The sequence below is a fragment of the Paralichthys olivaceus genome, chromosome 3, assembly GCF_024713975.1.
Source record: "Paralichthys olivaceus isolate ysfri-2021 chromosome 3, ASM2471397v2, whole genome shotgun sequence".
NCBI classification, from domain to species: domain Eukaryota; kingdom Metazoa; phylum Chordata; class Actinopteri; order Pleuronectiformes; family Paralichthyidae; genus Paralichthys; species Paralichthys olivaceus.
In genome coordinates this window covers 11,000,747-11,144,925 of record NC_091095.1, presented here as the reverse complement: position 1 = coordinate 11,144,925, position 144,179 = coordinate 11,000,747, and the positions used below count along the sequence as shown (strand labels likewise).

General features: G+C 39.8%; 5 protein-coding genes across 8 annotated transcripts in view; 3 read left to right on the top strand and 2 right to left on the bottom strand.

The window, feature by feature from the left end:
* The window catches only part of ptger3 (prostaglandin E receptor 3 (subtype EP3)), a 7,204-nt gene extending 2,493 nt beyond the window's left edge, over nucleotides 1-4,711 (top strand). Inside the window, exon 2 of the mRNA XM_020080831.2 lies at nucleotides 258-4,711. Coding sequence (XP_019936390.2) covers nucleotides 258-584 — 327 coding nt within the window. The 3' untranslated portion in view covers nucleotides 585-4,711. The remainder of the gene's footprint in view (nucleotides 1-257) is intronic.
* A 56,172-nt stretch (nucleotides 4,712-60,883) lies between these two features.
* Nucleotides 60,884-71,641, bottom strand: LOC109625800 (cystathionase (cystathionine gamma-lyase)). The gene is made up of 12 exons (XM_020081289.2): nucleotides 71,132-71,641; nucleotides 69,131-69,212; nucleotides 68,621-68,716; nucleotides 67,827-67,936; nucleotides 66,934-67,068; nucleotides 66,738-66,795; nucleotides 66,508-66,585; nucleotides 66,125-66,277; nucleotides 64,888-65,009; nucleotides 64,026-64,078; nucleotides 63,632-63,770; nucleotides 60,884-61,269 (listed from the first exon to the last, which is right to left on the bottom strand). Exons 1-12 carry the CDS (start codon nucleotides 71,315-71,317, stop codon nucleotides 61,252-61,254), a joined length of 1,230 nt encoding a protein of 409 aa, XP_019936848.1. The 5' UTR covers nucleotides 71,318-71,641; the 3' UTR covers nucleotides 60,884-61,251.
* Nucleotides 71,642-72,276: 635 nt separating this feature from the next.
* LOC109625819 (ankyrin repeat domain-containing protein 13C) lies at nucleotides 72,277-101,554 on the top strand. Of its 3 annotated transcripts, XM_069521897.1 has the most exons (14): nucleotides 72,277-74,399; nucleotides 76,777-76,818; nucleotides 83,044-83,148; nucleotides 87,828-87,913; nucleotides 89,680-89,725; nucleotides 91,746-91,812; nucleotides 93,204-93,348; nucleotides 93,526-93,657; nucleotides 94,418-94,579; nucleotides 95,968-96,018; nucleotides 98,369-98,448; nucleotides 98,685-98,783; nucleotides 99,502-99,602; nucleotides 99,830-101,180. In XM_069521897.1, exons 1-14 carry the CDS (start codon nucleotides 74,030-74,032, stop codon nucleotides 99,958-99,960), a joined length of 1,617 nt encoding a protein of 538 aa, XP_069377998.1. In that variant the 5' UTR covers nucleotides 72,277-74,029; the 3' UTR covers nucleotides 99,961-101,180. The 3 variants fall into 3 exon arrangements, with proteins under 3 accessions (XP_069377998.1, XP_019936891.2, XP_069377999.1); XM_020081332.2 differs by lacking the exon at nucleotides 95,968-96,018 and having other exon boundaries at nucleotides 99,830-101,554; XM_069521898.1 differs by lacking the exons at nucleotides 98,369-98,448; nucleotides 98,685-98,783; nucleotides 99,502-99,602; nucleotides 99,830-101,180 and adding an exon at nucleotides 96,602-97,202.
* A 913-nt stretch (nucleotides 101,555-102,467) lies between these two features.
* LOC109625713 (serine/arginine-rich splicing factor 11) lies at nucleotides 102,468-110,047 on the bottom strand. 2 transcript variants are annotated; one of them, XM_020081105.2, is made up of 12 exons: nucleotides 109,675-110,047; nucleotides 108,087-108,220; nucleotides 105,462-105,571; nucleotides 105,290-105,379; nucleotides 105,158-105,204; nucleotides 104,941-105,074; nucleotides 104,705-104,786; nucleotides 104,454-104,567; nucleotides 103,859-103,948; nucleotides 103,655-103,726; nucleotides 103,388-103,565; nucleotides 102,468-103,270 (listed from the first exon to the last, which is right to left on the bottom strand). In XM_020081105.2, exons 1-12 carry the CDS (start codon nucleotides 109,794-109,796, stop codon nucleotides 103,064-103,066), a joined length of 1,380 nt encoding a protein of 459 aa, XP_019936664.1. In that variant the 5' UTR covers nucleotides 109,797-110,047; the 3' UTR covers nucleotides 102,468-103,063. The 2 variants fall into 2 exon arrangements, with proteins under 2 accessions (XP_019936664.1, XP_069378000.1); XM_069521899.1 differs by lacking the exons at nucleotides 108,087-108,220; nucleotides 109,675-110,047 and adding an exon at nucleotides 105,826-107,834.
* Nucleotides 110,048-111,610: 1,563 nt separating this feature from the next.
* Nucleotides 111,611-135,732, top strand: xxylt1 (xyloside xylosyltransferase 1). Its single transcript, XM_020081424.2, has 5 exons — nucleotides 111,611-112,062; nucleotides 113,098-113,726; nucleotides 118,690-118,837; nucleotides 125,845-125,977; nucleotides 133,082-135,732. Exons 2-5 carry the CDS (start codon nucleotides 113,202-113,204, stop codon nucleotides 133,476-133,478), a joined length of 1,203 nt encoding a protein of 400 aa, XP_019936983.2. The 5' UTR covers nucleotides 111,611-112,062; nucleotides 113,098-113,201; the 3' UTR covers nucleotides 133,479-135,732.
* The last annotated feature ends 8,447 nt before the right edge of the window (nucleotides 135,733-144,179 follow it).

Here is a 144,179-nt window from a genome sequence, read left to right as displayed (position 1 = left end):
GGGGGTCTGCTCAGTGTGCTATGAGGTCATGCACTGTCAGTCACATATTTAATAGTCCCAAAGAATGATATTGATAGAGGCCACAGCACCGTGGAAGCAGTGACAGCACAGTGGTGCTCCTATTCTTTCATAAAGACAGATTGTCCCTAAATAACACTATTTCTATTAACTCTCTCAGCTGATGTGTCTGAATCATACATATGTCCGTCATGCCTCAGTTGGTACAAATCTGTGCCTGCTTCGCCCTCTCCCCTCAGGTGCTGATGCTGAGGATGATCTCCACCCAGGTCTCTTCCCACGACTGCAACTCCAAAGTGGGGATATCCACTCACTCCTCCAGCCGGGACGTCAGTTTGGACTGCAACTTCTTCCTGACGGCGATCCGCCTGGCCTCTCTCAACCAGATCCTCGACCCGTGGGTCTATCTGCTCTTCAGGGAGATCCTCCTCCGCAAGTTCTGCATCGTGGCCAATGCCGTGTCCAACTGCTCCGTGGAGGATCGCAAGGAGAATCCAAATGCACTGGATGCACTAAACAAGCATAGCGAAGACAGCAGTAACCCTCATAAAACACAAAGTGGCTGAGGCGACCTTTGACGTGGGAATTTCTCTGGTGAGGCCGTGAAGCCAGGACAGATTGGACGGATGTGAAAATGGATGCAGGACTGTCTTGGATGTGTTTTGAAAAAGCAGAAAAAGGAATTTCTCGACACAGAAGGATATTGTGGAGTGGAGGACAAGAGTAGTCTCTCAGTACTGCAGTGTTAATGAGAACAGTCTACTCTGCTCTGGGTGCATTTGTTTTGCTTCAAACACATTCCATTCAAAGTCACCTAACCAGCATGGACGCATTACCGTGTCACTTCTTGCATTCAGCTACGGCGTGGCTTCCAGGAACTCTCTCTTTGCTACTTTCTGTTTTGATAACATCTCCCATGTGCAGCCGCTGAAACATTTGACTTTAAACTGACTTATATGGAAGTGATGCATCTCATCCCTCTTTTTTTAGTTTGTGATCTGAGTCAATTTGAAGCCATAAGCCGATTTAAGGACAAATAATTGGCTGTTGTGAATGTCTGTAAATAAAAAAATGTAAATTGCTCTCATGAAGTTGTAAATAGCTTTGTCATATCTTACATGAAATGTAATCGCAGGACATTCACAAGAAAAAAAAAACTGGAGCCAGCTGTTTATTTTAAGTATTTATTAAGAGTGTTGCTGTCGTATGAAGACAAGTCGTTTCTGAGCAAAATGCTGGTAATGGTACCTGTTGGGAGTCGGCTGTTGTAAATTTTATAATACACTGTACATGGTGTTCCTAGGCAACCAGCCTGGGACTCTGAAATGTGAAGCTTTTCATTTGTCGCCACTGTGTATTAGAAGCGTTCATGATCTGTAATATGTACTGACAAGGGGGTCAAATCTCACCAGCCGAATCTTTTTTGGAAAGAAAGAGAAACATAATTGGTGGAGTCTTATGACCAGTCATGTCAAAATAAGTGGAGAGATTGGTGCTGTTGGGATAAAATGCGAATTATAGCAGAAAAAATAATGGAAACTGAAGGTCTAGTCCAAACTGTTCTATAACTCAAAACAATACAAAATGTTAAAAGATTAAAAAGCTTTTTTGGCATGTTTGAAGCTGCTGCACACAGTTTCTTGTGGTTTTAAAAATCTCACAACAATGCATTGTGGTCACATTAAAATATTTCTGCCTGTGCAGAGGGTTGTAGCTGCAGCTACAGTAAGTTTAAACCAGCTATATAAATTCCCCTCATGCTTTTAATCTGATGGTGATTGATTTGGACGTTTTGAATGTGTCCGTTGGTATTCCATCTTTTATTTTTCTCTCTTTTCCCACACTGTTCTCGTAGCGTTGATGCTGAATGTTAATTTCCTTTCATGTGTTCAGTGCAATGTCTCTGAGGTCTCAGATGAAATCAAGGCACGTTTTAATGAGTTGCTTTGCTCCCAGCCGACTAAATGTAATTGACAAAGAGCGCTGGAATCTATTTCTTTTATGGTGGTGTAAAAATTTTTGATGGGGTCTTGTATAACGCCATCTTGTTGGTGTATATACTGTAACCTTCAGGCTCTGGGACAATTTCTCTCATCACAACCACTCTGCCTTCTCTGCTCAGCAGCAAACATTAATGTACACTCGCCTTGGTCCTGCCTTTGCTTTCAAATGTGAGAAACACATGCTCGGTGATAATGACCCTAGGAAGTTGTTATCTGCAATAGCTTTGTGGAAGATGATTATTTTCTGTTTCCATGTGTCTGTTGATCTGCTGGCATGAGAGTGAAGTTGTATTGATTGTGAAGTCGGTCTGCCTTAGTATAGCCCACTCAAAGGTGTAACCTTATTCGGTGAGTAAACACACAAAAACATAGAAGTGACTAGAATGGTATTCAGTAGAGTGCACAACTCTGCCAAGGCGCTAAAGACTCTTTATGAAACCACATTTAAATTTTGAAAATTATGCACATATTACACATATCAGTCCCCCCGCGTTTTTGGTTCCCAATGATGATCCATGAATTATTGAAGCTGAGAAGAAAAAGATCCTTTCAATGTGCCTGCTAACATGGATCTGCACCAAAATGTTATGGGGCTGTCCCTGACCCATATCACACCCTTCCACCACATTTCAAGGTAATCCATTCTGTAGCTTCAGTGGAATCTTGTTCACAAACAGACAACCATACAGTCGGGGGTGATAACACAACATTGGCGGAGGTCAAATTAAATTTGCATTGCATAGAAACAAATTATTCTCCATTATTCTTGATTATCCTGGAGTTCATAGGAGACAGATATAGAGACATTTACATATGGCACCTTGATTGTTAACATGTGACAACACTAATGTATTCCTCTAGAGGTAATCACTTACATTGACGTCCTTGCTTGTCAGACTGACATGAGCAGCGTTCACTGTAATGAATGTTCTACTAATTGAGCTTGTGGTGCTGCATTACGAGTATTTCCTCCAGACATATGTTCCTGTGGACCTGCTGTTAATGTAAACTTCAATTTTGACATCAGGGGTTTAATTCATGCTTTTAAAACAATGACTACATTTATTTGCAATTTGTTGTGGGATATGAAGTGTTAACGATTCACTCTGCTCCCGTAATTATCTCAGTTCTCCATCCAGGAGACTGTGAGAGAGAGTGAGATGCCGCTTCCTGCTCGTCAGTCGAGGAAAAATAATTACACAGAGGAATATCCCCTAAGGGCTAATTGGCCCTATATGTGGTTGTGAATTTTCCAGGGAGTTACAGACTGACCGAGCCCGAGCCACGCGGTGGGAAGGAAAATGGAAGAATAATGATTTATTCTTTCTAAATAGAAAACATAATACATTTCAATCCTCCTTTAATGGACCCAGCAGAATCATATGCATAATGTTTACAGGAAATGTTTTTCTAAAATGATGCTGAACAGTTTACACTCATGAAATATAGATGTTCATTTAAACTATAGGGCTGCTACACAGTGATGAGATGCAAATATCTGTAAACTCCAGTTTACTGATTAAAAAAGTGATGATAATTAATGTTTGGCTTCATTAATAATTTACTCTCTGCTATAAACATGTTGCATATTAATGACCAAACCCCTTTAAGAAAAAACACAACACATGCTTTTCAAGCTTTGACTGTGAGAACTCTCACGCCTCACAGGTTTAATTGATGTGGATCTGTGCAGATGTGTCACTGGGGTCAAACATTCAGCAGGGGAATCTTTTAGAGTAAGATAAATAAAATGTGCTCTATCAAAAGCTTCTGGTCATGTGTGTGGACTTTTACAAAACTAAAACTAATCGATTCGACTGTGTTATTATATCTATTGTAGAAAAAAGAAGATGCTTCACATTGATGAAACATTTGATGCTTTGTTCATTTTTGAAAATGATTTTATTTAAAATAAATAAATATATAATAAACTATGCGTCACCACTTCCTCCCAGTATCCAGGAATAAAGCAAGAACTACCTAAAATGACAGAAAACATTTATTTAAATGTATTTCATGAGTACTTTGACATTTTAGTTTGGTCCCATCTGCTAACATGGGGGAGGCGTGGTGCCACTTTGGCTTCACTTTTGGGGAGCTGTCATGTCGTCCGTCTGTATATTTACAGTGTGAGGTTTTAATGATGGTAAACTGAATTAACTCTGTGTCTGTTCTGTCTCTCTCCTCTTCACCTCTCCAGCAGATGTTTCATCCGTCACTCTCACTCCTCATCTCCTCCTCTGCTGTCTCCTCCTGTTCTGTTCTCCTCCTCTCTCTCCTGTCATAAAGGTAATGCAGTCAGCTTTTTCAACCAAAACCAAAACACATCTATAACATTTTTGATGTGATGGTGTCACAATCTTATTTTTAATTTATTTGAGACATAGACTCGAAGCGTATTCACTGTTTTAATATTGTTTCACTGTGTTGGATAACTGGACCATTGTTGGATGCCAGCTACAGGCCAGTGTTCAATGCAGCAGTTACACATCAATCAAAATAATATTTCTATTTATTACTTACCACAGTGTAATCAGTGGATTTAATGCTAAGATAACATTTATCTTCCATAACATCAGCTAACCTCTTACTTATTGTGCTCTTGTTGCACTTTTAACTCTGTGGTTTGTCTATCCCATCACACACTGGTGTACTTTGGAATGACTCTTTATTTATGAGGGTTTATAGTGTGATAAAAGCTTTGCTCGCGAGTTTGCTACAGAGTCCTCTTCCTCACCAGCCAGAGTTTGTAGATGAGGCCGTGTACTTTCATGTGCCCTGACTCATCAGCTGTTACAGCAACAGAAGCATAGGAGTCATTCAGCATGAGCGTCTGTGGCAATACCACAATTTTTATCAGTCTTCTTCCTTCTGTAAACCACACATACACCCAGACACACACACAGACATGAATATAGGAGGATAGAAACACAATAAAGCTTATTTCCACTGTGGTATTTTAGAATGACACAGAACACACCAAAAGATAATCAATGAAACAACAACTAGGCAAGGAAGTGGGAATATTCAACAATTCTTTAAGCCCAATTAATCCTAACCCCACCTCTTGTTAAAAAGCTATGATTGTGCTTTAGCCCATGAGAAATGAGAAATCCAGTAATTTGGCACTGAGCAACATCTTGAAGTGTTTTTTAAGATGTCATGATTGACTAGAGCTTCAGCTAATGTGTGAAGAATTAAGATTTTCATTTACCGTGGTGAGGGCTTTTAAAGCCATATTTCTGCATAGAAAATGATGACAGGATCATTTACATTGTGTTTAACAGTTACATGGAACTTCTAAACTTTGGAATCTGGTGACCTTGGAAATTTTGTTTTATAAACCCCCACCCCTCAAAAATGGCTTCATATTTTCCCACGTTTGGGGATTATCTATTATCTGATAACCATCTAATTCTACTTTTTCTCACTAAGATAGATTTCAGTCAAGTTTGTAATCTTTATTTTTATGTGCTACCATAAAAGATGATTGCAGGAGGTGACAGCTTTAAAGTCATTTATAGGCCTATATAATAGAAAGCAAAATAAAGGGCCCAGTATAGTACCCTGTGGCACCCCACATCCCATGATCCTTTACTTTGAAAGCGTCTCATTAACATGAACCAGTTGACAAGGATTTGATTGGTATGAATGAACCCAATTCAGGGTAAATTCACTGAAACCCATGGCTCCTAATTTGATTAATAAAATGCTGTGATCTACTGTGTCAAATGGTTTCTGTAAATCCAGTATGACCGTAACAAAAAATTCCCTCCATCCACTTCTCTTCTGAAAAAGCCTGTTAGATTAAGTAAGGAAGTAAGTTTCAGTAAAATGGATTCTTTGCAATTAGAATGGATACACATCTGCCATTTTTGAGTCATCTTGAACTTTATGTGACAGAATAAACACATTAATTATACCAGATTTAGACAAAACATTTCATATGTGCGTACAGTACAACAGTACAGCCAAGCTTCACTGATGAATAAAGATAAATACTTTATGTCCACCTTCTTATCTTTTGTTCACATTACACCTCGGCTTTTGAATATTAAACAAAGACTCTGAACTCTGAGACATGATTCACAGATGAGGGCTGATTTTGCTCTTTCACATAGCTTCTGTTTCTGTGTTGAGGTGAGGAATGTTGTAAATTATCCAACCTTCTCTATCTTTACTCTCAGATTTTTATATATGTCCATCGTAAAAAGGGTTATGTAACATAGTGACATGATGAGAAAACAGATATCTACTGTACCTATCTTATATTAATCATCACATGACTTGCATCACTTCAACTTGCAATGCACTTTCTATTCACTATATTATTTATGGCTGTTGTGATGTTGTTATATTCTATTAAAGGATATAATGATACTTTTTCAATGTGTGTTGTGCTTTTGTGGCTGCTAAAGCATTTCCTAATTAAATATTAATGCATCTGCACTATCATAGTAATCAAGTATGTGGGGTATACAGTGTTTTAATAAGTGGATGTGTTGGTGGCCATTGCTCTAAAACTCAATACACTAAGTCCAGAAGTTGTTTTGTATGTGGATACATTTCACAGTCACTACACTTTTAATTGGGCAATACAGGTTAAAAAGAAAATAGAATAAAATATCACACTAACAATTGATTTTAATTTTAAAAATGATCCCATGTGTAAAAATCTTCAAAACTGTGAAAGAGCACAGAAGCATTTCTGACATTACTTAACATCCTGTTGGTCTTGTTACCCATATTAAAAGTTTTTGAGACATGATAAAGGCATGGTGAGTGGTTTAAATACTGTTGATGTTAGTGTTGCACCTACTGCTTCTGGATCTTGTGCAATGTCTTTAAATTGAGTTTAGTGGTTCTATACATCCATACATGTGAACCTATCAGCAAAGAATTTAAATGGCTGCATTATTACTTTGCTCATAATGCAACAAAACAATCACTCATATTTTTGTTTGTACTTTTCAAATACAAAAATATCATCATCTGTTCCTTCCTCCTCAGCATTTTGTCAGCAGAGCTCATCAAGTTCAAAGTGACACTAATAATCTTATAAAAAAGACAATGTTTTAAAAGTGGAAACTGAGATTCCAGTTTAACGAGGTACCGAGGTAAAAAACTCTTGCTGTGAGGAGAAACCACTGCCCCACTGTGCCACTCCTTTCCAACTGCATATTACTATTAGTAACTCTCATGACAGGTTGGTGAATCAAAGAACTCCTTTTTATGTTATATGAGAAAAGTATACTCTGCTACAGACTCCAATCTGGTAACTCTTGAGTAATATGAAGTTTCATCTGCTCAGTAGCAAACAGTATAACGACGTGTCAGCATCGAGGTGTGATCTCACCAAACAATGAAGACTTAAAGATGCTTCAAACACACTCTGGAGTGTTTGTTCAATATATCTTCCATAAATAACAGCGGAAGGACCTGTCCGCCGCTTTGCAGATGACATCTGTGACTGATTTTCAGGCTTTAATTCAATTAATCATGGACCGAGCAAATCAGCAGACTCTGGGTTCCGCCAAACATTTTATGCTGAGTAAGGCCACCGTCTGCCCCTGATAAATTCTAGTGGGCCCATTAAAGGCTTTATCGTCCCATTATTCATCACTGTTAAGCTCAGTAGGCCCAAGGTATACATTTTTTTATGAGGAGCGCACAGTCTGATGTAAAGTGTTGTAACATATTGATATTAACATAAAATGTTTATGAACAATAAAAACAGAGTGGCACTCAGAGTTCATACCTCTGTCAAGGCCCAACAGTCCCCTTATAAAACCGCATTTAAATTCAATAAATATGGATTTTTATTTGGATCTGCATCAAATTAAACACAGTCGTAAATATCAGTCCCCTAAACATGTCTGAATTTTAAAAAAAAATCAAAATCCATGGAATATTCTTGAAATCTCCAATCAAACAATGTTAAAGAAAGAGAAAAAGTCTGATTTAAGTTTTTTAAATAAGAAAATTAAATCAACCCTTATTATAAAGTTCTATCTTAGTCTTCATGGCCATTCAAAGTGCTTTAAATCATAGATCACATTCACACAGAGCCTGCAATACGTTGTTCATTGTCCCTCAAATATTATTTTTTCATTCACATCACATCAGGGACCATTTAGAGTTCAGTGTCTCGACCAAGGAAACTCTGACTTCCGAGCCAGGAATCCAAGCACCAAACATTTAGATAAATAACTTATCCATGACCACCAAATGTTTAGGAAAGATAATCTCATCAAATCCAGCAGCAAAACATTTGGATGGCCAGGTAGCACTGGTTCATGTTATTTTATTTTTCCTCAGCAGCCCAGTCGTCACACAAACTGCATCAGTTTCAACTTTTTTTCCTCACCAAGAGGGCTATTGGTTGAAATTGAAATATATTGCACAAGGTGAATAACATTCCTGACAAACCTTTTTCATAGTTTGGACTTCTCTTGATCTTGAAGAATTGGTTGGTATACGACTGCATTGATTGTTTTTAATGCCATCCTTCTATAAACCCATTAAGCTAATAAAGATAAATCTCTATTTATTATAAATGACATATTTGCTCTTCCAGGGCCTCTCATGGAAGAACGGAGGCATGTCTTTAACCAAATTAATTGGGCTGGTGATGGATGCCTCCACTCTACGTCGCTAATGCTTTTAATGTATGCTTTGAATTTATAGACAAGGTCTTTGTCCACAGACTGCATGCAGAGAGAATAGGGCACAACATTGCTGTGCTGCTTTGTGTGAGGACAAAGTATTCCCAGGTAAGGTAAAAAACCAGCAGGAGCCAAAGGTCACCTGCTGCCTGCAGAGAGGATCCGACAGCAAGCACATCCCTGAAAAACAATCAATCAGATGGCTGCAGGAGAGGTTTGGTTGTATGACCTCAGCCAACAAATGCATTATACAACCAGTCAGGTTGGTATATGATGCTGGTGTATGCATGTGCATGTGTTGTGACTGCTGGGACGCTCCTGCTGAATGACAATGATGGTGAAATGGAAAAATATGTTCACCAATCATAAGATGCGGTTTCCAGTGGGAGCACCAAGGTATCCATCCACAAATGCTGTAGATCAGTTAACCAAATTTAAATCACCTCACCACTGTCAAGTTCTGATGTACAGACCCCTTCATTAATATACACTACTTCATCTCTGCACTGTTTTTCTATCAGTCCGTCCCCTGATTTATATTTAACCTTTTTATTAACACCGACAGAACTGTGGTCAGTCCTTTCTGGACCCTCATTAGTTTCTGTGCTGCCCTCTATCACTGTTCCTCTCTGCTGTCCAAGCACAAACAAATGAAGCCATAAATCAAATTCAGTGAATCCACTTCCTGCAAAAAAAACATGAATCTATGATTAAGCTCTCTCCTTTTATCACCCGCTCCACAGCTCCAGTGATTCTGAATGATGTGATTATTCAGTTTCCACTAATAAATTAAAGGACACTTATTTCTTTTCAGGAGGAATACGAGTGCGAGGAATCAATTAAGCATCCATTATAAAGCTTTTTTTAAATCGGTACCACTAACAAACAAGAAGTCTTAGAAGAAGAGAACAAATTACAATATGTCAGTATGTCTTTAAGCTTTCATACAATCTGTGCATGAAGCACTGATCATCAGTGATAAGTGCAATCTTTGTTTTTGGTTATTGTAGCACTGTTTCTGTGGCTTTCACCTCAGGCATGTATTGATTATACAGTGGTTCATTACATCTGACTCCTTCCCATGCTCCTGTGGTGTCTGATACATGTTCATACAGTTCTACTGCTCATTCACTGCAGGAGCCATTAGTCTGCCCCTTGACATGACGCACGCAATAGTGAAACTGTGTGAATGTTTTCCAAAAAAGAAAATGTCAAATAATTAGAGAAGTTGGCAAAAGAGGAATAATCATAATCCAATACGTTGTAGAAAAACAGATTATTTTTTGAAGGTTTGTGCAGAAAAGCAAATGTTATGGCACTTACTTGGACGGCTGTGGATATATTTCATCAAAGCCTTCATCGTTAACAATTTGGCAAGTCAAAGCTGTGACTGATTAAACAGCAGATCGTTAACCTTGATTGTGTCTATTCTCATGCCAACTATTAAATCCCTCTACCCTAGAAATAGACACCATAAAAAGTTATGAGTGTAAATAAATCAATAGAGAATCAATAATGCAAAATAAGCTATTGTTTGTTATCACAGTTTATTTTGAAAGAAACTCCACGGTAATGTGGTAATGTGGTAATAATACATTTTTGATCTTTTCATTTTGTTCAATGTTCAGGAAAGTAAACACAACACTGTAACCAGGGATACTCCTCTGTGTGTATTTGTGTGTGTATGTGTGTGTGTGTGTGTGGATTCAGAGTCATGAGATGGCACCTTGCAAGGTTAGGCTCTAAAGGGTTTGTCTTTTTCATTAGCTTGTCTATAAAGCATTTTATGACCCTCTGTCATTTGCCATCAAGATAACAGCAACACCAAACACGGCTGAAAGAAGACGACATGTCTCAGAAGGGTTTTGTTCACTCTCTGTGTTACTTGTCAGCTCGGTCGCTAATAGAATTGGTGTAAAGTAAACACTGTCACTCAGTTGCAAATTGACTCCAAAGGCCCTGATTTGTTGCCATGGTGAAGCTGTTTCTTGTGGATGTTTGTAACGCCTCCTCAATTTAAATTAAATCTGAATATATTAAAATTGATTTTTTTTTTAAATGCGGCATTTAAAATCAAACTAGAATGTCATTCAGTTGAGCACATACCTGCACCAAGGCCCAACAGTCCCCTTCAATTCAAATAACAAAGGCCACATTAGGTTTATCAGGGGCGGAGCTAGGGGGTGGCTTCTGGGGCTTCAGAAAAGTTTTCTCAACAGCCCCGAATCTATTTTTACTGTAAAATAAAATAACAATAATGGATGTTTTCTGTAGTTTACCCATTTACAGATGTTCCTTAAATGCAACGCCTAAAAAGTATTGGTATTTTTCCTACGTCCCTTAAATGCATCACCTGCAAACTCTCACAGGTGCTGCTCAGCTGGAACCTGAACACAGAGCACGTGGATGAGAAACAGAAAAGTATTAACAGAACGAACAAAAATAACAGTTTGTACAAGTATTAAACAAGTGGTGCTGACAGTGTGTTCAGAGGGAAGAACTTCTAAACTGGTGTGAGAGGGTCAGCGACAAATGTGACTGTTCGTCTGAATGTCCAGGTGAGTTAGCTGCTCAACTTAGCTGATTAGCATGAGTCTAGTCGGGATGTTGTGATGTGATATGAATGTACTGTCAGTAATGTTAGTTAATGAGTTGTTTAGCTGCTCACCGCTGTCAGTGTGACCGCAGGCTAGAAGCTAAACTAAGCGCTACATTCATAGCTGCTGCTATAGCTCAAGTTAGCTCACAAGGTGATTTGTGTTTTAAGGAAATTGAACTGTGAATGATACATTTCATTTCACTGTATGGACATTTCAATTATGACAGTTAAAACTTAGTTTTTGGTCGTTATTTGTTTTATGGTGTATTTAAGTTGTGAATTTGCCTTAAGTAAATGTGCGCAGAGAAACTAGATTGAATATTATATCATAATTATATTTTTATAATTTTTCCTCATAAATCAGTCTCTGGTGTGTTTAGCGTGGGCTGGAGGTCTTACTGCTTGTGTAGAGTGCTACCACCAATCTCCTTTCCAGACAACCTCCAGATATTGAGAGATTGATATAAAAACTACTAACCCAGTATCAGAGGTCTAGATTCTCAGGGAAATATTTCTTCTTTCATAGGTTACAGGTGTTTCAACAATAATGTTTTTGCTTTATTTAAGCCTGTATTAAAGCCAAGGATGTTTACAGTACATATAGGGCACACTAAAGTTGTGTGCTTTTTAAAATTAGTTCCAAATTTGTGCTATTTCTCTCAGTGGAGTTGATACATCACTTCCTGCCTCTGCCAACTGCACCCGACTGCTCCACCTCTCGTCTGAACAACGTGGAGGATTTGTTGCTGTTGTGAACACATGCGTCTGTGTGGAGAATCTCCCGCTGTGCTTTGCATGTTTGAAAGGGAAACTCTGGGTGAACGCCATCGACAATTTGAATTTGAATCATGTCTGAAAACGGCTTAACTAACTAACAAACCAACGAACGGGTGAAATCATAACACAGAGCTGCTAAAGAAACCCACTTTTATGTAATCTGGCACAAACTTGATGTTTTAAACATTTAATTACCTGAGGGATGTCTGTGCAAATGGGTTATTTTGCTTCACAATCCCCCTCACACTCATACAGCTGGATGAGTTCCCTCTGCAAACTGCCAAGCACACTTTACGACTGATAATTGAGCCACTATATAACAGAGCAGCAGGAGATTTGGTGGATTACACAGAGGAGGTTTTTCTTGTGCCCAGTTTTGCGAAAGCTCTTCTATGATTTACTTTTTTCACTTCAAACCACACACATTGTGGTGATGAGGGGATTTAGGAATAATATTTAGGAGAGGCATATTTTTAAGTTTTTAATGGTGGTGCTACAGACAAATCAGGGGATCACCATAGTGTGTACGATTGAAAGCCTGGAGACCATGAATAACTGTTTAGAATTTTAATTTAATCAATATTTGTTGAGATATTTCAGTCTGAACGGGCCGACAACACAATGAATGTACAAGGTCTTGCAATGTATAATTGGAAAATTCATGAGCACTACTATAGCATACATGTGGTTCACCATTTAGTGAGGGAGCTACTGTATGTTAATGACCAACCTTTCAATAAACAGTGACTTCTCTTTGACTGATGCATGGATTTCAATCTGCGGTCAATAGCCCTCACTGAACTGTATTTGCATTTTCATGATGGAGCAGCTCTCGAGCGAATATAAACATAAACGAGTTCAGCGTCTTCAAGGACCTGTAAAAGTTGAGCCTGGTGAGGACAGTGCTGTTTGCAGAGTGTAAAACGTCATGGTAACAGCTCCCTGTTGGCTGTTATACACAGATGCAGTAGTAGAATGTGCAATAGTATTCTAATCATTACTGAATTTTGACTGCAGCCATATTCTCCAGGGCAACACTGTTATAAAGACAGTACCATTGTAAGACTCAGCACTCCACAGCTTAAATTGTTTAGTTTGGCTAAGGTTTGTTTTGCCATCTTGGGCTCTCCAGCTCTGCTCCAACAACAACACCACTCGGCACGTCCCTCCTCTTCAATCTGCTGTTTAAATTGTCTTTACAGAAGTCGCATGGTTTTCCATGCAGCTGGGAGCAGTCATGTGACTTGTAAATGGCTTTGGCAAGGATGTGATGAGCTTTGCATCCTCCAGCTGCCTGAGCACTAAAAGACAAAACCCATCCACTTTATTATGGCACTGTGCTCTGCATCCTCACTGATGGCTACACTGCTCCCAAGCTTCAGTCTCACTTTTCTTATCGCAGGATGGAACATGTTGGTTCTTACTGTCTACACTGTGAAGGAATGGCACTGCACCGTGATTTACCATCAATGAAAACTGTTAAAAGCAACGTTATTCAAATGAAATAAAAGAGTCAATTAGCAAGATATCCATAGTTTTTAAGAAGATTGGATCTGCTGCTTGTGTTTGTCACTCAGCTCATTTAGTTAACTAGAAGAGATTTCTGAGAGTCTGGATCTGCCTGTTTATCCAGATCTGCTCCAAAATGACAAACACTGATGATAACATAACCTCTTTGGTGGTCCTATCAACAGAGGGGAGGATTTTTGGACTGTCTAGATGGAACAGTTACCCTGTTGGCCTGAATGTAGCTGTTGTTATTATATTATAGTCGAGGCTGCTGAAGTTTGCTGTTGCAGGATGTCCACACACACACTCAGCTGCGTGAACAGAGTGTCTTCGGGCTTATGACGAATCAGAATTGGCTCAATTTCATCTAATTAGTTGCTAGGTTACCTGCTCGGCTGTGGAGTGTTTATCCCATGTGTGTGTGTGTGTCCGTCCTGTGCAAAGGCCTCGTGGTTGCTTGAATTTTGTTTGTCTTGTTTTAATTATGACTGATACGGTAAAATCTGTATTGACAATTATGGGGGACATAGTATTTGATATATAATGGGTAGGATTTTGTAATATCTTATAGATAAAGAGGATGTGGATATCATGTTTGGTCACGTAAACTTTTAGATTTCATCTGTCAATAAGTGAATGTTGTGTAGTTTGTTACACTGCGCCACCGATCTGCACTCCTATAACTGAGACTGAAGTGTAGACGTGTCCCTGCGTCATAACAGATGACCTGTCCTCCCTGACACCCTTAGTTTTTACTACACCACATTCATTTTTGTAATAATTCCCATGCCCGAGCATAACCTTGTGATATTAAATTATTTTCTACAATAGTAGTACAACAACAGGCTGTCTAAATATTTTTACACTAAAAAAATCTTAGCAAATAGTGGAGCTAAAATGTAAAGTCTCTTAAGTAAAAAAATATGTTTAATAAATTATGTTTTTATTACCCTGATAATGTGACTGCACTGATTTTATACTGATCTCTCCATCAAATTGAGGAATGTCTCGAAAGCAGTTAATCACCCAAACATAACCACCATTATAATCTGTTCTTTCATTGTACTAGTGGACATTGTAAACTGAGGGTGGCGCTAGAGAAACATTTGGCTATTGTTTTAGTTGTTGTATTGTGGTCAGTGAGGCTAGCATGGCCAGAAAGTTGTTGATCAGGACCAAAGCATTGGTCAGATTGAACAACGGACAGAATTCTATCACCACAAATCAATACATTACTTACTTATGGCTAAATGTTCTTCAAAACATCAGTCATGGACACGACAGTGATGAAGTGTTAATACAACAAATATTTATATATGAACTGAAGCTGAATAAAGTCGTCAGATCACAGAGCAGCTGATTTATGTGCTGTGGTTTGTTCATTTTTGAAATAACCTATTGACTCTGGTGTTTCCTTCAAAGTAATGACAGATTGTTTTACATAATATATTGACCACCCTGCATTTATAATTCAGTTTTATTCAAGATGTAATGGGTTTTCCAATAAATATTACTAATACAGTCTCACCAGAAGAAAAACATCCTCGCTGAGCCGGAATAACAACACCGCTCTTTGTTCTCCCCCGGGAGTGTGCAGTTAATTAATTTAGCAGTAAATGACATTTTCTCAACAGTGAATGGCCCTCTGTTCGTCCTATGTGTTTGAAGTTAGAAGTGCGCCAGCAGGAGCTTCATTTTTCTTGCTAAACAAAGCAAAAAATTGTGGAAAAAAACAAAGGCAATCATGTTGAAAACCATGCCTGGAGCAGCTGTTCAGTCTTGGCAATAAAGCGTGAGGCACAAGGAGGAGCTGAACTCAAGGAGCTGGATCAGGTTGAGACAATTTAAAGTTGTGTGTGAGATTATATGCTGACGGTTACTTATTATTATCAGCTGCTGGTGTAAAGGTACACACTGTAAGAGGGAGATTTGTATACAGACACTAAACATTCACTCACACTCAGTGAAAGGATTCACCAACCTCCAAACCTAATAATAAATCTCTGTTGGACAACCTCTGAGCAAACTCAAAGATATTAACTTATAGATCTTTCCTCTATTCAGTTATCCTCCATCTGAGCAGGGAGAAGGATCATGGCCTCTGCAGCTCACATGGAAACATAGGGTGACTGTTCAAAAGACATCCTCAGCGTGCTACATCTCTGAGCAACAGCGTCTAACAAACTTGTGAGCAAACAGTTGCTTATCACAAACGCACCAGATAAAGAGCAACGTTATCATTTGTTTAAAGATATGTTTGTTTCCACCTGATGAACATGTCCATTATTCACCCTTGTATTGGTTAGGTTTTGGTCTCCACTGTGGTCTCCACAAAGTCCTGAGGGACATTTCTGTCTCTTTAGCTGATAAATGCTCCAATGCTTCACCATGCAAGTCGCTAACTGTGTTCTTCTGTTTGGTGCTGAGCAGGTAGTGTGCCGAGGGTGCCTAGAGCATTTCTGCCAATAACAGCTACCAACCTCTGTCAAAGATTTAACGGTCGATACCAATAACATGAAATTGCCACGATTCTCAATACCCAATTCGATACTACTGCATAAAACAATACAATAGATCCCATTTATTTCAACACACAGTCCTTTTATACAAATATTGAAACACAAAAACCAATAATGACTATGTAGCCTTAAAGTAATGAATAGGAAGAAAATACTATTTACACTATAAAACAGAACAGTGGCCTGTAGGAAAATTGAGATCAGGTATAGATCAATAACTGTAAGAAAGCAGCAGAGGCTGCGCACGCAATGTAGTAAAAAAACACACACAAGCACACACACTCATATACTGTATATACTTGAAAGTTACATATAGATGAGGGATATCGCAGCTTTCAAGTATATACAGTATATATATACTGTATATACTTGAAAGTTACATATAGATGAGGGATATCGCAGCTGTCTCTGAATTAAATAACCCTGTAGTTTTGGATGATTGAAATACGTCACCTCAAGTAGTTCATCAGTGGAATCAACATTGGAAATGACCATCATCGTATCTCATGGGTTCAGTTCAGTAACGGTCAAATCCAGTAGATGAGTGAAATCATATATATTCATACTAAAACATTTGTACTATTAAAAAAAGTAAAAGTAATAAAATGCTAACGCTGTTGTAAGAAAATATTTATTTGTATTTGTATCATGTTTCATAATGAAACAATCACTCTACCGAAACTGATCATTTATATCACACACTGTAGTTGTGTGAGATAGAATCTGTGTTTAAAAGTTGGGCATGTAATGGTACATAGGTGGTAATAAATTCTAAATTGGGATTAAAGCATTCTAATTAAATATTTATATTACACAGTTTATCTAGTTTTATGTAGAGAGAGAATCATCAGTGGAAGTTTATGACCAAAGCACAAGATGACTGTAAATATCTATATCTTCCAGTGTACGCACAGTTCAATTATAAATACCAGTGTTATTCTGTTTTCTTTCTACCAGTTGTTTGTCTCATTATTTTTACTTATTCATGTTTTTAGTTAAGGTACTTCACAACAAAGTGTAATTAATTTAAAATGTCCTGCTCAATTCACTCCTAACAGAGACACACAACCAATGAGAGCTGAGCATGAATGGCGGTGCATGTTGGCTATTTTTATACTTTTCTTTGTATCAAAGTGAGAGGTGTTATTTAGCAAACACGGCCAATGAGAAGCTTGTTAAGGACGTTGTAAATTAAGCAGTGGCTGTAAATTAAACACTTGATGATGTAATTCTCCTGAGACGCTCAGTATATAGAGGACGGCAGCTTAAGATGAGCCGTCTCACGTTTGTGTCAGGTCTTGAAATATAGGATAAGCCTTTAAATTTCATTACAGATGGTTTGTGGTTTATGGATTAATGGCTCTTGTCTCTGTTTTTTAATTAGTCATTTAATCAAAGACTTATTTAATACATCTTGTATTACCACACACTCAAACACATTTAAGAACTTGAAAGGTTGGATTAGAAGAAGCACAGGGACATGTTTTTTTAATGCAGAATTAATTTTTTATATATAGGCTCCACATCTTAACTTCAAAACATATATATTTTATCATATAAATGCATACAATATAAATATACATTTCTTATTATATTTTAAAAAACATGACACTGAACATTGCGGAACATCAGAACAGACAAGGGCAGCAATATTGATCTGTCAATCATTAATGACTAATTGAAAACTTAGACGCTAAATATATTCATCATACACAAGTCAATAAAAAGCAACATATCCTCACAGTTTAAAAGCTGGAACTAAAGAATGTTTGGCATTTTATAGTAAGTTTACAGATTTGTTTATTGATTGCTTATCGATTGATTGAGCTCTTGCCATGACAAAATCCTACAACCAACAAATTATGAAATTAAAGTGGTAGAAAGAAGGAGTATGAAATATTCACAACAAGCCGGAGCTCTGGGGGAATCAGGGGAGGTTTTACTGAAAGTGTGGACAGACAGGAACAGTTCCTGCTGGGCTCACTGCTCCGTCTGAGCCACAACCACAACAACATCCTGACACTGTGAACATGAACCAATGAGGGAGAAAATGAACAAGAGGAAATTAATTAGGGACTGCAATGTTTCAGAAGTCGGCTTTCTCTCTCTCTCTCTCTCTCTCTCTCTCTCTCTCTTTCTCTCACACTCACTCACACACACAGCTTTGCATTGACCTCTATTCATTATGGACAACCTAACCAAAAACTTATACCTAACCTAACTTTGACTTTCATGTCTAACCCTCATCTTAACCTAACCACAATCCACATCTCACCCCAACATTAACCAGGACCTCAGAAATTATGTTTAGCCTTATTGGGACCATGGCTTTGGTCCCCATGAGGTGAACTGGTCCTGACAAGGTCAGTGATTATGTTGGAAAGGTCCTACAGAGGTAACAAAAATTTGGAAATTCACACAGAAACACAAAGACACAAGGAATTAAATGCAAACATCCATCTTCCACCATACTCAATCATTTTTCTGGTAACTTGTAGCAGCATCACAACATGACGACACTGATGACATTAAAAACACCCTGACACTGTTAATGTCTCAGATTATATTGAAGAAGAAGATGGAAATAACTCATTTTGTGTTTGGAGGCTCTCGCACGGCTCCGCGCTGCTTGTCAGAGGATTTTATGACAAATTTCCCCCATCATCCTTTCACCCTGAAGAATTCGTTTCAGATTTCAGTCTCATCTGTTCACGAGCCTAAAGTCTTTTTCATCATCACCACCTTCTTATGACAATCACTCATTTTTCATCTTCCCCACAGTGAATGTGATGGGAGCCTGATGTCTCGAGTGTTCCTGCTGTGACTTAGCGGCAGGATGCTCGCTCTTTCTTCTTATGAAATTATGCAGCTCTTTACGCTCATATCAAGAAGCGCATGACTATCAATATGTTATTATTGGGCAGTGGCAGTGTTTAATGTGGCAGGGCGAAATACTTCAGTGTGAAATGTGGTTACTACTAGAAAGAGGAAATCACCCAGAGCAGTACAAAGAGTTTACTCAGTCAACAGCAGCTTTGACAATGTGCCTTAAGTCTTTTGCTTCCTGTCTTCAAGCTTTGATTTTCTAACAAGACACGGTGGCTCATGAATGAAGTGCCGCTCATTAAACGACTGAAATTAGACTCTGAATCGGAGCAAGAATGCGTTAAAACTCAAACACGGATGATGTTTGATTCTCTGAAACCACTTTTCCAAAAATACCTTTTGAAGGCTGGTTTAGAACCGACGCCTGATCTCGAATCAGTTCTTTGTGTTTCATCGTCACCGATACTTCGCTGGTCTAGAAGAAAGGACCGCTTACGTCAAGAGCTAGATCAACAAGACCAATCAAAACATTGTGAAATACATTTTTGAAAGAACGAGGTTCGTTATGTGTGTAGTCTGCAAAGAAATAAAACATTTTCATATGATTTAGACTGTGGAAAAGCAAATTGGTTGTTAAAAGGTTTACTCCGAACCAGCACAAGCACCATGTTCACCCAAAAAGAACAGCTGCACTATCTTAGAGTGAAAGAATGTTTAAGTTAAATAGTGCTGGTGCTTAAAGAGCAACTTGCAGATTCATTTTTTAAAGATTCGTAGCAAAAAGTGTTGAATTTCAGCAAAGCTCATACAAACACTTTATTTATCATTGTCTCATATTACACACAAATCACATCACAAAAATCACAAATCACAAATGTCTTGTCTGCCGCAAAACACGCAGTAGTGCTTGACAGTGTAGTTGTGTTTTAAAAAGGTGGCATTTTTCCTGTAGTTTTACATTGCATGTCACAATTTTTAAATATGCCAAATTATTGTTTGTGCAGGTTTAACAAATTGCAGCGTGTCAGGACATCTTGTCCATGTGCGTAATATAAATACAATAAGTCCCTCTGAAATGTGTCAGAGTGGAAGTTTGTAGTAGCATAAAGTGGAAATATTAAAATACTACTTGCATGTTGTGTATAAAATAAAAAATAAATATTTGAGATTACTGTAAACTGTCCAGCCTGCAGAAGTGGAGTAATGATTCATTTCTTGCAGTGTATGGATAAACTAAATGTTCTTCTCTTAACAAGGGAACAAAAATAGGCTTGTTTATTTTATTAATACATTACCAAGCAACTAGGAGCTACTAGGGGTGACCCCCCCCTGGCTCGGGCTTAGGCCCGGATGTTTTGCAGTGCAGCTGATAACCCTGATCGTGTCCACAGTTTGTCAACAAGGAGAAGGGCCAGCTTTCGTGCAGATGACGGGAAATTACTGTTGGATCTGTCACTAAAAATGCAGTTGTGTGCAGCAGCCATTTCATAGAGGAGGAATATGTTCCTGGTGAATTGACTGAGTTAAGGATGGGATATCGAAGCCAGAACCAGGTTGTGGGGGGGGGGGGGGTTGTTAGGGTTGAGCTTTAAAATTCTTCTCATTAAAAACCCAACATTTAATCTAACTAGTGACACTCCTTTGTCTTTCTCTGTGCGTTTATCTCTATAGTCCGAGTGTGACACAAAAAACTGACAGGCTGCTGTGTGTTTCAGTTCCAGAAAAATGTTCTATTTTTGGTCTGCTTATATTAAGGCTGCTTCAACAAAGACAAAGTCAAACAGCCATAGTTAAACCCATGTCTGGCGTTAACCCAGCAGACCCACTGAAACATCCCTGTGGGTTGACTGTGTGTACTTCAAAAGAGGTGGCGGTGACTCTTGGATTACCTGCTGTCAGACCGAGGGTTTCAGGTGATCCAACATTCCAGACATGTTGTTACACCATCACAGTAACACACTCAGACCAGTCCTCTCTGCAGTGAAGTATCAGCACTCCTACTGTTGTGTTTGTGCGTGTGTGTGGGTGGTTTGCTTTGACCTCGAGCATGCTGACCATTCACTGACACACACACACACACACACACACACACACATCAAGCATTTCCTTGCATGGACATCGAGCAGAGTGGAGTGTTGAGGATGCACCAAGTGTAGCAGAGCCTCCTTTGTATTTTTATATGAATTCCAAGTGCATGTGGGTTTTTGAATGTTTGATGTCTGTGGCCAACATGGGCGTCCTGCAAGGTCTCGTCAAGATTCTGTCCAATTTCTGCGTGTAGTTATGTTCAGCTGACATCTCCTGTGTTGACATTAACTCGTATCTGACTGGAGCGCATGTTTTGGGGAGGATTTTTTGAGAAGTCACAGCTGGGACATTAACCCAAGGGATGAATGTGAGTTGGTCACAGAGCAAAGACCTTAACGCTCAGGTCAGACTGAACATCTGTGGACAGGCTGTGGACATTTCTCCCGTCCAACACACTGTACCGCGTCAGTCTGCTCCTCATCCAAACCATTCCAGTTGGTGGCAATATTGCATCACAACGCTGTTTGCCAACCATTTTAAAAGTGAAGGAGAAGAAGAAAAATGATGTAGATTAACCACTGGCGACCCGGAAACCGCATGAAGAAGAGCTCCTGTGTTTGTTGTGTTTAACTGAAGAGCGAGAGGAGGCAGTTTTTTGTATTTTTTAATACAGATTCTATTTTGGAGAGATTTTGTATGGAACTAGCAGATTAGCAATTCAGACTGGGCTATTTCTTTTTCTTTTTATAATTTCTTGCAGGGCATACTTTGGTTTTTTTTGTCATATTTGTTTGTATTCAAGAAATGATGATACATTTATTATTTTATTTATTGAGTAATAAATAAATTGTTAGATTAATCGAAAAATGTATGGTTATATCAATTAATCGAAAAAATAATCGATAGGTGCAGCCCTAAAGTCTGTGGAATTCTTCCTAACATGTTTGTAAATTGAATTTATCCCAGACTTGGATCAGAACAGGTAACCTTATGCTGCAGTTTAGGGGAATAGATTATGGCAATGAACATGAACATGCACCTTATGAACAGTTGGTATTTATCAGGCTGAAACCAGCGAGCCAAGAGAGTTTGTTAAATTGACTTGGAACAGATGAAAAAGATTTAAGAAAAGGTATAAAATGCTTTTGCATGAAGCCCAATGTCTCTGAATTATGATGCAGTCTGTGAAGTTTCTCAAATGATTCAAAGACTTTAAAAGAAACTCTCCACTTAAAAAGTTTGTGCTTAACAAAGAATAAACTGTTTTAACAAAACTATTTTCATCATGAAAATGCTCCTCTCATTGTCAATCTCTGCAGCTATTTACACTATTTTCGTGTCACAGTGTCCTCACTCATCTGTATTTGTTTGGTGCTATTCAAATAATGCAACTCTTTATTTCAAGGTGAAATAAAAAAAACACCTCAAATCAAACAGCGAGACTATTTACATACTTTCATTATCACAAGGCGGAAAATGCAGGGATTGATAAAAAACTTTCCGAGACTCAAGCCAAGGTCTAAACAAGTAAGGTCAAGTTAAGGTTGTGTGTTTCCCAAAAAAAAAGAAAAACCTGAGGTCACTGAGGTCACAATGTGGGACATGCACAAGTAAACTGAGGGCTCAGTCTTTATGAATATAAATGCTCAAGTGTGTGGCAGCAAAACAAAGAGCGGTTCTGTTGTGAAGAATTTACAGCTGATGAACTATTCATGGTAGGGAAGAAACAACTCAATAACAGATTGTCGTCACTGCTCTAATCAAATGGAATAACAGCCATTTTATTTCTTGCAGTGGAATAAGTGAATATAATATTTTGGGAAACGTTTGCTGTGACATTGTGGACTTCATTAGTTAAAATTTTTGCTTGAGCTCGAGTCATTTTGTTGATTATCCTTGGGTTTGTTTTATTAAGTTAAAGGACTAGTGTGTGGGTTTTAGAAACATCCTTGATACTTTTCTATTTTGAAAAGATGAAATGCAAGTGGACATATTTTTTCATCAGTGCCATAGCTCACAACAGATGTGCAATTGAACAGATGGTGAATGGACTGTGTATTCAGAGTACGCTTTAAACAGAAAGCAAGGCAGGCTTCACATTCACCCACAGACACAAGGCTTCTTGCTGTGTATTTTAACATGTGGAACAACAATGGCTGAAACAAAGAACGCTATAGCTCAATAGAAAGGTTTGATTCATTCATTCACTGAATCTCTATACACTTAAATCATATATGTAAACTAGTGTCTAGAGTGGTTAGATTGGTCCCATAAATTTCTGTTAAAGGTACAGTGTGTAGAATTTAGTGACAACTAGTGGTGAAGTTGCATGTCGCAGTTGAATACTCTTCACCTCACCCTCCCCTTCCAATCATGAAATTCCAGTTGTCATAAAAACTCAAAGGGTGTTTAGTTTGTCCAGTTTGGACTACTTTTAAAAACATGGCGGCGTCCGTAGAGAGGACCCTCTTAAAGTAAATATAAAGTATTTAAATATAAAGGGCTATTCTAGGGTAAAGAAAACTACGATTCATACAATTTAGATGAAACACGTTAGTGAAAACATCCCAAGGATTATTTTATATTCAATTTCTGCCAAATGATCCCTTTCACCCAAATCTTACACACAGGACCTTTAAATTCATTTTTTTAATGATTTTACCTTTTCATTGTAAGGTTAAGGATTGATGTGCAGACTTTTCTTTACCAAGCTTTTTGTTGTTTCAGGTCAATACAAAGCCAATAGCCACAGCACAAAGAGACAGCAAGTTTCTGTCCTTTCTGCTAATTTTTACCAAGTGTACATGTTTATTGGGTCCCAAGTTTTCAGCTGCTGTTGCAATTGAATTTTCCTTGTGGATAAATAAATTACCCCACTGTTATTTCAGAGGAGGGAAAAGGAAAATGGATCGCCTTGATGAATTAAACTGAATGTTTTTACCAGACAGACGAATCAAAATAAATACACTGCATCAAACACAGCAGCTGCTCTGACAACAAACCAACCAGATCTGGAGCATTCGCAAAGACTTTAAAAACCATCATGCTCATTATCAAGTAACCTGCATCTCTGAGGATTGACATAAAAGGTTTTCTAACTGATTTTAATTACACGCAACAAATCGTCCGACTTGATCATCACAGGAAGTCAGGGAGGATGAGGATGTAGCTCATCTTGCTTTTCGCCAAATGGGAGAAATACTGAGATTTTCGTGTTGAGATGTGCTGACCACAGCATCCCTACATCTCTGCTCCTATTTGTACAAGATGTAACAATCAAATCTCAAGCTTCAGGGTTCCTCGCAGCCTGCTGCAAAGTTGGAGGCCCACAAGTCTTATTGCTATTGGTTCCTGCCAAGAAGGTATAATGGCTCCCGGGAGAATTTATTCCTGAAATTACCTCTGCTGTCATTAAAGTGATGGGAACTGAGTCTGATGATTCATTTCGCTGCAGATTGTGGGATTGGATTTTAAATGCGAGTTTAGTTCACTGAGTTGGAAATAGGTGCCAGTTCAGAAACATTACAGGGAAAGTATTTGGTCAAATCCTTCCTGATGACTTGTTATTAACTTACAAACAGTAACAGTGGAAGCCTGTTGACTTTGGAATTCAAATCTGACGCAAGAACACAAGTATTACTCACTTCTCATTTACTGGTACTGTGTAATTATTGTCAGAGCAGACAGTTGTAGGAAGTAAAAGGATGAAATGCATAAAGCAAGATGCTATTTGATGCCCGAGACGATAAAACATTTTTTATTGCTTAATAGCAAAAAAATATAATGTGTTTGTCAAGCATTTATTGACTTATTGATCAAAAGGCAACTTAGCAAGTTATTTTTTTAAAGTGGGGTATGTCCTTTGAAATCACAGAACCACTCAACAAGCCAAGTTTAGGTTAATGCAGTGTTGTGATCGTGATTTTCTGTTCATTATTTTATTATATTTAATATACACAATAATTCAGATCCTAATGAATAATAATAATAACCTATGGCCTTATTATTGTTAGTCATTCATAGGTATTTTCTCCTTCCCTTTATACTCCATACAAAGGAATCTATATTGCATTATCCAATTATTAAAAACTTCAAAATTTAAACACTTGGCAAAATATAAAGTCTAATAAAATAGTATATTCATCCATAGCCTCTCTTTGACTTTAATTTAATTAAATTCCTTGAGATATTTTTTCTGGGGTTTCATACTTTTCCCTCTCTGGTTTCCTGAGGTTTCACTGTGTTTACGTTCAGCTTTGTTTCACAATTGTGCTCTAATGACTTGTTTGTGTCCAGTTGAATGAGTCCAAGTTATGTACAAAGTGTAATTCATGCACGAATCTGAATTATACTGTCGGCCAGCAATCAAGCCAGATGCCAGACTGTGGCTGAAGGACTCCACTATCTGAAGATCGTTTTTTTATAGAAGTGAAATCAAGCAGCACGAAGACGTAATGATGCTGTCAGAGGCTTGTCAAAAACATAACATTTAAAAGAGTATGTCACAGAGGTGATGTGCTTTGGAGGACTGGAGAGTAGCTGATGCAGAAGAATAACTGGACACCATTTTCATATGTGTGTATGTTTTACTTCTGCACTCGTTTGTAGTTTATCACTTGATCTGTCACATAATTAAGTTGTTGAAGTTAAAGTGTATGTCACATGGGTATGTTAGAGTTTTATATCTCCGCTAGCAGCCACAGCAGATATTACAGAATAATAATGGAAAATCATGATCTTTTGTTGGCATTATCTTCATGCACATTAATCCACTGTACAGGTACTAGAATAAAGCAGTAATATCTGCAGCTTTGGCCAAGACCCTAGATTGTAAATAAAGATGGACGTCTCCAATTTCTCCCACTATCCAGAAAACGAGGCAAAATGTTTGCAGATATGAACACTGCCATCTTGTGCTTTTGGAGCCAGAGTCCACGCAGCAGCGATTCTGGAATGGAAAGCAAGATCCTGACGATATACATGATCGACCAATCACAAGGTCAGTCTCAGCTATCAATCATGATGTTTCACCCCACTTTTACAGAATCAGAACCAAACCTAGCAATTGAACATCAGTGTGATAAGAACTATCAAAAATTACCCAAAAAACAACTTTGGGAAAGAATTATGTGATGTGTACTTTTTTGTTTGATGCATGTCCTATCCACTTACATGGTGGAGGCCTATATCGCAACCAACATTTCAGGTGGCAATTGAGGCACTTTGGATTCACTTTTGGACTGTGTGTATGAGTGGACGAAAAAGCGCCGTGTATAGAACCAATGTATAAATATGTGTGTGAATTTGGCTTGAAGGCCTTTGATTGACAGGTGATCTCTAAAGAGCAGAAACACAGTGCGAGTGTTCTCACTGATTACAACATAATTACAGACACTTTGTCGATGGGATACAAAGCCCTTTTGTATCCTGCTCATTCTTTAACTTTACTTGTTACACATTCTTCACACTTCTTTTTCCTGGACTTTCAGATTTATTAACGTCAGACTGCAGTTGCACAGGTTCAATTCATAGAAATATCACAATGCTATTCCCCTTTTAACTGAGAGAGCCAATGGACAGGTTCCAGGAAATTTTTCACTGCTGAAGAAAAATAATTGTGCACCACATTGTTGAGTGTTTCATGTGTCTCTCAGAGGTGCGGTCCTGCGGGGAAAAGCAATAAATCACACTGAGGACAGAGTGAAACTTTACTGGCTCGCCTCACGCTGTGTCTTGCTGCAGACGAAACAGTCCTGTTGTGAAGGAGTGTTACTTAATTATATTCACCTCATTTAAAATATAGGCTTCTTCAGTGTGCCACTGATTTATCCACTCTCATTCCATTATAGAGGGAGAGAGCAAAGCATACGTCAGGACACAGTGCGATACTGTCCTGTGCTGCTTAGGCATCCCTGTTAAAATGAATATAAATGAATTGTAAACGTCCAGCCATCATCCAGTTTACAGTGATTGATGTACTCAGGCCGCATGGATAGATTATAGCATTCAGGACATCAAGCTCAAGGTTATGTACTGTAGGAAAGACTCATAAAGGAAGCCACTGCTGCTCAGTATGATTCAGTGAAATAAGGAGTACAGCCTGCTTTGAATCACGACTGGAATATTTAAACTACAGCATGTTTTTCTATCGTCCCTGAGGGAATACTGCTGTTTAATCGAGCTGTGAACATTTCTGATTTATCTTCATCCGGAGAATTACTTGCCCAGAATGCTGATATAGAGTAAGTGCCATGAGAGTTTGTGGATAAAAGAGTAAAACCCAAAACAGGGTTGAGAATCCAAGAGACATATTAGACTCATATTCAGGTATTTAATTTTAATTTGGGTTACTTGAAAAAGTTTACATGCTCCATAGTTCAGGAAACACATCACTTTTAGAGTGTGGACCCGAACCCATCTGGGAAAAAACAAATGGTTGTAATCTGGGAAAACTTTGGCCTCAAGTCAAGTTTTGGACACATTTCCTCAACCTATCTGAAGCTGCAGCTCCTCTTCTCAGCCTCTGGCTAAAATTCTTAGTCTTAGCTCCTGTCTCTTTAAGAAGCCCCCCCCCCCCCCCCCCCAATAGAGCAGTCTGCTCTGATTGGCCAACTGGCCCACTCTGTTGTGATTGGTCAACAGCTTCCAGCCTGTGTACGAAATGTCAGCCTCTGCTCTTGTACTTTGTTAAGGGGCGTTTCAGAACCTGAAGAGGCATAATATGTCTCACGGCATTTAATAGAGCGCAGACCTCCACAAAGGTCCCAACCTAGATCCATGCATTACTCCCTGGGTGAAAACAATTTAATTGGTTCTTCCCTGACCTGTCCTTCCACAAAGTTTCATGGAAATTGGTTTGGTATAGTTTTTGCGTAACTAATAAATTGACATTAAACAAGTGGACAGGTGTGAAAACTAATTTCCTTGGTGGAGGTAATATATATTGGAATTCAGCACTTCCCTTAAATACTGTGGGTTAATACCTAGTATTCACAAAAGGCAGCAGACTACAGTATCTCATCTAAATCTCACTGCAGGATAACCTGGATAAACTGCAGCTACAAAATTGTTTGTTTTTTCAGCTGGTCTACACCATTACTCAGAGAAACATCCCTTCATCCGCATGCTACTTTTAATCATTATGCTCTAAAACAAATATTGAATCATGTCTGGACATCTCAGTGATGGCCCCGTGGTACATTTCGAAATGATCAGAAGGCTTAAAATCCATTAGCTAGATGTTATAGTGAGGTAGATGAGAATGCATTTTCACTCTGTAATAACTCCATGAGGATGATGGGCCCAAATGGCACAGAGCCATGTTAGCTTGGAGTCTCCCATTACTCAAAACCATCTGGAGCTGCCGTAATTATCCCTGGAGAATGTAGAGATTTGGCGGCGATAGACTTGATGTTTGACACCAGAGAATAACAGATTCTTTTCTTGTGATTTCAACTTATGATTGCAAACAAGACACAGAAAGGCCAAAACTGGTTGGTAGGCTCAAACCCAAAGCCTAGTCGGTGTAACTAATGCACCGGTACACATGTTTGTACCGCCATTTGGATTTATAATTTATCAACTATCATAATGAAAATAAGCTTCACTAAGATAGTGACCATTATCGTTTGCTTATTATTATAATTTGTGAATTTCCTCTATGGAGGATTAATAAAGGTACGTCTTTTCTTATTTTATCTCAGTCATATGTACAGTTCCAGAAGGACAGAGAGAAAAATATACAAAAATTAAAAGATGGAAAGAAAGAGTAAAAGATAATTATCCTATCTTCACATTCTCTTTGTTATTAACTAACTTAAAGGTCCAGTGTGTAAGATTAAGGTGAAAGGGAACTATTAGCAGAAATTGAATATACATTTATTTTAGCAATGTTCTCAGTAGCGTGTTTCATCTAAATTGTACAAATTGTTGTTCCTTTACCTAGAAAAGGCCCTTTATATTTAAAAACTTTATATTTACATCAGGAGAGGGTCCTCTCTACAGAGGCCACCATGTTTTTTACAGTTGACCAGACCGGACAAAATAAACACCTTTTGAGTTTTCATTAAGATTGAAAGCTACTACAGGTTTTTTTACATTTGGAAGGGGTGGGTGAGGTGAGGGGTATTCAGCTGCAACATGCAAATTCCCCACTAAATTCTACACCCTGAACCCATCTAGTATTCAGTTATCCTTGGTTATATAGATTTATTATGAATATGTCTTCTGTTTCTATGTGCTGATATCAACAGCTTTACAATTAACAACCATAACCAAAATAACAGATGAGCAGATTTAGGTGTTGATCCAGGATTTCTGCAGCTGGACTAAATATTTGTCACAATGATGAATGAAGCAGCTGCTTAAGAGGCGTTGTCCAAGAATTGTTGAGGGTTGGGAGAGGTTTTTTGTTGATTTACTACTTTATTATTTAAATTCCTTTACTCGTCAGGAGTAAATTGTGTATGTTCCTTTCATTTTGTCATCACCCCAGAGGAGGTTTGATAATCAGAGAGAAACAGAGAAGATAAGTTTTTGTCTCAGTCCGCCATCTTGTCAAGAGAGGTAACAGGCTACTGAAGTGTCCTGCTGCTTGTTATCTTTTCATGCTCCATAGGTTCTGGTGGTCAACTAGTGGAGCCAAAGGGCCAAGCAGCCTTGTTAAAGGTTAACATCTAAGCTTTCCCACCACCACTGCTCAAGTAGAAGACAACATTTCAAAAGGCAGGGTGCTGCAATGTGTAGGTCCACTTTTATATTACTCCTTTAAATTTGTTGCAGATTCAGGTCACGGGACAGATCCAGGAATGTTTTCTTCACTTTCTATAGCTTTGTGAGATCCAAATACAAATCCACATCTAGTGAATTTACATGCAGTTTCATAAGGGTAGTGTTGGGCCTTGGTGGAGGTATGCACTTTACTGAGTGCTATTCTAATCTTGGCCATGCATTAAGCAGAAAGTCCACAAGATAGATATATGTATATATGTATATATATATATATATATATATATATAATAGTTTGACCACAAAAACAAGAATTTTCCATTATTGGCCTAAAACAGTGGCTGTATTGCTCCAATGAACTGGGGTCAGCACCTCGGACAGCTCCCTCTGCAGCAGCAGGGTCAGGTCACCTGACACAAACACGCTCACAAATCCTGAGTAAATAGATGTCCTGCTTGTTGCAGGGTTACAAGTTTTAGTACATGTATAAACAGATGGAGACAAACAAAACATAATGCCTCCGCCCTCTGGCCACTGACGGTCACTGGAGGCATGAAAATAAAAACTTGTAAATATAGATTATTATGCTGTATATTATTGAGATGGAAATTTGGTGGAGAGGTATATATTGGACAACTTAATTCAGTATCGGGTGAATTTGCAGAGGAAAACAAATGTGTCGATAAATTACTGTGATAATTTTCTCCACTTCTTTGGCAAGGTGAAGTTTAATGTCTTTCTCTAGCAGCTCGATTCAAGAGGTGAGTTTGCCAGCAAGGGGGCTTGACCCCTACTCCTCTTGTTGAAGGATTGTTGAACCACTTTCCTCCCCTCTCAGCTGTCATGCAAGAAAGTTGGCAATTGTTCAAACTATGAACTTCTACTGTGCACAGTTTGTCTTGTTGACAGTGCAGCACACTGAAGCCAGTTTGAAAAATGGAGAGAAAATTTGAAATCGCATTTTCCCTGAAACTACACTTCAGAGCCTAAGAAAAAAAAAAACATGAAGTAGAAGGACGTCTGGTTGAAATGTAACAACATTTGTGACAGTGTGGATGGACAGTGACAGGTCATAGTAAACACTATGAAAATGATTAACTGTCATCAGTCATCGGGTCTAACAACAAAAACATGTTCTGTGATCTCCATTTTTGGTTTTACTCTTTTTCACAGCAGGACAAGGAGAGTGAAATTTGGCTGCTCTCCCTGAACCAATGCCAAACTAACAGATTTAAAAACAGCTGCGGTTATAATCAAATCAAATATATTTTACTGTCCCAATGGGGACATTTTCCTTGGGCCAAAGTGCTACAGCAGCTGAATTACTAGACGCAGCAGCACTAGGCCCAGGTGAAACTGACTAATGATTGTTTGAGCACGTGTATCAGCAGGACCTCAATACCATGGCTCCATCCCCAGATCGCTACTGTGCAGACTCTGTCTCCACAAATGATGTCATTGATGCTAGATGGCAGCACCCGTATCATATTCTGGCTTCATTTCTTAACAGTGGGAGGGAGTGGAGATGTTTCGTCCATCTTTATTTACATCCTATTGTCTAAATGTCTGAACCAGACTCATCTATTATTGTCCGACGCGATTTTCCACATTCATACATGCGCTGCAAACCAGCAAACTGAGGTGCACACAGCAAGGCATTAGAGAAAAAACTTTGGATTTTGATTAGCTCAAGTAGCACTTAATCTAATCTCAAGTTCAGAACAACTTTGTGTGACCAAACCAGTTTTAATTTGGAGTTACTCTCAAACTTAGTAAACAAGACTGTGTCTTTGTGTAAAAAGCAGCTAATTACAACTCATGATTCCATTTTATTGCCAGACAACCTCTATCGGACATAGTACAACTTTAACTACGTATTTATCATGTAGCCTTCACAAGGAAGGCCCTCTAACTATAAGGAGGTTCTTGTTTTAACCAAAACCACATTATTTTCCTGAATCTAGCCAAGTAGTTTTTATGACTTTATTAAACTGTGACCATAAGCTTTGACCGTGTGTTAGTTATTGCAGCAATGATGATGTGGGTCTGGTACGCCGAAGTAGACACATAACTAGTTTGAATTTGAGAACAGCTGGTGGAACTGGCTCCTGGTTCAGCACCTTTGACACAAACACTGGGATTTGTAGCTGATATATGATGGCAGGAAGAAAGAGAATATCTGTTCTGACTGCATCAACAAAGGATCAAATACTCATTATTTTTCCATGAGACACAGTGAGCAGGCCTTGTTTGTTCTTTCTCTGAAAAGCAGTGCTTCATATTTGAAGAGGAATGCCAAGAACAAGCCTGCCTCAGTCTCACATCACTCTGAAAATGAGTAGTAATAGAGGAAGTGTTACTCATTCATGTTTTAAAATAGTGTTAACGTTGATACTGAGATAATTGAGCAGAATGAAAACCAGGGAAATTAAGCAAGTAAGAGTAGATAGGAGCAGATAGAGGGTAAGGCAGGGGAGCAGAGACAGATATGAGCAGCATAACAACAGTAGCACTAACATTTATCAAAAGTTGTTGGTTCAACTTTATTTGAACAACACCTGGACTTCTCTGTCCAATATTTAAAGAGATGTAGTTTGCAATGGACAAAAGTGTAATATTGGATAAGTTCAGAAGCTACTACTTTGAACTGACAAATTATGTTGATTGGTTTTTAAGTGACGTCAGCAACTCAAATACTTGTGTACCAAAATCTTTGACTTTCCAAGTTGAGATGACACCCATGTGAATTTTCCCAGTCCAAAACGAATTTTCCTGATTATGCCAACACCACCTGAACACACAATTAGTCACAAAAGAACTTGAGCAAATGGTTCAGTAAAGTAATCAAACAGTTTCACTGCCTCTCATCAGTTTATATGAGACCAAACCTTCCTCTGGACACAAAAACAGCTTAATTCCACTAATGCTCCAGTGTCACAAACTGACATGTTGCTCTCTAATTGCTTCCCAGGGGAGAAGTCATGGTCCACAGTCGACAGGGACCTGGCCGAGGTTCAGCTTCTTTGTAACTAATCGGTTTGTAAAATTCAGTTTGCTTTGCTGTGGTTTCTATGGAAATCCTCCCGAGAATTAAGACAGCTGCGACCCCAAATAAAAGCCATTTTCCCTCAATTTCAGCTTATTGTTTTCACAACTGCACAGAGTGGATCACTGTGAAAAAGGAATACTCATCTACAGATTGAGCGACAGGGCCTTGTGATGCTCTCTGCAGTCTGGAGAAAAAAACCTGGCAACTGGGAAAATTTGACAGTTTGAAGACATAGACTGAGATTCCCCAGAGCAGGAAGATGTGACTGTGCAAAGTTCCCATTTACAGCAAAAAAAGATGAGCATTATCAGGGCAGCACCATTAACTGACACTCATCTACACAGGAGACACCATCCTAACATTACCTGACTGCTTTCATGGAGGATGTTTGTACTCTGCTGGACTCGAGCCCTGCGTAGCAACTCTGTTTGTCCTGGCAACAAACGTTATGAGGACAAAGTTCAGCCTTCAAGACGCTCAACACTTTTTAGCTCAGGGATGTGCATGGACTTCTCACATGGAATTTATATTTAATGGAGCAGGTACTGCAATAAATCTATAAAGGTTGGTATAGAAACAATGCAGCCAAGTTGTAATGAAACTTTCACACGTCAAAGTTGGCCGTTGGGCTGAACGGAGGGCAGGGTTTTGATTATAAGGGTGCTAGTGACTGGTGTGTTTCAGTAAATCATAAAACAATTACGTTACAACAGACGGCCAGCTTGGCGCATTGTAGACTTTTGGCTTTGGTGATTGCGTTTCCATTAGCGGCGGACCACTGCTGACCCGGCCCCAGCAGCCTCATCACGCATGTCAGTGTAGTTAGAGGAAAGCTAAAATCAATACTAAGCGAGTCCGAAGAGCTTAAATAAATAAAAGGGGAAAAATAAATAAATAAGCAGAACAATAATTACACCTCGTACAATAGATTTTATATAATAGAATTTCTGTGGCTTTTTGAAAACAGAGGAGGTGATTGTATATACATCCATAACCAGTGTGTCACCACAACAATCCAAAACCAAGCATAAGGAATCTCACCATGAGGAGCTCTTACTTTTTCCAGGCATCTCATTTGCTGTCTGCATTTACAGTAACTCAGTAAGATGTCTCATGCTTCAGACCCGAGACTGAATTGAATGGCAATGAGCTTGTGGTGGATGTAATGGAAAGCTAATTGCCTCAGCCTGCACATGTACGCAGAATCAGATAATTGCACAATGTGCTGTATGATAGAAGGCTACATTGATTGGTGAATATGGATTGGGTCATGTCCAACAGGACTGAAAGGTCCACACTGGAGGCTAATGAGATTCAATTGATATGTGACTTGTGCTTATATACAGTGGTTTTCTCCAGGCGCACTGATATCTGTTACAATACAGGAATACATATCTGTTATAAAACAGTTTGTTCTCCACGAGCTCCTCTAGATCCCAACAGTTAACTCAGAGGTGGCGGTAACCTCTTGATTCGTTGTGAAAAGTATTGATGATATGTGGGATGAAACAATCACACCTGCATCACCTGTATCTTCTCACATGAACTTTTCCTCCTGTCCCCTTTACTTCCCTCACTAAACCAGTCCAGCATGTCTCAATGAAGGATTCATACAGAGACATGTCTGTAGATGTGTCAGTCTCTTTTCATTCCCATATTTCTTGGGGTCGGCCAATAGAAACATCCATGCACTGGCTTTGAAAAAAAGATCAGGTTACTTCAAAATTTGAGTGCATTATTACAGTGAAACCGAAGTGTCACCTTCATACACTGTTGATAGTTTGTGATCACACTGATTAATATAAAATCAAGTATGGGACAATGTCACTGACTGGAAGCATATTGTCACCTTGATATTTATTCAACTGACAGAGATGTAACTATCCTCTGTGGCTAAAGTTTGATAGGCTGTTACACAGATCTGTTTTATGTGATGTAAATTCAATATATGGGGTTTTGAAATATTGGTTGGAAAAAATTAGACCAATGAGATCAGGCCCCTTGATCAATGTTTACAACTTCATTTTGATTTCATCAATTAAATAATTATTTTATTATGAAGAAAATATTAATCAGATTAACCCACATTGAAAACTAGAACTCACACTTACCTTTGTCACGGCCAAACTGTCCTTTATTTGGATCTGCACCAAACTACACACAATCATAAATATGAGTCCCCTAAACATTGTTTAGTGAATTGTTCTCTGAGAAATACTTGTTTTTATTTTCATTGCTCCTACTCTGTTTATTGTATATTGTATTAACATAAATCCATTGTATAAGGTTTACTAACTGCTCAGTTAATGCTCAGGAGCATGTGCTGCAGATCCATAATCAATCCTGACTCTAACGACTGTGGATGTTGTGGTGATTAGTGTTTTTCCCTCCCAGATGAAACCTGCCTTCACAGCAGATGGAGTTACTGCAGCCAGGGGAGGCTTCAGCTCCTGTTTAAACAAATTAGTCAACGGCAAAACCTTGAATATTTTACCCTTGACTGCTCGGATGTGTTCATAAAATCATCCATATCAATGTTCCTGAGCCCGAGCTGCTCTGCTGGTTCTACCAGATGGCTGCACTCAGTCAAAGCAGGACCAGATGAATGCGGCCAGAGTTTTGTTGGTTTAACAGGGGGTTATAATGAGCACTTTTCCTCAGTAAAAGGTTCCTGCTAACATTACAGTTATTTATAGAAGACAGACTTGTATAAAGTCAGAGCGCAAACAGGTTTTATATGTTATTACTCTTCATTTATCTAAACAGCGTGTATAACAGCTGTTGGCACAAACTGAGTAGCTTTTATACTGGCAATGGTTGTTTGTCATTTGGCTGGAGAGTGTCAAATGCTGTTAAAATGGCAACTTCATTTTTCAAAGATCATTTGAACTGGGAGTAGATGTGTGAGGTGGGAACATCTGATAGGTGGGCCTACAACCCGGAGCATAAAATCTTAACCTGTTCATTTGTTCAAAGAAAGTTTCAAGAAATGAAATATCAGCAAGATTACTCAAAAACTACTGAACTGATTCATACTGATAGTGTATTACTGATAACGGATTTTATACAAACTGTTGGAAGGAAGGGGCAGGAGACGTCTTTAATGTTGCTGTGGATTGAAGATGTTGAATATATTTTCACTGATTTCTCTGGAATGATACATGGATCTTGAAGAAAATCAGGCCACGGGACTGATATCTGTGAGTTTGTGCAATTTGGTGCAGCTTTATTAAATTTAAGAGGCTGATTGGGCCTTGTTGAAGAATGTGTTCTACAGAGTGACATTCTAGTTTCTTCTTGCACACGCAAAATAGACAATTTAAAATCTGCTTCCAAATCAATGAAATCTTTAATATAGCTGTTCACGTTTAAAAGACATGTAATGACGAAGCTGTTTGTTTTTGATTCAGGATCAAGTGATGCGGTTTTCTTTTAAAGTTCCCTGTTACCATAAAGCAGCTGTAGATAACATACAGTAATTACAACAACAAAGTAACATTTTAAGATATTAGTGGAAATTTTGGAGTAAGCTGACAAAGGAATTTCATTTTTATGTCAGCAGATGTTCCAGCTGCTCTGAAAATCTCAGCCAAGGACATTTTTAGGGTTTTCACCTGTGTCTGCTGCTTCATTTGTTGGTTTATTTGTGAGAAGAATCAAACCAAAACACAGACTGCCAACAAACTTGAGCCTGGGAGGAACCCATCAAATTTTGCTGCAGATTAAGCGGCAGATCCAGCATTTTTCTACGCTATGAAAAATGTTACTTTGATTTATGATGAAACTCTTTTAGATTATCAGACCAGTTCATTTTCTATCATAAAAAACAAGACAATCATGTGTTGGATTGCTCAGCATTGGTGGATATCTGCGCTCTACTGAGTGTCATTCTAGTTTTTCTAAAATGCAACATACTGGCCTCGCATTTCACTTCCACTGACAAATGGGTCGTTTGTGACATGACACATAATATATTGCTGACAGTATCACATGTATCAGTACAGTGACTGATGGTTATGGCGTCTACAATGGCTTCCTGTGGCTCAGTCATTAACTTTATGGTTCAGGGGTCATGACTGTCAATGTCAGTGTGGCCTGCAAAGGCAAGGCAGAACGAAAATAGGACATGGCCGACACAGAGGGGAATTACAGTTAATTAGATAATATTGTCACAGATAATTAAATGTCATGTGCTGTCATGTTCATATCAGCATTAATGTGAATAAGTAGCATCACGTTTTTAATTGAAATATTCTATAAAAAATAACATAAATTACCAGCGGTTTTGACCAGTTCAGCAACAAACGTTTGATTATAATCATAAACGCAGGTGAACTTAAACTCCTTTGTGTATAAATATTGATCAAACCTGCAGTCTCACCATTTCAGAATTAAATTTTCCCCAGTCGAAGCATTGACGCCTCCATCATCACAATGCAGAGACCATGCAGGATGCAACCTTTAATAATTTATAAATCAAGTAATCTGCCCCTTTTGTGAAACATTTAGCTTTTTTATACAAACTAATGACAGAAGTGCTGACTTGATATTTTTTCCAAATGAGACGCTACGTCATCATAATGAATAAATAAAAGCGGGATTCAATCTGCATCGTTCACCCACCCGCTACCCTGCTAGTCGATTCAATCACTGCAGGTGTTATTAAAAAAGTGTTCCATTTGAAAAAGGGAGCATAGCCAGAAATCATTGTCAGCACCTTCAATGAAAACTGTTAATGTTGTAGTCTGAAGATTTTGTTAAGTCGTAAACTAGTCAAAGATCAATGTCATAAACACAAGAGAGCAGTGTTTTCTAAAAATCACACTCCAGCCCACTGACATGTGACAGATGTGCAGTGGTTGGCACAAAGCATAAAGACATTGTTGCTTATCTCAGAGCAAATCTCTTCAACTGACAATCACTGCCACTCTGAGTGAAGTGTCAATACGAAGTTGTGTGTAAGTGGGTAAATGTTAAATCGATGTGTGGTTTGGGGTGAGGGTTTGTCTCTGGAGGAGAAGAGATGGCATTTTTCTTTTCATGAGTACATTGTGCCTTTTTATTCAGTTTTCATATAAAGCACTTTAATTATTAGATTTCTCAGGCAGAGCTGTTTCCTAAATGCATTCTCAGAGATAAACCAAAAATAAACAGAGAAAAAAGGCTACAGTTTTACACATTGAGCATTGGGAAAATATCTACCCTCATCTGTGGCTTTAATTGGAGGGTCAGTTCATTGGATTCATTTGTTAACCCAGTCAGGAACGATAACCCCCACATCTGAGCATCACACATGGGGTCTGGATGCTGGTGATCAGGAAGAGGAGGGAGGGACTGTGTTGAAGGTGCAGGTTAACTGAGCTGAAGGAGCATGGTGATTGGGGAAGTAAAAATGATGAGACGTACTTCAGGGCTCATTTGATGTGAAGGTGTTGGACACAAGTTATTTACTGGGGGAATAGTTAAACTATTAAGAAGGACCTGAATGTGAGGCCACATCCATGCTTATATGTTTAGGTTATAATCATCTTTTTAATACTTAAATTATCTCAGTCTACACCTCTGTATCAAAAATAATCTGTATCAGTAATAATCCCTGTCCATAAAAGGTAGGTGAAAAGGTGTTCAAGTTGTGATTGATATTTGACACCCAGTCCATACTTCGGCACAGCCCTGGAGTTTTTAAACTAAAACGGATCCATTAGCATTGCAAAACTTCTCCCTTTAAGCGGCTCAAAATACGCCAGAGTAGAGTGGCCGCCAGGCATGAGCGTGGCCAATGATGTATTTTAAAACTAAGATGTAGTGGTGTGGAGAGGAAGCGAGGAAGCGAGGAAGCTATGATTGAAGCAGGAGAGGAAGAGGTTCCAACAAGCATTTTGCAATCTGATAGCTGGAGGCTTTATCATTTCTAATCAGCCCCATCTAACCACCAGCCTTTAGTCACTGTTTCCATCTGATGTCACTTGTTCATGAAAAGAAGACTGACCTGATGAGACGTTCCTAACATTCCTGTTGGTGTGAGTATCTTAAGGACGGAAGTCATTCTCCTGAGGCTCCGGATCTGGTGGTTTGGACTCAGATGAATGATGCTTGGGGACTTAGCAGACGTGCACTTTTACTTGGAGGAGTTGGATGCAGTGTTGGAGCCTGTGAACAAGGCATTGTCCACTGTCTGGCTCTCAAGCCTCCTGCTGCCCCGAGAAGAAGGGAGATGTCTGATGTCTTCTACACCTTACCTTGGCTGTAAGTGAATGATCAAATGTGAATGATCTCAAGTCAACATGAAGTCAATGAGAAAATGAACTATTACAAGCACAAATATATGATAGTCACTTCCACTAGATGTCAGATTAGCACCAACATCTCAGACCAGAACAAATGCTTCAGTCTCTCCTCCGGCCTCTCTTTAGCCACAACTCCCCTTCTCTTCATGTTCTCAACGAGGTGTTGCAAAGCCTGACAACTCTGAAACAGAAGAGTCCATCCAAGAGCTGTGGACACATTCAAGACTAAATGAAAATCAGGGACTGAGCTATGCCACCAGTGCTGTTCAAGAATACTGAAACAAGTTGTGGATCATAAAACCAAATCAGTGAACTGAATGATGTCATAAAGCTCTGCAGAGTTGAGGGGATAAGCAGCCGGGAGATCTTTCTGTGGGTTTGTCACATCAAGTGTAGGTTCTCTCAGCAGTTTGGTATTGGTTTAGCTGATAATCATATTCAACACAGAGAGTGAAAAACGTATGGGAGGTGCAGCAAACAGATAGTATGTGAGGCTTGTTAGAGGCAGCAGTATGTAAAAAAACAAAAAAACACTCAATAGTCAGTTCACATATAGCAGCAGCATAAATATGTGCCAAGATAATTGGTTTTCATCCAACACAGGCGTCTGTGTTTGCTCCTGGGGAAATTCTGCTGTGTAGCTTGACCAAATTGCAAATAATTGGACATGAGAGAAGTTCCTTCAAAGGGGCTGTTGAGTCTTTTGATTTCCTTATATATTTTGCACATCACAGGAGAAGATTTTTACGAGTCTTTTCATGAGAGAATGGATGATGGATGGATGATTAAAAGGGAACTCCAAATAAATCATCCCACCTCTTAATCCACAGCCGAGGTTAGCGATGCTCCTGTGAAGCGTTGTTATATTCCCTGCACATCAAATGCTCGTAAAGGAACCAGGCAGCAGTAACATTCATCGGTGAAACACCAGAGCAGGGTCAGATGTGTTCACTCCCATCTGTAAGAAGTGAGAGAGCTGCTTGAGGAAACTGTTATTACTGAGCGAGTTCAGATGAAACAAGAATAATGGAGAGGTAGAGAAGGCTATTCTGTGCAGCTCAGATGTCGGCTGCAGCCGCAAGCATCTGATGAATTTCTCACACAGTCTGATTGACCACAGGCCCTCTCAAGCCATGAAGAAGGCGTGATGTGAAATAATTCTCCAGTTTCATCTGAACTACAGACATGGTGTTGGAAAGAGGTAGCGATAATGGATTTTCTCCCCCGACACAATTCTTGCAATGCCTCGTTTCATGTACACCTTGCAGATATTTCCCTTCAGAATCTTGGTCCCCTTTAGACTATAGAGTTGTATGAATGGATTTAATCAAATAGAGGCTGTCATCAACAATGGGACAATGATTCAAAGCAGAGCTCAAAATCAACCATGAGCAAGTCCAAGAAACACTTTGAAGCTCACGGAACGGCCCTCAATGGCCCACTGACTTTAACATCTCTGAAAATAGACCTTTAACATGATATTTGTGCAAGTCAACCTGAAATATCTCTGAAGTTGAACTGATCTGCAGAGAGAGTGGATAAAGATTGCTTAATTGACAACTCTAGAGTTATCATGGCCCAGAAAACACAGTTCTGAAAATGCATTTGGGTTGGGTTCACCGTTGCTGTTCCTTGTTCATAGCATTTTCTGCAACAAAGGAAATAACTGCAGAGAGAGCGATCTGCTTCCTGTCTACACAATCACACGCATGACCAGCATATGTCAATGACCATGTCATGTGCATTTTTAAATGTGTGAATGAGATTCTTTCTAAAAACATCACCTGGATGGAGATCTTTTTCATTTTGAAAATGCATCAGCGTGGATGTAAATTTTGAGCCTATCTCACCAGGTGTAGCTTGATTGTTAAAGGTGAGTAGTAGATGTCTACTTTGACTCATCTGTTTGTATGATGTCAGCTTACATAGAGGAGGCCTGTATTGCAGCCAGTCATTGCTTAACTTTTGGGAAACAATCACGTCCATATTTATTTACAGTCCATGTTTAAACCTTAGAGCACAGTTTGTATGTGGGGGAGTGTTGGCGAAGTCAAAACCTCATGACATCCGCTGCAACTCTCGAGCAGTTTTTCTTCCAACTTTGTTTTATCCAATTGACTGCTGGGAAGTCCCAGACATTTGGATCGTTAACACCTTTAGATTCACTGAGGTCATGACGACTCTGTTGACCCGCCCAACCATCATGCCAGTCGTTAGGGTCACATGAGCTGAGTTAAGATGCCTGGGGAAGGATCTCAAGACTTCATTGTAAGTGTCTGATAAGTGGTGCATTGTAAGTGGCTGATAAGTGGTGCATTGTAAGTGTCTGATAAGTAGTGCATTGTAGGGACTGATGAGTAGAGTTAAAACTTAAGAAGCCTTTTGGATTAGAGGTGAAACATCTCAGGGACCTTTAGCAAGTCCCGTTTCCTTTGTACTCAGATTACAGTGTCTTTGGTGTGAGAATATAAATATAAGAAGGATAGGAACACTTTTTTGAATTATTTTACCTCAAATTACTCAAATATGAATGCTATGGGCAACTAGCATATACATTTAATATAAAAAGTAGTTTCATTCTTATTCATTTTTAAAATTTAGCACAGAGTTAGCATGGAGTTCAGTCACCACACACCTCTACAGTAGTATTTTTAACAAAAACTTTTATTTACATTATCTGTGGGAACAAAACATCAGCGCCCTGCAGTAACGATGCATCAGGCCACATAATCTGTTGATCTGAGATACAGTGGATTTTGGTTTGGGGAGGGGTTTAAACTCCCATCTGTCCTCATGCCACCTTTCTGGAAACAAGACCTGACAGCTGATTTACTAGTTGCATTGAGTCATCTCAAAGCATGTACATAAAAACTGTTTTTCTAAGAATAGTGAAGTACTTATTTAAAGCCTACAATATATCGTATCCAGTCTCGGCTCAAAAGCCTGATGTTTAAAAGGTCACAAAGTGAAAGTAAAGGGAGAACAAGTGGCTTCGGGGCCACATATAAAACTGATTTATTGTACAGTTGGATTTGAAGTTTAAGCTTCTGGTAATATGATATACAGTGTCACGATTTCTCTCAGTAAATTGTTTCGGCTGGACCCCAAAAGGCAGACAAGATTTACTGATACAAACGAATGTTAGGAATGTGCAGATCGTATAACAAAGGATCTGAACCAAACTCTTTGGAGGAAGCCAGGTGAGTCTGAAGATACAGAGCGAGTTCAAGAATTTCTTCATTAGAAAGAGATGATTTATTTGTATTTGGTTCCAAAACCAGCAAAAACAAGGCAGGAGGACATGGCAAGAGGCAGGTGAACCTGAGACATAGTTGAGAGTTACAAGCTAGTAGACATGACGTGGACATGGACGAACAAAGCACTGCATATTTCCTACTTTCAGAGAAGACGTCAAAGTTTGTTTGCTTTCAGAAGTGAGAAGCTTACTACCTTGATCAGTTGGTCGTCATAGGAGGAGGAGATGTGTGTTGACCGGCCAGTTAGGAGCAGATTGCTAGACAAAGTACGACAAAGCTGAAATTTGGTTAAATTCGAACATGAGTCCCAGAGGTCGGGTCAACTGAAACATCTGAGGAAGACAAAGGAAGAGCCAGGCTTTTATCCATTTACTGTTAATGAAGATTGACAAAATGATGGCTCCCTGAAAGCGAAGCTAGACTCATGATTGGGCAAGCATACAGTATGTATTGGGGGAACCTTGGTACTGGGGCTCCATGCTAAATCCCTATGGCACAGACTCTGGCTCCAAATGACTATCTGGGATATTTGGGCTTCATTTCTGGATAGTGGAAAGTATCTATATATTCATCCTGCAGCAGGTTTGAGTTGATACGTTGACTGAAGATAACACCATTTTTCAGGGGAGCAAGCAGCAAGAGCAGACCATACCCAGCAGATATACTATACACCAACTGTAAACTCAGGGAATAACAGCCAATAAGGGGCAGACAGGGAACAAAAGAACAAAGTAAAAGAAGAATTGTCCATAACCCCAACAAATATACTTTATAATAATTTACTGCATGTTTTTACTTAATGCACCCTGTTTGATGATCTATTACAACTTAAAGAGCCCTATTTTAACCTATAACAGAAAGGAAAAGGAAAAGCAGGTTAAGCCCCCAATTTATTACACTCTCACTCTGAAGAATTTGTGGATCTGCAAATTTGCTTCCTTTGGCCCATAACAAACTCCCCTCTGCTCCACTCATGTGCCTGCAGTCCTGGAGAATAAGCAGCGCTCTTAATGGCATTGTAAATTGGTGTTGTCAAATGTTGTCAAGAATGCAAATTCAGCATTAATGGGGTGTGTCTTCCATCTTTGTAAAGTGGCTCTTTTTCATCATTATGCCCACACAGTAAATAGCTCTTTGTGTAGCAGAAATCGATCAAGATCTTAAAGAGTCACCAGGTTAATGTGGAGAATGCATCACGTGAAATGTTTATTATTGTGGTGGGATAAGATCAGTGAATAGTCATGGTACTATCAATATCAACACATAGTTTCCTTATGGCATTGCCAATTACACAGAAAAATATACATTATTTTGTGGCAATGAACATTTTATCATTTAAGACATCAAACATATTAACCACAGTGTTTTGTTTGTACTGAACAATAAACCAAAAGTACATCCAATCATTGAATTTAAATGATTTGTTGTTCTGCTCATGTAAAACACATCTCTTGCATCGCAGACTGTTTTCAAGTGTACTGTGTTGTGTTTGAAATGATGCAAACCATCCAATCGTTATCCAATGATTTTATGTCAATTGATTTGAGGAGGGAGCTCCACATTGTAATCAAATTAACATAATCAATTATGGCAGGTTCATACATTATCTAAGCTTGGCTCTGCTTCCTCGCTGACTTTGAGAAAATGTGACACCATCAAATAATGACCAGTGGGGTTGGTTTTGTTTAAACTTGTGTTGATGAATCCTGTGATAGAGGTACACCACAGTCTCAGATCAGAGAGTCTGCTGGGAAATCTTACCTTGACTTCAGTCCGAATTAATTCATTTCAGCCCATATTTCAGTGCACTGCTGAGTACAATATTTGAGACAGAATTAAAATGATTTGTTTTTGGTGAAAAAGAAAACTGGAAAATGCTTATGTTAGGTTTTAGGAAATGGAGCCACACCCTCTCAAACAGCAAGTTCAACACCAGTGAAAGACCTCATAACTCAGATTTGCCCTCCGGGTCAAGATATTCAGGTTTATGTTGCTGACTCAATTCTTATGAACCTAAGCCAGAGCCTTCACATCTCTGTCACACTCTACCCCATAGACTGTATATAAAGATGAATGACATCAACTCCATTGCTCCCGGTGGCATGCTGCAGTGAAGCTCATAAACCCTGTCTCCTCCATGTTAGTGGATGGGACTTGGGCCAAACTAAAAAATCTAAGTATATGTTAAAATGGATTCTGTCATCTTAGATAGTGCTTATCAAATTCATATTTTTATTATACAAATTTATTTTAATTACATTTTTAAAGTACTTATTAGGGGCTATAAAAAAGGGGGTGAAATGTCACAGCTGAGACTGAGTGCTGGTTGGTCGAGCATGTACAAGGGCAGGATCTCAATGCTCCAAATGACTTCGAAAGCCCAAGATGGAAGCAGCCTTATCAGGAATGTTTTAACTTGGAAGTGGAGACAAGTCATCCATCTTTATATACAGTCTATGGTTTAAATTATAAATTAAGGTTTTTAATTTCCTATTTCCTATTCCTTATACTGAGACAGAGTGGAACAAATCAAACAAATCAAATGAACACTGTTGAGCTTCATTTCTGAGAAACCTTGGGAATATAATGTGAAATTAGTAAACAGAACACAGAGGACCTGGTTTCCACCTGGTCGATCTGTGATGTTCTATCACCAAAGCATTTCGTGGCCTTTTTGGGAAGATGATCAAACGTTAACAAGTCTTGCTTCCTCGAAACAGATTTACTGAAGCACAGGCTCAGATGTCCTGCTTCCTGCACTAAACACATGTGATTTATTCTTTAAACAAACAGTTGCAGTCATAGTCTGTGTGTCAAGTTTGTGAAACATCTGCCCCTCACCTCATTTGATATGAATTCATGCATTATGCATCATCTTGGATTATACAAATAATAGGTCAATTCCCCTGTAACTTAATTAGTTTTGCAGAGAAAATCTATGCCCCTAAAGAGCAGGTGTAAACAGCACCTATTGGATTTTTCACCAACCACAGGGAAAGTTAAGTTTGGTCTTAGCTCACTGCATCCTCCAGTGTATGTTTGGTAGCATTTACCCCAATCTTAAAACTTTTTTTAAACCTTAAAATAAAACATACAATCTGATGGTATACAAGCTTATAAGCAGGAGAATGCCATCCCTCATTGCCACAGCTCTCCCAGAATGCCTCAAATTGCACTGTGCACATTTGCAACACACTTTAAGGGAAACATCACTAACCAACATCCAAAGCTAGAGTTAGCAGCTAGTTATAGGAGACAATCAGCTCGGCATTCTCAGTATGGACAGTATGGCAGAAATTAAAGACAAAGAAAAGAGGATTTAGATGAGTGCCCCCAAGAACATTGTGTTGCTTTCACATTCACATTAACACGATTCCCACCACTGGGCCAGCAGCTCCAGTTCCAGGATCAGATCAGATTGCAGCTGCCAACTCAGAGAAAATCACTTTGCACAGTTTGTACTTTGAGTTTAATATTTGCCTTGTGAAAAAATACTGTTTTCCTATGCACACCAAATGTGTGGTACTAGGTCTTGATTTCAGCATCATTGTTGGGAGGGTGATGTTGACATTTTTTAACTGTTGTTTTGGATTTGTTTTTATCACATTCCAATATGTCCGCTGTTGTCAATATATTTGTTAGGAGCAGCAGATGCAGCCAGTCAGTGTCCACATGTTTCATTGCTTGCCGCATGTGTTGTTGTGTTTGTTGGGATGCATATGCACATGTCCGAGCTCTACTTATCCTCTGCACTAATGTGAATTCAATGTGTCTCCACATTGTAATGAGTCAAGTCAGTTTTTATGGATTCACTTTGAGTTGTGATTTAATTTGATTTTCTTTGATGTTTTTTCGTGCCCGACCAATTTCTCACACAAAACATCCAACATTTTGATTTGCATGGATTTAAATGATGGATGTGTGTCTGTGAACATTTTTACTGTACTGACCCGTCAAAGAGGCCACAATAAATCTGCATCATTACTCACTCGCTGATGGAAAAGGGACAGGCCTGCGAGTGTGGGAGCATGTTTGTGTCTGATGTTATTGAGTATACTGCTCATGTCTGTGCACAGATGTTTCATCTAATCGGGACCATACTGTGTCTTTCTATGTAAACATAAATCCTTTTTTAAATGGCAACAGATTTTAAAAATCAAATAAAAAGAGAAGATACATTTTGGAACCAGTGAAGCGCTAAAGCAAAACCGCAATTAAATCAGCTTTGGGTCAGTTTCATTACTGCAAGTGTGCAGAATGAAAGATGTTAAATTATGATTATCAGTTCAAGACTGAAAAAGCTGTGTCATACTTTCAATCATTTGGTGACATTTTTGTATCCGCCTTTTTTATTTTCATTGCCAGAGCTGCAGCAGGAAACATTTTTGGGTTCACATTCATTTGTACAGACTGCTGTAATCAACACAGTGGCATAAAACAACAGAAGCCCCAATGGTCTGCAGTTACATTGAAAAGTGAAATGTTGAACCAAACAGGTGAAGTCTGAGCCAGAGGGCACAGGAGCTATAAGGATTGTGATTCCCCTTCATGGTTTTATTTTCCAAAGAGTTTGTTCTTCCCAAATGTACAGTTTTAATGATCAAGGTTATAATTCAGGAACATTTCAATCCGTCATATAATGTTAAAAATATCCTTAATGCCAGGTAAGGGCTGTTGTCTTAAGAGAAAGTAAAACCACTGAAATGTCAAAAAACAAAGATGCTTTTAGACCTGGTCTTGAATACCAATGTAGAATTTCATGCGGCTTGAAAGTTTTTGAAACAACTTTTCAAAGTCATCTGAGACAGATCGATCAGACTGTCTTGTGTGCTGAGGATTTGGCTCAGTAAACTGTCAGGGCCTATACAGTCTAAGAGGCAGACTGAGGGAGGCACACACATACACGACTGAGATACTCTGTGGACTGAGATGTTTTAATAGTGAAGAATAGTGAACATCATTGCATCCACATCATTTTTCAATAAACATCAAATTATTTAGCAAGGTCTTGTGCTTTTTGTTTGTCTAAAACTTTGTGAGGGTAGTTCCACTTTAATCTACCACTCCTATTTCACAGTTTATTCATTTTGAACAGTTATAGACATTTTAAGTCTTTATAAATGTACAGTATTTGTTAATGATTATAACTTGTGCTATTCATATGCCTTCACTAAGCTGTAATCATATATCATATATACAGATGGATGCCGCGTCTCTACTTCCTCCCACTATCTAGAAGTGAAGCCAAAATGTCCCCAGTATGAGCGCTGCCATCTTGTGTGGAGCCAGAGTCTTCGCCCTAGCTGGGAATTAAAAGCACAAACTCCACCAAATGTAAGTCTTTACTCAGCTGTCAATCATAAGGTTTCATCCTGTTTTTACAGCATTAAATAACTAATTAAAAACAAACTTAATGGAAATATTGGAACTTGAACATAGAGAAGAGCAGAGTCCAAAACTAAGAGCAAGGGTCGAACACGAATAAGCAGCAAGACTGACAAAAAACAATGGTATGAGCTGATATAAAACGATTCACCGGTCGGGAAATGCAGGTACAGGAACTAATCAGGGAGCAGGAGTACAGAAGTGCATTGACCAGGAAACAGGAAGGGGGGATGTGCAGAACTTAGTGGTATTTAATAGGTTTTTGTTGATTTTACATACAGACTTAATCGCATTCAATTTAGATCTGATCAATGTAGATTTAATCACCCTGCACTGCGCTTATATTTACTTGCTCAATTACCTTGAATACTCGAAGGCCCTCAGCCTCCACTGACTTCCCAGATTTATGTACTATAGAACTATTAGAATATTTTTATATATTCCTATATCTTCAAGACTTTAGCACCATATTAAAGGATAGGCTTGATAATATTTATAACATTTAACATAATATCTACACACCACACCAATATAAGCAAGGCTTTTATACTTATTTTACATACATTTTCACATTTTAGCTTTACATTCAGATCCATTATGTTTTTATTCTATTTTGCCTCTTCGTCTTATCTTAAATCATCTTTGCACGTTGGCATTGTAGCACAACTGGAAAAGGATCCCCTGCATTTCACTGCTCAGATTGTGTGAGCATGTGACAAATAAAACCTTTCAATCACAATTCTGTTCTGTTCAGTCAATGGCACAGTTCCTTTTTTCTCTCAGTTCACCAGTGTGGCTGGATTATTAAAGGATAAACACCCAAGACACTTGTACCCTGTTAGGTATCATTTGTGGTTTCATGTTGTGCACACTATGACTCATCCAGGCCTGAGTTAACTCTTTTATTTTCTCCAGTCGTCTTAACACTCATCCTGTAAACCTGTAAAAATGTCAGCTAGCACCAAGTAGAACAACACACAGATAACATCCCCTGCTAGCTTTTCATATGCAGATCCAGCTGCTGCAACTGGGTCTCTTTGGAGGACGTCCATCAATGTGCTTCTGGTGCAGAGAATATTTTTGTCCCACATGCATCCGTCCCTCAAAAAAATCCAGACCTCTGGGTCTTTGTTACAGCTCAGAAATGGTACAAATCACATATTTTTAAAAATTGTTTTAAGAGAGTCACATGGACTCACATGATTGGGTTCGCATGGCCTTGGCAGAGATGTTGTGCATTGCAGCTCAACACCCGGATCCTTTTTCTCTTTATATAACACCATCACCAAAAGAGTGGATGTGTCTCTACAGTAATTGTGTGCATCAGATTTTTTTTTTAAAAACAGAACAAGCACTTCTTTGATGGTACAGTACACAAGGGCATCTTGTCCAATATCAAGCTCTCTCTCTGTCTTTGCCTTTAAGCTTTGCAAAGCAAGAAAGAGCTGAGTATAATTCTAATTTCATAAAAAGTTAAAGGTCCATTGTTTAAGATTTAGGTGAAAGAGAACTATTGGCAGAAATTTAATGTAGAATAATCCTCATGATGTTTTCACTAGTTCGTTTCATCTAAATTATATGAATTGTTGTGTTTTCTTTAGCCCAGAAAAGGTCCTTTACATAAAAATACTGAGGGGACCCTCTCTACAGAGGCCGCCATGTTTTTTGCATTAGTCCAGACTGAACAAACTAAACACCTTTTGAGTTTTTATGACAGTTAAAGGCTGCCACAGGTTCTTTTTCATGTTTGGAAGGAGAGGGTGAGGTGAGGGGTATGTTGTTTCTAACTTCAGAAAACCAGTAAATATTCGATGTTTGAAATCTTAACCTCCTAAAATATTACTTTTGTCATAGAAACAGTTCAAAACACAAACAAAGAGATTTGGCAGTGATGTCAAACAAAGACAAAAAACTTGACACATCAGAGGCAGAGAATGTTTGACCTGACGTCAAGGATGCTCCTAATGACGCATGTCCTGGTCGAACTGACTTTCTAAGCCGACATTTAAATTTAGACGAAAAACAGACGTAACAACAACAGTCACAACTCAGCATAATGTAATCAGATTCACAGCATCTGTGCGCAAATCATAGACTGTAAATAAAAATGGACAAAGATGGACATATCCTCCCACTGTGCAAAAGTGAAGACAAAATATCTGGGATATGGATTCTGCCAGAGTCTTCACAGAAGTGGTTGTGGTGTGGAGCTGCATTAGCGAGGTCCTGCTGATAAACAGGCTCAACGAATCACAAGTCAGTCTCAGTTGTCAATCATTACGTTTGACCCCATTTTTAAAGCATCTAAACCTCTTTATATACAGTCTATGATCTAAACTCAAATAAACGAATTAAAGCCAAACATCGAGAAAAACAAGAGAACATTTTTTTAATTTATTAGTCATCTTGTTCAAAATGCGCGGACCATAGATACAGAGGTTTTCTAAATATGGATCCTACAATAAGTACGCCCGTCATATTTAATTGATTATATTTGCTGTGCTCTGTTTCATATAAATAACTATAACTTTGTGACACATTACTGACCCGAATATCTACAATTCCGTGACTTAGTTCATATCAGACGTCTTTTGTTATGAATAACAAGACTTAATACATTTTTCTTGAGCTAAATAGTCATTGGCTTCCAAGAATTATCTTCAAATTTTAACAGTCGTCCACATGTATAAACAGTCCCTCTTCAAAGACACTTTCACCCGTCATCATTATTAATCATAATGTTTGTGTTAGTGGTCTCTGTATTTGGTATTATGCAGCTTCACTGGCCGTGAGTCACAACAGTTTGAGTGGCCGAGGGTCAGGCTTATCTGTAATGACGGGGGGAAGGAGGTGCACTGTGCGACCGGAGCAGGATGTTTTTTAATTACAGGATTATGAATTTCTATCAGCAGAGACATGGACTCCGGGAAACAGATGAATCATCAGATGGAGGATGATCCAGACAGAGAGAGAAAAGAAGATGTTTTATCTGTTCTCCCCACAACACAAGACACCTCAGAGAGTGAATAATTGATACGATACCTCGCCGAGACAAGGTCAGGAGCAGGGAAAACATTCATTCCTGCTTGATGTGCCGCCACATCCATCTCCTCCATGTTAACACTGACAAGTTATTTCCTTCTTTAGGAGTTACTTTGTTCCACTTTCTACTCTGATGGACTACTGTTGACCTTGTTTTCTCCTGGGGAAGCAGCACACACATACAACAGCCTTGATGAGTCTTTAGAAACATGTACAGGGAGCAGCAGATGCAGTGGAATAATGAGAAACGAGAGGCAATTTTCTGCTTCATCTATCACCATGTATGTACACAGCAGACAGTGTGTCACACTGTGCCGATACTGATTTCAGCCCTGGGTAAAAAACGTGGTGACATTATCTTGACATGATAAGAGTTGTAAAGGCGTCCACATCAGATACGACTACAGCGCAGCTTTGTGCCAAAATATACATAAGTGTTAAAATATACAGTATGACAACACCAATGAAAAACATCAGATGGACAATGCCTTCCCTATGCATGCTGTATATACCCCAATCAGAAATGTAGATAGTGTCTCTCAATTGGTTGCAAGTGAATGCATCGGTACATTATATAAATAGTCATTATCTGTCTTCATAGCAACATCATGATTATTTTTCAATCTATACAAACCTTAGGTCATATCACTGGTCCTAAAGGACGCAGAGATGCACGAGAAAATACATTTTTAAACTACAATGTAGCGTGCATACCTCCACCAAGTCATCTCAAATTCAACCAAGCTAAACTCAACTCTACAGTCCTGAATATACCAGTCTCCTGAATATACCAGATGTCTTTTATTAATATCCACAAAGTGCTCTGTGAGAAATCTGCAAAAATGTTAAATAACAAATAATTAAAAAACGGCTCATCTGGGGAGGTTAAGGAAAGTGAAACAAATTCCAGACCTGCACCAAAATGTAATGGGTTCTTCACTCACCCATACTGCATCCTTCGACCAAGGTCTGTGGTCATTTGTCGAGTAGTTTTCATACAATCTTGGTAACTAACAAAAAAAACAATCACCAAACAAATGGACAGGGGCGAAAACTTCCTTGGTGGAAGTAACTATGCATGACGTCACTTATCATATAATATTATATGATGTGGAAAAATGTTCTGATAAATTTAAGCTTCAAATTGTCTCCTAATAGTCATATATTTGCTGAGATATTTTGTTTCTCGGACCACATTTGACCTGGACCTTTAACAAAGCAGCTCAAATGTTGAGTTACACAAACATTCAACACACACACACACAAACACGGATGAAAACACCCTGCAGGCTACAAATTAGTATGGAAACATAAGCATGTAGTATGCATTGACTCTCACATTAAAATTCCTCTCTCCTCTAAGATTAGATTTTCTAAATTCAGTTTTGTATGGTCTCATTTCGCCTTTTAAGTGTAAATTTGCAACATCTACATATTTCGACTGCACAATTCAAACAGTCTTTCCGGAACAGTGTGATGCCTTGAGGCTGTTTTCTGCTAACAACCTGCTTATGTTTTATTCACAACATACACTGAGGGTTTTAAAATGCAGGCGTCCACTCGAGGTACTTGGAATTTGATTATTTTGCTTTTGTGTTTGGTCACTCTACACTATACTGTTGTTTATAATGTAAATTATAGTATAAAGCTGCCGGGGTGCTTCTTCAGAAGAGCTGACTGATGGTAAAATTGGGTTAAAGTGATCAACCCTAGTAGCATCCATATAATATCCTTTCATTATTCCATGTAAATCAAAGCAGAGTCGTGTGTTGTCCAGCTCTTGCCCGTAAGTAACAGACTTGTTATAGGTTTAGGTTTGCTCAAATCAGATAAGGTTGTCATGATTTTTAAAACCCTCTGAAAATGAGTTCTGTATAAACACGTCAAGAACCAGATGCAAATTCCTTTTGAGTATCAACAAACTTGACCAGTGACTTTGATTCTTTGAAATGCAAAAGTTAAAAAAAGAGAAAAAGAAAAATGGCATTTTTGAAATGGAACTGGGGAACTTCCCGGGAGTTGTCTGCTGCAGCGTGACCAACTTCATTCATGCCAAAAATATATGAACTCGACACAGACAGGAGTCAAATGATGCGCACATGCTGGAAGCATAGTTTTATTGGATGTAGATCTGTCTCCCGTTAATGTCACTCATGACACTTTTGAAACATTTAATAAGGCTGCGGTAGACTGTTCAACTCATTGAGGCTGGAGGAGTTTTGTTAGCTTGTCCAGCTACATGTTACCAAGTGAACCGAACAGTGTTGTTAGAGTCTGCGTCACCTCAACGTGTATTTCCAGGGAGGTGCACAACAGACAATGCCAGTCCTTACACTGAAGTAAATCTTTCAGTGATCGCCTCAGTTGAATTTGATTTTTAAGATAAAATTACAAAAAAAACTGGCATTTAAAGTCAGTATGTGCTTTGATTTGGTAAAAACATTTATTTCTAAAACCTTCATTTCAGCCTTTTGATGAGAACATTTCATGATGCGTTCTGTTCTGCTGGTTCTTTGATGGTATTTCTCTTCTGGCCTGAACATCATTATATTTAATGGCGCCAGTCTTTCAATGGACATAAGTCGCCCATTATGATTCACATCATAGAAAATGAGCTAAAATTTGCACCATGCCTTTTTTCTCATCTCTGACCTTGGTTGCAGTTCAGTTCTTTGTATAGATCAGTTTAAAAAACAACTGTTTTCTGGGTTTCCTTGAATAGCAGCAAAATTGACATTACACAGAATCAATACAGGACTAATTATGTTCTTTCCCTTTCAGCACAGAGCTGTTAGGAGAAGAATGGCGATCAGTGTTTCTTGTTCCTCAGATTAGACTGTGACAGCCCGTTACAGTTCAATTTGTCCTGCCACAGTTTCATAATGAACCAAAAAATCTTTAACAGATCTCATAATAACATCAAAATAACGCCTTATGTGGGGTTTTTGGGCCGTTGCTGCCAGAGATGTTGCAGCTGTTCTCTGGGAGGGGGGTGCTGGTTGCTTCACATTATAGACTCTTGCACCGTTTACACTTCTGTCTCGTTGGCTCACTCTGGACAGAGCTGTCCAACACAGTGCTGACTAGACAAAGCTGTTATTGAGCCCAAGCCAAGGCTTTCATTTTAGATATCAAGTAATTTGCACAGTATAAGTATAAGCAGTCACTTAGGACAATCATACCAACCTTCCCCCGTACTTGTTGGTTCATCCATTATCTCTATAAACAGATTCTGCAGGGGTCAAGATATTGGGGCTGGAATTCTACTGGTTTCTGTTTCTAGGAGGCAGGTTGGAGCAGACTTTAGTGGCCCGCAGGTAAACAGTCAGCAAAAGAGGTGGAACACATTGACTCATATGCATCAGCATTTATATGCAGATAGCTGTTAATAGACTTGTGTGATAACAGAAACTAGTCGTAGTGTAAACTGTGTACAGTGAACAGAGGGAGTCTTGATGTCCACTGTCTACACAAGAATAAAGAACAAAATATTGGCTGTTGCCCCCAGAGGCGAATTCATGGTCAGAGGAGAGCCTGTGGGATCTGAGATTGGTTGATCCATGGTCTGTCATGATCAGATCAGCAGGTGTCTCACAACCTGCCATTCATCTGCCCTCATGAAGGACATTTACTCTGCTGAGGCCTCACATAACATAAGTTAGGGAAACTTAAAGAGAATTTTTCTCACCCTTGTGGACAATGTTTTGAAAAATGACAAACAGTTTTAAATTCCAAACCCTGCAATGTTTCTATGTATTACTGAGCTGACTGAAGCCTTTTGCCTTAAAGGCCACTGCAGAACCAGAAACATCCAGCTTCCTTCAAGAATGCTTCCATCCAAATCATGCAGGTTCTTCATGCTCTTTTATATAAAGATATTTTTTAATTATTAGCCTGGGACTTTGGGGAATTTCCTGAGTCTTGACTATTTAGGTCTGTAGGGTTAGAGTTATTCAATCCAGACTCCTGTTGTACTTCTTATTGTTGATTGTCCTTCGAAACCCAGACAGAGGAGTTCAAAGAACTTTTATCTAAAATCATAATTCATTTTCACAGGATTCTCATTTTTGGGTGATTATATAATGAATTACTGGATATCTGCACATGTTTGACAGTTCAATTGAGACAAAGACTGTGGTTTCATATGTGGTTCTAAAAATGAGAGACAGAAATGTATTTACACTTGACATTGCTGTGGAATGATTGTGGATGTCAATTTTAAATTTGATAAAGACATCGCATATATATAGGTCAACACTCTGTGTGCAGGGTTTCAAGCAATCAAGCCGGACATCTCCAACTCATTCAAAATGCAACAGCCAGACTAAAATCCTTCTAATAGTCCATAAGCACTTAATGATTTTGCTCCTGAGTACATTTTTAAATTGCTCACTGATTATAACTCGATCAGGCCTCTCAGATCATCTTCTCTCTGTTTGAGGAATTTTACCAAGTCTTCAAAATAAGATTACTATTAGTAGTAGTAGCAGCAGCAGTAGTAATAGTGGTGGTAGTAGTGGGTGTGTGGTTTGTATGGCTGTGTGCTATGTTGTGATGTACTTTGGTTGTTAGCTTCAAATAACAATGATGATAATAATAATAGTGGAGTGGTAGATCTGGATCCTGCAGCTCCAGAGTCAGAAATAGCTGCAGAATGAGGTCACTTTACGAAACACTGGACACAGATGGAGATTTAATTATACACGAAACAGGTTTATTTACCCTCTGGTTTACCAGCAGTAATTTACATGGACAATAAAACACAGTACATACCATGTTCCTGTCTCAGGTCCATGTCTCAGGTCTGTCTCAGGGCTGTCTCAGGTCTCCCCTCTCTGCAAACAAACTGGTTAATATGGGAGAGAGTCAATGGGTTCAGGGATCATTTAGTTCCTCATCAGGTAAAACGGTCTGTTCAGTCACATACAGATTAATGTCATCAAACCACCAGCTCCCAGAAATCTTAGCTTACAGAGCTTTACTGTTCAGGTTAAGCATATTGTGCAAGAAATATTTTTGCAGGACCAGATCACCAGCAGAGTTGGCTGCCTGTTAGATCCACCAAAAGAGGAATAATTTAAGATAAGATCAGATAGTCCATTATTAGTCCCACCATGGGGTAATTTACTGTGTTACAACAGCAAAGAGGAACATTTGGTCTCTCAAGAGCAAATAAACATCAAAGATGTAACAGTGCTAAATGAAAGAAAAGAATCTCACCATGAAGTCTGTGTAGTAGCTGTTCTGCTGATGATCCTCATCAGTTCACTTTACATGGAAGTGTTGATTGGATAAAATGTTCTGACAGCTCGTCAGTGTTTAAATGAGTAATTTCAACCTGCTTTACATTGAATTTCTATTTCTGGTAACTGATCAATCAGTGCTGCCTGGGTTGTGAAGTACAATTACATTTAAAATGATTATGGTACAGATGCAGGAATATTAATTGAACCCTATTTGGTCTAAATAAATATAAGCAATGTTAATTAAAATGCACCCATTTTGAAATAACTAGATTAAAAAGTGAGGCTGTGATAGATGAGCATCATATCGATGCTGTACGTTGACCTTAAGGAATAGTTTCATATTTGGGGTAATATGCTGTGTTTTTATTGTGATGTCAATGAGAAGATCAGCTACTTGAAATGTGAACAACAGTTTGCCTGACTACGTCTATAAAGCTAGACTGTGCCTCTACAACTCATGACTCAACATCAACAGGCTTTTTGTTTGTATAAAACCTGTGACTTATTTTACCACGTATCAATCGTTTAATTCTCCTAATTACATTAACATATACCGATCACTGGTTTGAAATGTAGAAATAACTTGAAACTATAATATTAACTAAGCAGCAGTAACTAACACTTTATCCACACATGTCACTTTCTGGGAAACCCAAGTAAACATTTTAAACTTCTGCGTCTTGCTGCCATGTTTGCGGTCACAGTCCCTGACACAACATTTTGCTCTCTGATATCCACACCTCTTATCTACTAATATGTGTTCATGAATGTAATCTTTGAGATGTGATGGAGTGCAGGCAGCCTCCAGCCAGGGATTTTTACTCACTATGATGCAATGGACTGAAAACCCACACTGGGAGTTACAGGAGCCGCTTTGTGTTTACTCTGAAGACTTTAGCTGCAGATTCTGTTGTTTTAACTGCTGATAGCAAATCATTATTTATCATGGAATGTCATTTTATAGTCATCTGTAAGATAAACAATACAAATCCCCCTCGTAGCCATCATGACATGACTGCTCATGCATCCTTTCAGATGTTATCAGGGACTGACAAACAGTAAAAACCGGAGCTGAATGATGATGCTCATTTGGAAAGTCAAACCTCACACAGACTACGGTGCAGCAGCTTAGCAACCGAGCACCAGTATCAGAGTCGAATTTCTCCTAATTCATTATCTCTATTCATTCAAAATTAAATACATAAACATAATAATGAACAGAGACAGAATTTAGAAAGGGGGACACACTTTAGTAAACGATGCTGAAAAGAAAACAAGGTCAAATTTAAACAGGACAAGATGGAGGCCACAGAGAAAGTGTGAGTGAGGCTGTGACCACAGGGATGGCAGCGCTGCAAATTAGTTCTCAATAGTTTGTTTTACATTTTCAGACACATGGACAATTTTCTGGAAAATACAAGATGCAACAAATCAAACACAATCAGTGAAACACACTAAAGAGATGCAGGAAAACATGGCCCAAGTTAAACAATGGGACAGTCAAAAAAGGCTGCTGTCATCCAGCTGCTTAGAAAATAACTGCTACAACAGAATAAAGTATCCAATTAAGACTATATGTACTGAAATGCTATGGCTGTAGGAAATTGTGTGAAGAGGAAAGAACAAACAAGTTTGAGATTTAGATCATGCATGAATCCACTCAGTGAAAAATTCAGTTCTGTACTGGGGAAGAGAGAAACTTCACAGGAACTGATGCAACCTCATGTTAACTTTTTAATATCATTACTTTACTTTTCAAGCTATATTAAAACACAGTGGTGTAACATCTATTAGCACCTCAACACAAAGAGGCAACAAACTGCTTGCAAATAAATAAAATAAATGTCTGCTACGTTGCCTCATGCTTTATGTGACTGAGCCTGTGACAGATGAATGTTGTCTATTTGTGACATCTACTGGTTATTACAATGCACAGCACATCGTGTTTAACATACTTTAGAATCAAATAGTCTGTTGGCCAGTAGTTACTGTCTAGTTCTTAACTTCCTTTGTGTGCAAAGAGCTTCTAGATATTACTAGTAGTTAACACTGATACTTAGTAGCCTACATACTGTTTTATACAATAACACTACCACTACAGTGTACGGAAATTACAGAATATTTAACACCTGCGTGGTCAAGAACAAAACCGAACATTATAAGAGGAGGAGTTATTGCTGGAGAGTTGTACAAGGTTCTTATTGATTGTGAATGTTTTTTACTTTCTGATTTAAATTATTAAATTAGGTCATGTTGCACTCTCCAGATTTGATTTGATTTGTTAAAATTGTACCTGAATGGTACTTATCCATAAGAGAACATCAGCTCCATTTAGTGGGCACTTGTTTAAATGATATTCTTATTAGAAAGTTGTGTCACCATCTCCTGTGGGAGGAGGCCTTTGTATCAGTTATTACTGAGAAGACGATGGACACAGTATCTTTTTGTGCGCTGTCATTGTAACAAAGAGGATGGGCAGTGTGATGGCTTAAGGACTAATGTGGATTAATAGAAAACAAAGTATATTAATAACATAATAAGATCCCTATATATTATTACTGATTATTAATTGTTGATTTTGATTAGATGCTGAGTGTGACTGGCTTGAGTTGGACTTCTGTATCTAGTAAAGAACAAACTCATGGCTTAATCATTGTATGTTCCTCCTTCCTCCCACCGTCCACAGACATGCAGGTTAGGTTAACTGTCCGTGGTGTGAACCCGCATCTCTTCAGTCCTTTTTCCACCCAGCATCTCAGATTGCCTACAAGTCCCATGAGGCAGTGGAGGTTGCTGAGTTAAACTTAAGCAAACTGAATCTGCTTAGACTTGAGAGCTAGTCAACTTGAATGCCTGATGCAGAAGCTCCACAGAGATGTTAAAAATCAATTACACGCTCGCAGGTAACAAGAAATTAATGTTCCAGTGAACCAGAACCTTTAAAAAGGTGATAAGTCTTCTACAGAGAACCAGAACCTTCAGTCTCCTAATGGGAAAGTTATTGATGGGCTGGTCATTAGGGCGGCAGCTCCCTTATTTGATCCACCAGCTAAAACACCAGTGTGCAGCCCACCACTAAATTGAATGTGTCTTGTCAACTCGTAATGGTTAGTGACACTGAACTCCCTTGTGTTAGTACAGCAGGATGGTTGAGAGGAAGTGAGACACGCAGAGACTTGTACTGCAAACTCATTTTCATGGATCAGTCGGTTATTTAAACGACATTGTCTATGAGCGGTCTGATCTAAATTAGATTTTTACATGAGTGGTGATGCAATGTGGACGAATCCCTGAATTAAACACATTTTTTTTATATGACTGAAAAAAACCGGAAGGAATTTAGCTTTTGTGATTGGCCCAAATACGTCAAATTCAAATAAAGCTTTTCATCCAAGATCGTTTTCCTGATAAAGCCCTCCTGTAACAGCCTTCAGCTTCAATAAGTAAACCTTGAACATCTTTGCTTGTAAAGTCTGCTCTGAATAATGCATGACCCTCATTTATTGTCAAATACCCTGATTAATCTAAAACATGAGGACTAATAGTGAATTTGGAGACTGGACTGTGCATCCAAACTACAAAGCAGCCTGAAGAACAGTTTTCACAGATCTAATCCAATACATTCACTGAATATCTCCTCACAGTCTGCAAGCTGTCCCGTGTGAGCGGATTCAAAACACACAGCCCTGCTGGGAAATAAGAATTAACAATAACACCATTCCTGTGACAGGAGGTGTTGATGCATGTGCACAGGAAAAAGGAGAGAAGAAAAGGGGAGAGGGGGCAGAGGCAACGAGAGACTGTAAATCTGGTGCATGGTAATAGATAGAGGTAATTTAAGGATTACCAGGGGAAGTAGAAGTCTGACCTCCGGTCGCCACCACACCGTGTGGAGTTCTAAAGGGGATTGATTGGCACTGAGGATGAGAGACCACCTGTGACATTAAGGTGGGAACACTGGGGCAACAGAAACTCAGAATTACTGATGTTGTGATGGCCCACCTGTGCACCAGGCTTCATTCTGATGGCCAGTCCTGCTATGGTAGGGTTGTCATGACTCTGGACTAAGGAGTATTTTGGTTTTGATTAGAGATTCTTTATTTGTTTTGTGCCTGTAACTGTGTTTTCCTTGTGTTTGGATTTATGTTTCTCCCTGAGTTTTGTGCTTCCTGTTTTATTTTGTAGTTTGTAGCATGTACTTCCACCTTGACTTCCTGTCTTTGTGCTGTTTCCCGCCCTTGTGATCGTCTGCACCTGCACCTCATGTGTTTCACCTGTATCCAATTACTCCTGCCTCCCTGTGTCTATAAGTCTCTGTGCCCTTTGTCAGTTCATCGTCGTCTCATGTCACACACACCTCTATCCTCCACTTGTGTGTTCTTTGCCTTTTTTCTAGTTTCCCAGTGCTTTTGTTTTGTGGATTTTTTGTCAACCAAGTCTTGATGAAAAGATGCTTTTTGTTACACTTTTCTTGCTCTGCATTTTTCAAAACACAAGTGTTACCTGGAACCAGTACCACATGTTTATGCACATTTGTGCTTCTGGTTTTTCTATCAGCATTTGCATCAGGAAATAATCATTTCAATGCTAAGAACACAAACCAAGCACCTCTCATCCTCCCAGAGGCAGATGGGGCTTTTGCTGCTTGAAATGTCCTAAGTCGGAGTCCAGCCAGGAAGCAGACAGAGAAGAGCTGCAGGATCATGTAGAAGCTTCTCTGTAAATCGATACAGAGGTGTCAAACATCTGACTCTGTCTGAGATCTCCTCAGACCTGTGCCTCATGACGGGGAGTCTCCACTGATGTACACTTATAAATGAAAGGAGGTTAAAAAAATACAGAGAGGAAATTAATTCCAACACTTTGAAATGTAATTCAACTAATGACACTTTAAACACACTGTTGAAATTCTTTGAAAACATGAACGACAGCCATTATGAGACAAGTTTTTAAAAATAACTTTTCGGAAGCTTTATTTGTCTTTGACTCAGAAATTTGAATATTGTGTCAGTCTGAATGAACAGGACTTTAAAAGCATTCCAAATGAAAACAAAAACACAGAAACATAAAAACAAGCATGAGATAAATAAGATTTCCACTGTGTTAAAATAATCATTAATAACATTGTGTTAGTTTGCGATAGATAATAGGATTTGTATTATTTTAGAGACCATGTTTTTCCCTGATACATGCTGCTTGTGCACAGATCATGAGGCACCATGAGTTGATCTGTGATGTTTTAAGACGTCCGGTACCTCCAGTCTTCCCCCTCACTGTGACCTATTCCACCTCAGTGGGGATGTTTGAAGACATTTCAATTCTTCATTGGATGCTAAGAAAAGGGAAAAAGTCAAATCAACACTAGAGCTAGGATATTTCCTGGAATGACATGTTTTCATGGAGCACAGAAAAAGAGGCACAATCCACATTCCTCCTTTCTCCTCCAAAACGTCTGCCATGACTGAGAGTCCAGAGTAGATTGACAAAGAGAAAACCGGACACCACAGACCAAACATTTTCCAGACAGAATACATATATATATATATATATTCACCCAGAGAGGTTTCAGATGATTAACCAACAGCCAAGTTTGTGACTCAAAACCGACGCTTGACTGGAACTTTAACCCCCTGCCTCTGTCGACCTGACGTCCCATCCAATTAAATGCGCAACCCATCACAAGTGGCTTTTCCCAGGTCAGACAAAGACGGTCATTAGAGATATTTGTCTCCATTTAATTTCCATTCGCTACAGAGTAGCAGCAGAGGGATTCAGAAATGACATCTGAATCCTGCGGAGAGAAGGTGCAGGCCACAACACAGGATACGGCTGCATGAGGTGGTAGAGAGGGTCTGAGAGGAATTCGAATTCTCTACCGATGGCCATGAAGTCGATAGATGCGCATTTGTGGTGATTCATTCAGAACCAGCACACAGGTGCTCAGTTGACATATTGCAACAACCATGCACTCTCACGTCCACCATCTATGGTCAATTTAGAGTCTTCAATTAACTTAACCCCAATCTGCGCGTCTTTGGACTATGGGAGGAAGCAGGAGTACCTGGAGAAAATCCACACTAACACAGGAGAACATGCAAACTCCACAAAGAGAGACCCACCAAAGCAGGGATTCAACCTTTTCTTGCAGTGAGGCGACAGTGCTAACCATTGAATCACTGTGCCACCCCCCTGCATTCTGTGCTGCTGCAGGCACAAGGCGGCAGTTGCCAGGTTATTTCTAACTTTAACCTCTACACAGCTTTAGAGACAATTGCTTCTGAACATGTCTTCCCTGTGGTGCAGTCAGTAAACCACCTTCTCTGTGGGCACAAGGTTAATAGGTTTGAATCCCTTTGTCCTACTTGCTAACAATGTGGCAATTGATGCATGCAGCATCCAAATGCTCACTATCAGCTTTATCCTTGATTCTTGAAGCTTTAGTACTGCCCCTCAGTTATAGGTCACTTTGGATAAAAGCCAAATGAGAAGATGTAATATATTTAAGTTGCTAATGTAGTTAGCAGCTGTGCTTTAGGAACAGATCCTTGGCTGTGCAGCAGAAAGAGAGAGGGTTCATGGGATGGGTGGATACGACAGAGCCTGACACAAAGTGCACAAAATGAAACCGCTGCACTCTTAACTCAATCCTGGTCTGCAACCCTTCCTGCCCTGGCTCTCCCTGAATGTTCCCAAGATAATGACCACATCTCCAGGAGTGGTTTGTCTTCATTTTTGACTACTGTGCCTTAATTAACACTATGCAGGTCAAACATATGGTTTGCTTTCTGCATGCATGTATGTTCTGAAAGTAAACAATGTACAGCCATATCATCGTACGGGAAGGGCTTCTTAGATTCTCCGAAGATTTACTAGAAATGTTTTCCCGGGAACTGTAATGCATCTTCATTTTCTTAAAATCCTGTCTGCAAGTGCAGGTATCGACCCACATGAATCCACGTGATGGCCCATGCAGCGCTGAGATTAGATGTAGCCTCGCAACTGTAAAGCACACAGAGCCATGGGTCCATTTACCCTCTGATTAATCATTAGTGAGTCACACATTCAACATCTGGATCCTCTTCATTATACTCAAACCATGAAGATGTGGTGCAGTGGAGACAATGTGCTGCATTATATAGCGTTAAATTCTTGTCAGATGCTCTGTTGGGCAGATTAAATTACAGCTAATTTAACATACAAATCCTGCCTGTGTCCTCGTGAGGTCACAATGAAAACACTGCACTGTGTGAAATAAAGTGACTGAATGCAATGATCATTACACAAAAGTGAAGCTTAGTTAAACGTCTGTGCGTATGGAGTGATATGATGTTATTTAGTCTCACAGGATAATGAGTATTGCTGTGCTTTATGACTTGAGGGGATTTGATTCTCTCTGCACTGCGGGACAATAACATAGTAGTTTATTTTATGTAGTAGTATTTTTTTGTCCCTGCTGCTGGAAAATCCAGGGCTCTGATCAGATCTCATGTTAACTGCTAGAAAACAGCATAAGACACCTCTGAGTCATCCTGGTTGTTCTGCATGTTGGAAAATTCTAAACATCTTTCTGACCAATTTATTTTGCACAAAGTAGATGAACCCAACTTTCTCAAGCCAGCTGTTTCCGTCTTAAAGGACAGGATGGGACATTTTGTGTCATCACTCATTAATGTGTCATCGTGTTTGATACTCACAGCAGCACCCAGCGCCTGCTCCAGGTCTTCAATGATGTCGGCCTCATCCTCCAGGCCCACAGAGAGTCGGATCAGTGTGTCGCTGATCCCCAGCACGCTCCTCTCTTTCTCCGGCACTGATGCATGGGTCATAATCGCTCTGAATTATGATAAAGAGGATAGAGACACAACATATGAGCCTGATACAGAAAGAAAAACATCCTGATGCTTCAACAGAGATTAGAGCTGAGACTTCTTAATGAAAATAAAGTGTCTCATTTAAGTCAGACATGAGTCAGATAAGGATTTCTGCTTGATCTCTGCTGCCCCCATGTGGTGCTATTTGTTACAATCAGCCTTTGGGTGCAGAAAATAACTAACAAAGTACTAAAATAATTTCGTTTGGGTTACTTACGGATGTTCAGCTAAACTCTCGTAACCACCAAGACTCTCAGCTATCGCAAATATCTGAAACAAGAAAAATAGAGAATATAGACATGCACACGATGAGAAAAAGTAAAAGCCACAAATAGAAGATGATTAACCAAAGTTTCCATTCTTTCTGTGAGTTTGTGATATGGATCAGTTTTAAACACACCAACAGCAAAGATCTGGAGGCTTGTCATTTTCTTTAAAATACAACCAGGTGCTGTGTGACAAAATGAACTATTTCATAATACTGAGGCATGATTCACTAAGATGAAAAACGCCCAAACTAACAAAGAAATAGAGTAAATATCTGTAGAAGAGACGGTAAAAAAGTTGAATAACTTTTTATAACATCCAAGGAGGTTATGTTTTTACCCCTGTCCTTTTGTTTGTAAGAAAGATTACGCAAAAACAACTGGATGGATTACCACGAAACTTGGTGGAACAATGTGGTGTCAGGTAAGAGCCGTGTCAGATCTGGATCAGAGGGCAAATCTTTTTTTTTTCTTTTCTTGATTTCTCCGTGAATAATACATGGATCTTAATGAAAGTAGTTTAATTTTACCCCAGTCACTGAACCCTCAGCGTCTTTTCTTCAATAAAATATTGAAATTAGAGTTTTACATCGGAACCTTTGCTGTTTTACTGAAAAGATAAAACCGCCACCAGGAAATACCTTCAGTTGTTCTCTAGTTATGACACTGATGTGTTCTTCCCTTCATTTCCCGTCAGACCAATAATCTACAACTGTCATTTTGCTTAATCCGCCTCCAGTTGCACGACATCACCCACTTGATAAACACAAAAGTAAACAGCCTGGATAAAAAGAATATTTCTTGCCAAATTACTTTGAGGTTACTGAGGAAGGCACTGGCATGCTCGAGTTTCCCCTTGATGTAGAAGGTGATCATGCCTGGACACCCGGTGCATTGCCTCTTCATAACCTCGTGCTGGGGGTGAGAGGGCAGGCCTGCGGTATTGGAGAGAGGGAAAACAGGAAGGATCAGTGAGTGAAGCAGACAAATCCTGTAATGACACCCTAAAGCAGGGACAGGTGGAGGTGGGACCTTTAACCCACATTTTACTGTTCTTTATAACAAGCATGTCTGGTTTTGTTGGTTTGCCTGAGGAATACATTGTGCGTTAAAATCTTTTCATGCATGTGAAAAGATGAAACTTTTGCTCATGAGCCCTGGTTTGTTTTGACATGAGGCTTTGAACAGAATGACCCACTTGTAAAAGGTTTTTTGTACAGACCCTAAGTGAGTGAAACACAACACAAGCATGACTTTACCATTAGGCTGGGGCTCTTTTGCATCACATAATAAGCTGCTGTATTTTCTTAGAAACATAAAACATTGCAGTAAATCTTTGACAGGCCTCTTGGGCAACATTAACTAAAATGACCCACACTGGCAAAAAGCACAGCATCAACTGTGTCCTCAGTTTACTGTGTTCTATGTAAGTTTTACGTAAGAAGGCATGTAACACTATACTGGTGAGACATGAGTGGTGAATATAAAGTTTCTTAATAGTTTTGTCAGACAAGGGAGTGGTTGTTTTTTGTCTCTGACTGTCAGCACGGTTACTAACTAACTACTGAACCATGAAATCTAGTGGAAAAGTGGAGCATGACTCAGGTTAAAACCAGATAAACCATAAACACGATATAGAGATAGACACAACTCCATTTCCTCCCACTATCCAGAAATGAAGCCAAAATATCCCATATTAGAACGCCTCCATCTTGTGGTAGAACGTAATTGGCAGAATCTGTGCAGTAGATTTACATTTTCGACCAATCAGGACTTCAGTGTCAGCTGTCAATCACAGTGTTTTTTAGCATCAGATAACTAACTAAAACCAAACTTACCAAGATGAGGTTACTTGGATCAGTGTGGTTAAAAAGTACCATTTACTTGACTATCTTTTCAATTTGGTCCATTTCCCATCTGCTAACATAGGACACAAGGTTTGTGACTTATACAGCCTTATACACCCAATCACCAGGGGGCGATCGAATCGCTTTGGCTTCTCTTTTTTTTTGGTTATACAGGTTTTATTTTGAAAGTGACATGTGATTACCTGGGAAGATGACGCGCTCCACCCTGGGATCAGCCTCGAGAAACTTAGCAGCGGCCATGGCATTCTTGAAGTGCCGCTCCATCCGTAGGTGTAGCGTCTTAAGTCCGCGGTTACACAAGAAGCAGTCAAATGGAGAGGGAACACAACCCAGTGCTGAAGAACAACACATTATCAGTCAAATAGAAAATACCTAAACTTCATAAATGACTCACAAGTCTGATGAATGTGATGTCAGCAAACATATGAAAACCATGAATCAACTATCAAGATATTCTGTGATTACTTTTCTGTCAATCATCTTATTATGTCACTGCTATGACCTGATGAATAGCTTGTGTTTTGCAGACAGCGTAGGTAGCTGTATTTGCTGAATTACAACTCACCGTTCTGCAGAAACCTCAGGCGCTCGTTCAAATCATCCCGGTTTGTTGAAACCAGACCCATCACCACATCACTGTGACCTGAGAAATCAGGAGAGGAATACAAAGAGAGAAGTCTGAGAGACAATGGAGCAAAACATGTCTTGTTTGTGTGTGTGGTTGTTTTTCTGTGTATATGGGTCAAATCTTAACAATGTTAAGTAAGAAAAATGGGGAAAATGTACACAACCTACCGTTCATATATTTGGTGGCTGAATACATACAAATATCAGCTCCCAAAGCCAAGGGGCGCTGTGAGTGAACAGGACAAACATCTGAGTTAATCATTCAGCCATGTGTTTCCACATGAGCTGGAATGTGATTGCAGGAAATGATTGAAGAGCTTTTAGAAAATCAAAAGGGCATGAAGAGTACATCTGTCACTCTCACCTGGAAGTAGGCGGACATGAAGGTGTTGTCCACAACCACCACAATGTCTTTGTTGTGATCGTGGATCAAGTCGGCGCAGGCCTTGATGTCGACGACCTTCATCGTGGGGTTGGTAGGCGTCTCGATCCACACCAGCTGCAGACCAGAGAGGAGAGGGATTCATTTCTCTCCGGCTGCATGAGCAGGAGGGTCACTACAGCTCCATCAGAGCATTTAACATGCAGACATATAACCATTATCACACACACCAGTGAGGAGACACACACCCTGTTTTACAACTTAATAGTAAAACGATCTGAATATATTTTGAGGGTTTGTTATTTATGATTTAAATGTACAATATGTAACTTGGCATCTAGGGGTCTCTCAATCGAAACAATAACAAAAGACTTAGTTTGATGATGTTGTGAAGCAGCATGGGATCATGGGAGTTGTTGTCATCACCATCACTGCCACTGAAATATGCAAATAATGTTCAGGGATGAGGTCATGTATTAAAGTTTTATTCATATTACGCAGCAAACAGAGAATAATCATAATACCTTACGAGTGACCAATACAAACAGTGGAGGATAAAACAGCCGACTGGTGAACTGGCTAGCAGTGAGTTATATCATATATCGTTAGTTACAGCACAGACGAGCACAGCCACAGTTAAAGCGAATACTTTGCGATTAAAAGGCGCCGAAAAAAGCCTGACCTGTTACCTTGAATAAAATTGGGGATTACTCTGGGTTTCAACATTGTCACAAACATTTTGGAGGGTGGACAAGACACCTACATATATATTCTTGTTTTATATTATATCTTCAATAAAGTAAGTGGTGAATTTACTACTTTTATAAAAATCCACATGAACAACAAACAATATACTGTAGAAAGTTCAGACTTACTTTTGTGTTGGCCTTCAGTGCCACCTTCAGCAGCTCTGGTTTTGTACAATCAGCAAACGACACCTCCAGACCCACTTCTGTGGCGATTCTTTGGAAGTAACGATTTGTTCCTTGAAGTAGACAAAGTGAAACTCAGTCGTGTTCAAAGCAACACAGAAATCTCTGAAAAGGTGAGGGGTGGTGCAGCGGGCAGAGATAGGGTGTAACGTATACACTTTTTACATTTTACAGCACGACATCTTCTTGTTGACATCTTTGTCAATGTCTTCTACATGTATGGCATCGCTTTTTCATGGTGACATATTTGCTTCTGTCGCATGTTAGAATCATCATCAACACGCCCCCTCACCCATAGTGAATCCTCCGCAGTATCTACCATGGGCTCATTCACAGGTTTTCCAGTATTTTTACTGGGGGGTTGGCTGGAGTAGGAGTAGTGCAATTCCTAAAGCAGCTCTACAGTGTTGTAAAGAGACGTGAGAGCGCCTCAGTTTCCAGGTGTTCATTACATAGAACATGATGCACTAGGGGGAAAAACAGAAACAAACTCCTCTACTGGTGATGGAAAGGAGACAATCGCTGTTTTAGCATTTTTCCCATTTTTAAATAACCTTGTACACTTGGTGTAAAAGTGGTCTGAGTGAATGTACGCCACTCTCTTGTACAAAAGGAAGTATACCTGATATTTTAGTTGTAGTAGTAGCATCCTGCAAACAGTGAGTATCTGATGGTTTAAGAAAACATCTAGTAGCCATATGTTTGTGTTCTGCCCACACCTCAGAGAGGTGACTCACCTCCGTACACATCATCCATGCAGACGATGCCGTCCCCTGATTTCAGCATGTGGGTGATGGTCACTGTGGCAGCAAGCCCTGAGGCGAGAGCAAGGCCTGCAGGGAAAAAGACAGAACGTCATTTTGTATCTTCACACTGAAATGCTTGGGTGCACTTTGCATGTGTTTCATTAAGCACTGCTAGTTTACCAAAACAATACATTTATAAGATAGGGCTGGGTGATATGGCCAAAAATGATATAAAAAAGTTAATATGGTTAATTATCATGATAAATGTCACATTGTTATTTTAAACATTTGTTCTTGCTTCTGAGCGAAGGTTGTGGTTTAAAACTCTTTATGAGCAGAGAATGAGAAGCAACATTTTACGAACCTGAGGTAGATTAATGTGTTACATGTGTGTATTATGTGTTACACCTCCTCACTGTGCTCACAAAATGTTTTCTTACTCCGCCCTATGTAAAGCATGTCCTGCCTGTGGAATACAATTTAGCATGAATAACTACTTACTGTACTTTGCTCCATCCAGAGCTGCCACGGCCTTCTCAAGACAGTTCCTTGTAGGATTTCCACTGCGGCTGTACTCAAACCCCTGCATGAGAACATTAATACAACATTTTAGTAACCAAAACAAACATTATAATATAATAATATATTGTAAACAGACAACAGGTGTCCACAACACAAGTGTGATAAAATCCTAACATGCCTTAACGCTTCATGAATTCTTTATGTGCATGACAGTCAGGGTTGAGTTTATCTCAACCCATCTTTATCGGTCATGACTTGCCACTACCACAAACAGCAATACAATTGTATATTTTTTTTTATTATCCGTCTTGGGCACTGAACTGTGAGAACCATCAACAACAAACCAGAGTGTGACGTAAGAAACCGCGTCAATTGATTGTGTGTTTAAAATAACAGTTTATTGTGAGTACGGACAACCCCAACCAGTCATTACCTCCTCACTGGGAAACAGCTCCAGTTGTTATATGAGCACACTGGTAAAAGAAAGACTAAGAAAGGTATTCAATTAATACAGCAAATACCGCTTAAAGTTAGAGTTTGTGTTGTCTACAGCTTTGCACAGTATATACAAGAAAAGTGAGTAAAATACAGAAGAAGATTTATACTATGGACAAGATGACCCATGTTAAACAGTGTTTTTTTAATTTTAGGAGCAGAAAGTGTTACCCTGCTCCACCACATGTATTCACTCAAACAAGTCTCCTCATGATTGGTGGCTGCTGCCTACGGCAATAAATGGAGTCTGAGCGGCCTTGAACACATGGTTGTTGTAGTTTGTAGTCTGAGTGAACGAGGCCAGCTGGAACCACACAGTAGTAAAAAAAACAGATAAGCTTAACATCACTGTTCTAGTTTGACAAGTTAATTCTGGTTTGAACGTTTAACAAACAACAACCCTTAAGTTAGTGCTTTAAAAGGTGGTGGTGTAGTGGGGATAAACATAAGCATTGGGGTATTTTTTTTTTTTTTGGTGTGAAAACTTATATAGACAACTCTCATTAACTTGTTTTAGGTTATTGACCATGCTACTGCTGGCGCCATTACGATGGCACTATACCAGGCTTGTGATGTGTATAATCATTGACAAGAGGCAAATAGCAGTTGTTCAAGAGAACTTTACTCACACTCATTGTGCAAACTGAAATTTAGAGACACAGGATGGTTATAGCCTGCAGGCCACATGGTCAATTCATGAAAGTATTTAATGAAAACCCAGGGTGGTGGTAATTAAATATTTTATATAGTTAAATGATGTGACTAACTAACTAACACGGAATACTTGAAGTATGAAGTATTGTATTTAGACATACTTGTACCATAGTTGAGTATTACTTCCTTTACTGTACAGGAGATCTAATCTAAGTTTTCTATTTTTACATTTAAAATGTGTATGTATTAAAATTGTTGTAAAGAATCAGGTTGTAGAATACAACTCAAACCTCTTGCGAGAATGCTTTGTCATGCTTCAGATGAGCAGAAGCTGTTCACGGTTTCACTTCCCCCACTGAACTTTCTCACGTGGATTTATATGAATTCAGTTTGACGTTCACATAATCCAACATTTCACAAAAATTAAAATACAAATGTATGAAGCAGAATAGATCTGTATTTTTATTATGGAGGTTCCTAGATTTGGAACCATTGAACCCACGTGCCACATTGTATATACTGTACAATTTACTACGTATGCAATGACGCGATAATACTGATAATGTAATACATGATAATGAATTAGTAACAAACAGAGGCACATCAATTTATAGTTTATAAATATAACATTTCATATTATAGGACTTTGATTCTGATCGCTTTGATTTGTCTCGATTGTTGATAAAGACAGCGGATATTATGGTGATGTAATGATGGCGCCTTTAGCTTTAACACCATGTTTATTACATGTTCTTCCCGACACGCCTGGGTGTTTCAAAAAGACCCAGGTCCCCTCCACCCTCCTGGGTAACCTGAGCTGCGGCTACTTACGGCGTGGTTCCCCGGCCCGTGCTGCTTGAAGGTGGTGGAGAGAGAGATCGGCGGCACCACGGCCATCGACTTCCACTGCTCCGGCTCCTGGCCCACGTGAATGGCCTCGGTGGCGAACGATTTGAACGTGGAGCAGAAACCGGCGAACACGTCGCCCCGCTCCTCGGTCTTCTGCTGGGGATCCATGGCTTCTGTGAACCAAAGGGGCCCGGGAGGATTTTACAGCTGAGCCACTAACTGAGAAACCATTTAACAGAGCGCTGCGCTCCTCCGCCGCGGCCAATCAGCGGCCATCAACACGGGGCGCCCGGCGCTGGTTGGCGCGTCGGAAGGGGCGTAAAAGCCACGTGACTCAGCACGTTATGTACGTTCTTGGTGGGGTCTGCTCTTTTGTGTGTTTGAATTATGTGTGCGTGTGTGTGTGTGTGTGTGTGTGCGTGTGTGTTTGAATTGTGTGTGTGTGTGTGTGTGTGTGTGTGTGCGTGTGTGTTTGAATTGGGTGTATGTGTGCGTGTGTGTTTGGATTACTGATGCAACACTTCCTGTTGTTTGAGTCAGGGAGGGCACCTCCGGCTGCTACTAGTTCGTTTTTCACATTTTCACAGGATTTCACTGTCACAAATTCATCAATTTATAATGGTATCGCTGATCATTTCTACTGATTGGCTTTGTGGTTGCTGGGTGGAAATCATGAAACAACAGAGGCCCTGTACAGTGGAGATCAACAGGGCCCCAGCAACTGGTCCCCCCCTGGCCCCCCTATGAGGTCCTCCTCACATTCAACTGTAATGCTCATGATGTTTCCCAACCATCACAGCTGTTGTTGTGAAATGTTACATTTTCATTTATGGCCATTTTTCTGATGCTTGTGCCACACACACACACACACACACACACACACACACATACAGACACACACACACACAGACAGAAGTGTGGCTGTTGTTTCCATTTCTGAGCCATAGGGGGAGAAGTGCTCCATAGTGAGTCAGTGATAACACCACAACACTTACTGTAATAAGTCTGCCTGAACTTATAACCTTGCACCACAGGGTTGATTCCTGCAGAGAGTGTCTCATTATTCCCAAGATGTTGCTATCAAACCCTTAAGACAAAGACATGTAATTGAGGCTTGATTATTTACAGTCTAACCACACTTTTTAATACATAGCTGTAAATATAAGAAAACACAATGAATACAACTTTTCTTAAAGCAACATGTAAACATAAATCTGCCCTGCATTGTTTTCTCTGAGAGTTCTTACATCAGCAAACATAAAAATATGGCTCAGGCAATTTTGAATATTGGTCATGCTCTGGATAGAGAGATAAAATGTATTCATTTTTAAAATTTGCCGCCGCCTGTCCTCGCTCATCCGGACACAGAACATCACGCAGAAAGATGTGCACTGTGAGTGAACCTGTTCCTTATAACACTGGAGAAAAGCCTCTATCATGATGCTCCTGTGTCAAGGTGCAGTGAAGCTTAGTTTGTAGCCTACAGGCCATTAAGTGTCCAGCAGCACTGAAAGTAAACAAGGCTGCTCCCTGTCAAGGCCTGAATCACTGCTTATTTCATTCACTGTGCAACTTTATTAATTCAGTTTCTTCTGGTCAGCAAACAGAAAAGTGACCGATGGTTTTCATCTGTGCTTCCTGTGACCAGCAGAGAAACTCCTGCTTCTTCAGAACCGGGGCTGCAGCTAACTATTGTCTGTCAGATATGTCCTCAATTATCCAATTTTATTGATAATATGTCAGAAAATAGTGATTTCTATCAATCTTCTCCAAAGCTGTGATGTTTTCAGATGTCTGATGCTGTCAGTTAAACCATTCAGAATCCTCATTATCTTCAAAAAATATGACTCAAAATAGTTGCTGATTATGTTTCGCATAACTGACAGCAGGGTCATCTACAGGGCAAAGTCTGCTCAGATAATGGCCCAATTTCCACAGAGACACTACATGAACTGTTGAAACGACGACATTTTCTTGTTCCTGTTCACACGTGAGTTATCTGGAGACATATTTGCCTCTGTTGTTGTTGTGGATTTTGAAGCTGCAGTTTTCAGCAGGCTTTTCTTGCCTCGCTGTGGACTGGTGTGGCTCAGTGGCAGCACGTTTTGTTTACTCACACATCACTTCAGCCTCTGGTGCAGAAACACTGAGGCTAAAGCTGTATTAAAAATGAGAGACGATTCATCCATAACCAAAAGCTAGATTTAAAAAACTTTATAAAAGCAGATTTAAAAGTAATAACATCAGAACAGTATTAAAATAATTATTGATACGTTATTTTCAATCAATCAATGAACCAACAATAAACTATAGTTATGAGCGAATGTGCATCATATTTCTCTCTTTTACATTATAGCAGCCTACATTAGCTGCTCTTCATGATTAATGAGTATTGATTAGGGATCAGGATCCTGGCTTTAAAGCGACTTTGAAACAGGAGATCCTCAGTGAGTATAGGAGCATATATAGAATACTACAGAACTGATAGATTTTAACTTTATATATTTACAGTCTGTGGCATGAGCCATGTACAGTCATGTGACCGTTAGTAACCTCTCCGGAACTCTCGCGATACTACGAGGCGGAAGCTGAATGTCCTCGTCCACTGGAGCCGCTGACGTAGAGCAGCGACGCTGTGGAGAAGATACGAGGGGAGCGGACTGTTTGTTTTCATTAGAAACCGGCGCTAAACGGAAGCTTCTTCCCGTTCGTCTCCATTTCCTCTTCTTCTTCACCCTCTCCAGTGTCCGCGGGAAAGTGTTTTCATGTGGTGCGGCTCCCGGCGCGTGCGTGAACACTTCCAGCTGGCGGATCGCATCGGTTTGTCCGGAGGGTCATCGTCCGTGACGAGACTCCCGCTGCTCCGTTAGCGTTTGGAAAATGACCGGGGAGAAGATCCGCTCCCTGCGCAAGGACCACAGGCCGAGCAAGGACGAGGACCTCCTGGAGCCGGACGAGGAGGCTGCCACCGGGACCTTCGCCGCCGCCAAGACCAGCAGCAAGAGCCGAGCGAGTAAAATCTTCAGCAATCACAAGTTGATCAAGTCGTCGTCCACGCAGCAGCAGCAGCAGAACCAGCAGATTAACGCCAACACGCTGTCAACATCAGATGTCATCGATGACAACAACAAGAACCCCATCATCCGAACCGGACAAGACTTCCCGGTGCACGAGTGCGTGTTTAAAGGAGATGTCCGCCGCCTGTCCTCGCTCATCCGGACGCAGAACATCGCGCAGAAAGATGTGCACGGTGAGTGAACCTGTTCCTGGTCACACTGGAGAAAAGCCTCCATCACGATGCTCCTGTGTCAAGGTGCAGTGAAGCTTAGTTTGTAGCCTACAGGCCATTAAGTGTCCAGCAGCGCTGAAAGTAAACGAGGCTGCTCCCTGTCAAGGCCTGAATCACTGTTTATTTCATCCACTGTGCAACTTTATTAATTCAGTTTCTTCTGGTCAGCAAACAGAAAAGCGGCCGATGGTTTTCATCTGTGCTTCCTGTGACCAACAGAGAAACTCCTGCTTCTTCAGAACCGGGGCTGCAGCTAACTATTGTCTGTCAGATATGTCCTCAATTATCCAATTGTGATTTCTATCAATCTTCTCCAAAGCTGTGATGTTTTCAGATGTCTGACTCTGTCAGTTAAACCATTCAAAATCCTCATTATCTTTAAAAAATGACTCAAAATGATGAAAACATAAACGAAATGATATATTGCTGCATTGTCCCATGACTGACAGCAGGTCTTCTACAGGCCAAAGTCTGCTCTGATAATGGCCCAATTTCCACAGAGACACTCCCTGAACTGTTGAAACAACAACACTGTTTTGTTTCGGTTCACACGTGAGTATGTGGAGACAGACAGTGGCCTGCACTTGTGTCAGTGCTGGAATCTGGTCTGTCTTCAAATCTAAGCTCTGACAATGACCTGCGACATATTTGCCTCTGTTGTTGTTGAGGATCTTGAAGCTGCAGTTTTCAGCAGGCTTTGCTTGCCTCGCTGTGGACTGGTGTGGCTCAGTGGCTGCACGTTGTTCTTACTCACACATCACTTCAGCCTCTGGTGCAGAAACACTGAGGCTAAAGCTGAAGTGATGCACCGTGCTACTGAAATAAATCAGCTTTAACAGCCAGTGGTATAAAGACAAAGAAGTAATGCTTTGTTATTTATGTACAATGAATGGCTGTAAACCACTAACATAGGTCGTTACTGATTCACCCACATCATCATAAAAACATATTTTCTCACTTTCTGTTCCAGTATCAGAATCAAACCATGAAAATAATGCGGATATTATTCTCCAATGTTTTGAGTTATAATACGGTTGCAAATACCAATTATCATTAATGATTCTATTCACATTTTTATTTAGTGCTTGTAAAATTGTTTATAAAATCACAGAGAATAATCAACGGTGAATTAAAGTTGTGTGTTAGGTCCAGTCAACTAATAGATATTTCACATTCACTGATGTAACTGGTGAAAAGCAACATGTCCTCACATTTGAGAAGCTAAAACCAATGAGTTTTGGTGTTTATGCTTGAAAAAGACTCTTTTGCTGTCAAAACCAATGATTGGTGCAGTCCATTAATTGACTAATCAGAATGGAAATAACTACATCTTTCTCTCACACTGTGTTATTTTTGGTGTTTGGAGAAAAAAAACACGGTTAGACTTCAGAAGGAACAGACGTGTGAAGCTTCAAGAGAAAATCCCTTGACCACAGTTGCAGAGTTTGCCTCTTGCCTCCAAAGCCTCTTTACCCAAAAGAAGAAATAGTCATTAACCAAACAATAACTATTGACAGCAAGTTCTTCGTTATATATCCATCTGGGTTGTCTATTGAAACCAGCTGGTTTTGAAAAGAAAAGCACATTGTTGCTCAGTTGAAATCTATTTTTTTTTAGAGCTGTGAGTAAATTACATTTTCTCCATGGAATTGGTCTGGTTGTAGAAATGAGAAAATGAAAAGAATTTTTTCCCCCCCTGGGTGAAGTGATGCTTTCAGTGCTGCTGGTAGATATAAAATGTCAGGACACAGTAGAGGTGTTTCTGACACTGCAGCCCTGCAGCACCTTTGTGTGCCCAGATATGGCCTCTGTTGTTCCTCTGTGCAGTTTATCACAACATCCAGTTGGACTCCAGCTGATCTCCAGCTTCTGTTTTCAACCACACTAGGGCCACTACCAGGCGGGCCCTCTTTTTAATGTGGTGGAGGGGGGGCCCTGGAGTAGCTGAGCAGGCACTTTGTCTTCCTCTTGAGGGATTCTCCAGTGCTTATGAGGCACAGTTCACATCCTGGGAAGAAAACTTGTACCTCTTCCACCTAAGGAAAATGTTATTTTCCCTGAATGTGTGTGCAGACCTCACAGTTCAGTGTTTACCTTGTGTCTGATAATAGGCCACATCCTGCCTGGGGATGCATTGTTGTGAATATTACTTGACATGGTCAAAATAACACAATCAGGTTTCACTTAACATATCATTTTGGTGCTTAGTCGAATATGCCTCCTAATTTAAACCTCTGATTCACCGTAAATGTGACATTTACAGCTGCAAAGTGCTGAAGTCTCTTACTGAGCTTATCGGACACCGCAGACAAATTCTGTGTTTTGATTTCTTCCGCAGGAAACACACCGCTGCACCTCGCTGTCATGATGGGCAACAAAGGTGAGAAATATTTAAAGATTCACCTCCACATGCTCTAGTTTTGTCTGTCTCTCCGTGTCTGTCTCTGTGGTTTTCTAAATGAATCTCCCTCTGCCAGGATGCATGTCTTTTGTTTGTGTTGCAGTTTATTTGCGTGTTCCAATTTTACTTCTGTCTTTGTGTGTGCATTTGTCCAGCTGAGACTCATCCAACGTTTGTCACAGATCATCAACACCACACAAATCCCAGAAGAGAAGATGCTCATGCATGAATGAAAGAGCTTTTGTTCAAGGACAAAAAATCTGGATTGAGCAATGTCTTCTCTCTATTTATTACATTCACAGAGGATATGAGAACATATTTAATCAGTGAGGATTAGACAATGATGCCACTGCAAGAAATAAGATCTTCTCTGTGGCTAAATTCTCTTCAGACTGATCTTCTACTGGCTTAAGGTCTAATGATTTGAAGCTGGTGCAGAGGATAATTAACTGAGATAAGAGATGTCATTTTCATTTAGTGGTGTTATTTAATTCACTTTTTATTAGGTTGTGAAACAGAGGGCAGCAAATCACTCAGATATTGACTTGTATCATACAGAGCTTTGTTTGTTTTGAAGTATATAATGTATCAAGGCTTTAAAAAAGAATCTCGATGTGAATTAGTTTTCTGCTGAATTGCACCGGCTGGACTGAAAGCATGTGCATGAAACATTAATGCCTGCCCCCTTTGTGAGCCGATGCTCACGTTTAATTTCATGAGGAAACCTCACAACATGCTGTTGAAAAATTTATTTCCCCCTCCCATTTGTAGCTGGCTGTCGGTGAGCAGTTCGAGCACAGGGTGACTTGTGCCGCACAGCCCCCATTTGTTTAGTTCTTGTCATTGGAACCCATCAGAGCACGCGTTTCCATCGATTTCACATTCGCAAAGTTCAATACCTGTCGCCAGAGCGAAGGCCATGCTACTGCCAATCGGTGATTCAGACAGTGGAGTGCCCCAGTGTAGTGGTAGATGCTATGTTATGGAATTGATCGTGCTAATGAGGTTGCCTATCTCCTCCCTGCTGCTGCCTCTGTTCTCCAGGGAGGCTCAGGCCAGACATGGTGAAGTCTTCAGCATGAGATCATAGTCTGGGTGTGGCCGTCCTGCTGGGATGGAGAGGACAAGGCTCTCTTTTTGTTTGGGTCTGTGTGTGTGTGTGTGTGTACCCGGCAAGTAATGAAAGTGATTCTTGTTTACTGCCACTCTATTTCTGAGCTTAACACTTCTACAGGTGAAAAATCCCATTTAGAAGAAGACGTCACTCTGAGCTAAAAACAGAGCAAAATGTAGTCCATGTTTGCAGTTCTGCAGATGAAAACAACCCCAATCCGCACAAAGGAGTGTTGCTATATGCATGAAACACTTGATAACCTAAATAGTTGCAGGTTAATTTTCTGCTCATCGACTGATTGTTTAAGGTCCAGAAAATCAGGAAAACAGTAATTGAATTAGGAAAGGATTGATATTAATTGATGATGTATTTTTTCCATTTCATTGATCTTCTTCTAGTCACCATCTGACTCACAATTTGTAATAGGGCTCTAATGCTTTTTCTGGATATGAAACACTCCTTTTTTTAATACGGTCACTCTTTAAGGATGATGTCATTGTGTAAACAGAAAAGCCCATTTCCTGTCATGTCCCATCAAACGACAGAGAAAGAAGTTTTCTTTTCATCATATAGCTGTGATATCTGTTCCCATGGTAACAAGCATACAATTACATTATGCGCTATCTTAAATTGGTTTCAGTGATACGAGAAAACAAAGTCAGGTCATCACTAAAAAAAATCTGCCCATTAAGTCAAGAGGGAAGATTAGAGTCATTATGCACAGGACACTAACATCATTGTTGTGTGGAGAAAACATATTATCAACGGTGTGAGGTTTAGAAGCAACAGAAACAAGAAATGTTTAAGTGTTTCCCGTTTTGCCTCAGAGATGGAAACCATCCAACTCCTGTTTGATTCAGTCGCTGTGTGTGATCGATGTAGAAGAAGTGAGCAAAAAAGCTATTTTATAGACACACTCAGCCTGGATGAGAATGAGTGGTGTTGGTTGGGGCTTTAACAGCCCACAGAGCTTCTTGACGAGTGTCCCATGTGTAGCCGGTGCACACAGTGCAGCATTAGATTAGCACTTAGTTTCTCCACCCTGCTCTGCCTCGCTCTCAGAGCTGCATGTGACTCAAGCAGCTGCTGCACACACAATTAACACAGAAACCCACCAGGAGACTTCCTTATATCAATACTTTCACAACTGTGTATCCTATCGACTCTGACAGCAAACCATGGCTAATGAATTACAGGATGGGTGCTAATGTATCCATGCAGCACCTCCCGGTCTGATTCTAATGAAGGAGCTGAAGTTGTTCACACTATAATCCTACACGGAAAACAAATCATGTACAAATGGCAATGCCTTATAACTGTATAAAATGTACATCTCACCAGGATCGATTACTGATCAGTGGGAAACTATAAACTAGTAGCTCTCTCAGTGTACACAGCTATTGCACGTCCATCCATTCATTATCTACACCGCTTATCCTTTAAGGGTTGTGGGGGGAGCTGGAGCCCATCTGTAGCTCAGGACACATGGACTGACTGTTCGCTTATGTTAAGTATATCTGCTAAATGTTGCCATTATATTACTTAATCATTGGATTTAGCAGGGTGATATGTAGGTCAAAGGCCCGAGAGAACGGGAGCCTTACGTCAGAAGGCGAGCGCTTGTTCACTTTGCCGCCTGTATTTTCTCGGCATCGTTTTCTGTTATCAGCTGCTTCCTCCCTGAGCCTGGGCACGGAGTGGACTAATGCATTAACGCTGAGGTTTACTTTTTTTCTTTCCAGATGCAAACGTCTTTGTGATGCACTCTGCAGTTATATCCACTCTTTCTGGTGCCAGCACAGCTTCTTTATTGAATGAAGTTTTCAGAGTGATGTTTTGATTTCCTCACATTTGTGTGCGTGCAGTAAAACACAAAGCTGCAGAGGAAATTCTCACAGCTATTGATTGGCGTGTACAGTAGCCAATGGTGGAGAAAGTGCGTCACGCCCCCTCGCCAGAGTTGACGGTAACAACCAGCTCAATGTGGAAAGTGGTGACAACAGCCTGCTCTCTGTCTCTCTGTTGTCAAGGAGTTCTACCTACGACTGGATTTGACTAATGAATGGGACAGCATAGGTAACTGGAGGAATTTTAAGTCACAGGGAAGAAGTTAAGAGTTCGAGCCATTTTTATCAGTGATAAAATAAGGAAACAACGCCCATAGGTACAGGATGAGTCATCCAACAGCTGAAACTGGAATTTGAATATAGAACTACTGAGGGACAAGAGACAAACTAGAATGGCACTCATTAGAGTGTATACCTCAGCCAAGGCCCAACAGACCCCTTATAAAACCGCATTTAAAATCGTTGCATCCGGATTTGGATCTGCATTTTATTGCACACCCACATAAATATCATTCCCCCGAACATGGCAGATTTTTTTTCATCAAGATCCATTAATTATTTTCTGAGACATTTTTGAAAATGTCAAAAAAACACGCCCTATCTCACAATGCAAAAGAAAGTGTAAAAAAGGTAAAACAATTCCTGGATCCACAGCAGTATTTCATGAGTTCGTTCAGGATTCGTACCTAATCCTTCCACCAAGTTCAGTGGTAATTTGTCCAGGTATTTTTATGTAATAAATACATGTAGTCAGGTGTGAAAACTTGTCCCGTGTTCCAGGCCCTCGTGAATGACGTCACACCTGAATAATCCGAGCTGATAGCGTTCTAGTTGCACAGAAACTATGTTTACGTTAAACAGCTACCTATTGTTAACAAAAACAGTTCATAATAACGTATTATGCTGTATTTCATGCATTCGAACACTGTAGTAAAATGTCCACAGACAATAATTGGTCAGTACAACTTGTTCAACACATTTAATGACAGAAGGGGCCATTAAACAGTAAAAACTACAGATTACAGTACCATTGATATACAAGGGGGCCGTCTTGGATTTGTAAGTCAGGGGTGGTGAGGTTCCTCCAACGTTCCGAGTTGAAATTCCAACTTCCAAGATTTATTGGAACGCGGCAATAACCTCCTGGGTGGAGGAAATTTTCAATTTAAACAGGCACACAGGATTAAAAACTGTGAAATGATGCAATATTATCCAAATTAATCAATCTTTTGGTGGTGGTCAGCCTTTGGACGATCTATAGCACTTAACATGGAGATCATGTCACAGAGAATTGGGCAAAAATATAATGAGAAAAGGAATTTAGATGAGTCACGATCCAAGTCTTTGAACTTCAGCCACTCCTCTTGTGTGAACACAATTACCTCCAACTGGCCTGTCTTTGTTCATTTTCATTTTCTCCACCTAGAAGTGAGCTGCACATTAAGGCAAGGCTGTTGCTTGAACATAACTGAAATACTTTGGGTGCTGTCGAAAACCTGCCTTTCTATCCCTGTGTAACCACACCTCTGGGACAACCACACTCCTCCTTGTTGTGAGGATAATGTTTAATTAGGAGGAGGTTCTACATGCATTCCTATCCATCATAAAGAATGTATGAGCCGCTGGCCTCGCTCTCATGAATAAAGCATGCTTAGTATGTAGATCAGAGAGGTGATGTGGTAGTTTAGACTCTGTGTTGCGCTTGATTTTCAAAGGGCAAGATTTGCTCTCTCTGCCTCTGGACACCAGGTTGGCTCTGTAGTGTTGATGTTGGTGTGTAGCAGAGGAACAAGTCTGAACCCGAGGGCAGTAACCAGGTATATTAAGAGGGTGTTGTCAGACGAAGAGATCAGTGTTGGGCCGGTCAAACAGCCCCACTTACTCACTCAACTGCCGACTGTTCGCAGTTAGCTTTTGCATTTGGGCAATTTGCTGCTCACAGGGCTGCGACTGCTCCTGCCCAGGGGTTAGGCAGAGCCGCAACAGACGCCAACAATATAATGAGTTCTGTCATGAAAAAAACTGACAGCTGAGCCAGAACAACAGGCTTCTCTTTTTTTTTGGCCACGCTGTAGTTTGTCGACACGATGCCCAGAGCCCTGCATTTAGTTCCACAGAAAAAAGGGATGAGTCTCTCTGGCTGTTTTCCCGCACAGCTCCGAGGGTAATTCAGTACAGTGTGACGTTTTCCATGTGAGAATCTTTTCAGCGTTTTACAGCGGTATGAAATCTAAAGTAGGATGCTGAGCCCTGTTGGCCCCATATGGCTCTTTGGTTTATGGGTCAGCTGTCAGCTCAATCCTACACACAATCTGTCCCTGTATAAAACCAGGATTATTTTTAAATCAGCAAAGCCACAGGAAGTATCTCTGCTCTGTATCATACATGTTTACAGCAGGCAAAAAAATCAGGTACATTTAGAGAGCTGATTCTGAGTTTGTTGAGTTTAAGAGAAGACTATTCCTGGCGGAGGTATGTGCTCTGCTGAGTGTCATTCTAGTTCTGTTTTTTCTTGCTTTAAGTCAAGCTGAAGAGAAAATTAGACCTGGAGACAGTGTTGACATGGAGTTGAAAATTAGTATCCAGGGGTTTATTGTTCGTTTGAACTGCATGGGAGTATCTTAGTATGAATTACATGTGCAAGTCACCATAGCAACATCAAATGTCCTGACAAGGGGTGTGAAGCCGCTCCATCTTATTAATTTCCTGAGGAAATGGTCATTTGTCCTCTGTGTGTTTTAAAGCAAATGTTATTATCCTTCATCTTTGGCTTGATATTGTGTGTTCAGCTTTGCAGATGCATCAGGACATTAGCTAAATAGCATTCCTCATTTTCTTTCCACTTCTTTCTCCATGTTTTTTGTCTCTCATGTTAAAAGGAAATAAATTTCTGATACCTTATAGTCATCTCTTACAGCTTCAGATGTTTAAATGCAGACTTCTCTTTTGTTCTGTTTTATAAAACCAGTTTATCTTTTATTGGGGCTAAATTTATCATTCAGGTCTCATCACCTGGCTTTGCTTGATTTAACCTCCAGTTTCCAGTTCCTCTTCTCTGAACAGAAAGCACCTGCCAGGGCTTAAATTGTTGGCCAGAGTAAAAAGCCACTTTGGATGTTGTGTCACGTGTTGCCTGTTTTAAACAGGTTTTTCCAACCTTTGTGACGGTAGCACCTGTAAAGTCCCTATCATCCATGTAGAGTGTTTCGTAATAATCTTCCTGTCTGTTTGGACCTCTTACAGAGTGTGCCCACCTGCTGCTGGCCCACAATGCACCAGTGAAGGTGAAGAACGCACAGGGATGGAGCCCCCTTGCAGAGGCCATCAGCTACGGAGACCGACAGATGAGTAAGTATTTGTGATTGACAGGCCGTCTCTGCTAGGTTACACACTGACACAGGGCTTTTGAAACTCCCCCACCACTACTGCTAAATACTGATCACCTTTAAAAGTGTCAGTCAGCCAACTCATTCACTGTAACAAACGAGGCTTTGGTGCAGCTTCAGTTGGGGTTTCTGTGTGAAAACATTGAAGTGGGAGAGAAAAGTTCAAATCAACAGATGCAAACTAACAAACAGCTCGGCACATTCTGCTTTCCAGTGAGGCCGTACCTCCTTTGTCCCTCAGAGAGAGGGGACATTCCTCAAGGGCTCTCTGGCTTTTGTGCTTCGATAAAAGGCAATTCATTGGATGTTTCTCTCTCTCTCTCTCTCCTCATAGGCTGATTAAGCTCAAGCCCTTTTCTCGCCCATTCCCTCCCCACAGCCCACAAAGTCTGGGTTGAACTGTGGTTCGGAATATTAAAATATTTTAGTTAAAGTTTCGAGTTTATGTATCCACTGTTAATGGTAATTATCTCCTTGTACAAGAAACTGACACATAGATCTATCATGCAAGAGGGAAGCACCAGACCACTGTTTGTACGCAGGCTCTACAGTTTTATTGAATAATGAACTTGGCAATGTTTGAAAGATACATTTTGTTCGTTATCTACTTGAAGTTCCTAATATGTTAATTATGAGGATTTTGAATAGATAACGTCTCAATGTTTTCACTTGGCTTTGCTGGGTGTTTTCACAGAAAGAGTCAAACAAGTTTATAATCAAAATTGACAGGAAGCAACCTCATATACCTTTCCATGTGGTTTATTCAGTTTTGCTCTGTAGCTGTAGTTTGAAAGATAGAAAGAGTTGACAGCTCTTCTAGTTCAGTATCAATAAAAAATACCTTGATGTCATTTCAAATGTCATTATTATGCTGTTTTTTTCAGCAGTCTCCATTGTCTGAGCATGTGAAGTGGCTTGGTCGCACATAGCTTTGGGTTGTAGTGTAGTGATCTGTCAGAAAATGTGTTTGGTTTGCTGCGAGTTTGCAGGTAAGTGTCTGGTTGGCTGGGCCTGTGTCTGAGGGGATCAGACGTAGGACATTACAGACTCGACCTGCTGGCCGACAGGTGCAGTGGGTCAGTTTGCTGATCTCTTGAATCATCCTGGAGGTATTTATTGCATCACTAATGTACAGGCCAGGCAAACAACACTGTACTTGCACCGATCAGTGGATCAGTGTAATGCTGATCCACTGAATGTATCACACTTGCCTTCTATATATAGGATTTTACCTGGCTGATGACATTCAAGGTGAAAGATGTTGAAGGAAACTTGACCTTTTCTGTATTCAGTGCATGTTGAGTCCTCCTGAGGATGAGCCCAGCCTATCAGACATTCAATGACACCCAGAAGTTTTGTTTAACAAACAGGGTCATGTCCTAGACTCAATGAACACTTCAACAACCTTCCATATAGACAGTCCGATTACCAGGCAAACATCCTCTTGTAAGCAATAATTTGCTGAATTTTTGTGGCAGTCTTTTGCTGATATCTACCCACATTTGCAGCCATTTGACGCATTTGTCACTTGATGATTTCAAATTGAACAAGGTGGTAAAATATGGCTCAGAAATAGATTTTATCATGTGTGTGGTTCAGAAAGAGCTATTTCTATCCCCACTCTGCTCACTCGGCTGCATGTCACCTTCAGGAGCTTGTTTAAAGAGCTGCTTCAGTAGGTGTTGGTGCTTTTTCAGCTTTTCCATGAGTGACAGACTGCAGTAGTCTTTGCGGAATAAAGAACCAGATTTGAGTTTGCTGCCAAAAATATGTTTGTGTGAGATTAAATGAATTTCAGCAGCTAGACAGAAGTTATACGCCTGGAAAAGAGGGTTAGGGGTTTTTTGTTTGTCTGATTCAATCCATGTTTAAAGTCGCTTTTGAATGTTCTTAAAATATTTGGAACATCGGATTATTTTAAAAATAATCAAGATCAAGTGATCATCCCCTTGTGACCAGTAAAATCACTGTTATTCAGGCAGAGTCTCATTTTTTTAACCACATTTTTCTTTGATTCTGTTGGAACTTCTCACTGCTAACTGATCTTGTTTACACTCAAGAGGTTCAAGAGTCTTTATTGTCATATGAACAGTAAAACAGTTTAGTTTTCTAGTCCTCCATTGACACACAGAAATTAAGATTAAACACAGTAATATAGATTTTACATAAAAATAGAACACAAATAAACATTAACTCAAAGATATAAAATGTAACGAAAGAGCAGCCGTCACCAGAAGTTGATAGAAATGATGGCGATCCGATGGCATCATCAAACTTGGTCAAATATATTTGAAACATAGTGTATGTTAGTTGCTTGAGCTTGAGTCCTGAAAAGCTGTAGTATTAGTCCTCCAATTAAATACTGCAGGTTTTATAGCTAGTTGAAAAAAGGCCATTTAAATGCAATATCACATCTGTCAAAATACTATTAAATATTATAAAATATTAAAACGGATTGTATTCCGTGATAAAATACTTTTTTACTGACATCAGTTCCTTTACAAGCCTAAAGCCGAACTAAATTCTCTTTCCCTCTTCACTACATTTACAGACTCCTTGAAAGCAGCTTGTAAGTTTTTAATCAGACTTTAAGAAGTCCCCATGCTGCATGGCTGTCATGAGTCTTTTCAGATATCTTGTAAAAAGAATGGACTGTTCCTCAGTAAGTTTGAAACTACATTCATTCAGGCCTGTTTGCAGCAGCTCAACTGCTTTTCTGTTCCCCACAGTGACTCCAAAGCGTACCTGTGTCAACATTGACTGTTCTCAGATTATTGGATTATTGTCCACTCACATCCAAGAGCTAATTGTTAAATAGAAGCAGTTTGTGGTGATTTAAAGAGAAACGGGGTCCTGACTCTGCCTCTCTTCATTAATGTGAGGAGTGAAATTACTGAGATCACTCACCTTATTAATTCCAGGAAAGTGTCCTAATCAGTATCAGAGTGAATTAGTGCCAGCGTGGAGAGTCAGTTTGGTTTAGCGTTGAAGCAGTCAGGATTGGTTTCTTGGCCTGTGCTGGATTGGTCGGCTGTGGGCAGATGGCAAGATTTTACTCCTTTCCTTATCCCGCTGAGAGGCGGGGGAGGATCAGGAGGAGCCCCATTCAGGGCTTGTCTGCATTCATTAGACAGCCGGGCTACAAGACACCCCTCGTCCTGTTCTAGTGTCTGTGTCAACTGGCACATGTGTCATCATGTGTATCAGCTTTTGTGTGGTGTGTGTGTGTGCATTGTGTTTTTATTTGGCCTAGGTTTACCTCTGCCCCCTGCACGCTGCCTCGTGTGGAGCACCAGTCGCACCATATGAAAAACATGTTTGCGTGTGGTGATTGACCACGTGGACATAAAGGAGCACAGGGGCTAGTTAGGCCACTGATGATTCCATATGTCTACTGTTGCTTTCCATGCTATTAAAACGGAGGGCGGTCTGAGTGTCACAAGCCAAATATTTTCTTTTTTCCTCACTGTTTCCATGAATTTTACAAGTGGTAATTTATCCCCTCCTGGCTCCATAAAAACACCACAGTAATGTCGATGAGCTGCTGATGCTCTCATTCCACTTATATCCAGCAAATAACATTCATAAATGCTTGATATTTAGGTGTGTATAAATGTGTTTCTTCTTAACCCTGTTTACTTTTACATTCATAAGCAGCGCTCCTGCAGCCAATGGGCTAAAGGACTTGTTAATGTTGCCCATCACAGTTAAGAGGCTGCTTGGAGTGTGTCTCCCAGGTCATTAAGGAGTTATAGGGGCCGCTCATTAGCAGGCAGCGCCATGTCTGCCACGCTCATTCCCTTTGAACTTCCTGGAATGGTTTAATCCCTGCAGGTGGTGGGCAGGGATTGGTTGGACGCTGCTTGAAATGTCTCATGTGACTGCAGAAAGACAACATAGCCCTGAACCATAAGCCACATTTATTTAAAAGTGCTGTTCTTTGCCTTTTGCGTGTTTCACTGTCAGCAGGATTTGCATAGAGATGCTGTTGGTAATATAATGGCAGCGAGTTAAGTATTTATACACACAAGACTATTTATCATCTCTCTTATAGCATGTTGCTGAAATGTGACAAAATCTGAACCACTTCTGTATACAGTCCTACATCAATGCTGCATTACTGTTGCCACTGTGAAAATTGTTTTGTATTATATTGTATATAACATTCAATTCAGTCACATTTTAACTGTTCATGCACCAGAATGTCCATCATTTTAACATTAAAACTCTGTAATGTAAGAGTGCATCTCTCTTCAAAGTTTTGAAAGGCTCTATGTTTTATGAAAAATTAAAATGTGTCTTCTTTGCCAGTTAATCAAGATTTGAGGGAGAGTCTGACTTCCCTGCCACGTAGAGAAGGATCATTTCCACTTGGCATAACAACAACAACATGGTAGAGAAATACATTTTTGGATGTAGTGACTACATCTTCTTGGAGTGAGTTATTTCATGGGATCGGATTCAAAACTACAAAAGGTTATAAACAGTCAGCTGTTATGGGAACTAACACTTTTCTCCACTTATTTTTCCCTCCAGACGCTCTTCAGTCACACAGCAGGGAGCTTCCTGTTTTTTGTTGTGTTTGGACTTACTTGTGCATTTCTTTATCTGTGTTTGTCTTTTTGTTTGTCTGTCCTTCAGTCACGGCGCTGCTGAGGAAGCTGAAGCAACAGTCCAGAGAGAGTGTGGAGGACAAGAGGCCCAAGCTGCTGAAAGCCTTGAAAGAGGTTTGTTAGCTCTTATTTGTCTGATCTGTTCTCTCTGATGATGCTGCCCCTGATGATTTGATGTCTGAATCGTTTTACATCTCCGTTCTGCCTCTTGTACCTCTTTTATACCAAAATTCGCAGTTAAACCTCCCAAAAAAGGCACTTCACTCCGATTGCTAGTAGAGGAGTTTGCCCTTCTTTTTGTTATGAATAAGACCCTGGTGAGTCATGTTCAATGTCACGTGTCGTGAAACACCGAACAACAGAGGAAACACAATGGAGATTAGTGACAGCCTTACAATGATTACACTTCTATATATCTTTAACTTCAGTCCTCCTTTCAAACCCAAAGGCGACTGAACAATTTTAGTTCACTTGTATCTTGCATGATATGAAGAAAATATCCCTTTTGTAAAATGTCAAGTACACAAAAGTTTGTGGCTATTGATGCGCCAATGCCTAGAAGTTCAATGACCCCCAAGTCATTTCTGTTCACGATGTCCAAAACACAATAATAATAATATCTTGAAATTATATAGAGCCGTTCAGGAGACCCAAGGACGCTTTACGTGTGTCAGTAGGGACAAAGAGAAAAAAGAAAAAGTAATTCACACAAACAGCACATTTTAATAACAGTTTTTGTAGAGAGATGTGGTTGTTGAGGCTAAATGTGCTTTTGTGTGTCATCATATGCACACATACACTGTAATGTAACCACACACAGACATGACAATCAGAGCCACAATGATCCCTCTGGATTTGTTGTCTTTGTCTGATGTCACACAGGCCCCACACAGACACAGTAAACATTTAGTCATGTACAGGCGGACATGCTGTATCTACGTCGTTGAGCTTCAACATACGGATCCCTTTTGTATTAGTGTAGCTGCCTAACATCAGGTTAATCATCTGGTGATTGCAGTTTTCCGGTCATCTGTGCTGTAACAACACCCCCACAGGAGGGTCAGGGAGGAGGTCAGCAGATGGACAAACTATCTCAAACCATGTGTTTTTACTGTGTTGTATCACAGGTCTGTTTTGATGGTTTTTCCACCTCAGATTTTGACGTCTTTAAAAGTTGCTTGACATTGAAAGTGTTCGCTGTGGCATCATGTGAACCTTCCCGGACGATGATGAGGCGGAGATTATTTTTCATAATTTGCGGCATAGCCCTGAGATAATAAAGGTCTGGGGAGTGACGGTCCTCTGTCGGCCTGACGTCATCAGTGAGGGATAGATTGAGACCAGCAGTGACGAGATCAGTACATCCCATCCTCATACATCAGAGGTTATATCGACCGTGTCAGTCATGCATGATTTGTTATGAATGACATAGAATCTGTTTACTCAGGTTTGTCTAACTGAAAAGTTTTGTTACAGCATTTTTGATTTTGGTTCTGCAAGATTTCTTTTTGTAAAATGAGTCTAGTTTCTCATTGTCCTGCTTCGTTGCAGACACACAAAGACAATCATTAGTTATTCCATTCTACTGAGCACCTTGGCAAACCTCCACTGTTCAGAGATGTTAAAAACACATCAGTTAGCCTCACTGTTGCCCTGGGCAACATGTTCTTATTACCATGAACATGAGCACTGATTAATATCAGTGACTCCTCTTACGCCCTCTTCTGCCTCTGTCAAAACTCACTTGGACAGAAAAACTGGATTAATACGCAGATGAAAATAAGACCTTAATTTGTCTTTAAGCATACAGCGATTTTGTTGTAAATAGCTTTGTGTTTCTACTCATAGGTTAACGAGTTATTCCTTCTCTTCATTTGCAGCTTGGTGACTTTTACTTGGAGCTTCACTGGGACTTCCAAAGTTGGGGTGAGTCAAGTTCCACCTTCTGCTGCCCCATGATATTTATGTTAAAAGTTAGTTTCACAAACACAATTTATTCTGGCAAGTATCCACATGTCCTCAGTTAGGGTACAGTCCGGAACTCAGAAGAGCGACACACTATAGTCAGTAAAATATGATGAGGTCATAGTGTTCACCTTGTGCCATGAGGTCCACTGCTGGAGTCAAGTTACTCCTCCTGCTGGGAATGAGCTGACATACCATCCTCTCATGTGGATGTGTGTGTTGCTGGTGTAGGAGCACTTGCTTAGTCAGCAGAAGTCTGGTCTAAACCAGGGTTGAATTCTGTGTACCCGCTGTGTCTTTGTGAATTATTGACAAGCCGGGCAAGATTATGTAATGGACGCATGATAGTAACTAAATATTCACTGGCTGCATAACGGATGGAATGGAATTATTTTGTAAGAAAGTAAAAGCTTTGCTGTTGAGACAGACATTGAGATTATATTTGTAGGTTACAGAACAACAGATTTACTGTTTTTACATTGTGTTATGTTTTCCGTCATCACTCGACTCTTCAAAAGGAAAAACAGAAGTATCACGTTGACACTAATTCAAGTATTCAGACAAAGCACCTTTGGCAGCGATTATAGTCCTGTACCTGCTTATATGACACGACATGCTCACCTGGATTGGGAGATTTTCTGCCATTCTTCTCTGCAGATTTACTAAAGCTCAGGGAGGATGGTTGGGGACATTTTCATGTGTCTCTAGAGATGTTTAATTAGGTTCATGTCAGGTCTCGGGTTAGAGCACATAAGGAAATGTACAGATTTGTCCCAAAGCCTGTGTTTGACTGTGTCCAGGGTCATTGTCCAGTTGGAGGATGAACCTTTGGACCAGTCAGAGGTCCTGAACACTCAGGACCAGCTTTTCATTAAGGATATCTCTGTACTTTGTTCTGCACCTTTCCCTCAATCCTGATGAACTCTCCAGTCCCCTGACCCTGAAAAACACCCCCACGGCTTGATGCCACCACCATGTTTCACTGTTGGGATTATATGGTCAGGAGATGGTGAGTGGAGCCTCATAGAGACCAAACAGTTCAATCTTGATGTTATTATAGTTTAGAGATTCCTTTAGGTCCTTTCAAGTGTCTTTCACTGAGTTTTGCAGTGATGGATTGACCATCAGGTTCTTGGTCACCTCTGGTACAAGGCCGTTTTTCCCTGATTGCTCACTCTTGATGTGTAGCCATCTCTGTGAAGAGTCCTGGTCGATCCAAACTTCTTCCATTTAAGAGTTATGGAGGCCATTGTTCTGCTCTTCAATGCAGCAGAAGTGTTTTTGTAGCTTTTCCCAGATCTGTGTTTAACATGGTGTGAGATCCCTCTGTATGAACTCTGCAGGCACCCTCCGCTGTAAGAATTTCACATAAACAAGTGTGTGCCTTTCCAAATAATGTCCGATCGTTTAAATGGTTGGACTCCAACCAAGGTGTAAAAACATCTCAAAGAACTGTCAGTTATTCCTCTCCAATATTTTTTTTCATTAGGTGCATTGACTGCAGATTGATTTAAAAAATGTATATGGTTTTAGTTTGAGGCTGCAGCATAAGAAATTGTGTAAAATAGGTGACGGGGTCTGAATATTTAGTGAATGAGAAGAATCTGGTTTAAACCAACACGTCTCACGGATCAGTGCTCACATCACTTGAGGGATTTCTGGCTTGGTGCCCTTCAGGCCTGTTGAGACTAACATGTTGTGCTCTGCTGGGTTGATTTAGTTTTTTTTTTCAATGCAGCCATTCACAGAACTTTAATAGACTTTTAAACTTCCCCATAAAGCAAATGAAAATGAAGCGTCTTGCTTCAGTGACTTAAACCCTGGTGAAAGCTGTGAGTTATTAAATATTTAGCCACAGAACTACACGTCACATGGTTCTATATGCTGCTGAAGCTTTGAAGCGGTCGTCGTCATTATTGAGTGAAGTTTCTAAATTGAGGCACCTCCAAGATGTTTGACACTGAATCTTTTCATGTTGCAGTGCCTTTGCTCTCCAGAATCCTGCCTTCAGACGCCTGTAAGATCTACAAGCAGGGCATCAACATCAGGCAAGTCCACTCCACAAATGTAATGCATTCATGTAAAATATGTGGTAATTAAATTTGCTTTGGAACATTATATTTTATTAAGTTTGTGTGAAAGTAAACAAGGATCGGCTTAATGGAAACAGCATTGAATTAATCAACAATTACTCAAGAAAACCTTCAATCAAGGCACTTAGTTACTTAATGGTTCATAATGTATCTGCCGTCCCATGCTGCACACAACACATCATCTCTTTCTTCTCTCACTGCCTCCATTTCATCTCCTCAGTCCAGTTTGTTTAACTTGAGTGGGAAATAAGTAAAATAAAATCCGAGCTTCATAGATGGAGAGTTAAGCTGCTTTCAGACATGCACTGAACTCTAGACATTTGGAAAACAGTCGTCGTGTATGTAGAGGACACAGACGTCACCTCGGACGGGCGAGATGTGAGATGTTTTGACGATAAAGGCCGATGCCACTGTGAATTAGGTGTAAATAAAAATATATGATTTCCACAGCAGAGTTTAAACATCATGTCCTGCCTCCTACATGCTCGACTCTGTTGCTGACCCTCACCTGGGTGTGCTGGACATTTTCCTCTTGTTGTAAATTATTCTGTCACGGACTATCTCCTGCTTTGTTCCTCATAACTGAAAGACAAACTCTGGAAAATATAACACACAGTTCAGTGTACTTAAAGTTATTATTGTTTGTGTGACAGATGAGGGAAAGTCTTTATCTAGCACATACACACATGCTTCTATATTTGGGCTGCATAACATATCAACTGAATCTATTTGAAGAGAAAATTCAGTTTGTGAAAGTGTGTGTGCTGTTGAGGTGGCCTTGATGTGCAGCTCGTCGTTACTCAGAATCTGCTCTTGTCTAATTTGATATTCAAAATGCCCTCTGATTATCCTGGAGTTAAGAAGATGGAAATAACTGTCAGTGTGAGTTAATCTACTTTCTCGTGCTGCAGTGTGTCAACCTGTCACATTGATCACAGCACCCACCACTTTGTTTCTGCTCTTCAAAAGATGATTGTTTTTTCTTTCTGCCATGTTTGACTCCAGGACTTCCCATTCTGACAAATGAAAAAAAAAAAAAAAGATTCTTTATATGTTGGTCTCCCGTTGCAACGATTAGCATACATAACGGCTCTCATCTTTCAGAGCAAAGGTTTGACATCCATCACTGTTTTTCTTTAGCTCACACTTTTTCACAGTGTCTGCTGCTGAGTTAGATGAGCTCCCCTGCTACCATCTTCTGTTTACTTCTCCAGTTTTCTCCTTTCATATTTCTGAAGTTCTCACACTAAACCATTTAATGCTTGTGTGTGTGTGTGTGTGTGTGTGTGTGTGTGTGTGTGTGTGTGTGTGTGTGTGTGTGTGTGTGTGTGTGTGTGTGTGTGTAGATTGGACACCACACTGATAGACTTCACAGACATGAAGTGCCAGCGCGGTGACCTCAGCTTCATCTTCAATGGAAATGCCGTCCCCTCCGAGTCTTTTGTTGTTCTAGACAACGAACAGAAAGTTTACCAGCGGATACACCACGAGGTGTGTGAGAGTGTGAAAGTGTAAAGCCTCATTTACACAGTGTTCATTACAACACATATTTACTGCCTCAATTCATCATGAAAACTTGTTCCTATTTTCCTTCAGCCATATTGAAATATCTTGTTTTGGTGTGTTGTGGCTTTCAATCGTGTTGATGCTCATGTTCTGTAACTCTAGGAGTCAGAGATGGAGACAGAGGAGGAAGTTGACATCCTGATGAGCAGCGATGTTTACTCTGCCACACTCTCCACCAAGTCCATCACTTTCTCAAGGGCGCAGACTGGTTGGCTCTTCAGAGAAGACAAGACGGTCGGTGTCTGTTATTGTCATCCATTTCGTTAGAGTGATATTATTATTGTTATTCCCACTTTTCCAAACGCTGCTCCGGGTCACAGGGTCTCACCAGCTTGAGGAATTCCCGGAATCTTCAGCAGCTTTTCCCAGACACAAAGTTGGAAATTTGATTAATTCTTTTGGAAAAGCAGGAAATGGAAGGGAGACGGTGCACAGGGGCTCAGTAAACAGATTTATATCAGTGTGTAATGTACACAATATGTTATGCTTTAAGCAAACCAGACAGTTGACCCCTGGACCTGTAACTTCTCCCATCTGAAAAAATTCACTGACAAGCAAACAAAGAGTGACAGAATATTTAAGGTCATGAAAGGTCTTATATGGAAACCCAAAGAAACCTGATTGATCCCTTCACTCTGTCTTTACTCTTCTCCGTTTTATTTGACTTGCTTGATGTGTAAATGTTGTTTTCTGGGTCTTCTTACTATTTTACCTTGGACTCCCTCCTCTTTCCTGATCGTATGTCCTGTGCTTCATACCAACACCAGGCAGGAAAAGACAGTAAATGAATTGGGGTAGCAGCAGTGATAACCCCAGGAAGGAACGGCAAGTGATAGGCTCAGGGTTAAAAACAACACAGACGGGGTTAGGGAGACGTGGAGGCGGTGAACGAGATATGTGGAAAATGCTCCCTTGTCCTTTTGACGTGTGTTTAAAAGGGAAATTGGTGGCTCAGCAGGGGGGGGACTTATCTCGCTGTTTCTTCTATCTCAAGGAGCGCGTGGGAAATTTCCTGGCAGATTTCTACTCTGTGAACGGCCTGGTCCTCGAGTCCAGGAAGAGACGCGAGCATCTGAGCGAGGAGGACATCTTGAGGAACAAAGCCATCATGGAGAGCCTGAGTAAAGGAGGGAACCTCATAGAGCAGAACTTTGAGGTGAGTTAGGCATCGAGTCTGGATGATTTTCACTGAGACGGAGTGTTTACAGCATCTGTCCACAGCTGGTGTGTGGTGCTACAGAGCCAAAACCATAATTACCTATGACTGGGTATAGATGCTTTGGGTTGTAGGGCCACATTGAGCACGAAATCCACAAACCCCCTCCATTGTGTACCCACACACATATATTTTTAAAGATGGCTATAAGGGGTTCCATCCGACCACGTCTGTAACTTTCCAGAATCAATGATCCAATGTTCTGCCAGCTGAGCAGAGGTCAGAGAGGAGTCAAGGGTTGAACTTCTCGGTAGCTCTTTTTTCCATTTGTTATTTATTTCTGGATTTTAACTCTATGATCCCTTTGGAATGAATTAGTGTGAAGGACAAAAGACAACATCTGTATGTAGTGTCAGCTTTTTATGTTTTCTGACATGAAAACTTTTATTTACAGAATAAACGTAAATACTGATCACTGATATATTGGAAATGTTTTACTCCCTAATATTAATACATACATATTAGCTGATTTCTACAAATGAGGCCCGTGTCAGATGAAATTTTGTAACACGTAGTCATTTAGTTTTTTTTAATTTACTGCCGAGTGACTGATGTTTGGGTTTAATGAAGGAAGGAAACTGATGAGAAGTAAAATGATGCTGAAATGATAAGTGACTCCTGTCTCTTATTCTCTAGTTTGGAAACTGTCAGGATTTTTAATTTAAAGGTACAGTGTGTAGAAATAGTGATATCTAGTGGTGAAATTGCATGTGGCAGCTGAACACCCCTCACTGCCAATAGATTCTTTTCTCCTAAATCTTACACACTGAATCAAAACTACCACACAGAAACATATAGTTCCTGGTTCCCTTCATATACGTGGCTGCATTTAACTGCTTATGATTCATATTTCAGTTTGAGACGTGATGTACAGTCTCCGCAGGTTTTATTTCATTATTTCAGTGTTCCTCATTTAAAAATCCCTTCAGGGCGTTTTGTTACAGGATCTCTTCAAAGGTTCAGTGTGTAGAATTTAGTGAAATCTAGTGTTGAGGTTCTCTGTATTTAATATAAATTGGGCATTCAAGGGTAAAGAAAACAACAATTCGTACAATTTAGATGAAACACACTGGTGAAGACATCACTAGGATTATTTTATATTCATATTTTTTAGTTCCCTTTCACCTAAATCTTACACACTGAACCTTGAAGTGATGAAGTTACAGAGAGTGAGGAGAACTGTGTGTTTAAGCTGTAACTCATGGAGCTTGGTTTGGATGTTGTCTCAGGGTAAAATGATAAGAAGAGTGCAGATAGAAACACTGAGAACCAGATGGGTCACAGTCTTCTCCCCGGTTAAACATCCTGTTTACTCATACCTCCTGCAGTGTAACCACCAGTCCAGCCCTGAAACTGTCCTGTCTCGCTGGAACCTTGGGGTAGGACATAAGTCTCAGAAAAACAAATCCACCTCACACCACCTCCCTGCTGTATGTGCGCAAAGATCAATCCTGTAGAAACAGCATGGCCCCTCGACTCTATCAAACCATTTTGCATGGTTTATTGAAAAATTCCAGTCTCATTCCCCCACTGTTGTTTCTCTAATGTCTCCAACATGAGACGCTGCTCCGGTCACTTCTGTTATGAGGCAGGTTTGCTCCCCTCCTCATTCACTTTGCATGGAATCGAGTCCCCAGCACTGCCACATGGTGGTGAAAACTACACCGGCACCTTGTTCAAGGGGACAATTCCTATCACCACCCCCCTCACCTCACTACAGTATGTTCCAGAGTTTGCTAAGCAAGCCCTTGTCCACACACGGAGCATAAAGCCCGTCACAAAGTGAAGACAAAGCCTCCAAACACTCAATAGATCTTTTTTCACTGCTCGTCTGTGTTTTTGTCGACCCCCCCTTGTTCTGTGCTGGGCTTTGTCTCATCACAGTATAATATGATGTGTGTCAGTGTAATAATCTGAATTACATCTGACGTCAGATGATTCTCTGAATCTGATCTGACTCAGATTTTTAGGGTGCCTTGCTGTCGATGTGGAAATAACTTCTCCCTTCATGCTTGTGGAAAACGATACATGAAGGTGGGTGAGAGGTAAAAAAGCAGCTGCTGTGACGTAGGTGTGTTTACCACAGAGAGGGACAGAGGGTCAGCTCTGTGCCTGTCGACACAGGGAAGCGTGGGGAGGCTTTTCAACGGGGGCTTGACACCATTGATCTCATGGCCGAAGGCTAAAACCCCTGGTGCCATGGAATGATGGAGGGGGGAGCGGTAAGCAGCATACCAGCGTATCAGGGCCTCTGCAGCCTGTGTGTACTCTGTCCTCGTCACAACAACACGCCAGAGCTGATAGGCACAGTGTGAGCGCGAGCACCTAACAAAGCAGCTGAGCAGAAAAATTCACCAAAACATCTCTGTGGTGGCTGCACTGTTGTGGGAAATGAAGGGGAGACATGATATTGTCTCTGTTGTTATTCTCACCTCAGACGACTGACTCTTGGCACAGGCAGGCGTCTCATCACTCGCCACATTTTCCCACATTATTCTGCCCTAGTTGCCTTGTTTAACCACAGAAGAGGTCAGCTGGCCTGAACATTCAGATTCAGAGAAAATACATGTTCGGGGAAAGTAGATGGAGCTCATCCCAGCTCCAGTTCAGGGTCAGCTAGAAGAGATTGTCCTATCTCAAAATAAACTGACATTGGAGGCAGAGTTGAGATCGTTTTCCACAGAAAGTTTAAAATAGAATATATGTTTTTAAAGGAAATGTGTACAAAAATATATTTTCTTTATTCAAGTATATATTTGGTAGAATTTGTGTTTTGTTTTTATTCCTAGGTATTCATAAAAAGGTTTGTGGTTAAACTAAAGCCTCAATTACATTTCAAGTATTTCACAACTTCTTAGGAATATTGTTTGAGTTTTTGAACGATATATAAATGAGCTAATAAATTGCTATCAGTATTTTTTTACTCCCTATTATCCATTATCTATTTCAGCTGTAATCTAGTGTGGATGATAAACAGGACGCTGATGAAACAGTACTTATATTTTATTTTATATGTATTTCTATATTTTATTTCATTCAGATGATTCTGATTTGTATTCTCACTTCAAAGTACATCTTGGAGTGTGAGTAGATGAAACTATCACTGTTGTTAATGAGTATTTGTATGTATATATTGTACCTGTGTATCTTTCAGAAATGTACTTATAGATCTGTTGTAGGTTGTAGGTGATCGTATTATGAGTGCTTTCATTCAGTTACTTCCTGTGGTCGACTGTCTGTATTGTCTTTATGTCCATTCATCTGTTTGTCCACCATCAGCGTCCTGTCCTCAGCCACAGATATACACGTGATATAAGTGTGTGAATGAAAGAGCGTGACGTGTCATCTTATCCTACTTTTATTTCTCACCATTGTATTTGTAGAAAGACTGTAAGATTAAGATATAAACACTGGTGTTCAGGAGGTTAAGCTAAGAAACTTAAAACAACATCACATGTTCAGTATTTGACTGAATAGGTTATATTTGTGTTTCACTGTGCGGCTGAACGAGGATAAACCGTGGTTTTACTGATCCACTGAGGCCCTCTAGTGTCCTGTGCTGGGCTCTGTGGAAATCCATGAATAAAGACATAAGAACAAAATGTTTAAAACAATTTAAAGAGCAAATCAAGATCTTCTTTCCCAAGTTGACAGCTCACAGGTTTGGGCAGAGGTTTAGTCTGAAATCTGGCCTCAACCTGTTTTATTTTGTTTTTCTCTGCTTCTCAGCCCGTGAGGAGACAATCTCTAACCCCCCCATCACCCAACACTATATCCTGGGAAGAATACATCAGTGCTGACAATGGAAAGTAGGTTTCTAAACACATGAAAACTTCGATTGTACTTTTTACAGAGAAAACCAGAAGAATTAGAAAACAAAATGTTACTGTAAATCACAGATTTTGTGTGCAAATAAAATTAAGATGAACAGCGAATGGAAATTTTCAACCAACAGCGGATGCAGAAGAATTAGAAGAAGGCCTCAGTGATCTGACGTCAGTCTGAGAGGATATTCTGACAGTTTGTTGTTTCTGTCTCGTGTCAGAGCTCCTCATATAGGACGAGAGCTGATCTGCAAAGAGAGCAAGAAAAACTTCAAAGCAACCATCGCCATGAGCCAAGACTTCCCTCTGGGCATCGAATCGTGAGTCGTCTCTTTAACGATAACATCTAGACAGTTAGTGGAAGACAGAAATGTCTCCTGACGGGAAATATCTGAAAATGTTTTATTCATTGCTCTAATATTTCATGTCCCTCTTACTGTTTGTGTATCAGCAGCGTGTTGTACTTCTGTCCTGTGAAGCTGATACAGTTGTGTTGGAAGATAAGAAAAGTCAAGCTGTTCATGTTATTTTCATTTGCCACTGTTTAAAGTTGAGAGTTTGGACGGTGGATTTCGACAGTGTCGGTCTGGTTTTGTTTATTATATTTTACTTTTTAAATTTATCAATTTAAATGTATTTTTATTTGTACAGACATTTGTATCAGATAAAGTAGGTTTAGTTCAGGATGGGGAGTGAGCCTGTATGTACATGTTAATATGTGTATGAGTATGAATTATTATTGATAAAATGTTGATTCTGTTATGGACCGTCTTGAAAACGAGATGGTGCATCTCAAGGGGTTTTATCCTCTTATTTAATTCGTAAAAAGAAAAAAAAGTTAAGTTATACTGTTGTATGAATTATTTAAAAAGTGATGCGCTAAATTAGCATATCCATATATATAAAAATCAATAGCTCTAAGCTAAATATGCCAAAATCTAACAATGTAGTATTAACTGGCAAAACCAGCTTTATTTTTGTCTGGATTTCATTGTTGATTTATTTTCTGAATCATTTGTTCGTCTTGTTCTGTCTCAGGTTGTTAAATGTTCTGGAGGTGATTGCACCCTTCAAGCACTTTAATAAACTCAGGGAGTTTGTGCAGATGAAGCTCCCCCCTGGTTTTCCTGTTAAACTCGGTAAGTAGATGTAAATAAAAGAAAGAGGTATGAACCATCTTTAGGATTATCTGACAGTTTGCCTGAAACATAAATCGAGGATCAGCAAACTGAAGGATGTGGTAACTTCATCCAGTACGTTTAAAACATGGAATCAAATCCCTGGAGATGGTGAGATGGTGTGACTTCACGAAAACTAAGAATATGATATTGGTTTAATTTGTGATTGTGCTCCTGCCTCCCTGCAGACATCCCGGTCTTTCCGACGATCACGGCCACGGTGACGTTTCAGGAGTTTCGCTACGACGAGTTTGAGGAGACCATTTTTACCATTCCTAATGAGTATAAAGAAGACCCCAGCCGCTTCCCCGACCTTTAACCTCTCCACGCTGGGAAAGGAAACACATTTACAACAAGGCAACATTCTGCTACAAGACATACTTTTATAAAAATACAAAACGAAAAACAAACGGCGATAATCGCTTCTTCACAGTTTATAGATTCCATCGGACGTTCCAGACTCTGATCACAAACCAACGAGCAGAGTTTGATGAACATGACGGAGCTGACAGAGACGTCAACACCTGATGAGAGTGAGCGTCTCATCAGTGAAAGGGCAAGTTGAGTGAGTGAGAGGTGAGTTTCCTGGTGACGGGGTGTGAGAAGACGACCAGCTCAGCTGATTTGCCGTAGTCACGTCTGTGAGGGATGTTTATAAATGACTGTGTTAAACTGACCTGTAGTGAAGCACTGATGTTACTGTGTGACATGTCGAGGAGGAAGTTCACTAAAATTCAGTTTTTCAGCTTCTTTTCCTACTGAAGTAAAAAAAGAAAACTCTCAAGGTGCAAAGTCATTTTAACTTTGTGACATTAGATGTAAAGGTCAACAACATAAAACTGTACATAATCTAATCCAGATGTTTCAAACACATGTGGGGGGGGAATGAAATCATCTTTTTTTTTTTACTCTCACTTCTTGAACATCATCAAATGTAAAAGTTTTCCCAAAGAGAAACACTAAACATTTAAGATTCACAAAACTGAAAATCTGTTCAAGTCGATCTTTTACTGTTGTAGGTTACAAAAATGGAAATCGACGATGATTTTCATGGGCATGAAGTAGCATCACTGACCTCCTGGGCACTGTTTAGATCCACTACGGCAACTGTGCGTTCAGTTGAGTTCACTTTGTGACGCTCAACGCTAAGTTTGTTTCTAAAAATATTTTTAATGGTACCACAGATTTTTTTCTCTGTCTGAGCAGCGACGAGCGTAAGTTCTGATGTGCGAGCGTTTTGTTTCTGACTTCACTTTTTGTAAACTATGTAACAAACGGACGTTGTACAGATGTAAGACGTTAGGGAATGAATGACAACAACATTCACGACATTTTTACACTTAACAAGAACCAGGATTTTTCCTCCTGCACAATAAGTAAATACACGTTTTATTGCTTTTGTCTTTTTATGTTTTCTCATAAGTTGTGGAATATTTTTTAGTGTAGCATCACACAGGTCCATTTATTTGGTTTGTAAACATGGTGGCAGTTGCTATTTTTGTACATATTTGTGTTGTTTTAAAGAAAATATGAAAAATCTTTAATTCCTCCTGTCATTCTTTTCCCGTGATAAATTTTACGAGCCTCCTTCAGATGTGTGGAACCAAAAATCCCCTCCCCCATGTGAAAAGCACAAAGCACCGAGGTTCTTAGACAAGTGAGTTCTTAGAGGCGTTCACTGGAGGCTGGGGAAAACCACAGTGAGGTCTGTACCGGTGCTACTATGGCTCTTAATGAAGTTGAAACAAATGTTTGACGATGTTCTTCTTGTTCTCTGGTTGTTCAGCATCAACACAAAAGACCAACATGCTTATTTATATCCATATTCAGTGCAGCTGAAACTGTTGTAAAGGTCTGCAACACTATTTTCATAAAAAATTTACTAAAATAAAACTTCCACATATCTAACGGAATTTGGACTCCATGTTTTGTCACATTCTCACAGTTGTGTCAGGAGGAGGACGTAGTTTGACATTTTGGTAAATGTGGTTTAGTGTAATTAGAAGATTGAGCTGACTGATAATCATATTCATGTCAGTTTAATGTGGAGCTACAGCTGAGACATGAGGTGGTTTGATGTTTGATTACATTTTCAAATGGCACTTTAAAGTTCTACCAACACTTTGTAATGCAGAAGATAATAACACTATATAGAAACCAGTAACATTACTGTCATGTGTACATCGGTTAATGTGTGTTACTCAAATCTTTAAAGGTTTTTCAAAATTAAAATAGCTTTGTAACTAAGGTCATGGTTCTCCTGATTGATGAAATGTCACTAATGTAGAAAGAACTTGTTTTAACAGGGTCTAGTTTAAAAGCTGTTGTAATAACTAGGATAAGGACATCACATAAATAACTCATTGGTGTAACGTGGTCACACACCCTCTAATTCTGCATTTCAAACAAGGGAAATTCATTTTAAGATCCTCATCATTTACACTCAAATCTTGGTGTTGTGTGGACCGACAGACCCTTTCAGCTCTGCACCTATAATACCTAGTAATTATAAACACATTGTATTTGATTGTAATTCAAGTTTGTCATTGCTAATCTTTTGAATGCAATTTGTACATTTCATATCAATGAATTATAATATTTATAAATAACATTTTGCTTATTCATTTGTTTGACCAATGATATGTGCGATGATCTGTTGTCTCTGCTTGTACTGAAAATGTTATAACAAAACAGAAGCAGCAGCGTAAGAATCACATCAGACGACAACTTGACATGCATGTTCTATAGTTCTGTGCAGTTGCCAGGCAACCAGAGAAAATGCCTGTGTTGAAACTTCCCTCAATTTTTCAAATGATGAAACATGTGGACAGTAGGATCCGATTTTATTTGTTTCCTTTGGAAAACCTATTTCAGACAAAGTATTTCATTGCAACATATTTCAGTCTACAGTGTACAATTACAAAGCGCTGTAAATAGGAAGGTCAGCTGGACAACGACTGGGTGCATTACAGTTGAAGCAAAAATGGTTCTGCAACCAAAGAGGAAAATAAAAGAAACAGGAAGCTGGTGCAGCGTCACTAACAGTCTAAGGGAAAGATTCCGTCCTGACCAGTAAAATATTTACAAATGCAGCCGTTCAGGGGAAAACGCTGCGTATTCTACTGTCAGGAAGACAACATCTGAAGTCAAAGCAAAAATCAACAGGATCTTAAAAAAGTACATCGATGACAATTTAAAAACAGTTCTCGTGTTATTCATATTTTAGTCCTCGTTTTCTCACGTCTTTACAAAAATGAATGGACTGTTTTCCTCTACACCCCTCCCTCCCCAAGGCTTCTACAGTTAAGACAACTAATCTTTTTAACCGTGTGATCAGGCACAGACATGTTGTGGCTGATATTAAAAATATAAAAGGACAGTGGAAAGATAACGTTGCCATGTTCACTCTCGGGGGGATGTTTTTAATCACTCATCTCCATGTCTTCCTGATGGTGATCGTCTCCGTTCAGTTTGGACTTTTTGGGAATTTGGCCCTCGGACCGCTCCATCTCCTCTCGGCCTTTGGGAGACGAGACTGAGTCGGAGTCGCTCTTCCTCTCGTCGTCATCCTCCTCCACTTCCTTTTCGCTGTCGTAACCTTGTTCCTCCTCGTCATAATCCCGGGTCACCTGTGACGCCGTAATTGAAGGGTGTTAAAAACCGAAAAAGGGAATTTGGAAACTTAATTCCTAGATGTGACTTTCAGTTCCCAAAGTACATTTCAACAACAAAAAAGTCACAAGTACCTTGACGTCTCCTTTCTCGCTGTCAGACTTGCGTTCTCGGTCTCGTTCCTTGTCTTTGCTCTTCTTCTTTTTACTGGTGGAACGTTCTCTTTCGTCTCTGCTGCGGTCCCTGTCCTCCCTCCTGTCTCTGTCCCGCTCCTTCTCTCGCTCCTTGTCCTTCTTCTTCTCTTTCTTGTGACTGCAAACATTATCGATACATAATTTTGTTATCTTTAGCTTTTTACTTTAAATGTAAATGAAAGATGCACGGCACATGACTCAACTTACCGTCTGGGTGATGGAGACCGGGACACCTTCCTCTTGGGGGATCGAGACGCAGTGCGGCTTCGCCTATGTCTCCTGAGAGCCAAACAAACAAAATTAAAGTCAAGGAACAAAATAAACACAAATACTGCTGTATATGTAATTAAGTTATTGGCTCTCAAACTACTGACTGCTAGAGTTAAGTAAAACTGTGCTTAAAGAACTCACCGGCTGATGCTTCGAGATCTCCTGGCACTGCTGTAGCTCTTAGGAGGTGTTTTGGACCTTTTCTTAGACTTTTCCTCCTTTCTCCTGTCCCTGTTCAAGACACAAGCAAAGTTAAAAAATGCTACATAACATTTTGACATCAAGTGGCTGACTCGAGATATTATTATTATTAGACGTAATTTGTTGTAAACTTGTATGTATTAAGCATATTTTCGTGGAATAAATAAGGTCACACTTTATCTCCATATTCATGAGAATGTACTATTGGAGGCCTTGTGCAAATGTGCAGCTACACAGAGGAGAGAAAATAAATAATACTATTCAGAGCCTAATTTTAAATGAACACCACATGCTTTGCATCATTATTAGCTGAAATGTTCCAATCATAATAACAGTTTCATTTTATCCATAGAACTGGATGTACTGGCAGCTTTTGCAGGTAAATGTTTTTGCAGAGCAGTGTGTATTCAGGCAGCCCCCCCCCGCCCTTTCAACTAAAAGGTTGATTCCTGCAGTTTCACAAACTGTGTGTTTTTTTTTTCTTTCTTCTTAAAAAGCTGCTTCATTGGTGCTGAAAACAATAAGAGTTGCTGACCTCGATCTACTGCGGCGGGTCCTCTCCCGCGAGTGGGACCTCCTCCTTCGTGGGCTCTTGGACCTCCTCCTACTCCGAGAATGGGACCTTCGCCGAGACCGGCTCTTTGAACGCCTGCCAAAATAAAGGTAAGAGCATTTTTGAATGATAATAACACAACTGTATTCCGTGTTCATGTTTTGAATGTGGACACACAGCTCAGAGCTCATCTCACAGCTGATATTTAAGAATCTTTTAGAAGGCATCCACACCTGTGTCTTGAGCGAGATCTGGACCGTCTGCGCCGAGACCGTGAACGGGAGCGGGAATGTTTACGCTTGTCATCTTTCTTATCTACAAAACAAAAACAATTAAATATCGACCATGCAGTAGAGACTAATTGCTTTGACATTAGAACAAACATGAAATAAATTTACTTTTAATTAGAGTTCAACTACATTTTAGAGTTGAGTTGGTTTTCAGCAAATAAGAGAAACAAACTACTCACTCCCGGGTTCAATGGCTGCAGAAATGAGAGACTGGGCTTCTCGGACTCTCTTCATAGCCTCTTCAATCTCCTTGTTGGAGGCGTCACTCTTCAGCCCTGGATTCAAGTTCAGTCCGGCCGCTAAGGAATTCAATCTGCAAAGAGCCATCGAACATTTAGATTTTTCTTCAAAGAAATATTTGGATAATATACTCTGGATGAGACTGTAGCTCCTTACTTGGGGTCCATGGACTGCATGAGCTTCAGAAAGTCTGCAGAAAGAGCCTGGAAGAGACACTCAAGATGTTAAAACATCAGACATTTTGTTCGAATATGCTGTGACTATGAATGAGGCTCATTGAGTGCTCACCTGGGGGTTCATGTTTGGTCCCTGCATTCCCATGGCAGCCATTTGCTCCATGTTGGGAGCTCCCAGACCTCCGAATGGCGTCCCGCCCATCTGAAATATCGAACAAAGGCAATTGAGATTGAAGGCAAAGCTGGATGAACAGTACCCAACGCAGCTTGATGTGAGAACTCACTGATGCCAGAGGATTGGGTGTTGGGAGAAGGCCTCCACCAGGCATCATTCCTGCCACAGCATTGGCTGGAGCCAGCAGCGACATAGCTTTAGATTCATCAGGAATGACTCCTGGAGAAAAACAACAGCATTTCAATACATGCTCGGAGCATATAATCAACAAACACTCAAGACTTGCAGACAAGCCACCTTAGTCTAACTACACTTTTGTGAAAAATAAAAAAAATAATAATACCACTTTTTGTCTCGTCTGTAAATCTGGATCCCTGACTTTTTTTTGTGTCAAAGTATGATTGTAGGATTAGCAGCTACGAGTCTAAAAGTCACAATACACACTGTGGTCAACACTGCCAAGATTTTATCACCTGTACTTGTTTTTTAAGTCATGAACCAAACGTAAGCAAGCACAGCCAGTTGTCCCGTGGGATGTGCTCTCAACTTTCATTAGATGTTTTATGAACAAGCGACTCGCGCCGGCTGCTTCGCTATAAAGCACACAAAAACATTGAGATACAGAAAACAAAGTTCATGATTTGGGTGTAGACACATGGGTACATTTCAACATCACTTACCACTACCAATACAAAAAAAACAGAAAAGGTTCAGTCATTTTACCTTTTCTGGGCTTTTGATTGTGGTTACTTTGTACAATACCACCAGAAGAACAAAGACAAAAAGGCTGATTTGCAACATGATAAAATACTAATACTACTAAGCTTAAGTACTGGTGTTAGCCAACAGTATGTCACAATATAAATACACAATGTCCAAGATAATTTGCACTAAACAGTTAAGGGCCTGTCACAGCAAAAAACTTGAAAAATGTGCCCAAAGCTGAAGAAAAACCAAACAGAAAAATCTTAAAAGGAGATGATCATCCATGGTTGTGCAATCTGAAAACGGGCTATTTTTAAACTGACATTTTTACATTTTAAAAAAAATGAAGGGAGAGAGAGAGGGGGGGAGAGAGAGACACGCTCACACACGCACACACACGCACAACAGAAAGGACACTTGAGAACAGGATAAGGCTGCAGAAGACAAAACTGTTGGTGGCATTTTCAGCAGGGCCTGGTATATAGGGGGCTGGCTGAACCAGGAAAAAGAACTGTAAAACACAACAACAAAAGAAACACCACTGTTAAACGTGAGATTCACTCAACTCTGTCAGAGTCATGTGTGGAGAGGGTCAATTAAAAATATGCATTTTTACTGCAACATCAAGCAGAGGCTGATATAACTACTTTTTAGCTTGTATGTTAGTGGAAATTTGGGAACACAAATGCACAGTCTAAAATACTATGATGCTTTGGCACATGAAGCAAGTAAAAGCCAAAGGCAGCTTGTGCGCTTATGATTAATACCCAAATTATATGCTTATTTACTTCCAAAAAATCAACTGTGTAGATGATAGCACACTTTGGAAATCTAGTCTTGCATGCAGAGCTGATTAGTTAATTTATCTTGCATGCTTTGTGGTGTAGGGAGGTCCCGAACATTTCCCTTTATTTCCAATCTGAGCAAGTTAATAATAGAAAATCTGCCAAAACCAAGCCCCGGTCCAGTATTTATATTTTTTCTTGGTCATGTTTTGTGTACTGTATACTCAGCTTTAACAGGCCAAAAAAGTTAGTGCAGTTGTGACCAGCTCTGCATTAAGAATAAAAGACTCCTACAGTAAAGTAACTAGCTTGTTTGGCTGCTTGCACCTCCCCTCAGGACAGTGTGGGCCTGTAAGACTGATTCACTCGCTTAGTTGCACCTTTTTGAGTAAGACACCTTGAGTTTGATGACCTCAGCAAACTCCTCCCAGATTTGAACAAAATCCACCAGTTACTGAAAATACCTATCAAAGTGTCAGTGCGTGTTTTTCTTTTAAGCTGTGCAACGCCTTCAAAATGTGGCTGAAGTAGAAATGAAGTGAGCGTTAGTGTGGTTTATCCAGAGTGGGAAAAGGTTGAAAAATATAAACACAGGATAAGAAATGGTTCAAGCTTGACAGTAGATTTTTTTTTTTTTAAAGCCTTGATCGGCCTCGATTCAGATCTGCTCGGGGCGTCCCTAGGTCGCTGCATGCCTACTTGTCGACATTTAATTTGAAAAATGTAAGTACTTTGAACGTGAGGAATTGAGATTGCCCTGCACCCTCTTCCCCACCCCCTCAATTGACTTAAGAGTCATGTGGCTATTCTGTTTTCAAAGAAAAGATGCCTTGAACAGAGAGAGAAAAATAAAGAGTTAATATTTTACTGCAGAACAAGAGAGAGAAGGCGGCTTGCGGGCCTGGTGCCATTATTTTTTTCTAATCTCCTGATGGCAGCAGAGGACCACTTTCAGCCAGCAGGGAAGGGGCTCTCTGCAAATGACTTGTCCACTATGAAAACCACAACACAAATAACAGAGAGAGAAGTTTACAGCTAGATTGTAAGACATGGACACAAATGCACAAGTCCCTTTTTACATACCTAGAAATGCTAAGCAGTGAAAGGCTTAGCTAAATTTGATTGGTCAAGAAAAACTCAATGGCTCAGATAGCGTTTGCAATGCTGTTTAATACACCTACACATTGTGATGTAACGTTCAGAGATAGCCAAGTGACTGACGTGAGAACAAAACAGGGACCCACCTTCAGCGAAAGGGACCACGATCAAGGCTCGGTCCACGAAGACGGTGTTCGTCAGGTGTTGAGAAACTCCCACCGATTCAGACTCAAGGAACTTTACAAAACAGACACGTGAAGTCACAGGCAAGGGAGAGTCACTGGAAAAAAATACAGATATGTTGTGCAAAGAATAGAAACAAGGAGACCCATCAAGCCATGTTAAAACTGAGTCTGTGTCCCCAGGGACAACTGAGCTAATGAGGGATTACAAGGAAAAAAAAAACTCTTCTGCAGAGACAAACATGACTTCATACTGAAATAAGACTGTGTTCAAACAATATTTTTAGTATGTTGAATTATTTCCACAAATGTGTCCACACGGTTGAGAATTAAGGAACACTGCCAATCACTCATGTTTAGACCTTCTTCTCATTAGATGGATGTGATGTCTTCATCTTGCCTGAAAAGCAGGACATTTCCTACCTGCACAGTAGCCAGATGTAATTCAATAGAAGAGAATACAAAGCAGAGGACAATTATTTCCTAGTCAAATGAAAATACTTCAATCCAGGCATCCTACAGGGATCTAGGTCTTCTAAGGGAGGCACTGATCATCATATTTGCATGTATTCCTCTTATTTATCCATTTCAAATTTTGAGAATGTCCTACCTCAGCTCTTCACTGCCACATCGAGATGTGACAATCATTTAACCAGAGTTGATAAATCTCACAGTTACTGTTCCATTGATTCATTGGAATTCTTTAGAGTGTAAAATATCAAAAGGAAGAATGTTACTAATTTGAAATCATGTGAAACAGAAAAAAAGCAGAACAGGCTAATGCTTGGTGTGTTTCAGTCAACTCATCAAGAAGGAATCAAACTACATTATCAGTAATTTATGTGATTATTTCTAATGGTTGCAATTATTTTATGATTGATTTCATATCTGATTGATCATTTTAAATCCACATGTCACTTCTCGGTGAATTTTCAGCCTGTTAATATCATTACTGATTGTAAACTGAATATTTATCAGGTTTATAGTTTGAAATTCACACTGTTACTATTTTGTATTTAGATTTTTTGCCAGACGATGAATCGACACCATGATCTGTTGTATGTTTGTCTTGATCAGATCGATTATCGATTACTCAACTGAAATAAACTACCCTGCTCATTTCCAGTATTTTTATATCCGTGATTATTAATGATCGTTGTAAAATAAGAAGCCAAACATTTCCAGGTTGCAGCTTTTTAAATTAAAAATCCTACTTCTCTTGTCACCGTTTAACTTAAATCAATTTGTATTACAGACATATGGTGTTTTCCTGTAGATTAGAACGAGCATTTATTAGCTTTACAGTAGCACATGGGAATGAACCAGAGCTGGTGGGGGGATTAATCGCTAATCTTTTTTTTTTTTTTGAGGCCGTAAAGATGGTGTGTTCTGCGGGGAGTCGCTCACCGAAGGCGCGGGCAAACATTAGCATTAGCATTAGCACTCGCGAGCGGTGCAGCGGGGCCTGCTCGACGCTACGGGCCCGAAGAGGAACCCGGCGTGGGCGAAGCAAAGACAGACCCTTGACCCGGGTGTAATGGAGAATACTCACTCGGGAGGGAACAGTTTGAGCTCCTCTATGTTCCCGAGGAAGCCGAACAGAGTCCTCATCTGCTCGGACGTCGTGCTCGGGGAGACATTAGTCACCTGAATGACGTGAGTGCTGGAGTTCATTTTTCCCGACTGGTTAGCAAGCTAGCTGGCTCGATGCTAGCGACGCGCCTGGGTTTTAAAGCCAAAAGAGACGAGCTGCGAGGCGATCACGAAGAAAACAACATTAGTCGAACAGAGGAACCAGCATCTCTCCAGGAAGTAGACGGTGGTTGGTGTTTGGGTCAAACAATGAGAGCGCGAGCAGCCAGAGACTAAACCGCGACCGACACTGTCGAGGGGCAGAGAGGTGCGTTCAAGTCACGCACGTACTTATCATTTTCTCACAGTAAACACAATTGGACCCATTACAGTGGGCCAGCATTATAACATGATAATAACAAATGTTTCTACCGGTTATAAGTACCAGTGGTGCAAGAAATAAAAACTGCACTATTTGAAGTACAATTACTTTTTTTTAAAGGTCATTAACATTTTCTCACAGGCCTTCAGTTCACATCTTTTGGTCAAACAGCTGCAAACTCAAATCTACTGTCATGTACATACATTCAAATCTCCTCTTCTTCTTTTTGATTAACTTTTCTTTTAAATTTCATATTATTTTTTATCTATATGCAAAGCACTCTGAGCTGCATTTATTGTATGAAAGATGCTGTACAAATAAAGTTTATTATTAAGATTCAAGTTTCAAGAAGATTTGTTGTCATTCCAAAACATGCAGTACACGAGAGGGAACGAAACAAGGTGATGACATCCTGGTAAGCAGCTAACAATGACATCTCAAACTAAACAAGGATAAAAAAACATATATTAAATGATGTTTCTATTGCATTGATAAATGATTTTGCTTTGGAGTTAGTTAAGTTTTTGAGCCAACCATCCAATACACAGCTTAGACAGGTGCAGTGTCAAAGCTTTAAACCTCTGCACATACACTTTACTTTAGTGTGAGGTAGTTCATATCTTCTTATCAACACATTTTTAATTCTTCTTGTGGTATTTTAAATTGAGGAAACAGGTGGAGGACAGAAACACGAGTGATTCAAGTCCAGTTAGAATCAGATGCACAGGTGCGGTGTTGTAGAGATACGTAATTATTGCATTTTCTCACTGATGTTAAAGAGAGAAAAATATTGCATACAAAGACATACAAATATATAAAAAACCACATGGGCATGGTCCACTTTTACTCACCAACACTACCTCCTGCAACACTATTGGTTCCCAGTTAATTTGGATCTTGATTTATGGCCAATAAAATACGTAACCAAAATCTGCCAACAGGATACGATCTCAGGGGGCCGTATAGCTCACATGGTAGAGCTGGCAGCCCCATATGTGCAGCAGCCCAGGTTTGACTCCAGCCTGCAGTGCTTTGCTGCATTTCTCCCCCTTTCACACTTGACCATGTCCAATCTCAATAAAGGCCTCTATGAAGCCGCCTTTTTTTTTTTTACAGTAGCCCAGACAAACTACACACCTTTTGAGTTTTCATGGCAACTAAGGGCTATCACAGGTTCTCTTCCATGTTTGGAAGTGAATGGTGAGGTGAGGAGTATTCAGCTGCAACATGCAACTTCATCAGTAGATGTCACTAAATTCTAACCATTGAACCTTTAAGTGGCGTTCCATTGCACTTTTCAAGTCAGAGCTCGGAAAATCCTGACATGCGAGTGGTCTGGAACGCAGCGTTATGACCTATACTGCAGCCAGCCTCCAGTTGGCTTCACTTTTGGGAGCAGCCATGTCGTCCATCTTTTATATACAGTCAATGATGAGGAGGTGGCCTTTAAAAATACCAGGGGCTGTCTTTTCCCGACGGTCCATGAAGGCATCCCGACGGAACACGTCCGACGCAGAGTGGGTGTGGTTACGCCAGCGTCACAGGATTATGTTGCTAGGCTGTTAGCTGCAGCTCTGAGGCTCCAGCTCAGCCGCGGGGTTTCCTCTTTAAATCTCACATTTGTACAAACACTCTGGCGTCTTCAGGTCGACAGAGGTTTGCACGTGTCGATTTATTATTTTAAACATTTCAACTCCGCTCGGTTTGGTGCAAACTCCGCGTCGGAGGGAAACTCGAGGAGCCGCATCTGGGCGCAAAGTCTTCGCTCGCTAGCATCCTCGTAGCCGGAGGTGTCAACAGGTCGCAGCTGCAGCAGCGGCTCGCTCACTGCGGGAGGGATTCATGCTCCGGGTCAGTGCAAGCGACGTTAAATGAAAGAGAGACTGCGTTAAACTCCAGGATGGAGAAAGTCTACTCCCGGGATTAGTTTAGAGATGTGATGGCACAGAGCTGCAGCAGGAGACAGGCGACTCTTTCTCTGTGAAGGTGACTTCTGTTATTTGTTTTCTGTGCATGGTGGTGGTGAGATGTTTGTCTGTGGAGCAGCAGTAGACAGAGAGCAAGAAAGAAACACCTCAGCAATAGCATGAAGGATTTGAACAGTCACAGTTCAATTGCATGTAAAATATATATTGTAAAACTGAGAGTTAGTTTATAATGTCACCTGGTCTTTGATTTATGACTTCGAAGTAGCATAACATTGCTAATACTTTGCAATGTTGTTGTACTAATGCTAATGCACTACTTTGTTGATGTGCTCCCAGAAATACAACATGCACAGAATCATCCTTTTTTAAATGACTTATTTATTATTTTTTGATGTACAGAGCAAAACAGTCATGGCAAAGACAAGACATGGCAGAATGATTTGGTAAAATGAAATGTGATTACCCTTGGATTTTGAGGTGGTAATGAACCCAGAAGAAACAGTGGCCGATCTTAATTTCTTTTTGTCCCAGCACAGGTTCAATTGCCACTTGGTCGTCCCAGTGGTGCATCACAAGTGCATAGGCCATATAGGAGAGTGTACATTCCTCTACAATAAAGACAGTCCACGAGGATGCAGACATTTCAATCATAATTCTCCAGTGTTTAGGATAATCTCTTCAACACACCCCAGACTCCAGTTATTATCAAATGCAACCACAATGTAACCATTGTCAAGTCAAGTGATACCAGATCTCCTTAAAATAATCATTGATTTTTACCAAATGTGGAAAAATGTCCAATACTACAGAGACTAGCTGATTATTACATCTTTAAATGACTTGTGTTATTTTTCTTAAAGTCCAAATAATCCAAAATATAGAATAATATTCAGTGTAATGATATACTGTATATTGCAAACTGCTCATTTTGAGAATCTGTAATCAGCCTCTTCCGTCTCTGTTTTGCCATGAAAATTAATTAATTGATCGCTCATAAAATAGTTGCTTAGTTATTTTCTTCAGTTGATTAATATTAATAACTTATTGTTTCAACTCCACTTTCAAAATGAAAATTGTATCTATTCTCTTCCAGGAAAATGCTGACAAGTCATAAACAATGACCATGACCTGGATGGACACAAAATGGTGAACGTTTTCCCTTTTACTCCCCCTTTCTCATGAGACCAGCAGGAAGATATGGGCGTCTTAAGACTGGTATTCAGAATCATGGGTAGGATCAGTACGTTCAGGTCCTATCAGTTCGTGCTTCTCCTGGCTGCTGCTCTCGCCGTCGTAGCTTTTTACTACTTTGGCTCTGAGAGGCAGAACTTCTCCAGCACCACAAAGAGGATCAAGCAGAGTCAGGCCAGCCACAACACCAACAGAAACGATGCAGACCTGACTGTGGACACCAGGCTCTCGCATACGACAGGGTCTGAGGAGCAGGGAGATGCAGGAGGAGAGAGTGAGGATATCAGGTCAAAGACAGGGCCCAGTGAAGCTGCTGACCAACGCTACCACGCACTCATGATGTTCACCAAGGTCGACAAGAGCCGCAGCCTGCAGGACAAGTTCCGGGTGGCCATGTTGTCTATGGTGGAGCACGGACACTTTCTGGAGGGAGAGGTGTTGGTGCTTCATTTTGTGAGCGACCCGGCCAGCAAAGAACTGGGAGAGAAGATGCTGCAAGAATTTCTCCTTGACGCAACGTTTAAGTACGAGGTAAGCAGTTTAAAGATTTGTTGGCTTTGTGCCGTTTGTCAATCTCCTCTCAATGCATAAAAGTCTCTAAAGCTGCTTTATGAGTATTTCATTTTAAGACAAAAGGTAGAATGGCACTGCATACCCCCTGCCAAGGTCCAACAGTCCCTTCATAAATCAGTATTTAAATTCACTCTATCCAAATTTTTTATTGGATCAGCACACACTCATGAATATCAGTCCTCTAAATATGCCGGATTTTCATCAAGATTCATGAATTATTCTCTGAGAAATCAACAAATATATTGAAAAATGCAATGTTGAAGAAAGATCCACACCAAGGTTTATGGGTCCTTTCTTGGGTCATGCTCCACCCCTTCACAAAGTTTAGTTGAAATCACCTGACTAGTTTTTGCGTTATCCTGCTAACTAACAATCAACCGCAGATGAAAACATAATTTCCTCAGCTGAGGTCATTTATTCTGATAAGAAACAGAATATGAAGAAATAACACTTTTCCTTATAAGTCGTTTTGGAATGCTGAAAAATTGACCTGACAAAAGACTTATGAAATTGTTGTTGACTATTTTCACGAGTTTCTTACATTTAAAAGACCAAACAGTAACAGTTTAGTGACGCAACAAAAAAAACTATTGCCAACTGATTAATCAATAATTAAAATCAGCTTTACTCTGGGTTGTGGGAGACATTTACTTTAAAGAATCCTGACCCCTTAAAAAATCCTTGTCCTAGATGTTTGAGTTGGCTGTTTGAAGTTGAAACACATGGGGGCAGTGTTGACCTGCCAAACAAGTCCTGGGGGGGGGGTATCCCTCCACAACTGTTCTCTTCCTGCCAAAGCAGAGGATTATGTTCCCTCTCTGTTGGTCTTTCTCTTACATGCAATATCCTGCATCCTCCTTTGTATTCTGCACAGAGAACATGATCACAAACTTGCTTACAACTGACTCATCCCTAAATCCTCCTCCTCAGCAGCAGCAGCATCTGGTGTAGCTGTAACAGCTCTCTATTAGCTCCAACGAATCCCAGGCCTGCTCTGCTTTTGGTCCGAGGTTTGTTCAGCTTGACATATCTTGGCAGCATGGAGCCCGTGGGTTAGATTACTCACTATTCATTTCACTCTCTACACTCAAAGACTCTTCTCAGAGTCTCGTTCGGTAAAATTCAATGATGATGTGAGATCTGCAACACTCATTTAAACCGGGTCTGTTGTGTTACCAGGTGTTAGACAGCACCAGATAAGTGTTTATCCGAGCTGCAGCTCAGACTGGCACGCAGAGATGATTCCTCCACCCCTTCCTGTAATGCACTACCCAGCCAACATTAATAATCACTGATTGCTCAATAACTACAGATGTTTGCCAAGATACATAACACATCAGTGGGACAGGGATAGCACAGAGTAGTGGCAGTATTAACAAGGATCACAAACTGCTGGTCATTCGACAGATTGCAGGTTTCAGTCATGTTTTGCATCACCTTTCGGACCCACAGTCTACGTCCATTTTTATGGAACCAAAAAACACTCACAATCTTGTTTGTGTCTTTATTGAACACAACATTCAGTGCTGTTACATAAAAAGTAAACTTACATAAGCATTTTTTGTAAATTGGTCCCTTCATATCATTCCAGTCCGCTGCTTTTAAACATGGATTGAGATAATGACTCATGAAATAATTGTCTGCCACCACCAACACTTGTCTCTCTTAATGTGCACTCAAACACTCAGTCCTGACCAAGTTACAGCTGGGATGCAGGCTGCCCAGAGGCTGACGCAGGCAGTGTATCCGAGCATGCTGACATCTCGAGTCTCATTCTTTTTAATTATTTATCTTAAAGGAGCATAGTGGTAAGACAGTGGTTATGCAAGAACTGTAACCTCCGTCTCTTCCAAACAACTCAATGACCCACTTGACAGTCGACAACAGGTCTGTGGAGTCACTGCCCCAAGGCTGTGCTCATTACTGCTGAGCAGCTTTGTCACTTCACACTGGAGTCTTCAGCACTGTGTGCTCTGGTGCTAATGATAGGTTAAGCAGAGTGTCACGAGTCCCTGTTCCTTTTAGCAGAAATAACTGAATGTCATGAAACTTAGTGAAAGTAAATCAGAGGTCATCATGAGGTTTTTAAGAGCTCCTGAATGTGGGTCAATAATACTTGACATTTTATCAACGCTCCCAATGTGCAAAAACCTGCGTATAATGCACCCAAAATAAACAAGCAGCAAGTAGCAATCTTCAATCCTTCATCACAGTCATAACTTAGCTCTCCTTTTTAAAATACCTTTTTAAATTACAGGAGTTTGAGATGCTGAACTAAAAGCTGCAGAGTTACAACAATAGCAGAAAGATCAGATAAGATCAGCAATTTGTGCAAGAGTTGGGCATAAGTGTCTTTTAATTGACGTGAATTGGTAAATAAAGGGAATATAATGCCTGAAGATGTGTTTTCTGAAGAAAACATTTCAAAGCCACAAGTCTGAACCAACTTTGCGTCAACAGCTGTTGCATTGAAATTATAAAAATGCTTTGTACAGGTAGAAACCTGTAGAGACTTTGAATGATCAACCATTGTGGAATTTGTCAAGTTTGTGTGAAGACTGAGAGCGGTACAAACCCAAAGACTTCTTAAGAAGTGCTACCAGTGCTCAAGAACTCCATGGGTGGGATGGTGCATTTTAAAGGCCACGAAGCAAAGGGTCAGTGTCTTCACCTTTTATATGAAGATCCTCTGTAAATGATCTCCTGATATCAAAGAGTCTGGTTTGTGCAAATATTCAAACAACACTTTGTGAACTTTTTTCTTCTTTCTAGCAGATTTGATTAAAAGATGTGTACATTATATTTGAAAAATCTGCCCTTGCAAAAGACCCTACACGTTTCTGACAGAGAAAAAAAAAGTCAAATGAAAACAATACTGACGTTTTAAATTTAACTACATATACGGCTTTCCAATGTAATGTGTCTCATTCTGTATTAGAGTACAGGCTTAAAGGTCTTCATTTCTCCCTCTCATACTGTCTTCAGGAGAGATTATAGGGAGCAGGTCCTGCCACCAAAGTCAAAAAAGGAAATTTTGCTCGTTCCTGGCATCTCATCAGCTCACTGTGCAAATGACTGCCAAACATGTCCAGTCTCAGTCGGCTTTGTGCAGCTAGTTTTGTCTGTATGCCAAAAACAATTTTCTGCCACATAGACTGGATACCAGTGTTATCAGAAGTTTAGGTAATAAACACAACAGTATTTGTTTTATCGCTTAATAAAAATGCTGTTTTGCTATTGCCGCTCGTCATCATGTTGTAAAGTCTGTGATCTGAGAAATCTGGGTCAGAAAAGTGGAGTGGGCCTATTGAAATTGTATTCTGGAAGTGAAGTATAATGTTCTTCTAACATAACTACAATATTTCACCAAACATCATTACCCTTTTCATGTTGAATTATTATGTATTAGGTCCTTGGAACTAACTACTTCTAACCGTGGCAGTGATTCCATGTGCCTTTACATGACATTACCAGCTGCAGTCCAGGACATGACTGATATCCGCAAATGGCAGAGGGCTTACCTTAATCTGTGAGGGATCATTAAATTATATTTTCCCCACCGAGGCACGTGGCTATGGAGTATGGCAACCTCCATACTGTCCAGGTTTTAGATTAAGCCTCTAACATACACACTTACTGATGTCAGGCTTAACACAGACACGTCTTGATCGTCCTCTGGAAGTACTGTTTTCCTCGAATCAACATATTTAGGTCTTCTCCTGCAGGAAAGCTTGAATGATTATCAGTGCTTAATGTATTTTAAAAAAAATCCTCTTTCAGTAATCTGTTGATGTATCTCCTGTACATGGTCAGAGCAGAAACTGCTGCCTCACAGCTGTGGACGGATTAAAAGCTCTCAGGAGCAGCAGAAAATTTCCACACAAGACGACAGAATGAAAAGAATTTGGGTTGTAGTTTAATATAAGACCTTGAAAATGACATGTGACAATGTTGTACCACACAAAAAATAGTGCCTTTGGTTTTATTCTTCCTAGTACACTGTAAAGTGATCGAGAGGTTTTAGGAGGCCAGAAGTTTTCTGTACTGGGGCTTTTCACCAGTTTGTCTTTCCATTTTGTTAGTACATCACCGGTCCTGTTTCTGTACCCCTGCAGCATTGATCGAATAGCATTGATCACCTTTCTTAACACGACGGAGCTAATTTTCTTCCAGCTATAAAAGTCAGGAGACTTTTCAACTCAATACTGTGAAGGTTTCTCATCGAATTATTAGATTTAATGTCGTCTCCAAGTGACTCACTTCAACAGAAATCTGCATTAGCAAAGACAAAGATGACAGTTAATCGCTCTCTAACTTCTCTTCAGAACTAAGTCGCATTTGTGAGCAGAGAACTGGAGGCAAGCGTCAGATTAGTTTGAGTCACTTTGGTTACTTTTGCAAATTTAAGAACCAAATGTTCTTTTTCTATCTGTACAACTCATCATTCCTGCTTTTCTATGGTTTTCATTGGATAAACATAGAAAAGAACAAAATGGGCCAATTCAGTTTCAGTTATTTCATTTCAAAAATATTCTTGTTGCCTCCAACTTGTAAACCTGGATGATGAAAATGTACTTCAGTTGTTGACCACATGTTCTGCAAAAGTCCAGATGATTGTGTTTAGTTTTGATGAGTACTTATGCTTAGAAAGATAATTACAAAAAATACAAAATTCTTTGAAAGGTCTTAATTAAGCTTGATGTGATAGCCCAGCATGCAGAGGCATTTTTTCTTCACTCAATTTTTATTGTAACACAAATGTTAAAACCAGAAAAACACAAATTAAGCCACTAACCAAAATCTCAGACAGTGATGGTCTAATAAAGCTGTATCTTATCCAGCATCCTAAATAGTTTCCCAGCTCCTCTGCAGTTTGGTGATTGTTGCACTGACTTGATTTCCCTGCTGATCTCTCCTGCAGGTGTTGTTTCATGACGTGGTGGCTCTCACACAGAAGCTCTTCCCTATCGTGGAGGCCATGCAGAAGCACTTCAGTGCCGGCTCCGGAGCTTACTACAGCGATGCCATCTTCTTCCTGTCCGTGGCCATGCATCATATCATGCCTGACAGTAAGAAAAGCACATTTCTTTGTAGTAGTGATTCAACTACAGATGTAGATTACTTCAGAATAGCTTGCTGGTTGGAGATCAGATGAAAACAGTTTGAATGCTGAAAGGTCATCTCACCCATATTTCAAAACAATGTAATGTCTCTCCTGCCCATGCATCTGGGACCTCTTTCACCACTCCAACGCAACAGGGATGAAAGGACTTTCAAGCTGGTCAGAAGTTTAAAATGACACTGACAGCAATATATTTTCAAAGTTAAAGTTTTATAAATGGTATTTAGATGTAAACCACACCATCAGAAAACATTACTAATTCAGATTTAGACATTGTTTAGTATTTTTCCTTATTTTACAGCCTGCAAAAGCAGACATTGATCCTGTATTTTGATATTTTGTATTTAGGCTACCCTCTTTATATTTATTTATTTAATCATTTTATTGTTGCTCTGTTTTGTACCCACAAAGCTATTGCATATCTGTTCATCCTGAAACATCCTTTCTTATCTGAATGACCGGTCTAAGGATGTACATATTGTACAGGTGTGATTTGTAAAAGAAATAGTAGAAATTCGACTTGACTTCAGCATTTTTGTTGCTATATATTGGGCTATAACTGCACATAGCAGACACCAGAACTTAAGTTGTACTAAAGGACTAATCAAAAAGTTTCCAGCTATGTTTAGATGAGATGCAGTACAGCCCCAATTTGTTTCTGGCTTGAAATGTTTATGCATTTATTTCTACTTAAAAAGAGTTTTTTTTTTAAATTCACTCAGAGGCTCACATCTCTATTCCGGCACAGTACACAGCTGGAAAAGCCAGTACGGGCAGGTATCTAACAGACACGTGGCATGCTGCAGAGGCCCTGGGGAGTGCGGAAGGAAGACGTGATCTATTACTGCCACCCACATTACTGCCCCCTGTGTTGGCGCTGACTGATGGCAGCGATCTCCTCCGGCGTTCACTGTTGTGGTTCGAGTCGGTGGGTGTGCAGCATGGGGCGTCAGTCCACAGATGCACCAAACCATTTTGGCTTTTTGGGTTTCAATCAAAACAACACAAGTATATATGAAACCGGAAGTGTGTCTTGCAGAGAGCAGAGCATCATCCCATTGAAGGTTTTTTAAACTGTAGCTCAGCGTGCACGGCGAGGTGTGATGTGGAAAGTCTGGATCATAACACTTTTGTTCTTGTTAGAAATACATTTTGTGTTCAAATGGTTTCCCACTTCCAGGAAGATTTCTTTCAGCCTTCACAACCCCTGTGGTCAAATCCACGTGTTCATTGAGGTTTTCTATCGATCATCAAAGTTTGCTATTTAAACTACTCGATGAGAAAGTCATTTAGAAAGCAGGAGAGGAAAACTGTGGAGGAAAAGATGGATGTCTTAAGGCATGAAAGATTATAAAAAATCCTGCTTGGATGTGGTGTGTGAGTCTGTGGTTGTCAGTCAGCTTGTGGTGCAGTATCAAATTGCTTAGATTATAGAGATTTTATAGTGCTACTGTGTGTTTTGTATGACAGCTGAACTGGAGTTGTGTGTCTACTGTCTCATGTTGCTTCCTGGAAATCCTTATTGATCAACCAAAGTGCTTCTTGTCTTTCTCTCCATCCAAGTGGTCAGACGTTTCTATTTAAACATTCTTTCATCTGGAAAGGGAATATTGAGTTTGTTTATTTTTACTTATCAACTTAATTAGGGGTTGAGATACGATACACAATTTTGCTCAAAATAACAGTATAATTATAATTAACAAAAAAATTTATTCACAGGTTGATACATTTTATGAAACCCATCTACCATACATCAGTGTCTCTGTAAGAAAAAATGACCTTTTTAAATGGAAAAATAGAGCTTTTATTTTAAAGGTTTCACAGACAGATAAGACGGAACTGTATATCTAATTGCAAAGACAATTGCTAATAGACACACAGCAATAATAATGCAATAATCTCATAAACTAGCCTCAGGATGAGCTACCACAAATAATCCAGGCCTCAAATATCTGCACTCAAAAAATGCCTGCATGTTAACAGAATATAATGAATATGCATGCTAGTGTATTGCTAATAAACTTGTTTGGTGTTTGTTTAGTGGAGAATCTATTTGTAGATACATCTTTGACAGTCGAGTATTAAAGATCATGGTTGTTCTTGGATATAGCAGCTTATCGAAATAATTTTAACTTTGGAGCTTTTAAGCTCTCGTGGTCTTCATCAGCAAATGGACATTGCTTTATAATCTTGTAACCTTGAATGTTGAAAGCTCTGAAAAAAACACAAGTGGACTCTGAGAAAAGATTGTTTGGTCAAATATTAGTTAGTAATTAACAACAGCTTCTGTGACACCCCTAAAACTGTGACAGGCACTTAATGAGAGCAGTCAGGTGGAGAGAAGACTATTTTCACACCTCAGACATCTGTCTGTGGAGGACGGCAAATAAAACTACACAATGGAACAATGTCATAATTAACGATAAGGTTCCTAAGAAACTGTTATTGTTAGTGGAGAGGTGTTGCATGTTTTGCATCCCCTCTAGAGGTCTCAGCATGTTTGGACATGAGTCTCTTCCACAACCCCGACCTTTATTTTCCACCCAAGGTAAAGACGACACCGCTAATGTGTGACTCGCTTTATAAACATGAGAGGTGATGGAAGAGGGCAGTAACTGATCTGCTTGTCATCAGGGAGGCCAAAAATAACATGGCAGATAAACAGTATGCCAAACATTTTCTTTAGGGTTCTCTCTTTATTTTCTTGACTGTGAGCAAATCGATGGGTTCTGCAGCATGAATTTCTGGAAACTAATCTTCTTCTTGTGTGATAAAACCTTTTAATTGTTTAGCAGTTCTAATTCAGGATTTACAATTTTTTTTATTTATATAAGCTGAACTCTAGAATGTTGCTATAGTCAAACCTCTCATCCTGCGTCCCCACGGGTAATAACACAAATCTAACAACTTTTCCTCAGTAGTTATTGATATAACTGGGTTGAATGGAGCTGAATTTGAATGTCCCCACAGCGGCCCAGTTATACAGATGTAGTTGATCAGGTGCACGAAGGGTCTAATGTGGACTTTGATTTGGAATTCCAGAGAACTGGTTTAATGCAAGACCACCCAAAAACCCATAAAAGGCAGTGGATGTTTCGTACAGAATTGTGTACAAGTGTCAAAAGATACCTCAGATTCAGGTGAGAATATTGGACCTCAGTCAATCTTTTGTCACCACCCAGGACTAATGCTACGTGGAAATATTGAATTTACCAATATTATCTGCTGGCATACTGGACAATATTGATGTAGAGCTCTGAACAAATATAACCTCCAAGTATTCACTATTGTATATACTTACATTTGTCAGTCCTTTTTCCTGTAGGTCACCCTCAGAGACCAACACAATGACTTGGGCCAGGTTTACGCACATATGGCGTCAGAAAAACACTAGACTTTATGTTTCCTGTGTAGACAGCTAGATATCACACAAGAATCTTATCTAATCTGTGAGACAGACGACAGAAAAACACCATGTGTTTAACTAACACATGTTGAAGTGCATGTGATAACTTCTCATGGAGATCCCCTGGAAACTGAGAATGAAACCCAATAAAACATCACTGACGTAAATCCCCACTTTGATTCCAAGTTTCCAAGAACAACATTAAACAACAAAGTGATTAATACCAATTAGATTTAATTTGTCAGTTAGTAGTCAAGTAACTTTCTTAAGTACTGTGTCAAAGCAATGGGGTTGGACTGGAAACGCTCCAGTAAAACTTGTATTTATCAGTGTTGGTATTTGAAACATCTATTGTCTTGAAAAAAAAGATTAAATATTCCAATAACGCGATCTACTGTGAGAAATTAAAGGGGTTTTAATAATGTAATACCATTTAGATAATTACAGTCCCTAACTTGATTTTAATTTAATCATAAAGACTCAAAGTCTGAAGCTTATTTGTTTTCTCCTCTCTTTATATTTCATACCCTAACTTGTGCCCTGAGGAGCCTGGTTAGCTGTAGACTGTTTGTATTTTTCTTGCTGCAGGAAACACATCAGAGTTTGGGAGTCTAATGATTGTGAAAATTAATTTAAAGTGTTTACCTTTTTAAAAGAGTAGCACCAGTGTGTTTTTCCACAAAGGCTGTAAGTGCTCACATCAAGACTGATATTAGGGCTTAACCAGGTTGACCCACTTTTTTCTCAGGAAAAAATGTGATGTTGGATAACATTGTCTCTGTTGTCTTGTTGCTGTGGCTGGGTGGAGGTTTAGTCAATTATGAATGTCGGATCTATCCAGAGCCTCGGGCGAGCTACAAACCATCGTAACAACGTTACTCCTGCAATAAATTCTCAAACCCCCCCATGCTCCTGGCTGAGACTGATCTTATTTCTTCTCATGGGTTCCCTCCAATACTGCTGATAAAGAAAACATCAGACTATATGTAGTTAAGAGCTTATTGAAATAAAACAGTGCTATGTGGTGCATCTACAGTGGACTTCTACTGGGTTGAATCTTATCTATGTGCATTTAGTCTCTCTTTTTTCATTCTATTTCCCTCCATCATTCCTAAATCACGCTTCCCTTAATGCTGCCTGAAAATGAAATAAGATCAAACAATGAAAACTTGGTACATACTGTATATAGTGTATTAGCAAGTCACGCAACATTGATGTCTATTTAAAAACATTTTATTTTAATACATTTCATGGCAAATGAAAATATGTCATGCTTGCTGGATGCAAACCCTCATTCTCTCACCATTTCACAATTGAACTTACCTGTCAATAAAAACCAGATGCATTATAATCAGCTGGATGGTAAACTCTGTATCAAACCCACTTGTTTTCTCCATCATCATGCTGAGGATATGATGGACAGAAACATGGAATAGGGTGGAAGCATAAGAACCCTCTGTCTCATTCTCCTTTTCTGTCAAGGCTCATATTCAGCTTTCCAAAAGCTGTTGCTTTTTTTCAAGAAAACAATGTTCCTTTTATCGCTCTATTTATCATGAAACGGAGAGCATGCTAGGTGTTTTCATCCTAATCACATTTTCATGATGAAAACAGGAGACGCTTCTATCAGGTTAAGAAGAAACACGTTCACAAGGATGAAGAATATTTATATTTATATTTGAAAGTGTTCTCCAGCTCTCACACAAGCAACAAGCTGTGGAGGAAAATTACAACTCAGTTATTAACTGATCTCTGTTCTTATAACAAGAAAATCCAGCAGCAGAACAGTCACCGCCCACCATCCGACTCTACTTTTACCTCCACAACTTTGTGTTGAGTAACTGATCTAACATCAAATGCACCACATCACAATGTTATAATAATTTAAGACCCTCTTCCTGTTCTAATCCCACTAGTTAAGCCTGGTTAGTGCAAACAAACAGCACCGACCACTCAGAGATTACACTTGGTGCCGCTCTCTGTTGCCACAGCATACGAAGGCATTGTCACGACAGCTTCCTTGTTTGGAGAGCACAGAAAACAGGTCGCTGCCGTACTGCTGAGTCTTGCTTTTCTGTCGTTTGTTTCAACATCTTTTTTCAGCGCATACTTCTTGTCCACCCACGGTCTTCCGTGACAAACTGTTGGACCAGCTCATATGCTGACAGGTTGACAACTGTTGTGGGGAAATTCTATGTAGTGAAATACAATTTTCTGTTTAACTGTGTCCCAATTCAGAGGCCACCTCCTTCAGAGGGTGCAGTCTATGTGGCCTACAGAGCAGGTTGACTTCATGGGCCAACAGGAAGGAATGAACTTAAATGAGACGGCCTGGTCTATTGAAGATTTCTGTGATGTGTAGCTCTGTTGCCTCGTGACAAAGCTACAGGTGGATACGAACTGCATTGCCCTTTGGTTATTTCAACACGTGCACCATTGGCCTGATACTTGCATTTAAAAGTGTCTCATCAATTGCCAGCGTCATTATCGCTTTGCAAGACCATTTATCACCAAAGTGCAATGAATCGTGGGATAGGTTGGCCTCAGAAGGAATCTTTGGAGCCTTGGTTACTCAGGAATAGAAGAATGCATTTGTCGGAGCCTTTGCAATGGGACAGTCTATTCACTCCACTGTGATGCGATCGCTCTTCAAATACAGCCTCAAGGATGCAGCCCTTGAACTGAGACACAGATATTAAGTGAACTAGTTTTTCAAAAAGCCTCTTGTGAAGCCTCTTTTTTATTTGTTAAGATGGTGATGATATGGATGGATTCTTGCGCACAATTCTGATAATTTTTAATGGATTTTCAAGATTCATGTGATTCTTAAGCAGCTCATAATTTTTGAATAGCTCCATCTTGTAGGTCCTTCTGCAGCAGCTGCACAGATGCCTTCAAACCAACCTTTTGCGTCGCCGATAAACATTCACTGCAGTAAAACTCCAGGCCGTCATCTGACAGTTTCTCTCAAGCTGACATTGCAAGTGTTTTCATCTGTTCAGTTTTGCCCACGGTGCACCTTTCCTGAGTATTTCCCATCCTTTCATCACCACGGCAACCAGCAAAACAGAGGAAGCTCAAACAATGAACAGATGAGGGCCTGAATATCCTGGTTGTTATGATTTCATCTATAAACAAGACACCATGTTAATCATTTACTGAGACACAAACTACACTTGAAGTATTCTCAACTTTCTATGTACTTCGCTGCATAATTTATAGACACATTTGGGCATTTTCAATTTTTAGGTTAATGGTAGCATTACAGGAAGGAAAACACAGCTACATCTTGAACCATATAATGCTGCTGCTCCTTTCTCCGAGTCTTTCCTTAGTTCCTCTATCTCTGTCTTCCTGTTAGGACTCTTAGAAGTGATTAGCCGAGCCGTCACTAGATGATGTGCCAGTTGTCAAAAAAATTCAGCCTTTGAACACAGCCCACTCTGATGTATATTTACATTTTCTGGGATCACACAGCGATCAGTTTGATGTCTCATCAGTGTAATGTACATTTGATGTCTTTTTTAAATCAAGTGCTCTTCTTTCAGGTCAGACGCGCATAGTGCAGCTGGACCTGGATCTGAAGTACCGGACCAACATCAGAGACCTCTTCCAAGAATTTGATCGGTTTCCTCCTGGAGCCGTAATAGGCATCACTAGGGAGATGCAACCAGTCTACAGGTAAACGACACAACCCTTACAACAATACCATACCGTAATTACTGAAATACCCTTTTATACCAGTCAAACAATGACAGAAACACAATAAGTACAATAAGGTGTACAGTTATTTAAGTACAAGGATATTTGCATCACATTTTTTGTCAGTCTTTAAATATTACGATCAAAGATCATCACCTGGACCCAGACAGGAGGCAGACATTTATGGATGGATGAAGCATTAGACTAGTTAATTAATTATATTAAAACTCTTCTTGAAAGATTCGTCCCCACAGCATGACAACATAAACTGATAGTCACTCAGTGTTTTCTTATTAGCTTGTTCTTGCTTTAAACTCTTGGTTCTACTGTACAAACAGACTGTTTATGGGTTTGTTGGCCTCAAATTGATTAATCAGGGCTGTTATACCGTATTTCTGCACAGTTTTGGTCAGATCTTCCACATAAGCAATATCCTTTTTGTTTGTCCCCATCTCTTTGTCTGTATTGTGTTAAACTATTAATCTCACTCACTTGTTGACCACAGATGCGTTTTGTTATTGTACTTTCAGGCCCTCATTTACATACTCACAGTTATTTTCACAGACAGTTTCAGAGTGAGAAAGAACATCAGACATCTTTCATACAAACCGATTCACAAGAACCTCAAAAGTGTTACCAGTCTGTCATTTCTCATCAGAATCTTAAAGAAGTATTTCACAGGAACCATGTGTAGCATTTCTGATGGTCTATGTTTCCTGCTTCATCCGCCTCTCCAATTAATAATCAAGAATAGAGAAGCAACCAGCCACAAATCCCAAACTGCTCAGTTGTGCCCTTTTTACCTTCATGGAGACATTTGCTGTGAGATAGTTTTTGATGGTGCAACACTGACAGACTGATTTGATGTTTTCATGAATATGCTATTTTAAGTCCTGCATGGGAGTTAAATAAATTACGATTTGGCAGGAACTGAGCAGAGAGGCTTTTCCTCATATAATTCAGATGTGCCTCCAGTCTCTGTCAGACCTGTCTGGTGTAAATAAACAATCTGCTCATCGTCTCAGCCGAAAAACTCTGGCAACACGCTCATAGCACCAGCATAACCTCATATAACTGGTTGTATTATCTGACGAATTTGTTCATCGATAACTTAACATCAATTAGTTAAACTCAATTCAGGTCACAGCGCCCCTTGTTGCCATCTCAGTCCATTATTTTCATCCGAATAAACACAACTCATAATTTAGCAATGTGTGCATGGAAGTGTGTGTCAGAGTCACTGCAGCGGTTACTAAAAGATCTCAGAGTTGAGATTATTGTTATTATTGATTTCCAAACAACTGGATATCTCATGTGGAGATCTGGTTTGCCTCTGAGGTTTGTAGAGTTACTGCTGACCACAACTTCTGCTTTTACTGGAACAGTAGGTCATTGTTTATCAGTCAGGAAGTTGTTGAGTAAGAAGTTTTGGGAATCAGCCGCATGATCCTCTGATTTTCAGCTGTCCCATCACCCATTGAGCCACTGACTCAGGTGGGAGTTTTCAAGTAACAGCTGCTTGCTGGTAGAAATTCTAATGTTTTACTCATAAGTAGCCTTGTAAATGTGTTTGTAAGTTTCCCTCTGTAATTTCATGAACTAACACTAGCACCATATTCATTAAACTGTAACTAAGCATTTTTTAAATAATAAAATAACCTGCTAACTCTTGCCTAAGTTAATTGTTTGGCATTCAAATAATTCAAGACAATTCTTAAAGCCAGAAGTAATGGAATCAAATGTCTAAGAATCCTAAGACTATTAAAATAATTTAATAGAGAAGTTGAGATTCTCATATTTGATGACGGAAACCGTCAGAGATTGGACATTTTTCCTTGATTTTGTTGACGATGTATCTGTCATGGTGTTACAAAGTGGATAAATGATTACTTATATCTGTGAGCTGTGTTTCTATGAAGCAGTAAAGCTTTGTCTGTGTATAACTGTAAACGTGATGTCAGGTTTCTGAGGAAGAAGTTTTAGAAGTGGAGCTGTTTTCCTTGATTTGGCACCAACGTCTCTAAACGGACGTGTATCTGTGCCCCACCGCTGCTCTGGCTCAATGCTTTAATAACCTTGGGAATCCCCTACTGATGCTGTTCATAATGTGCCCACACACCCTTTATTTGATAAAACAAACAGCAGCACCAGGAGATGAGATTGTGCCTCTCAGCATAAACACTATCAGAGTTAGAAAAAAGTGTAGGACGTCAACAAGCTTTCACTTTGTGTGTGTGTGTGCCTGTGTTTGAGTTTTCAGGTTCAGACTTTTGAAGCACATTCCAAAACCAGTAATTGATTTTTCTTCTTTTTCAAAAAGAAATTAAAAAGTGTTGACAGCAGTTGAGGGTTGACATCACTGAGACTCTCAAGGATATTACTACCCATCCCTACACTTTGGCTTGGATCTGTGGAGACTTGTCATGCCAGGTGCAATTTCTGGATAAAAATCAAACATTTCATGTCGATTGAAAAGATTATTGACTGGGTTTAGGGTTATCACAGGAAGAAAATCAGAGGAGTCATAAGCCTCTCCCAACATCTTTATTGCAGGAACAAAGCAGGAATCAAATCATCTAAATTGCAGATACAGAATATTGGAATCTCATGATTGCAAACTGAAAGATTGTAAAAGTGTACCAGTGATGTACATTGTGGTAGCCTGTTAGAAATACACTAGGTAAATGATCCACGCAGCTGCACTGTATCCCAGAACAGTCCAGTATAGTTACACTGTCTGTGCATCAAGGTTTTTATTTATAAGATAATCCAGCCAGAGAAAACATTTCAGGAACAGCTTGTTAGCCCAGTAAAATGGCCTGTCAGCCATTAGCCAGCGGCCAATGGACAATGTAATATTGGAATTTTTGAAACCCAAGCCTTTGTGTGCATCCGCTTCTCTGGAGTGTATTCCTGTGGAGAGTGGAGATGGCTCTCGGCTCCCACTCTTTTTTTGTTGCTAATGGACAGAGCGTTATGCAGGAGAATACCTCCTCCCACCAACCACATCCTGCCACTGAGAGGTTCATTATTGGAGCAAATGCCCCGTGTCTTTTCTCCACAGCGACATTTGTAATGTTTTAAAAACCCAGGAGACAAGACCCTCTTATGTAAGTGTCACATTTAAAGCCACAAATACAAAGAAATACATCAAGTTGAGTCTCTATTGTGTGAGACATCCCACGTACTCACAGTTTTTTGCTCTAAGGTAGACATAAATATTCAATGTGAAATACAAAATTAAATTTTTTATCTAGTGATTATGAATCTTGGTATTTTCAGTTAGATGGCTGTAAGTTGTGTAGCAGGTTCAAGTCTTTGTTCTGAGATATTTTATGATTCTGTAAATTTGGATCTTATATTTGCAGAAGCACCAAATGCTTTTCCATAACGATGATGTTTAATGTATCCTCATCATGTTGCTAAACTACTCTGTGATGAACAGCCCCAGACATTTCATTTGTGTTCCACAGAACCAGACTCCCCTTTGTCAGCGTGAGTGTTTCACACAGCTTTTAGGGAGCAGGCTGTTTCTCATCCCGAAACAAAACGGAGGACACATTTGGACAGAATGTCCCTGTCATCTGCTAATGCTTTTCAGTGTCTCGCGAGTGAGAGACACTTCTCTTGAAAAGGGTGGCGGTGAAAATTGCAGGAAAGAGACGATGGAGCTGTGAATTGGCAGAGCCAGAGAAGAGGGACTTGTGGCAGTGATCTCAGTTACTGTAAGAGGTTGTGTAGGTGTAGATTGACTTGGTGTGGTTTGAGTGTTCTGGTACAAAGGAACAGAAACCGCTGCAGCTATTGTGACCAAGGACAGAGATGCATTCATGTCACAGGAAACTGTCACAGTTTACTATTGTTACTACTGTTGAAGTCCACCCATGCAACTCATTTGGCCTCTTTTTTATTATTATTATTATTATTATTGCACAATGTTGGCCGAAATCTTTCCAGGTTTTTTATTGTAGTTCATCGAAATAAGCATGAAAACAACACTGAGGTATTTGATATAGTGAAAGTTAGAAACATTTAAGGGTTTAAACCCACAGCTTTCTAAATAGTTCCTGATGTTATTTAAGTGAGAACGTGACTGGAAACATTTGAACTTAAATTACGTTTTTTTAAATCTATATTCAGGTTTGAAGTTTACTTGAGGTACAGACAGATCAGTCAGTGTGACTTCAGGAAACTTTCTAAAAGGCCAAGGTTGAGTCTGGTTTTCTTTGTCTGATGTTTATTACTTATTTTTAAGTCTTTAATTAGCACCACTGGTGAAAAAGCCCTTATATCAACTATCACCATCCAAATCCATGTGATATCAACTGTATCAATCATTTTATTATTTTTGTACAAAAAACTGTTAAAGATGTCAAAGATATTATTGAACCGACGACAGCAGACTTCTGGCGACTTCCCTCAGATAATTTTGGGAACATGCCGTCCCCCATCACTGTTAAAGGAGACATATTCTTTTCATTCAGTTTCATGATTTTAATCTGCCTGCTTTGATATTCAGAAAAGTATCAGTTTCCCCCGTACTGTCCATTGCTGCAGCTCCTCTTTTCTGCCACTGTCTGAAACTATAAAGCCCAGTTTGCCCTGATTTGCCTGCTGGCCAACTCTGTTGATGGTCAACGGCTTCCAGCGTGCATGGTGGAAATGTCAACTTCCACTCTGTTACCTGGTTCCAGAAGTACAGAAGTATCTGTTGGATCTACCAACAATGCCTTTCAGGAGCTTCAGTGTTTTCTGTGGGGGAAAGAAGGAGCCCCTGTTTCAGCTGACTTTAACTTTGCAGAGCTTTTACTCAGTAATACACTGGAAGAAAGAAAAATGGAAAAAGCATAATATGTCCCCTTTAAACTTTCCAAATTTTTCCTAACCCTCAACCAGTGTGGTGTCAGCTGTATAACATGACTGCCGTGGCATGTCAAGTAAATGCGGTTTGAATCACTTGGTACATTATGTCACAACAGCCGAATGGAAAAGCCTGTGTAAATGTTCCTTCGCTGACCGTGCTCATCCTGAATGTGTCTGCAGGCACGTAGCCCCGATGTATGTCTTTAAAGATGATGAACGCTCCACAGGGGCCTCGAGTCCCCAGCTACTAAACCCACACACTGTGTAAAACATTGTGGACGAGCTGCAGCTGCTGAATATAGGTCAGTAATAATATCAAAGTGTGACTCAGAGAATCCACAGCTCCCACTGGATTTGTTCAAACTGCACAGAGAGAAGAGAGTACCCTCTACAATAACGAGCATAATTATTCTACACAATTTTCCCACGTGTGTTTGTCTGCAGCAGAACAGCAGGCAGATCTCAGATGACTGTATATTTTGAAGTTTTCGATTTTTTAACTGCCCTTTGCCTCTCTGCTATCCCCTCATGTGTTTTTTAGCAAGCAGCATTTACCATTAATATTTAATCAACAGGTTACTTTTAGCTGGGCCAGTGCTAAGAATAATCCCATTTCTGTGTGTGTGAGTGTGTGTCTGTGTGTCTGTGTTCTTAATTATTCATGAGAAACAATGCTCCACCAGCTGTTAGTCAGAATATGTTCTTCTTTCTTAAAAACAGTACAGCCAGTGGCCACAATAGATTTGATAAAAATCGCACCAACAGGAGCACAGTAAGAAAACATCACACTCTGACCTATTTGCTTCTTATTTGTTCCATTTTCACTTGAGGGGAAAAAGCTAAATAACACATTTATGCTCAAACCACATGTTGTTCAGTAGACGATCATCAGCTCAGTGACTGAAGGAGAGAGCATTTGTTTTTCTGGATGCAACAGAACGGTTCCAGCTTTTGGGCAAGTGAACTGGCCCCTAACCAAACCCCCTGCCCCCCCTTTGTCTGAAAACTCCTCTGCTGAAGCTCAGTATTCTTTGAACATCTTGTCCCAGTTATACACACATGTTTAGTATATCCGGTAAGTGACATTGCATCATCTGTTTTTTAGAGGTGGAAAATATTTAAGATAAACTCATATCTCTGGAGTAACATTATCTATGATTTGTTCAAGAAATTTCAAATCAGGACCACATTTTACATTAATAAGATTTTCATACATTCTAAATATATATCAGAATGATCTAATAGATTGGCTGCCATCAATATAAAACCAGTGCTATATCAAACTACATTAAAACCTGTCTTGCCTGGAAAACCTTAGGAAATAAGACAATCTCACAAAATCCCTCATTAAGTCTTACTTGTCTGTACCTACATCAAATCCATGCATCTGAATGTTTGTTAGAAGAAGCGCTGTGTTTTTTAGCCACTTCAGAGTTGGTGTTTTGGCAGAGCATGGTGGTGAGTTGGCACAAGCCTTCCACGGTCCCAGCTCCCTTACTGTTTTGGCCTCGGTGTTGTTTGTTCAGCAAACGAGGCAAACAGAGATTCCCTTCACTTGTCTAAGCACAGGGCAGCCCCAGATAAATTCACCCATATGTCATTTTACCATCGGAGCACAGCTTCTTAAAAGAGAACAGGGATGAGTCAGGAAGCTTATACTGGCTCAACTAAGATTGTGGTGGAAAATACATCACTCATGGTTCCTGACTTTTCAGCAACTACAATTTCTGGATACTAAATATTTATGCAGAATATATTATATAGTGTAGAAGTATCTTCTACATGAGATTTTGTGCTCTGTGCTTTATTACCTATTTTACTTGTGGTTGAGCTCTGCACAAATGTACTTTCCCATTGCATAAGCCAATCTCATTTACTAATTTACTTTGTTAGGAAAGTTGATTAGCAAATTACTAATTAGTAGATTTACTTCTCACTCATTAGTTTTCTGACATGAACTCAAACATGAACACGAGTTTGCTTTTCACATATGAAGAACGCAACAGATTAATTAACAACAACAGGATAGCCCTTATTGCCATTGTGTTCTCACATTCTCTCTGACATTATCCAGAGATTTTACTGGCAGGAATAAAAACAGAGAATATCCAAAGCAACTGACTTTGACAGCCCCTGAAATTATCTGGAGTTGAGTGCATGACTTAAAATCAGCTTTGTGGACTAAGACTACAGTGTGCACCTCTTTCCCTCTTCCTGCAGACACACCTTCTGGCAGTACCGTAAGGAGAACCCGCAGACCAGAGTTGGCGACCCTCCTCCTGACGGCCTCCCGGGCTTCAACAGTGGCGTGATGTTATTGGACCTGGGAGCGATGAGGGCCTCAGCTCTCTACAACCAGCTGTTAGAGCCCAGTAATGTGGCCAAACTGGCCGACCAGTATCGCTTCAGGGGCCACCTCGGTGACCAGGACTTCTTCACCATGATCGGCATGGAGCACCCTGAACTGTTTTATTCCCTGACCTGTGGCTGGAACAGACAGCTGTGCACCTGGTGGAGGGACCACGGTTACGGAGACGTGTTTCAGCTGTATTATCGCTGTGAAGGACCTGTTTACATCTACCATGGTAACTGTAACTCCCCCATTCCAGATGACTGATCTCTGTGCTGCACTGCTGCTGGAAGAGAAACCTTTTCCTGCTTGTTGGGAGTAAATATCGTGACTTATTCTTTTCCTTTCCTGACCGCGCGCCTGTAGCCACAGACTCTGCCTCCTGCTGGTCAAGGGGCTGGTGAAGCTCACACTTACTACAAGTATGGCGTTCATCTGTGTCAACAGCTTTGGAGTTGCAGCAAAGCAGAGGGCTGCACTTACCTGTGGTACAAAGATGAAGAAATATAATCTGTGAATTTGAGTTTCAGTCACAGATCCATTGACAGGAAGACGTATCAGTTACTGGAATATCTGTGACGGGCTAAAGATGCACTTTGCAGGGTATTTCATTGTGGTTGTCAGAGCGAGCTGCATTGGCAATGTGTCAGTGTTGTCCTCATTCAAATGATGGTGGAGTCATCGTCGAATTTCCTGTTGTTTTAATTGCTTTCATTAAATTGGTGCTTTGGTTGAGAAAAGTCTAAAAGACAACTATCCTTTAGATTAGATCAATGAAATAAAGAATCAACTATTTTGTAGTTTTATTCAATTAAATGTGATCATTATTAAATGATCATTTGCTGTAGTGTCTCAATTGTGAGTATTTAATACTGAATAAAACAAGACGTTACCTTGGGCTCTAGAATATTCAACTTTCACACAGTTTTCTGATATATTGTAGACAAAATAATTCACCAATAAATCAAGAAAATAATCAGAGGATTAAATACATGATGAAAATTATTTTCAGCTGTCGCCCTAATTGCCAACAAATGTTGAAATATTAGTACGAAATATAATCTGCAAATGTGTCAGTCGCCACCTACAAACAGGAGGCCTCTACTTTTTTTCCATTTTCCTTCCATGTGTGGGACGAGTTCAGCCTGAGTCACTTTATCTTCCTGCAACACCAGGTGGGGGCTAATCTGGTGCCATTTACTTTCCACCCCTGGCTCGTGGAAGAAGAGGGAGGTTTAATAGCAGTTGACTCCATATTTTGGAGCCATGTGGGCGCAGGGCACAAACACTCTGTCATGGCTCTTTTAAGCACGTCTTCCTGCAGCTTGCAAGATAGGAAAAGGAAAAAAAATATCAGGGTGGAGGGGTCAAGTAGATAATGGCTAACAATAATGTGACTGATGTCTGTTGTTAGCGCTCTGCATTTACAATTCAGCCAAGGCCACACACACACGTCAAAGTGAGGCTACTGATGACACCTGAGAATAAACATAGCTCCAAATCAATAAGCTTCCCTTCCATTCACTCTGAAGCTGATCAGTATTGTTATAATAATACTCTTTAGCTTGAAAACATATTGTTAGAGGGGATGCTGAGAAATTCATGACTGCACTTTACAACTTCAAAACACACATGCTTAATTATGAAGGGTTTAATTGAGTAGACGATGGTTGCATTTATATTACCAGATTTTTGGCCCCTCATGGACAAATATACATTCATTGACAGTAAAGTCATCGTCTTAACTATATAGATTATGTATTTGAAAAGTATGATCAGACGGGAAACTTGTGCAGAGATGTAAACATTGTGAAAAGGACTTACCAAGTTTGTCACATCTTGAATATCTTTCTCCTCAGCAACACTGAGTTTTTAAACAATAAAATGCATTACGGCTTTGACAAAATACAAAACAATAAGTGCAATACATTCATCAGTCATATACTATTGATACCGGAAAGTCCCTAATCCATTGGTTGGCAGCATGGACTCTATATAAAGATGGACAATGCTTCTCTACTTCCTCCGTTTGTAAATGTGCAAAACCACTAATGTCAGTATTTAATAGTTCATTATCCATCTATTTGAAGCTTTATGTGTTTTTCTTCACCCTTTAATGGAAACACACACTCTCTCCTGTGTATAACATGGGGTAATGACAATAGGTAGAGATTTAAGATGGAGGGTGACATGAATGAACAGGTGCAACTTAATAAATGTAATAAAGATAGTGTCCTGAAACAAACCCTTGTTTTAACCCATCAGTCGCATGTTTTCGCTGCTGTGTCAAAGGGGAAAACGATTACGTTTCAGTTGAATGTGCAATGATCTTTTTAAAGGGCTCATAAATATTTGTGTCACAAATGTGTTTGTCTCACTCAGAAGCCCCTCGATTTAGAAAGCTATTAAAATGATCTTTTTATAGATGAACTTGATTTTATTTCTGCTATAAGTGTCCCAAATCAATTACATGATGATTTTCATATTGTTTTATAAAAAAATAAAAGACAAACAAAAGTTATTGGGTTCTTGTTCCAGTTATTAAACTGTTCACATGAGAGACTGTGTGTGTGTGGGAGGGAGAGCTGACAACACTCACGATGAACATGGTGCTTTTAGTCACTTAAAGTTTAGAATGAGCGCTGGTGACAATCAGTGTGCGTTGATCGGAGTGTCTGCACGTCTGTCATCGTACGCACCTGTGGCTGTGTTCTCGTTCGTCTGCCACGAGCGAGACGTGACCCCTTTCTGTCACTCAAACTTGCCAACGCAGAGCGAAATGCATTATCAGCCAGCCTCAGTCACTAAATGTGATGACATCAAAATAACCCAAGTGAAGATCATAATTAACCACCCGACACTGGAATGACTTCACTGTGACTTTGTTGAACCGTGTGATTCACCTGCAGCGTCTTCAGATTCGGCTCATTTGAATGTGTGGTGGTTAGTTTTCATCTTAGCTCAACATGTTCCTGCAAAAAATCAGCACCTGATCATCCATACTGGAGAGATTTGATTATAATAACCCAATTTACATTCAACAGTAAAACACCAGATAATTTGATTCTACAATGAAGAGACTTTTGTTGATTTCCATGTCTGTGACCTTTACTTTCTTTCGAATTATGATTTCTTGCACTACTTTTAATAATGTAGACAAGAGATGGAAAACAAAGTTGCTTTGTGCTTTTCTAGCTTTTCTTTGTCTGATAGCAGATATTGTGCCTTGGTGGCATTAGGCATCAGGCATCTCCATGTTGCGTTATGAATCACAATAACGTGATCATTATCCAGATCTGCACAAAAATTCACCTGTAGATAGATAAAAGCAGGTACACACTTTTTATTTTTCTTAAAGTTCTCTGCACTACTACTTGAAAAATTTACAAAAACATGGAAGAAACGCTCTGTCTCTCAATGTTGAGAGAAAGTGGAAAAAAATCTTGGTTTTGCCTTTTGATCTTAATCCACACCAAAGTTTAAAGTTTAATTTCTGACCCTTAACGCATCTTTCTACTTAAAGGTAAAGTGTGTCGAATTTTGCATGTGTTGAAATTGCATGTTGCGGCCTCCGTAGAGAGGGTCCCCTCAATGTAAATATAAAGTATTTAAATATAAAGGGCCTTTTCTGGGGTAAAGAAAACTACAATTCATACAATTTAGATGAAACTATATAGTGAAAACATCATGAGGATTATTCAAATGCCCTTTAAGTTTTGCGTAAACAGGATCAGAGTCATACATGTCATATGTTTGTTTCTCTAACATGCATGACTGCGTGGATCATTAGGCATTTTAGTGCAAGTAAACAAGACAGCAACACTGTTCATACATTTTCACACTTCCTGTCTCCCCTGGCTGTTTGAATTTCCAGAGCCTGGCCTTGTATTATAGCTCCTACACTGATGAAATTATATTAGCCTGAGCACAATAACCCCGGGGCTGTCCAGACCATCAGTGTACTTTAATTTCTAAAATCCCTCAGCCTGGATTCATCGACAAACAGCACATTCACGTCGAGGGCGAGCAGCAGCAGCATCAGGCTGCTACAGATGTGATACAGCAGCAGCGATGTTCAAGAAGGCTTAGTGAGAGTAGTGTTTCTCTGCAGCTCTGTTTCCTCCTGAGAGAAAACCCTCCACATGATCTTTTGCTGCTTTCACCACTAATCATAGATGACTCACTTAATTAGTGCGGCATTCAAAGCCAGCAGAAACATCACATGATGTCACTCCTACATGTGAGCACAATAGGTGCCCTATTGATCTGGTTCATTTGTTTGTTTCTGCACACACCTGAACAATATGAGCCCAAAGTGACAAACTGGGATTTCACTATCAGAGAGAAACACTGTAAAATACACATTTACAGAGATGATTTGCCTTAACTCAAGATCTGAATCTCTCCCTCTCTTGAGGGGGGTATCATTTTTTTTGTTTTGCCACTTGTACCATTAGTTAGAGTAATGCATTACAGGGAATGACACACTTCCACAAAAAATGTTATAAAGCTGCACTAAATTCACTCACTCATAAATGTCAGTTCCCTAAATAGGCCTGATTTATTGAATCAAGATATTTTCATTATTATTGAGGGAAGAACTCATTAGATATTAATGCAGATTGTTTCCATCTCTTTAACATTGTGAATTGTGTGTTGTTGTTTTCACATTTTCATTGGTTTTCCAGTGAATAATTATGGATCTTGAACTAATATCTCTGAGTGTGTGTAATTTGCTGCAGCCTTATTGAATCTAAGGGCCTATTGGGCCTTGGTGGAGTGATGTGCTCTCCTGAGTGACATTCTAGTTCCCTGGGGAATTGCCGTCAATTTTACTTTGGTCCTAGTGTGACAAATGTAAAAAAAAAAGCTTGTAAAAATGATTTCTTTAACCTCAGTCTCTATTAGTTACTCAGTTCACGTGGGGTATTCAGCTGTGACAAGTCAATATGCATGAAAGTGTTTCATTCAAGAGGCCTCCGCAAAAGCTGCTGAGCTCCTTTTATTTCCCGACAACACAACAGTCTGCTGACAATAGTCGATATCAAGGTGAACATCCGCAATCAGAAATGATGTGTGTGGCTGCTTACACGTGAAATGCTTTCACGTGCCCGCGTCTCCCTCAAGGATCCAGGGAGAAAAGAAAAGGCAGTGGTTCAGTGAAGGCTGCTTCAGTGTGAAAACATTACTGTGACCAGTAATCATGTTTAATACACACGACTCACAGCCATCTTTTATATTTACAGAGGCTGAGCTGCTCTCTGTCCACTTTTCATTGTGCTCTTATCTTCCTGGGGTTTTGTATATTCATAAAGAGTGAGACAGAAATTAAGATGCACTCACACACACCAGCACCATCTGCTAACCTTCAGAGGTTGCTCTGTTTTGCGCCTCTCGGTGTCACAGCAGCCATATCACAAGAGAAGGGGATCGTAATGACAGCAGAGGGACATTTTCTGAATCACTGACAGATGAAACGGTTGGAAACTGTGTCATCGCCAGTCAACGTCATTTCTGCTGCTGATTAGTTTGAGTGTGTGTATCTGATTCATGTGTGCGACTTTAGGATCTGTCTTACACACACTGAGCTGGTGATGATATTTACACTGACATTCAATGCAACAGTAGAATAACCTGAACTCTGGATGGACAATATTACAAACATTAACAAATGAAATCTCAAGCAGGAGATGAAATAATATACTTCTGCCCACATCATATTATTACAGGGTGTTGTAAGTTTTTATTCTGGAACAGAGGACAAGATGGTGAATAGTCAAGTTGCCAACCACCAGTAGATGTTAGGGACATATTTTCAGTTATGTACCTTAGCGTCAACAGGGGTTTCGACCTTTTAATCACAAGACACCCTCCTCTAAGGGTTTGAGTGAAGTTTAAATATTTTCCTCTAATGCTGGATGACAGCAGAACAAATGTATAACTAGTGATCCTCATGTTTTCACCCCTGTCCATTTGTGAGACGAGCCGTCCTCATTGAACGTTCACTTCCTGTTTTATTTTGTATTTCACTCTGTTCATGGTCTCCAGCTTCACTTCCTCCCAGTCCCATTGTTCAGTCCCCCCCCCCCACTACATTTAACACACCTGCACCTCATCACCTGCTCACACAAAGACACACACACAGACACACACACACACACTCCCCTGCCATATTGTCTCTGTGCTTCATGTCTTTGCGTCGCCCCACCCTGTGACACCATTGCCTGCTGTTCTTTCTGAGACTCCCTCTGTGTAAGTTTTGTTGCCTCTTCTTTTTTTTTCCCTACATGCTTGTTTATTTCAGTTGTAGTGATTTTTGCCTGTGGATTCCCTGTAACCTTTGAACTGTGGAATGACAAACACTGACAAGTAAACACGTTTACACAAACAGAGGAACGGATTTCCATGAACCTGAGTGGACAGATGTGAAACGATTCAGGGAAGGACTCATTGAATTTTGGTATGGATACACATTAGGGGGTGGATCCAGCATTTCCTTTCTCATTCTTTAATATGAAGAGATCAGGATTTTATTTCCCATGGAATGATTCATGGATCTTGGTGGAAAAAAGGCTCATATAAGGATCTGAAAGTATGTGTAGGTTGGTGCAGCTTCATTGAATTTAATGGGACTGTTGGGCCTTAGCGGAGGTCTGCGCTCTACTGAGTGTTTTTCTAGTTTTCAGTTGAGATTTGCAGGTTTGGAAAATAATTTCATCCAATATAATAATATTACTTGAAGTATCTTGCACAGTTTAAATGAGTTTAAATGAGATGATGGAGACCACTCTTCTCTCTGTGCAGCAGCCACTTTGTTTGCATAATTCCCATAGTTTTATATTTTTCACAAAAATATCAAAAACATTCTTGCAGTGTTAAAAAAAGTGAAGATGAATTCCGGGATCTGCACCAAATGTTTAATGTGTTCTTTTCATGACCCCTCACTCTGGGGTATTGCTTTAAATACACTGAACCGATTTGCACCAAGTATTTTACATAATCCTGCTGAAAAATAAACATACAAACCAGCAAACAGACATGGGTGGAAATGTAGCCTCCTTGGTGGATGGAACAAAGCCTCTGTGAAATAATGTGTTATGGAAAGCCTCTCAAGGATTATGTATATGGAGCACATCACAGTTAAAGTACAACAACAGGAAGCACACAACCCCAGACACGTAAGCTCATTTCCTCATATGTACTGTGCATTCACCTTGTGAATGACACAAGCTACGTGAGATCAGGTGGGAACAGACGTAAGAGGTGCATCACAAACCGCAGGGAAGGCAGCGTCTCACAATGAGCAGACAGTGAGATATATGAACAAACTGTCTCAAGAGCAACACTGAGACATATTACTGTAATTTATTCACAAGATATGGATTACAATGCCTTCTGGGAGGATCCAAACTGTGAACACTGGCTGGGAGGCTGACCCACATAATATATGGTTCCATCTCTTAGAAATTAGGTCTCTGTGTCGCCCTACTTCAAAGTCCACAGGGAGAAATGTCCATGTGAACATCTAATCTTGTATTTAGCTTCTGAGTCTGATTTAAAAACGGAGGTGGCGACCTGGGGGATTCTGATTAATCTTGTCCCCAGTGCAGTGGAGTTCACTCACTTTTTATGGATTATGTGTGAAAGAAGTTCTTGAAATGGAGCCTTTCTGTTCATCTGGTGGTAACTAAACATATCAGCCTCAGGTCTGATTAAGCCAAAAGTGTCTAAAGGATAAAATGATGTAAACTCATACAGTTACAATGAGATTAAGATCATCTTGGTTCTAAAATACTTTAGAAACTGGACCCCAGGTCATTAAAGGTCACTGTCAAAATCTTATGAGGTGTCACATTTAACACAGAATGAGTGGAAATGAGTTTATTCATTGATGGACAGGCACATACAAGATGTATTGATGATGCATTGTTGAAGGAGGTTTTTATTTTATGAGTCTAGAGGCGTGGGTGCTGATGCAGGTAATTTTAATCAGATTGCAATAAATTACAATATCATCATCACTTCGACATCATAATTGTGCAACACAGTAAAAGCCAGTGCAGACAAATAAATTTGCTGGGATCTGCAAAGTGTTAGTTTAAGAAATTGGTTAGATTTAGCTTAGTGCTTTAGTTAAAATACAAAAGCTAAAAATAGTTGATGCATTAAAAGAAAAATATATTTATGTGAAATAAATGGCTGCATTCCATTTTATCTTAAGGTGAACTATTTAAAAAAAGTTTGATTCTGCAAACATGTCTCTTTCATGATTTTAAATATCACACGTGTCCCTCGACACTGACACAAAACTGCTTTCTTTATTTTTGCTTATCATCTTTTATATCATTGACATAGTTTGTGTTTTCAAAAGTTTTAGACTGAAAACAAATACTTGGATAATAAAGATGGATTAATTCAGTATGGCTAGTGTTCCCACCCATTTCACTAAATGCACTTCTTATGTAAACTCATTTATCAAAACACCTGCATTCATCATTCATGTGCACAAATCGCTGTAGTAATTTGATTTCTTCAAATAATGGGTTCCCCTGAATTAATAATTCACTCCCTTAGATTAATGAGGGATTAGCTCTCTAGACAGAATCCTCATTAGATTCTCCACCAGCTTCATCAAAAAGCAGAGTCTCTTCCACGAAATGTATCAACTAAATCTCCCACTAAACCCATAACCCACGTGCTGCTGTATACATACAGTAAGTGGACAAGTCTCTGAATGAAATCCTAGTTTATCCTCTGCTGACACTTTTGGCTGATGGGTTGAAGGTTTGCACATGCTGCTGTGGCTTAATGCATTCAGTCATGGTGAATCCCAATGGATTGTATCGGTGCTGCATAACAGTAGCAGCTTTATTTAGGTTTTTGACTGAGACGCAAGATGCAGTTTGGATGTAGCTTGTCAATCAATCAAATTTTATTCATACAGCACATATTCACAAATCTGAATTTTAAAGGGTTTAACAAGGTGTGACTTCCTCTGCCCTTTAAACATAGAAACCTCAGAGAGAGTCATATGTGGGGGATGCCTCTCTCAGGACTAACAGAACTATAATAGATCCCCCGAGTAGCAGAGGACGTCAACAAAACAACATTTAGAATATGAGAGTTGAAGGATTCTAAATCAAAGCAATCTAGTTGTAATCATAATCTATGATCAGCTGCCACCAGGATCAAGATCCATCATCACGATCATGATCCACCTTAAACACATTCTCACTTTAAATGTGTTTTTCGAGACATCATTCCTTTTTAATTTGAAATAAATTGAGATCAAACACCTTTAGGTGAAACTACTTAATATTAAATATTAAAATATTTGCCTTTCAACAGCTTAGATGATAATTGATTATTTTGACCTGTTTATTCTCTCAATGCTCATCTCTTTAAATTTTCAGGTCATTGTGGACATGACTGAGCAGAAAACTAAGCTCCCATATTAGTTATCAAGCATTGATTAAATGAATAAATCAATTAATCTACAGCGAATTGGGCGATCTCCTCCTGCAAAGTCAATAACCGATTGTAAAACACTTCAGGGACTTTGTGGTTGCTGCTCTGAAAGAAGGAAGAAATAAAAACAACTCTTTCAGAGCTAAAAGCAGATCTTGTTTAATCTTTGATAATCTTGGACTTTATCACCTTTTATTCTTTCAAAGTGTGAATGACCCAGATGTTAAAACGCCAAACGCTCGGTAGGACTGATGATGGTTCACTGGCATTGAGACGTCTTCAACAACAAACAACACTTTATATGCCTCATGTGCGACATGATGGTAGAGCTTGTTTAAGATTTTTTAGTTACCGGACAAGACCTGGAACCTGACCCCATTTTGTGGTATTTGCTGGTGATATGACGTCTGTTTTACAATGAGGCCACACACGTGGCTTCTGACAAAATCTTAAGATGGCATTTATGGGAGTTCGCTCTCTCTGTGTGTGTGTGTGTGTGTGTGTGTGTGTGTGTGTGTGTGTGTGTGTGTGTGTGTGTGTTCGTCAATTTAATAGCTTAAGGCAGCTGTACTTATACAACAACTCCTACTCTAAGTACTGTAACTACCCATCTCTTTCTCATAACACATATACAGCATAATGGTCCTATCACATATGTGCACGCGCACTCTGATAATCACACACATGCACACAGAGGCAAACACACACAGTCAATCACACACATACACACAGAGGCAAACACATAAATTTCACATGCACACTGGTTAATGGAAATACTACAGAGATAAAGGTTTGCTATAATGAAGCCCTCATACGTTGACCCACTCTGTTGTCTGTGTGGCAGGAGAGATCCTGTATAAGACCCAAACAGCAGAGCATGTAACTAGGTCAGTGTGCTACAGCCCATGCAACAGGCTGGCAGCGGAGAAGCTCCAGTGTGTGATTAACAGCCACTCAGGCCCTGCTGTGCCTATATTCACAGAGTGACACATTAAGACAGGATGTGCGCTCTGAGGTGGCTGTTTGAAGACTTTCTGTGGGTGATTCATCAAAGATGTGCTGGGACGGAATCCAATCAATTAGGAGAACGTATTTCGGTGGACATTAAAGAGTAGCGGCTCGTCCCCGTGGCCTGCAGAATGGTGCAATGAGCAGACAGAGATTCTTGACAGTGAGCAGGTGCCCTGCTGACAGCACTGAACTCTCATCAGTTCAAGCAGTGCTGTTCTGTAGATGACCTCTCGCCTCCAATCAGACACCCCTAAACACAAAACATGAATAGACCACCTTAAATTGATTAACTATCAGGCTCAAACAATGATCAACCAATAAACCCACAAAGATAATAACTTTGGGCATACAGTATTTGCAGCCTGTTACTATGACAACACCCAAGTTTAGTTTAGTTGACATGAAGGAGACATAACTCAAACATATGGTCATGATGCAACATATTCTCACAATATGAGAACAGCCAGTATTTGAGGAGAGTCAAGGTGC

Bases quoted from the DNA above. Each gene is read 5' to 3' on its own strand.
- LOC109625800 (XM_020081289.2), bottom strand. From the start codon at position 71,317: ATGGATCCCCAGCAGAAGACCGAGGAGCGGGGCGACGTGTTCGCCGGT. The intron at 66,278-66,507 runs GTGAGTTGTAAT...GTTGTTCTTCAG, and splicing joins CCTGAGGTTTCTGCAGAACG to CACTGGGTTGTGTTCCCTCT. The intron at 65,010-66,124 runs GTAATCACATGT...CCAATACCGCAG, and splicing joins GGAGCGCGTCATCTTCCCAG to GCCTGCCCTCTCACCCCCAG.
- LOC109625819 (XM_069521897.1), top strand. From the start codon at position 74,030: ATGACCGGGGAGAAGATCCGCTCCCTGCGCAAGGACCACAGGCCGAGC. The intron at 89,726-91,745 runs GTGAGTCAAGTT...TTCATGTTGCAG, and splicing joins CTGGGACTTCCAAAGTTGGG to TGCCTTTGCTCTCCAGAATC. The intron at 91,813-93,203 runs GCAAGTCCACTC...GTGTGTGTGTAG, and splicing joins AAGCAGGGCATCAACATCAG to ATTGGACACCACACTGATAG.
- LOC109625713 (XM_020081105.2), bottom strand. From the start codon at position 109,796: ATGAACTCCAGCACTCACGTCATTCAGGTGACTAATGTCTCCCCGAGC. The intron at 105,572-108,086 runs GTGGGTCCCTGT...GTTTTTCTCCAG, and splicing joins CGTGGTCCCTTTCGCTGAAG to GAGTCATTCCTGATGAATCT. The intron at 104,568-104,704 runs GTGTGGATGCCT...TTATTTTGGCAG, and splicing joins AGATCTCGCTCAAGACACAG to GCGTTCAAAGAGCCGGTCTC.
- xxylt1 (XM_020081424.2), top strand. From the start codon at position 113,202: ATGGGCGTCTTAAGACTGGTATTCAGAATCATGGGTAGGATCAGTACG. The intron at 118,838-125,844 runs GTAAGAAAAGCA...CTCTTCTTTCAG, and splicing joins GCATCATATCATGCCTGACA to GTCAGACGCGCATAGTGCAG. The intron at 125,978-133,081 runs GTAAACGACACA...CTCTTCCTGCAG, and splicing joins GAGATGCAACCAGTCTACAG to ACACACCTTCTGGCAGTACC.